Here is a 144,179-nt window from a genome sequence, read left to right as displayed (position 1 = left end):
CATTTCAATGCTAAATCATTAAATAATGCATAAACAGTTGTCATGGGAATATGTGTTTATGGGCCTTTCTGGCTCATATCCATGCACAGATTTAGGGAAGTTGTTCTGGCAAACTGTATTATGATGAATGGGTAGACAACTGTAGTCTTGCACATGTAGTTGCTTCTAAACATTTCAACAGAATATGGGAAGGAAAAGTTCCTACTTAACTGTACCATGAAGCAAGAGCAGGTCCATGGCAATACTAAGAGGACAGGTGGCATCCAGATTAAAAGATAAGAAAAGTCAGACTGAAGCCTATCTATCTTTCTGTTCCTCACACGCAGGAGTAGCTGGTAATCAACATCTCCATTCTTCTCTTATTTCCCATTAACTGGTCCTGAGAAATGTATTGCCTCTGATAGAAGTTAACAGTAATTAGTCATTATGTAAAGAGATCTTGTAGCACCTTTGAGATTAACTGAAAGAGAGAAATTGGCAGCATGAACTTTTATAGACTTCAGTCTACTTCCTCAGATGCATCTGGTGATTAGTCATGTGTACTAGCCACTGATAGCCTTATTTTTCACTAATTTGAAATATAAAATCTTGAGGATCTTTACAAACTGGTTGAAACAAGTGACAAGCAGGTAAGTAAAGCATCAACTAATCTAGAATCTTGAATTCAGAATCATGCATAATGGGTGGTTGGATGATAAAATCTAGATTCAGAATAGACTATCCCTCGACCACACACATACTATCTGAATAAGATACAAGGCAGGGATCGAGGTTGCAGGGGCTTAATGAGAAACTGGTTATCTGAAAGTTCTTCTTGTGTACCTACAAGTCATTTCTGACTTAGAGTACAAACCTAAGGCGATTCTATCATCAAGTTTTCTTGGCAAGTTTTTTTCATTGGGGAACTTGCCATTGCCATCCTCTGAGGCTTGAGAGAGTCTGACTTGATAATTCTCAAGGAGACATTTCTACAAAAAGAAACACTAACAGATGGGACAACTGGAATGATATTATTGGTGGAAGCATGCACCAGTTGAGAACAGTGGGCACAACACCCACATGCCATACAGACAGGCAGCCCATGTGCTCATGATGATCAAGGCACTGCACACATCCAACCACCACTCACACAATTAACACTTACCTCAGCTGCAAGCTAGCAATGCCAGACTCCAAGCATCCCTCTGGGCATGCTTTACTCCTCACAATCATAACAGGTGAAAGGAAGAAGCCACACCACATGACTCTTGGATAGAACTGCAGAAACTCCAGTTCTCCTTGACATGAAGGCTGAAGAATTGATCTGAAAGGGGAAATTTTTTGTTTTGATAAGCAACAAGCAACCAGTAGCTTATGTTACAAGCAGGGTGTTGGGAAGCAGGAGACAGGACTTGGAGCACATTAGGGAAGGATTGGGGGCCCATATGGCCACCCTCAACTTTGACATGCCTGGCCAAAAGGTATGTGGTTTAAATGGCAGAACAACCTCCCAGAATCCAAATCCACACTGCCCTGCAACCCAGTCACAGACAACAGGAACACAGGGGATGTAGGTGGAACTGAAGCATGCTGGAGATCCACTAGTTTGAATCTAGTGGCAAATCCATAGTGAATGAGAGTGGATCACTGTGACCAGGCACAAAAAGCCAAGTAGCAGGAATGTTCCACAGCCAACTAGTCACTTTGTCTCTTTCCCCAGCATCTCTTGTGTTTATCATGGCCCAAGTCTGACAGGATGGCCTTGCAAGAGGGTTCATTACCCCACTTCCACTCCCCACTGATTCCCTCACAGAAGATGGTGATAGCACCCCTTTTGCTTTTGTATCATGACAGATATGCCCTTTACAGCTCAGAGAAGTGGGGCCATGTCCTTTGAGACCGTAGGAATTAGTAGTTCTTCGTCGTGGTCTCTGTGAATCACACAAATGGGTTTTCCTGCGCCTACACAGAAAAAACCCATTTGTGTGAATTCACAGATGACCACTTGAAGAACTATAGTTACAGATAAGCAACCTGTCCATACAAAGACTGCTCTGATAACAAAGGAAGTGGCTCTTTACTCATGATGCTTACAATGGTAGCCAGTTCTTACTACAGCTATGTAGGAAGGAAGCACTCTTTATCACCCATTCCCTAGCAGTCAAATAAATAAATAAATCATGTGACAGCATCGAAGTCTTTCCGGAACTGCATCTGGCATGGAGGAGATCCTGAAATGGTTGCACCTCTGCCAACCATGTCCCACACCCAACTGTGCTTTGTTTTTCCTGTTGCACTTGGAAATCTGTGCGAGAAGAACAGCTGGGCTGGCAATACGGTCTATTAGTGTAGCTTTTATGGCAGCAGCAGACCAACTAATCCACTGGTGTAGCGGTGCTTCCACTGGTTCTTATGGCCCATGAGCTGCCAGATCTCCAGACTAGGGCTGCATCTTGGAATCTACTTAGGCAAAGAGGGGAGAGGCTATTTTCAATTAGGGATGTTCCCCTCATAATATGGGTAGCAAACAAAGGTTGGCATGGTTGAACTGCCCTCCCATGGGATAATGGAGGGATACAAAATTCTCCTACTGTGCATCTCAATTTTAAAATTTTTTAAAGAGTTTATACTAAATAGCTCCCCCTACATTCTCTAGGGCAGGGGTCGGCAACCTCCGGCCCGCGGGCCAGATCCGGCCCCCGGAGGCCTTCCTTGTTGTTGTCGCCGCCGCTGCCAGGCAAAAAAATGACGGTGCCCAGACTGGCAAAAAGCCGCGCTGGGCGCCACCATTTTTTTGCCCAAAATGGCGGCAAAGTCTCGCACGACCTCAAAGAAGGTCACGTGAGACTTCGATGCCATTTTGGGCAAAAAAATGGCGGCGTCCAGCGCGGCTTTTTGCCGGTCTGGGCGCCGTCATTTTTTCGCCCAAAATGGCGGCGCCCAGAGGCGAAGTCTCGCGCGACCTCAAAGAAGGTCGTGCGAGACTTCAGCCTCCAGGAGGCCCGATCCAGCCGCTGGAGCCCTATTCAAGGGCTCCAGCGACGGCATTGGGCCTCCTGGAGGCCCGATGCCATCACTGGTGCCCTTGAATAGGGCTCCAGCGGCCGGATCGGGCCTCTGGAAGGCCCGCTGAAGCTGTCGGAGCCCTATTCGAGGGCCCCGGCGGCCGCATCGGGCCTCCTGGAGGCCCGATGCTGTCGCTGGCACCCTCCAACAGGGCTCCGGTGGCGGCAGCGGGCCTCTGGAAGGCCCAATGCCGCCGTCACAGCCCTATTTGAGGGCTCCGGTGGCTGCAGCGGGCCTCCAGGAGGCCCGGTGCCGTCACTGGGGTCCTCCAAGAGGCTTTTTTGCCGGCCTCTGACAGGGCCTGGGGCCTGCAAAGATGAGGAGGCCTGGCCCCCGGAGGGTGAAAGCTCCACCCTGACACGTGGCCCCGCCCCAGAGGGTGGAAGCTCCACCCCCAGCACACAGCCCCGCCCCCGGGAGGGTGGAAGCTCCACCCCCGGCATGCGGCCCCGCCCCCGGAGGGTGGAAGCTCCACCCCCGGCTTCGGCCCCCCAGTTGCCTGAGGGATAGCAACCCGGCCCCCGGCCCAAAAAGGTTGCCTACCCCTGCTCTAGGGCTATGAGGATCAATTTTCTCATGTTTTGATGGTTCCCTAAGCTATGTTAAGCATAAGAAAGAACTTTTATTTTTCAACCAGGAACTAAACCATAACTTTCCTTTTTACAACCCACCTTTCCTGGATTTAAAATAGTCTCAAGGTGATAAACTTGTCTTCTAGGACACATGGGGGAGGGTCAGTTTTAGTGAGCTTTTTGGGGGGAGGATGTTTTGGTCCTGGCAGCCTCTGGAGGGCTCAAAAATTGCCTTGCAGACCCACACTTTGCCTACACCTGCTTTAGATCTTCTAGATATTTGAAATAAGATGTTGCTGTTTTTTAAAGGTGTATTTCAAACAAAATGTAGTCAGGTCTGTCTGTGGCAATTCAGGCTGAGGCAGAGAGAATCTGACTTGCCTAAAGTCAACCAGTGGGTTTCCTTGGCCGAGCAGGGATTTGAACCATGGTCTCCAGGGCCCTAGTCCAACACTTACACCACTAAGCCACATTTAGTCTTTTGTTGCCATAAGTCAGAAATGACTTGAAGGTACACAACAGAAATAAGCATGCATAAGGTTGCCAGAAATTAAAGTTAACAGACTTCTGCAATTTACAGAATATCTGCTTTGAAAAATCCTAAACTAAGACATATTTGACAGTTTGTGAATGGTGGAAATGATCAGTAACAGAAGTGGGGTTAGATTCTCAGTTGATCAGTGAAACAAGTTAATGTATCCATGATTTTGGCCTTTATATACCTTTAGCATAGTTAGGGTCTGTTCATGTACCATTGTTCAGATCAGGCTGGCCAATTTAGATCATAGCACTAGAGGTAATGAAGAAACTAAGCACTGTGCCCTGTACAAAAAAGAGATTACCAAACTCTCTGAGAAAATGTGTCATAAAAAGGTGAGTGATCTTTCTACCAGCAACGACATAGAAAACCAATGAGTAACAGTTTCCTCTGTCTAGCAAAGATACATCATGTGCTGCTTGTCTTGGTAATTTCTACACTCCCAGGATCCACCCTCACCTTTTGTTTCACTTTTCTGCTTCTTTACCTCATCCCTGTTTTTAATCTTCTGGATCTCTCTTTCTGCCTCTTACTCCTCCTCTCTTTCCTGTTAAGAATGCCCTTAGGCCTTGTATGAAAACAGCTTGCTGATCTCAGAAAAAAATTCTGAGCACCTGGCTACTTTTGTTAGCTCTCCTTTGCATGACCACAGATGGCCCTCCACATTCACTGGGGTTAAGTGCACAGGACCCCCATGAAAGTGGAAAAACCACAAATAAAAAACACATTTTTTAAATATGAGAGAACACCTCTCTAGGAATTTCTAGGTCCTCCAGCACAACTCAGTGGTCAACACCTGCCAGAAGCTGACCATGCAGTCACGCTGGAGGATCTAAAAATGCCTACAGAAGTGTTTTCTCAAGAAACCCCTAGTAATTCCAGGGTGACTCTATGGTCAATGTCCAGCAGAGTCATGATGGAGGACCTGGAGATTCCTTTGTTGTTGTTGTTGTTGTTGTTGTTGTTGTTAACAGCCCTCAAGTCGATTTTGACCTATGGTGACCCTGTGGATGAGACATTTCCAAGATCCCCTGGCCTCCTTAGTTCCTGTAAACTCATACCCATGAGCTCCTTAATAGAGTCCATCCATTTAGCATGTGGACTTCCTCTCTTTCTTCTTCCTTCCACTTTTCCTAGCATTATCTTTTTTTCCAAAGAGTGTGCTGTCTCATGATGTGTCCAAAATAAAACAGTCTCAGTTTTGTTATCTTGGTTTCCAGGGAGATTTCTGGCTTGATCTGCTCTAGAACCCATTTGTATGTTTTCTGGCTGTCTATGGGAATCTCAGTGCTCTTCTCCAGCACCACATCACAAATGAATTGATTATCTTCCTATCTTCTTTCTTAACTGTCCAGCTCTCACATCATACTCCAAGACTCCTAGAGAGATCAGATTACTCAAATCCGTGAATAATCAAATCCACAAAAGTCAAAGCTGCAAATGTGGACTTTATACTATACGAGTATATATTTCTGCACACTTTTTAAAAAATCAAACAACTGCAGATATGGAGCATATAAACAAATGTCACTGAATAAAGATTCGCTGTTAAACCCATCCCTGTATTCAAAATCAATATAATTAAATAATGGTTAAAAAAAGTTTTTCTACAAAGTATTAAAAATCACATTTTTTCCTCCACAATCAGACTACAAAACACAAGCTCAAAGCAGTTGCCAATTCCTTTCTTCATAATTCTCTCATAATTTGGAATAAATGGAGGCATGTCCTTGCTCCTGATTCTTGCCCTTTGAAACTGTTTTTCTTACACCCATCTTTCCAAGAGCTGGTCAGTTCCTCCCTGATAAAACATGGAAGCAGGGGGGCATTTATTATATTGTTGATTTATTTGCAGATGGAAAACTTAAACCTCGTGATATGTTAAAGATGTCCTTCCAATCTTGGGACCCAACCTGGTTCCAAATGCACCAACTCACCTCCTTCATGTCAAGCTTAGGCTCAACAGGGGAATTTTTATGACCACTCACCCAATATGAGACTTTTTGGGAAAAAAACTACAGCCCAGACTAAGGGAATTGTGGCATGTATATACAGTACAGGCACTTGCTGGAATTCACATATGGAAAGGGCCAGTCTGTCCATTTGTTCTGGTAATCGGAATTGAGGTTATTGATTCTAGAATTAACATGGACACATATTTGGTCCTTGCCCCCATTTAAATCCAGATCGGCATCCACAAAGGAAAACTTTCTAAAAACTGTACATAGATAGCACCTAACTCCCATTCTTTTGTCAAAAATGATACGGAGCCTCCCAAAAGGCAGCTGGAGAAGGTGCAAGGAACTAGGCTCCTATATTCACAGTGGGTTGAATGCCAGAAGGTACAGGAGTTCTGGCGCCTTGTTCTGCATCAGATCTCCTGTATCACACGCCGGGCTGTATATTTTTGTCCTGCATTGATTCTACTTTCAGTATTTGTCAACAGAAATGCCACACTTAAACATAGAAAGCTGATTACTTTTTTTAAATCACGCTGCAAGATTAGAAATGGCCAAATGTTGGAAGCATGAGAATTTGTCTATTGAAGGTTGGTGGGAAAGGGTATGGAATGTGTGGTTATTGGGAAAACTTTCCAACACAATGAGACTTTGTAATGGTCATTCAAAGCATGACATGTTTTAGGAGGACTGGATGCTTTTCATTGACTATGTAGATGATCCTTCACACCACCTCCAACCTCCAGACTCTCACAACAACTTCTGGAAGGACACTTTACAACTTGATGCATTCGATGGGTCACGTTCATGAAACCCTGCAGACGAATGATCATTGAGCAACATCACATCCTGTGGTTATTGTTCTTGTAACTTCCCTTTTCCTATTATTACTTCCTTAATTGCATTGTAATATTTGACTGTTTTATAAAGATTTGAAAATCAATAAAATATATATATTTAAAAAAGCTTATTGGTTTTGTTATTTTTCTCTCAGCAACACAATTAACCTTCTGCTGCACCACCAGAATTCTTTCTAACCTTTCACATTCTTACACAGCAATACTTACATGTACAAACAAGAAATAATACGAGAAGAAAAAGTAACGAAACCAAACTGATAAAAGGGGAAAGAGGAAATGAATGTTGATAAGTAGCATCTGCTGGTGTATCTTTGGCTTCTATTTCTTATTTCTCAAAAAAAATAAGTTAAATGTGGGTAATTTGGTAGGATACACCTTAATAAAATCGATTTTTCTCATTCACTTTTTCACTGTTATGAGAGTTATGGCTAGAATAGCAATTCCAGTCTGTTAGTGCTTGTGAATGCTGACTCCGTGGGAGGTAGCTATTTTGGATTAATTAATCTGAATAAAAGGGTGTGTTCTTGTATACGTTTACAGAATTGTGTCATCATGCTTGTGGGAACATCCTTCCCTACCAGGAGTTTTATGTGCTTGAAATATCATTTTCATTCCATGGTGTGCTGTGAAATAGTTGAGTGGCATAAAGGGAGGGACTATCCACATTGATGAAATCATACATTATTAGTGCTACTCTTATTTTATCACATTTTTCAGTGGAATAGGTGCCTCACTAATTTTTATGTATCTAGACGAGAATAAGTATTTGTCATCATCAGGTTGTAGAGATAAGAAGGAAATCACAGTGTTTTCTTTTGTGGAACTGTAGGAAAGAGTGAAAGGAATTCCTTCCTGTTCTTTGTCTCTGGCCTAGGAAACAAGAGCTAAGGAGAAATTGTGTGTGTGTGTGTGCGTTGTGTGTCTTCAAGTCAATCTTGGCAAGATTTGTTCAGAGGATGTTTGCTATTGCCTTCATTTGGGATTGAGAGATGTGATTTGCCCAAAATAACCCTGTGGGTTTCATGGCAAAGCTGGGAATTGAACCCTGGATTGCAGGGTTGAGGAGGAGGTTGGCTTTTGCCTTCCCCTGAGGCTGAGAGTGTGTGACTTGCCCAAAGTCTAGTATACTGTATTATTATTATTATTAACTTTTATTTATAAAGCGCTGTAAATTTATTATTATTTATTATTATTATTATCCTGCCCTTCTTCCAAGGCTGGGGCTCAGGGCGACATATAACATTAAAAAACGCCATACAGTTAAAAACATACCAAAATACCGTATATATTCAACTATAAGTCAACCTCATGTATAAGCCGAGGACAAGTTTTGGGGCTGAAATTATGGATTTTGATATGACCCATGGATAAATTGAGGGTAAAACTTAGGAGCATATAGCAAAGGATCTAAATTACGAAGCAAAACAAAACAATGTCAAAGAACTTACAAAATTCCAGCAGACATACAGTTGCTCTTTGTGCTCATTCTTAAGGCTGGATGAATGAGAAAGTAGAAGCGATTGGTGCTTCCAGGACAGATTATACTCTTGCCTTTCACCAGGGGATAGTTCTTTCTTTTAAATAAGAGTTAAGATATAGTACAGTGGGCCCTTCCCTTACGTGGGGGGATCTATTCTGGGCCGCCTGCATAAGGGAAATACTGTGTATGGTGGAGCCCCATTAAAAACAATGGAGCTCATGCTCACAGCACAGTGCATTGCACACACCATTACTTCTTCTGCCATGCACCATTGTTTCTTCCGGCGCGGCTTTCAGCATATGCTGAAAGTCATGAATGATGCAGGCGTACTATACTTACATTGACTCAAGGATAAGTTGACTCAGGTATATTTCTAGACTTAGAATCATAGAATCATAGAATCATAGAATCGTAGAGTTGGAAGAGACCACTAGGGCCATCCAGTCCAACCCCCTGCCATGCAGGAAATCCAATTCAAAGCATCCCTGACAGATGGCCATCCAGCCTCTGTTTAAAGACCTCCAAGGAAGGAGACTCTATCACCTTCCGAGGAAGTGCATTCCACTGCCGAACAGCCCTTACTGTCAGGAAGTTCCTCCTAATGTTCAGGTGGAATCTCTTTTCCTGTAGCTTGCATCCATTGTTCCGGGTCCTGTTCTCTGGAGCAGCAGAAAACAAGCTTGCTCCCACTTCAATATGACATCCTTTCAAATATTTAAACAGGGCTATCATATCACCTCTTAACCTTCTTTTCTCCAGGCTAAACATCCCCAGCTCCCTAAGTCGTTCCTCATAGGGCATGGTTTCCAGACCCTTCACCATTTTTGTCGCCCTCCTTTCGACACGCTCCAGTTTCTCAATGTCCTTTCTGAATTGTGGTGCCCAGAACTGGACACAATATTCTAGGTGGGGCCTGACCAGAGCGGAATACAGTGGCACTATTACTTCTCTTGATCTAAACACTATACTTCTATTGATGCAGCCTAAAATAGCATTGGCCTTTTTAGCTGCCGCATCACACTGTTGACTCATGTTCAACTTGTGGTCTACTTGGACTCCTAGATCCCTTTCACACGTAGTTTCATTCAGCCAGGTGTCACCCATCCTATATCTGTGCATTTTATTTTTCCGCCCTAAGTGCAATACCTTACATTTCTCTGTGTTGAATTTCATTTTGTTAGCTTTGGCCCAGCTTTCTAGTCTATTCAGGTCATTTTGAATCTTGATCCTGTCCTCTGGGGTATTAGCTATTCCCCCTAATTTGGTGTCATCTGCAAATTTGATAAGTATGCTCCCAATTCTGTCATCCAGGTCATTGATAAAGATGTTGAATAGCACTGGGCCCAGGACAGAGCCCTGTGGGACCCCACTGGTCACTTCTCTCCAGGATGAAAAGGAGCCATTGTTGAGCACCCTTTGGGTTCGGCCGGTCAACCAATTACAGATCCATTTAACAGTTTCTTTGTCTAGCCCACATTTTACAAGCTTGTTTGCAAGAATGTCATGGGAAACCTTGTCAAAGGCCTTACTGAAATCAAGATATACTATATCCACAGCATTCCCTTCATCTACCAAGCTGGTAATTTTATCAAAGAAAGAGATTAGGTTTGTCTGGCATGATTTGTTTCTCTGAAGCCCATGTTGACTTTTTGTGATTATGGAATTGCTTTCTAGATGTTCACAGACTCTCTGTTTAATGATCTGCTCCAGAATCTTTCCTGGTATTGATGTCAGACTAACTGGACGATAATTGTTGGGATCCTCTTTTTTCCCCTTTTTGAAGATGGGGACAACGTTTGCCCTTCGCCAGTCTGCTGGGATCTCTCCTGTTCTCCAGGAGTTTTCAAAGATTATTGCCAATGGCTCCGATATTACATTTGCCAGTTCTTTTAATACCCTTGGATGGAGTTCATCTGGTCCCGGAGACTTAAATTCATTTAGATTAATAAGGTGATCCTCTACTATCTCTTTACTTATTCTGTGCTGAAATTCCCCTATTCTGTCCCCTGCTCCATTATCCTCAGGTTGAGCACCCTTTGCCTTTTCTGAGAAGACTGAGGCAAAGAAGGTGTTGAGTAATTCTGCCTTTTCTCTGTCTTCTGTTAGCATTTTGCCATCTTCTCCACGCAGTGACCCTACCGTTTCCTTCTTCTTCCTTTTGCTGCGGACATATCCAAAAAAGCCCTTTTTATTGTTCTTAACCCCTCTAGCAAGCCTGAGTTCATTCTGCGCTTTAGCTTTTCTGACTTTACCCCTACACATGCCTGCTATTTCTTTGAATTCCTTTTTTGTGATTTCCCCCTTTTTCCATTTCTTATACATGTTCCGTTTCAAATTTAGCTCAGTTGAAAGTTCCTTAGTCATCCATCCTGGTTTCTTGAGACACCTCCCGTTTTTCTTTCTCACTGGAACTGTTTGAAATTGTGCCTTCAGTATCTCTCTTTTGAGAAACTCCCATCCATCCTGAACTCCTTTATCTTTTAGTATTTCTGACCATGGAATCGCCCTCAATACTTCTCTAAGTTTACTGAAATTCGCTCTCCTAAAGTCTAGGATGCGTGTCTGACTCTGCCTGGCTTCTCCTTTCCACTGTATTACAAACTCCAGGAGAACATGGTCACTTCCACCTAATGATCCCACCACTTGCACCCCATTAACCAAGTCATCCTTGTTGGTTAGGATCAGATCTAAAATAGCTGACCCCCTTGTTGCCTCTTCCACCTTTTGGACCATGAAATTGTCTTCCAGGCGAGTGAGGAATTTGCTAGACCTTGAGGATTTTGCTGAGTTTGACTTCCAGCAAATATCAGGATAGTTGAAGTCGCCCATCACTACTACATCTCTCTTTTCTGACTGTGTGGTCATCTGTTCTAGAAAGATATCATCCAATTCCTCAGTCTCACTTGGGGGTCTGTAGTAGACTCCCACCGTAACATCCTTGTTGTTTCCCTCCCCTTTGATTCTTATCCAGATGCTCTCCACCTGGCTTCTATGATTGATGTCCAGGATCTCTTCACTGGTGTAAATATCTCTGACATATAGTGCTATTCCTCCTCCTTTCCTGTTTGGCCTATTTCTCTTAATAAGGTTATACCCCTCTATTTCCACATTCCAATCATGAGACTCATCCCACCAGGTTTCAGTGATGCCTATTATATCATATTTGCTTTGTTGTACTAGGAGTTCGAGTTCATCTTGCTTATTTCCCATGCTCTGTGCATTAGTGTAGAGACATCGCAGACCATGGTTCCCTTTTACTTGCTGCCTGTGCAAGTTTTTTTGCCTCCCACTGTTGAGTCCTTGCACTGTTTGCCTTGTTTCCTCTGTGTCAGTTTGACTATTTTTGCCATCCCTTTCGCCTTCCTTAATATTGTCTCCCTTCCCCTCGGAACTCAGTTTAAAGCTCTCCTGATCAAGTTCTTGAGACTGTTGGCAAAAACATTTCTTCCAACTGGCGTGAGATGCAACCCGTCTGTTGCAAGAAGTCCCTCCTCATGGAACTGCAGCTCATGATCGAAGAATCCAAATCCTTCTCGGCGGCACCATCTGCGAAGCCAGTTGTTCACATCTGCTATTTTCCTCTCCCTTCCTGGACCATGCCCTTCAACTGGCAGAAGAGACGAGATGACAACCTGTACATCCATTCCTTTCAGCTTCCTACCAAGCGCCTCGTAATCCCTTTTGATGTTCTGAATGCTGTGTCTCGCAGTATCATTAGTTCCCACGTGGACCAAAAGGAAGGGGTATTGGTCAGTAGGCTTGACCAGTCTTGTCAGCCTCTCTGTCACATCACGGATCTTTGCACCTGGAAGACAACACACCTCTCGAGACATCTTGTCAGGCCTACAAATCACTGCTTCTGTACCCCTCAGCAAGGAGTCCCCCACTACGACCACACGCCTCCTCTGAGGCTTAGCAGCGACTGTTCCCTCGGGTGGGACTCTCAGGCTCCCCTGCTCTGTCCCAGAAGTCTGTCCATGCTGCTCTTCTTCATCCTCCTTGATAAGGGAAAGAGCTTCGAATCGATTCTCTAGCTGCAAGCTCCCCGAACAATTCCTTCTTGGCTTACTTCTCTTTGTGACATTCCTCCAGCTGTCTGCCTCCTCTGTTTGGCAAGTGACCTCTTTCACCCTAGCATCTTCCTCTGCGTGGTACTCATCCAAGATGGTTAGTTCTATTGTGTCCAGGAAATCCTCTTGTTCCCTAATCTGCTGAAGTGTAGCTACTCTGGACTCCAGCTGCTGCACTTTCTCCTCCAAGAGTGCTACCAACTTGCACTTGGTGCATGTGAAGTTCTCCACTTCTGTAGGCAAGAAGAGAAACATCCCACAAGAGTTGCAGGTGACTGCAGCAGATCCCTCGTTGTCCATACTGCAAAGTCTTTAGTAATGAGTATAACAGTCAATCTACTGGGAATACTTCTTTAAAGGAATGTACTGGCTGCTATCTTACACTTAAAGGGAAGGTTCTGTTTCAATATCTGATTCTAACCTGATGCCACTTGAGCAGAGTTGTTGAGTTAAAGAAAACTAAAATTCGCGCGCCGTTAGCGTTAGGCACGCGGCTCTGGAAGTTGGTATATAAAGCTAGTCTGCTAGCTCCGCCCCCTTGTGACTCACAGATGTGACTCACAGAAGCTCCGCCCCTTCAGCAATGAGCACACGGTCTCAAGCACACGGTCTCAAAATGGCTGCCAAGCAGCTCCTCTCCTTCTCCTCTCTCTGGCCGGACCGATATAGTGTACTTATATAGTAGTACACTCGCTCCTCCATATTCACTAGGGTTAGGGGCACAAGACCCTCGTGAATATGCAAAAACTGCAAATAACAAAAACGCCATATTTTTAGCTGAGAAGACACCTCTCTAGGAAGCTCTAGCTCCTCCAGTGCAACTCTGTGGTCAACGTCCGACAGACACTGGCCATAGAACTGCGCTGGAGGAGCTACAAAGGCCTAGTAGAGTGTTCTCTCTAGGAATCTCTAGGTCCTCCAGTGTGACTTTTAGTTCAAGTTGACCACAGAGTTGCACTGGAGGAGGACCTAGATATTGCTAGAGAGAACATATTAATCAAAGCCGTGAACAGTCAAAGCTGCAAGTGTCAAAGCTGCCAATATGGAAGGATGAGTGTAATCACGAAATAATAAGTTTGGAATTTGTGATGGTTTTGTTTGTTGGGTATAATTGTGGAAAAAAATGTTGAAATATTGAATTTTTTTTAAAAAATGAAAATTAAAGGAAATTACAAAAAAAAAACCCTCCACAAATATAATGCTAAAATCAAGTTTAAAAAGATTAAAATGCTATATAGTAAAATCTAAGTTAAGGAAAGAAAGAAACAAAAACAGACACCTTGGCAACCCTCCGGAGTCAGGAGGCTGGTGGCCCCAAGAGGCAAGGGCGGCTTTTCTCCCCCGGAAGGGCCCTATATGGCCACCTGGGCGGGCAGGTGAGGCGGCAGGTGAGGCGCCCAAGGCTCAGCTCCGCCTCTTGGGCCGCTCCCAGTTTCACTCTGAGGCCGGCTATAAGCGCTGGGAGGCCGGGAGGAGGAAAGAGAAAGCGGGGAAAGGGCAGCCTCCTCCTCGCCTTGGTGTAACCTGAGAAGGAAGGAAGGAAGGAAGGAGGGCGCGGCCAGGTGAGCCAGGAGGAGGCTTACCTGCGGAACCTGTTGAGCAGCTCCAGAGTCCAGAGAGAGAAGGAGGAAGAGGAGGAGGCAGAAAGGGCGCAGCAGAGGCACCAAGGGACACACCTGGACGCTTGCTCCTCTTGGGCTTCTTCTCCTCCATCTCCTTCCACCTGCTGCCTCCTCTTTACCTGGCTCTCCCTTTCCCTGCCATGGAGTCGCCCCGGGGGGCTGCCTTGCTCCTGGCCACGCTCTTCTCGGTTCTCCTTGCCACAGCACTGGGACAAGGTAAGGGCGCCTTTGCCTGCTTTTTCTGGACACCCCCCCCCCCAATTCCCCACCTTCTTTTTTTGGGGGGGTTCTTCCTCCCCAGGGTGACCAGATGTCCTCCAGGGAAATGGAGGACCTGGCCAAAAGGGAAAGCTAAACACGCTCTTATGGAAATGGTAAATGCGTGCTTCTTTTGGTCGTGCTCAAAATGGGGGATGTTTGGGAATGACTCCCGTTTGGGGACTTTGGGAATGGCTTCCATTTTGAGAATGTCTCCGATTTTGGGTTTTTGGGAATGTCCCCCATTTTCAGAATGTCCCCCATTTTGGGACCCTGGGAATGCCCTCCATTTTGGGTCTTTGGGAATGTCCCCCATTTTGGAATTCTTCCTAGCCAGAAGGTTGAAATAGAGGACATGTGCTCTTTGCCACAATACCTGGCCGAGGTAAGTGCACCTTTTCTGGACCCCCTCCCCAATTCTCCACCTTTTTTTTGGGGGGGTGACTCCTTCTCAGGGTGACCAAATGTCATCCTCGCCTCAAAGGAGGACAGGACACCATGAAATGGAGGGCCCTCCAGGAAAAAAAAGAAGAATCTGACCCAAATGGAAAGCTTAAAACTCTCCTAGAAGAAGTGTAAATTCAAGCTGTTTAGGCATGCTCAAAATGGGGCACCTTTTGGAATTGGGTTGAAATGGAAGACAAGTCCTGGGAAAGGGAGACGCCTAGTTACCTTGTTCCTTCCCTCACACTCTCTCAGCCTCAGAGGATGGCAAGGGCAAACCCTTCCTTGAGAAAGGGCTGCCTTTTGTTGTTGTTGGGTGCTTTCAAGTTGTTTTCCAATTTATGGGGTTTTCTTCAGAGGGGGTTTGACCTTGCCATTCTCTGAGGCTGAGAGAGTGTGGGGATGGGAGCAGGGTGTGAAGGCACACAACAACAACAACTTTCTGGGTGTGCATTTTGAGTTCCTTCATGGCAGGGAGTTTGGACTGGATGGCCCTTGTGGTCTTTTCCAACTCTGTGATTCTATGAAAAGGGGGTCCCCACCCAACTCAAATGGTGCTTCGTCCTAAAAAATCCCCTTTTAAAGAAAGAGTAAGTGTAGTGGTTTGGGTGTTGGACTACCATGACTCTGGAGACCAGGGTTCGAATCCTGACTCGACTGTGGAAATCCACTTGGGTGAGTCACAGTCTCTCAGCCTCAGGGAAAGGCAATGGCGCAAACTCCCCTCTAAACAAATCTTGCCAAGAAAGCCCCAGGATAGGGTTGCCGTAAGTCAGAAACGACTTGAATTTTAGGCACACTACCACAAAACAACGATGTCTACGTTTTCCTTTGAGCCATAGAAATGGGAAAGAGAGAGGCCCAAAACACACTACAGAAATAATCCAGTTTGAGACTGTCTTAACCGCTCTGGCTCAATGCTAAGGAATCCTGAGAATTGTAGTTTATTGTGGCACCGGAGCTCTCTCTGACAGAGAAGGCTAAATGTTTGCCAAAACTATAATTCCCAGAACCCCCTAGCATTGAACCAGGGCAGTTAAAGTGGTCTCAAACTGGATTATTTCTGCAGTGTGTTTTGGACCTAAACCCAGAAATCATTTGTGGCAAAATGTGCCCCCCAAATGAGGCAATTTCAGTTGCTCTTGTTTTGAAAACTTGTAAATCAGATAGGAATATGTGAGTGTTTGTTCATGTTATTTAACAATCCTCTTATAATATCCATTCCAAAATAAGGCCCATTGAGCTAATGAGTGAGAATTACAACTCCCAGGATTCCATAGCAATTGAGCCATGGCAGTTAAAGCGGTCTCAAACTGGATTATTTCTGCAGTGTGTTTTGGACCAAAGTCAGGGATGCTCACAAAATGGCGCCTGGTCAGGGAAAGGGCTACAGGAGAGTGCTTTGTTTATGACAATGCCCTGGAGAGCCAAGGAGGCTGCTTCTGAGGGAAAGGCAAACAACTCGCCCCAAAGGCCTTCCCTCACTATTCCTTTTCTCCACAGGGTTGCCTTCCATGCTCCAAACACAACTGGGGCAGCATCCACACTGCAAGAATCCAGCTTGACACCATTTTAACTGTTCTGGCTCAGGGCTAGGGAATCCTGGGAGTTGTAGTTTGTTGCGACACTGACAGAGAAGGCTAAATGTCTCACAAAACTACAGTTGCCAAAATTCCCTACAATTTTGCCAGGGCAGTTAGAGCAGTCTTGAACTGGATTATTTCTGCTGTGTGTTTAGGACCTAACCCAGAAATGTAGCCCCAAAGTGAGGCAATTTCAGCTGCTCTTGTTTTAAAAATGTGTAAATCAGATAGGAATATGTGAGTGTTTGTTCGCTTTTGTGTTCATATTATTTAGCAATCCTCTTAAATATTTATTCCAAAATAAGACCCATTGAGCTAATAGGTGAGAATTACAGTTCCCAGAATTCCCTAGCATTGAACCAGGGCAGTTAAAGTGTTGTCAAACCCAATTATTTCCGCAGTGTGTTTTGGCCCTTAGTTTTAATTTCAAAGGTGCTACAAGATTTCTTTGGATACTAAGCCTTTTGGTGTGTGCGTGTGTATTATGGGCCTTCAAGTTGTTTCAGATTTATGGCAACTTATTCTTATTCTTATTCTTATTAACCTTTATTTATAAAGCGCTGTAAATTTACACAGCGCTGTACATATGTTGTTCTTGGGTGCATTCAGGTTGTTTTGGACTCATGGCAACCCTAGGAAAACCCTGTCATGGGGGTTTCTTGGCAAGAGTTGTTCAGAGAAGATTTGCCACTGCCTTCCACTGAGGCTGAGAAAGTGTGACTTGCCAAGGCCACCCAGTAGGGCGACCCTGTAACAGGGTTTTCTTGGCAAGGTTTCTTCAGAGGGGGTTTGCCATTGCCCTCCCCTGAGGCTGAGAGAGTGTGACTTGCCCAAGGTCATAGTCCAATGCTCAAAGCACTACACCAAGCTCTCAAAGTTAATGGGCTGCTGTGTAATAAAAGGATACCAATACTTGGGGGTAGGAGCCAGAGTGTTGTAATGGTTTGAGCGTTGGACTATGACTCTGGGGAACAGGGTTCAAATCCCTGCTTGGCCATGAATCCCACTTGGTGACCCTAGCCAAGTCACACTCTCTCAGCCTCAGAGGATGGCAATGGTAAACCCCCTCTGAAGAAACTTGCCAACAAAATCAGGTTTGCCTTAGGTTTGCCATAAGTCGAAACGAGTTAAAGACACACAACAACAATAACAAAGTATTCTCTCCAGGGGGGTGATATACATCTGCATACACATTGGTTGGGTCATCATATGGGTTGCTGGGTCTTCTCGGACACGTGCAGATATTGATAGTCCATCTGCATTTTCTTTAGCATGAAGGAACTTTTGAAATAATTTGCAGGTCTTAGGGAATTGCTGCATAAAGATTATTATCCCTACAGCTCTAAACATTTTTATGTTTTCACTCACAATCTGCATGTGGAATCCCTAGCAACCTCTTGCTGGATATTTATCTTTCAGGGGACCCTGGATGAGAAACCCTGGTCTATAGGATAACCAGCTAAAGATCTGTCTTGTGTGTTTATGTGTGTATTGTGCTTTCAAGTCACGAGTTATGACTACCTATGTTCACAGGGTTTTCATAGGCAATAAATATTCAGAGGTCGCTTCTCTAGGTGATTCAGAAAGAATGGTGCAGAAGTAAAGCTGTTTTTATTCAGTCTTGCACCATTATTTTTGAATCACCCTGTATAGCCTGCAGCATCACCTGACATTCATTGGCAGTTCCTCATCCATGTAGTAACCAGGGCTGACCCTGACAGGACCATTTTACACAGAAATCAACTTAGATCCATTGTATAGCTTCCAGGGGATCATGGTTGAGAATCCCTGGTCTATAGGATCACTATAGGATCTGTTTTGTGAGGGTATGTGTGCATTGTGCCTTCAAGTTGCCTGTTGACTTATGGCGACCCCATGAATTTCATAGGGTTTTCTTATATAGCCTACAACGCAGGGTCTTCGTTGGCAGACTTCCATCCAAGTAGTAACCAGGGCTGTCCCTGTTTAGCTGCCAAGATCAGACAGGACCTCTACCTTTTTTTACTCAGGAAGCAACTTCAAACCATTTTGTGCTTTGTAGGTATAGGAACAGCCAATGTGAAGGTAGTTGCCCAGAATGCTTCTCTTTCACCCTAACCTATGAAATTCTTTGTGCTGACATTTTCTGACTTTCACATTCAGATCCAGGTAGAGGCATTCTGTGCATGTTTTTTGTCCTGTTTTGGTTGACTGAATAAAGAGCCTTTAGATTTTTTCTTTCCCAAGATCCTCTTTCTTGAAAGGGACTTTTTCTCCCGATTGCAAAGGTTGAGGTTAGGAGGCTCCTCCTGTAGTGCCCCAAGAGGAAGTGGCTTTAAAATATAGCTGATGAGGCGACACTTCCTTGAAGCAATGATTCTGGAATGTTGTGTAATAAAGGACAGAAGTTGTGGCTGCACCATTAAAAATTGCTTCACTTAACTTTCTTCCTTCCCCTGCATTACAGACAACAGAATTGGTCTGTGTAAATACAAAAGTTGTCAGCCTTGACTACTTTTGCAGTTTCTGGGAGGAAACGCCTCCCATAAGACAAAAGAGAAGTCAGATTGTCTTGCTTTCATCACCTTATTTATTTGATTTCATTTCATTTGTATGCCGCCTTTCTCCCAGAACTGACGCATTGATGTCACATGAGCTGAATGGGGAGGGCTTTTTTCCTCTCTCAATCCAGTAACAGTAACTGTTTGTAAGTGGTGGCATTAAAAGAGATAGCAATGTTATAGCATAAATTGACACAAATAAGCCTCCATGCTTGAGACTAACAGGGAGAAAGAAAATTTTAGCATACACTTTTGTGGCCTTGGTCAGAAAACTGTATCAGTTTGGAACAGTGTGTGGGAAAACATTAATCAGAACGAAGACTGCAGTCAAGAAATCGGAAGACGAATAGGAATGGGAAGGGCAACTTTGAAAGAACTAGACAATATTCTAAAGTGTAAAGATACATAACTGAGTGCTAAAATTAGAATAGTTCAAGCCATTGTATTCCCCGTCACCATGACAGATGTGGGAACTGAACAGTAAAGAAAGCAGATAGAAAGAAAATAAACTCATTTGAGACGTGCTGTAGAAGAGTGCTGAGAGCACCATAAAGACAAACAAATGGGTCCTAGAACAGATCAAGCCTGAAATCTCCCTGGGAGCCAAAATGACTAAATTGAAACTGTTGTACTTTGGCCACATGAGAAAGCATGATTAATTGGAATAGACAGTAATGCTAAGGAAGGCAGTAGAAAGAGAGGAAAACCGAATGCCAGATGATTAGACTCAGGGACGTCACGGGCCTTCAGGATCCCATGAGAGGTTCCGGAAACCCCCCTCCCCGCGTAAGACAAATTCTGCCTATACTTGAGCCCCATTGAAACTGATGGGGTTTGGGCACAGCAGTGCATGCGTGCCATGGGTTTGCACGCCATTTGCTCCTTGTCATGCGACTTTTAGCGTAAGCTGAAAGCTGCGTATAGGGCACCCGCATATGATGTCAGCGCACTGTATAACTGCCAATTCTGCTAGTATCCTTTCCTATCAAGAAAAGGGAAGACCTCTTTTTTCAAATGCTGAGAGGCTTTGACATGAACACGATGAGTGTAAAGATATACTTCCTGTTAGAAAATGGGAACTTACAGGAATTCTATGAGAATTCTTCAAGAGACCAAGGGGTGACCGGCACATGTCCCTTTTAGGCCAGATTGGTGCCACGGCAACCTCATGCTGTAGCCCTGATTTCGCCTTTCTGCAGCCACGGCTTTTTGGCGCTCCTTTGGCGCTGCGTCATCTAGATGCAGTGCCAGAGGAGCACCATGATGCCACCCACTGTGCAGTGCGGTGTGCACAGTCAGGCCGGCCTGGGGGCAGAGTCGGGGTATGTGTCATGTGGATGCCACACCCCGACTCCACCTCGGCTGGCCTTAATGGCTGATCTATACCAAGTCACCAGCTACTCTGCTTAATACTTACGCACTCAAGGCTGTGGTTCCTGGATTGAATCAGTTCACCTGTAGTGTGGTCTCCTTCATTTCCTACTGTCTTTTACATTACCAAGCCTTGTTGTCTTTTTTCCAGTGAGTCATGTTGTCTTACACATCCAAATTACAACAGCGTCAGTTTAGTCATCCTGGCTTCTAATAACTGTTCAGGCTTCATTTGAAGTAAGACTAATTCAGTTGTCTTTTTAGCAGTCTAGAGCAGTGATGGTGAACCTTTTAGAGGCCGAGTGCCCAAACTGCAACCCCAAACCTACTTATTTATTGCAAAGTGCCATGTCTCTCTGGCTTTCTAGTAACAAACTCTGTGCTGGGGCGACGGCACAAGTGCCCACAGAGAGGGCTCTGAGTGCCACCCCTGGCACACGTGCCATAGGTTCGCCATCACTGGTCTAGGGTATCTGTAGAATTCTTCTGCATCACCACATTTAAAATATATTAATTCTCTTCCTGTCAGCTTTATTCACATTCTGGTTTTCACAACCATACATAGAAATTGGGAATATTATAGCTCTGTCAAGCAGGATGAGAGTTCCTGTCCTCCCTCATCATCCAAACCCCAACTGTCAACTGCAGCTCCCAGCTGGCTATTCTTTTGTCAGTGGAGGATGGGGTGGGGTGGGGTGTGTGCATTCAACAAGAACAGAGCTGGGCATTCCTGTGTGTGTGTTTTCCTTCCCCTCCAATGAAGCAATAGCTGTATTGGGAGGTGCAGTTGATTGTTGGAGCTTGGAAGGTGGGAGAGGACAGGTACCTTCACCCAGGTTGATGGGACTTTACAGTTCCTCATCCTGCTTCAGGATCTCCTAAAGATTAAGGTTACAGGAGTCTTGGCCCAGATCCAACTTGACAATCTTAGACAGAAGTGCAAAGTACTGTTCCTAAATATATGTGTAAAAGAAAAAGAGAGAAGATTATTACATAGTCTTCACTTATATGTCCTGAGGACCTGTTTTGGTTTCTATAACATGGCTTTATTACAGAAAACAAGTGGTTTTTCAGTGTTTGTGGCAAAGAATCTGAGTTCTGGTTAGAGCTGACAGTTATCTGTATTTTCAGCTGAGGAATGTAGAACAAGTGTCATTATAGAGCTTGTTTACATTTGTCAGAGTACTTCAGTTTGCCCCCAGAGTATTCTGGCCCCTGCATCCCCCACCCCCCAAATTCACTTCCTCCTTACCAGCCAATATTTCAAGTCACTCTCCAGGAGCAAGTCACTCTAGGCTTGTCAGAGGTCAGAATGAGGCTGAGCACCTCATTCTGACCTTAGAGCAGGAGTTCCCAACCTGGGGGACGCTTGACCCTTTCTTGGGGGTTGCCAGATTGGGAAATCCCCCCTGCCTCCCCCTTCTCCCTGCAAGTGCTGGTGCTGGTGCATGCACCACGCAGGGAAAAGGGGACGGGGACGTGTCTGCCTCCTCCTCTTCCCGCGGCTGCCAGGCAACCACGGGGAGAACAGGACGGGGATGGGACTGCAAGCCACAGCAGCCTTTGCGGCCAGAAGTCCCGCCCCTTCCTGGACTCCCAACCAATCAGGGAGGCCACGTGCAGGACTTTCGTCTGCAGTGGGGGTCACAGCCCAATAAAGGTTGGGAACCGCTGCCTTAGAGCAACTCTCACCCACAGCTGGAAGAATTGGAGTATTGGGCTAATGTAGACAAGCCCTTGGTGGGCACAGTCCCATAGCAATCTACATATGTGTCAAATTAACTGAGTGTAATTATTCTGTAGATACATAACTGAAAGTAAAGCAAAAATATAAAATGTTGTGTTGGAATTTGTCATACGTAATTGCTAAAGAACAGTCATATTAGTCAGGTCCTTGTTTCTGCTGCATTCAAGTCAACATGGTGACTTCTGATAACATTTACAACACTGTTAGAATGCAAATAGATTTGTATTGTAACTATTTTGGACCTGGCCCTTAAAGAGTCAGAGAAGATTATCACACTCAGACTGCCTAGGGATGGGATCGATCTCCCGTCTTATCCCATCCATGGGGGGGGGGGGGGGGTTTGCACTGGTTCTGTCATTATCCTGTCATTGAAGCTGCATTGCATTAATGCAAATTCCCATTATTGCAAAAATGCCAGGGCACTGCCATTTCAATGATGGGACAATGACAGGATCAGTGCGATGTCATTTGAAAAGATTTTGTGCGATCACTGCCACTAATGTTTTCTGGATGGGATAATGTGTGGAAAAGTATGACGTCATATAAAAGTCCTTCCTACAATGGTGCAAGACAATTATGTCCTGTCCCTCGTGTGATAATCTCCAGAAACTCAAAGCTACCTTATAGTGGGAGCACAATTAGAATATAATGTCTTTTCTGCTAGGTTATCTTATGAATTACAGTGGTACCCCGGGATACGAATGCGCCAGGATACGAAATTTCCGGGTTACGAAATAAATTTACTTAAAAAAACTGTTCCGCGTTACGAAAGTTTTTTCGGGTTACGAAAAAACTTTTGGTGCTTTTCGGCGCGATTTCGCACCAAAAAGCGGCTTTCACTATTAGCGCCTATGGGCATTTCGGCTAGCGAAAGTTTCCGGGTTACGAAAAGGGCAGCGGAACGAATTAATTTCGTAACCCGGGGGACCACTGTACTTGTTTCCAGTGCCTGTAAGGGGTAAGAGATAACAGTGAAATGAATTTCTTTCTCACTCCAACCTAATGACAGTTGTTTATGTTTTTGAAAACTGTAACTAAACACTTTTCCTAACTGATGGATTTCAATATTACAGAAGGATGTCGGTGTCAGAACAACAGACGGACAGTAGAATGTGTTCAAGTTGGTAGCACCTGCAGATGTAAATCTTATGGATCTAATGTCACAGTGGATTGTGCAACACGTAAGTACAAGAGCACAAGAAAACATAGAGAGCTTGCTTTACAGTTCTGAATATGAAGTGGAAATGTGTTGATCCAACCTACATTTATTTGACATTTGTAATGAAAAGTCTGATAACTTTAAGATTGATATGTACTCTCCTATTTTTAGTGACATCAAAATGTTTGCTGATGAAAGCTGAAGTCCAAGGCACAAAGACTGGTAGAAGATTAAAACCACAAACTGCATATGTAGATAATGATGGCATTTATAACCCAGATTGTGATAGCAAAGGTAACTTCAAAGCTAAACAATGTAATGGGACAACAACTTGCTGGTGTGTGAACTCTGCTGGCGTACGAAGAACTGAAAAGAGTGATTCAGACATCACATGCAACGAGGTAGTAAGGACAAGGTAAGTCTTCTAATGTAAAACGGCAACTACCTTTGAATCTGTATTTGTCACCAAATAATTTCAGTGGGTACATATAAATAGATAACTGTAAAATTTTTTGATTTATGCACAGTTAGTATGTATGTATGTATGTATGTATAAATAAATAAATAAATAAATAAATAACTTTGGATCTGTTTGAAACCTTGTTGTAGGAAGTAGGCCCAGGTCTACAAAAGTCTTTCAGGGCCAAAACAGACTGCAGAAATAATCCAGTTTGAGACCACTTTAACTGCCCTGGCTCAGTGCTAGGGAATTTTGGGAACTGTAGTTTGTTGTGGCACCAGAGCTCTTTAACAAAGAAGGCTCAATGCATCAATGTCTCAAAATGGATTATTTCTGCAGTGTGTGTTGGCCCTCAGTCTCAATGGTGCGACAAGAGGCCAATGCAATTTTAGGCTGCATCAGTAAGAGTATCGTATCTAGATCAAGGGAAGTAATTGCGCCACTCTATTCTGCTTTGGTCAGGCCCCACCTGGAATATTGTGTCCAGTTCTGGGTGCCACAATTCAAAAAGAATGTTGAAAAACTGGAACGTGTCCAAAGGAGGGCAAGTAAAATGGTGAAAGGTCCTATGAGGAACGACTTAAGGAGCTGGGGATGTTTAGCCTGGAGAAGAGAAGGTTAAGAGGTGATATGATAGCCCTGTTTAAATACTTAAAGGGATGCCATACTGAGGAGGGAGCTGACTTGTTTTCACTTGCTCCAGAGACTAGGACCCGGAGCAATGGATGCAAGCTACAAGAAAAGAGATTCCACCTCAACATTAGGAGGAACTTCCTGACAGTAAGGGCTGTTCAACAGTGGAACACGCTTCCTCGGAGTGTAGTGGAGTCTCCTTCCTTGGAGGTCTTTAAACAGAGGCTAGATGGCCATCTGTCGGAGATGATTTGATTTGGATTCCTGCATGGCAGGGGGTTGGACTGGATGGCCCTTGCGGTCTCTTCCAACTCTATTATTCTATGATTCTAAGATCCCTTTAAAATGTAACTCATGCATTCTATTTGACATTTGTTATGTTTAAGTTGTCGTGAAAAAAACTTTATATATTTAAAGTGCTTATATCTTGCTATTAAGCTCCCAGAGTAGCTCACAAGATATGTAGCATTATGTTTCCTTTTCTTAGGCTTACAATCTAACCCTGTCTAACCCTGTTCTGTGAGGTGGCCTAAACATCTCTGAAGTATTCTTCAAGCTTTTTATTAGTGTACAGACTAACTGGACATTGTACTTTATTTTTCAGTTGGATTATTATGGAAATGAAACATGATGACAGGAATAGTCCACTGGACCAAGCAACCCTTGAAAGGTATATCTTAATAGTCTTCACAGTCCACTTATATTTTTGTGTAGTCTCAAAGATTTGCAATGTAGAAAGTGTACTGGTGGAATCCTTTTCAGAATGTAGCTTATAGAAAAATGATTTGTATACATGTATGATCTAAGTTATAATCATCTAAACCAGTGATTCCCAAACTCTGGCCTTCTAGATGTGTTAGACTTTGGGTCCCAGAATCCCAAACCATTGGCCGAGATGGCTAACACTTCTGGGAACTGAAGTAAAAAACACCTGGAGAACCCGAGTTTGGGTATCACTGATTTTAACTCTTTTTCTAGCTGCTCTTAAAATGCTTATAATACATGCTATCATGTATTTTGTGCATTTTGGTTGCTCCAATAAAAGCATTGCAGTTTTGTGTATTTTATATGTTACTATATTTTGCTGTATGGTCAACGGAGCTACTCCTGGATATGTTTGCATACTAAGCTGATATTAATAGCACAAAATAGGTGAACTAAAGGGCTGTCTTGAATCAGTTCAGAATCTGTCCCTACTGCCAGGTATAAGAAAAAGGTACACATACAGTTGCAGACTTGAGAGTTTATGTCAAGAACCCAATAAAAATTAACAAAGACTGTACATGTCCTTTGGATCACATAAAGGTGTAATTGCAGATGACATGGGTTTCAAAATTAACATATTAAAGTGATATTTTAGTGTAAACGTTCTTATTCTTTTAATTTGCAGAAACATTGGAGATTCGCTTTATCAGCGTTACAAATTGGATCCAAAGCACATCAGTGTTACGGTATGAATGGGAATTCTTGGGGTCCAATGGCAATTTTTCTTGTATTCTTATAGTTTGGTTCAGAACAGTGGCCTCTCAAACATTTCCGGTGGTAGAACCCACCTTGAACCCCAAAATGGAACTTGCTGGAAATATTTAACTTTATTGTATCAAGATCTGTTGCAAAAATAATTCATAACCATCTTCATAAATACCAAAGTATAGAGTAAAGGATCCTGCTGAAAGCACTATAATGTAACAAATCAGCTAAAGAAGGTAGATACATTTTAATTTGCCTTTGAAAACAGGATTCAGGATGCAGCTATCCAGTTCTCTCATGGAAGAGTGTTCCAGTATTCCAGTGGGCCTTTGACTGGAAAAACAAACAAACAGAACCTCAAAACATTCCTGCTTTTATAGTGGGGATGGGCCAACTATAAAAGGGGGCAGACGCAATTTATTTGCCTGGAACCAGTGTGGCTTCTGGTGCTACCAGAACCTGGAAGTGACATAACACTGCTTCTAGTTTTAATGTTTGAGCAAATAGGCCAGTGGAAGGGAGGGGGCAGAGATCAAGCTAGTGGATGGAAAGAGAACTCAAACTGCAGTATTTTTGTGGCAGTTTGTTTGATTTGGGGGACATAATTTGCCTGAATTTAAAAAAAATAAATTGAGGGGATTGGGAATACCTGGGAGGGCTTTAGAGATTGTACAATAAAAGCCACTTGTGGCCTTATTTGCCACACCCCATTATGGAATCTTAATCAGATGTCCTTATGTAATGGGATGCAAGTTTCATAGCTGAACAAATCTGAATTCCTGTTTGTTGCACTGTTGCATTGTATTTTGGTATTTTTCTTGTTTATTTGCACACTGTAAAAGCTGAACTTGAGTATAAACCAAGAGTATAAAAGGAACACACTGAAAAGCTTTGATTCTTGACCTCTTGTAACACAAGTTTTTGAAACATTAATTGCTTGTACTAGTCAAAGGATTATTTATACTCTTGAGACTTCTAAAAAGATTAGAAGTAGAACACAATGTAATTTGATTGTGTAGTGGTAACTATCTGCCTTATTTTTCCAGTATGAAAACCCTTACATTACCATTGAATTGAGACAAAATGCTTCAGCTAAATCTATTGCAGATGTGGACATAGCAGATGTAGCGTACTACTTTGAAAAAGATGTAAGTATGCCAGTCTGTAACAACACAGTGGAATGGGGAATGGCTTGTGTATATTCAAGCAGCATCCACAGTGCAGAAATAATCCAGGTTGGTATCACTTTAACTGGCATAGCTCAATGCTGTGGAATTCTGGGAATTGCAGTTTTGTGATACATTTAGCTTTCTCTGTCAGAGAACTCTGGTGCCACAACAAACTACAGTTCCCAGAATTCCATAGCATTGAGCCATGGCAGTTAAAGTGATGTCAGTCTGGAGTATTTCTACAGTGCGGATGTAGTTGTGCATTTTAAATGTTTGTATTGTTTGGAAGAGCAGTTAAATAGTGCTTTTACTCTTTTAGGTAAAAGAGGACCCCGTGATTCAAGACAGCACTCTTAATGTTATGGTTGCAGGAGAACCTCTGAAATTCAGAGATGCTGTAATCTACTATGTTGATGAAAAGCCACCAGAGTTCTCAATGAAACGTTTGACTCCTGGAGTTATTGCTGTAATTGTGGTTGTAGTCCTGGCAATAATTGCTGCTATTCTTGTATTGGTATGTTTTTGCCTTTTCCTTTGAAAATTAGCCCTATTCTTCAAACAACCCTCGAAGAGTGTCTGACACTTAAAATTAAAAAACACACACAATAGAAGTAGAAAAAAAGTAGGCTGTTACAACATGAGTAGAACTACTAGTACATAAAATTATCTGTTTAAAAATATCATGCTCAGTACCAGATGATCCTTCTTAGGAAAGCATTTCAGAGTCACAACTGAAGGCCCCCATGTGGATCAATAACTTCCTGGAGTCACTTCCCAAGCTATCAGTGAGGTGGGAGCTTGAAAGGGCTTCGGAAAGGATCTTGATGATGATGATGATAATTTAGATTCATGTTATGTCTGAGACAGTGTTTGGCAATCTTATTAGGTTGTAATGGTTGCTACTTTGGTCCTAAAAATGGTTAAAGTTAGAGTAGACCTTTAGGCTAACTATAGGCTGAATTAAGCTAATTGCAAATTTGTTCAAGTATCTGCCTTTGCTTAGAATGGGGCATGTTAGTGACTTTATATATTAGATGTTTACGTCGATATACGAACCATACAAACTACCTAGAGCCCTAAGATCTCTCAGTCCTACCACCATCCCAGGCTGACCTGGTGATAGGAGCCTTCTCAATGGCTGCTCCCACCCTCTGGAACTCCCTTCCATTGGAGACTAGGTTCGCCAGCAGGTGAAGACATTTTTATTTTATTTAAACAGGTCTTTTGCTATCTTGCAGGTTTGGTTTTACTGGGAGATGAGGGGGTTGGTTTTAGATTATTTTTAACTTTGTATGTTTTAAATTTTATATTTGTATTTTAAAATATTTTTTTACGATTTCAACTGTACGGTTTTAATTATTGTTTTAATGTGTTTTATATATGTTGTTAGCTGCCTTGGGTCCCACTTTGGGAGAAAGGCGGGATAAATATTGAGTGCTATGGAAGGTGTAGGTTCAATTAAGTCCTGTTTTCATACTCTGGCCCAAAACATAGCAGGAATATGTTTTATGCCACAGAGATTATTACACGCAGCTTTTAAAATGCTATTCCCCATCTTTTTTTAGTCATGGGGAAACCTGTGAATGAACTGCCATCACACAATGCCCCAGGTGTGAAAAGCCATTCTCAGAGTGTTCACCCTATTGGCCGTCACATAGTGCCACTGTCACCTCCCTTCCCATCTCCACCCTCCTCCTCACATTTTAAAAATTATTTTTTCCACTTTTTTGCACAATTTTGGAGCTCTGAAGCATCAACATTTTGAAAAATCATTTTAAAAAGCTTAAATTGGGGCTACAAAGCTCTGCGATTGTGCAAAAACAATTGAAAAAAAACCCTAAAGAGAGGAAGGGAGGGGTTAAAGGAGAGAATGGGAAGAAAGCGCCCTGGAAAGGCAAGATCAGGGCTGTGGCGTGCAGTTGCCATGGCCCCAATCTGGCACAGCTGGAGGCGGCTGCAAGCCACCCCAGCCTCTACGTGACTTCAATGGCATCAAGATAGTACAGATGTTCTATAAGTCTTAGTTCCTTCAACTGCCTTAAGTTTTGTGAAAGACCTGGCCTAATACATTTTTCTTACTACAGGTCTTTACTAGAAGAAAGAGAGGAAAATATGAAAAAGCTGAGGTAAGTGCTTGATTAAAAACAAAGAGAAGGAGCAGTTCAGTATTTAAGCAAATGATATAAGGAGCTTTTCTATCAGATTATAACAGAAAATCTCTAATAGAATGAGTAACGCTTCTCAGTGCCTATATCCAGTGCTTAGTCGCCATTTAAAAACTATTAGAAAGTTCATGGACCATGTTTTTAACAAATATGCCAGTACTGTGTATGCATATGCCAATTGGTTGGCATTTCCAGTGTTTCCAGTCCGTATCTTCCATAAAGAAAGTAGTATCTATTTTCTCTGGAGTCAAGGATTTAATACCCTGGATGAGAATGTTTTTTCTTGTAATAATAGACAAAATTGTACAGTTACAGCTATGTGCACATTAATTCTTTCATGGATTAGTTAAGGTAGCAGTTGAAAAGCTGAACAAAATGTATTTGTAACTTAGTATTGGAACTGTATGCGTCTCAAAGCCATCCATACCATTACAAAGTAAACCATTGTGCAGAAGGAGTTTTCTAACAAACAGGATTCAGTAGGCTTGCCACAAGCAGTTTGAGACTGAATTCTCCCAGAGCATGTCCACTCCTGCTTTACATTGGAGCAAACAATTTTATCCATGTTTCTGAGGTGTTAACTTGTATACATTCTATTAGGATTAAGTGATTAAAAATTACTCTAAAGGCTTACGGTTAACAAGGAATAAAAAACTTCTGTTTTCTCTGCAGATAAAGGAACTGAATGAAATACCGAGAGAACGAAACTCATAAATGCTGTAATGTGAAACAGAAGAATGTGGTAGAAGTGTAAAAATTTAATGAAGGCTAGGCATATAGATGCTTCAGTTTTATACTATCCTGTAGTTTAGTAAGAGGATTACTTTATTGAGCATGTTTTCCCTTTTGGGGCTGTAAATTTTTTTTTTAAAATTGAGAACTAGTTTGGCTAGATGAGCATCATTCCTCTGTCATAGTTACAATTGTAAGACTAGCAATATCTTATCATTGGATGTATGCTTAGAGACCATTTTATGTAAACGTTTTTGTATGTCTAGCAAACTACTTCATGTGATGGTTGCCAGACATCTCTTGCATACATTGGAATGTTGTGTGTTTTCTAATGTTTGTACATATTTTCCTTCAAATTGTCTGGAATTTTTTTTACAAGTAATGAATAAAATCTGAAACAAACTCTTATGCAATTCTGTGGTATCACTAACTTTCATTTCCATGGAACACTTTCTTTTACTGTGTCTTAGGCCTGTTACAGACTGCCAAAATAAAGCTGCTTTGGGTCTCTTTGGAGGTATGCTATTTAAATGATGCATGGGTCCTAAGAGTCCAGAGGTCGCGCCAAAGCCACACTCCATTCCTAAGCACTGGAGTGCAGCTTTGGTGCAGCTTCCGGATTCTTCGGATGCATGCCTCACTTAAACAGCATACCTCCAAAGAGACCTGAAGCAGCTTTATTTTGGCAGTCTGTAACAGGCCTTTGTTCAGGAGGAAAGGCTGTATTATTAGGACGTTTATTAAGATTCATTAAGATGGTGGGCATCTTTGGTGTATATCTGGGGAGACAGTCCTGCTGAATGACCATTTGTCCCTGCACCTCTTTATTAGGGAGACAGCAAAAGCATGTAATTCCCATCTTTTTGGGCTCCCTTAAAAATGCACAGACTGGCCTTGCCATTCATCAACAGAACAATACACAGATTAACATGCAAATCATCTCTCAACCAACAGTATATATACCCCACTCTCTTCCATTCCAGCATTCTCTGAAGATGCCAGCCACAGCTGCTGGCGAAATGTCAGGATTAAACTCTTCTAGAAGACAGCCTCATAGCCTGAAAACCCCACAAAAAATATGGATGCTGGCTGTGAAAGCATTTGACTTTACACTGGCTGTATCACTTTGTGTGGTGATGCCCCCTGCTATTCACCTGCCCATGTGAGCTCCTTTAGCTGTGTGTTTCACTAGTAGTGGTGGTGGTGGTTGGGAAACTCTCATGAGGCTTGGGAGCAGGACATACCTTCTGTGGCTCAGACTGGCTGGAACAAGGAGTCAGAGCACATGGCGGCAGGGGAGAAATGGCAGCAAAAAGGACCCTGCTTTCAAATTTGGGACCATGCTTAAGCTTTGTGAGCTTTGCTAGGATTTGGCTGGCAGGCTAGAGCTGTGCTGCTGTTCCTGCTTTTTTTTTTCATTGGACAGGCTGAGAGAAGAGGTAGAAGAAATAATGGGGGGGGGAGACAAGAAGCTGTGTGGGGAAGGCATGTCTGGGGAAAGAGGAGGAGGAGTATCTCGGGTTAATTCTTGGAAAGAGTCCTCCTCGTTGGAGTGGCTTGTGTAGTTAAAATGTCTCCCTTTCCCCATCCACACCAGTCTCTAGTCCAGAGCATGTTGCTTCTGTAAATCTGCTACACACATACGGGCAGCCCCAACAAAGGATTTAGAGGCCATCCTTGCAGGGGAGAAACTTCTCCCTTTGCACTTGGTCACTTTGGGAGCAGCAACCAAGTAGCTGGCTGAGCAGCCACTGTGAGGCCTCATGACCACTCTGGCCTTTCCCAAAAGGCTGGCATGGGTGAGTGGCTTCTCAGTTGCTGCTCCCAAAGTTGACTGGGTGCAAAGGGAGCAGTGACCAGAATAAGTTGTTTTAAATTTGCACTAGAATAGCAGACTAATATCAAGAAATATGCATGGGGTGGGGGGCACTCGGATATATCTATGACAGGTTTTTTGGATTTGACTGAAATTTAGATGTAGTGAAAACCAAGTTTATTAACATATTAGTGTCATTTGTATAAACAATACTTTCGAAGCTTGCAAAAGTGAAATACATTTGCAGTTTGCTTTAATCAAAAGGACACCAGCATGTTCCTTATATACAAGAAAGAGATGGGTTCTGTGTTCATGGCCTTGAGTTTAAAATCCCTCTGTAGTTAGAAATGAGCACAACTTCTTGCTTTCCCTTTTTTATTATAACAAGCCGGCGTGATGTATTGGTCTAAGTATTGAACTATCGCTCCGGAGACCAGAGTCAAAATCGCTACTCAGCCACAGAAACCACTGGGTCATCTTGGGCAAGTCACACACCCTCAGCCTCAAAGGAAGACATAATCAATCTCTCCCTGAACAAATCTTACAAAGAAACCCAGATAGGTTCACCTTAGTGTTTGCCATAATTCGGGGACAACTTGAAGGCACATAACAACAGCAACAAATATGGTATTTACTAGTTCTACTTATGTCAGTAGATCAAAACCTGCCATGGCTAACACTAGCTGTCTAACACGAACACTTTCTTGCAGGAGGCATGCCTTAGGTTACAGAAAATAACAGGGCAAGGGTGGTGGAAATAGATGCTCAAGGCTTGGGTAGAAGGAATGTAGGCAAGTCACTTTTGAGGGAAAGAAAAAAAATAGCTTGGTTCAGTTCCTATATAGGAGACAGAAGCCTGGGCTACAAATGTCTGGAAATTTCCAGAAACGTTGAACCTATGGAAAAAAACATTCTCCCAATTTTTGGGGTTGGAATCAGGAATGTTTAGAAACATACAAAAAGTGGTATTAACATCTTTTACAAGATGGAAGCCACTTTGTTTCTTTAGGAAGATATATATTGTATACATAAAGCAAATTAGTAATTTTTGATATAAATAGTATATTAAAAGTACAGTTTATTCAGTCAATAATTACAAGTGTCCTCCTACAAATTTTTACTTTTTGTTACAAATAATGCTAAAAGATCTCAAACTCTAAGGATCCTCTTTGGTTTTGTCTGTTTTATTCAGAGCAGGCCAACAACAACAAAAGAAAGAGGGCCGACAGCCTTCCGTTATTACAACCTGTGCTGTGTTTATGCTAAGGGCTTGAGAAGGGAGTGGAAAAAACACATTCTTTTTGAGCCCTGTGAAAAACTATTGTAGCTGAATCTAGAGAGACATATTCCAGAAAGTTGTAAGGCAATTACTTAAAATGTAAATGCAATTAACTGCTTTGAAAATATGAAATGCTTTACGATTTAGTGTATAAAATTGTACTCGTTAGTATGTTTATGAAATTTAAAATCAACAAAATCAACAAAAGTCTTAGTTTTCTACAAGCAAAACACGAAAGGAGCTGTGGCGGCACACCTTTGATCTTAGCCAAAAGACCGAGAAGTGATTTATATATATTTGAGATGGTGGCAAAATTTTATATTTTTTACCATTTTTTGTTTTATCGTTTCTATTTTGTATTTGGTGCCAAATTTTAAAGATATTCTGCCATTTGGCTTTTATTTAAATATATGGAATTACAATAGCTCATAGCATTTAGCAATAAATAAAAATTCAGCTAATTCAACTAGTGTACCACATGGAGTACAGCTTTTGTCATCTAAATAGCAATGGGAAAAAACACAACCCACACATTTTGCAACAACAACAACAAAAACAAAAGTATTATTTGGAAATTTTACCCATAATGCTGGGGTCTGGGGAGGACACCCACAACCAATGTATTTTAGGGGAATTTCCGTACTTAGGTCAAAGGAGAGATATAGTATGACCAGGGTAACTTCGGCCTAGGGATCAACCCCACAATACCAAGTCAGGATCACACAAGAGTTCCAAAGGCAGGGCTCCAATGAGAATTTAGTTTATTAAAGGGGAATATGCAACACACACACACAATCCATGCACGCACACAAGAGCTAATGGAATCAAATATGAGAGGGTGAATAGAAGTGAGGCTTGGCTAAGGGTAATACTCGCCTGACGTAGATCTTGAGTCCAATCATTGGGAAACCAGTAGAGAGATGGCCCAAATGCCGCACAGAATGGGGGTTAGCTGGCGTATTGGGGGGCTTTGCTGAGTGATCTGACAGAGTGTCTGCCTGCTACCAAGCTTGGGGGGCAGAAACCCAAAGTACAATGGCTAAATTGCCTTTGAATAGTTTCTTGGGATTGAAAAGAAAAGTGCAAAACTGGATTGAACGAGACAGGCGATTAGAGCGAATACCTCAGACCAAAGGGATAATTCCAGTGGGGTTGAATGGGGTTAAACTTGTGAGGTGTGTGTGTATATTAAGTACCAAAGTACCAAATCAAATTAATCAGGACAAAACAAGTGAAGCATTAATTTCCAATTTATTAATTACAATCTTGCAAGAAGAGGTGTCTCAGGCAAGTAAGCACACTGCCCCAAGTTTTACACAATATTTATAAACCATTTTCAGTTACCATTTTCTTTATCTCTGTTTTTACTGGCTGATATACAAACTTTTAGAAACTCCCAATACATATGTATTTTCCGCACCTACTTCATACAATGCATGTCCATTTAAATTAGTCATTATAGATTCATGGGTGTGTTAATATAACCCTTATTAGGCATGCTAGTCAGATTTTTGGTTTAGTCACCCTAGTAAAAAACATGGTGTTTCTGGCAATTACCGGTAATGAGGATGAAGCTTGTTATTTGCAGTTTCAAGTATTGGGTTTACCTCCCTCTTTCAAACTTGTCCCTGAATCCAGATGCAGACAAAGAATTTATCTTTGATGCTTCTTGACTTAGTATAAGTTACATTATTTAAAAGATGTTTTGCAAGGGTTGTGAATAATATAAAAGGTAACTATTTTTCTATCTGGGACCTAAATGTGTGTGTGTGGTGTGTTATTTAAAAAACCATCCCTATCTTTTATATTATGGGCCTATCTAAAATCTAAACTCTTAATTTTATTTCTACTCGCTTTATATATACCCACACGCATATATCTATTTATGAACATATATTTATTTGTTTGTTAAATCCAAATATTCATTTCTCTCAGGACTGGATGTCCCTTGTGGTCTCTTCCAACACTATGATTATTTGCTATAGACATCCTCTAGTAAAAAAGTACTTAAACACACATTTGAATAATGGGAAGGAAATGAAAGAGGAATGTTTTATTGGCCTTAATACATGGACCACAAGGAATATGGGCCCATGAAAATCAGATTAAGATCCCCAAGTAAAAAGTTTAATTCAACACTCACAGTACATAACTATTCAATAGTCTATTATCATAATCACAAGAAATTTAAGCCCCCACCCACAGTCCTCTTGTGGAGATAGGTGCAAAATTGCCTCTTGGGTTTGAGTACTGTATATGTCTACAGCATTCAAAGAGAAGCAGTGTTGTGTAAAGGTTTTAATGTTGGACTACGACTCTGGAGACCAGGATTCGAATCCCCGCTTGGTCATGGAAACCCACTGGATGACCTTGGCAAAGAGGAAGGCAAAGGAAAATCCCCTCTAAACAAATCTTGGAAAGAAAACCCTATGGTTAATTTGGCTTAGGGTCAGAAACAACTTGAAGGCACACAGTGACAATAGTATACACAGGAATTATTTTCCTCTAAGACTGTAGACTAGTACTGTAGCATGTATAATATACAGACCACCACTCTCTGCAGTTCTTGGTATCTTACATGAGTAAAATCTTAAGCGTTTTGTTCATTCAGAAATAAAAAAAAAATATCCAAGGTACTTTTCTTGTTTTCCACTAGAAAAACTGAAGATTTTTCTGGGCAAAGGGAAATGCGTGAGTGGAGTTGGAAAATGTCCTTCCAAAATTGTCCAGGCTCCTCTTGGCTTGCACATCTCTTGGCTTAGTCACAAATTCTTGGGACTTCTGACCTGAGAGGACATTAGTATTGTAATACTGTAATAAAATAAAGATGACTTTTTAGATATGATTCCAATATAGTTTGGCAGATGAAACATGGGAACTATATAGATTTTTGTCTCTGTCATAATTAAGAAATAAGAATTTGGCTGTTAAAGCTCAGCCCAGTGTTGCAAGACTGAAAGATGCAACTATTGTGTTATGTCAAATTAAATTCTGTTCAATTATATTCTGTTATGGCTGCAATATGGAAACCCTATATTAGAGTGGGGTACAGCAAAAACAGTTAAGAATACATAGGCTACTATTATCATTAGGACCTTCAAAACATGCTAATCAGGTTTTTTTTAAAATCTTGTGACCTTTTGTGCATCTATCCATAACTAAGATTACAAACACAAATCATTGTGATTTAACTGCATCATGGTTAACTGTAAGTTAACTATGCTTCCTCCTAACCTAGATCAGTGCGGTAAAATGTCTGGAAAGAAATGTCTGCCAGATAAGCTGTTAAGAACAAACACTTTGCTTGAAAAGAGGTGACTTTTGTCATAAAACAATAAAGCAGGGGTAGGCAATCTTTTTGAGCCGGGGGCTGGGTTGCTGTCCCTCAGACAACTGGGGGGCCGAACCCAAAAAATAAATAATTAAATAATTTTTTTAAAAAATTAAATATATAAATAAACCAGGACAAATGTAGGACAAAATTTTCAAATGGAAGACACTTTTTTTAAAAAAATGGAGGACACATGAAAAAATTTGCTGATTTTTTTTAAAAATGTTAATATAAATGCATGTTTCTGAGGCTTCTATAGACAATTGCCCCCCCAAAGGCCCCGGCGGCAATCGGCGGCAGGACCAGGCTGGGGGCAGTCCCAAGGCCTCGCCGGGCCGCATCCGGCCCGCGGGCCGCAGGTTGCCTACCCCTGCAATAAAGGGTCAGAATTTCAGAAGTCTATCAATCAAATGTATTGCCAGGATGAAGCTGTATTAACAAATACGTTTTAGATACTGCAATATAGTATCGGATGTTAAGCCAAGACATTATACTTGCATAAGAACAAACATTTTAAAAAACATATTACTATGTGAATGTGAATTATGCAGCAATATTATACACACACACACACACACACACACACACACACACTATTGTTGCATTTATTTGGACAGAAAATCTATGAACTTTTTACAAGTCTAAATGTTAAGCAATGAGCTGCAAGTCCAGCATGCCTAGCATGTAAGTCCTATTAAAACATTACCTTTGAGCAAATACATAGAAAATTGCAAGGGTTCAATTCTACTCAGGATTTTGTTGTTGTTGTGTGCCTTCAAGTAGTTTCCAACTTGAGTTGTAGTCAAATGCTCAAACAACTACACCACATGGTTATCTAGGGTCTAAAACACATCTCTCCATTGACGCCCCCTTGTCGTGGGGGAGAGGCTTGTGCACCCCAATGATGCTGTGAGCTATGCTGGCGGTGGTATAATAGCCACTGACAGGGCCTCCCATGCCAGACAGGTCACAACCGAAGGGTCTGACCAAGAGTGCCAAAGGGCAGGATGGGCTCTCTAGCCTTATGGCAACCATCCTAGGAGAAGGAAAACTAATCCCAAACCCGGGCAGATGGTGCTCATCTAACCCTGTAAGGTCAATCATCTAAGAGAAGGAAACTCTAATCAAACCTACAACCCAAGGACCTCGCTGCCACCGTCCATGCTTGTCAAGGCCTCAGCAGACGAACCTCTGGTTTAAAGGGTGAGGCCTGTTCTGTGCACGCTGCGCTCCACCAGAAAAATCCATTGCACAGGCTCGAAGGATACATCCAGTCTCCGAAAAAGCCCTGTAGCAAAGCTGAGGGATGAAACGGCAGGTGTAAAGATGCGCTGGAAGCCGCAGACCCAACCCTGCATGCAGGCGGTTCAGGACTTTAGTCGCTTGAGACTGACTGGGGATGACAGTCTTGTTTGGCAGCATCCTGAATGACCAAGCAGCCTTTTTTAAGGAGAGCACTGTTTGCTCCATATGGAGAGGGGCCTAGAAAAGGTGGCCTAAAGAAAGCTCACCCCCAACAACCTGGTTGGCTAGCTGCGGCCAATGGGCATCTTCTGATGCGGTCAAACAAAGACAAAGAGACAAAGGCACACACCAGCCTCCAAAGGTGCAAATAGACTAACGCATGCATGCTGGAACATCAGAACCATGCAAGATTCTGCAGACAGTGGACATCCTGAGCGTCGTTCTGCCCTAATAGCCCATGAACTGTCACAACTTAACATCGACATTGCTGCTCTTAGTGAAGTTCATCTCCATGAGGAAGGCAGCCTTAAAGAACATGGTGCCGGCTACAGACTCTATTGGTCTGGCAAACCCAAAACTGAAAAACATCTTTCAGGTGTAGGCTTCATGATCAAAAACTCCATTGCCTCCAAACTCGAAACCTTGCCAACAGGACACTCTGATCGCATTATCTCCTTACGCCTCCCACATGTTGTTCTCTTCAGTATATATGCTCCAACTATGCAAGCTGACCCTGCGGAGAAAGACAAATTCTACTCAGACCTACGCCACCTTATACAGAAAGTCCCTGCAGAAGACAAAATCATTATCCTTGGTGTTTTCAATGCCAGAGTAGGAAAGAACTTCGAAGCCTGGAAAGGTGTTTTATGCAAGCATGGTGTTGGAAACTGTAATGATAACAGACGCCTCCTGCTAGAATTTTGTGCAGAACAGCAACTGACTATTACAAACACCATCTTTCAGCAGAAAGATAGCCTGAAGACAACCTGGATGCATCCCCGATCCAAACACTGGCACCTCAGTGACTATATCCTAGTGCGCCAGAGAAATATTTGCGATGTCCATCATACCCGAGTGATGCCCAGTGCAGAATGTCAGATCATCGCCTCGTAAGATGCAAACTAAATCTTCATTTTCAGTTCAAACCTAAGAGGGGTGGCATCCTAAAGAGGAGACTCCAAGTCAACAATCTTCAACAAGCTGCCATAAGAGACAACTTCCAGGCAAATTTGCAAACCAAACTTGAAGACCATCCCGTAGACTCTTCTCCTACAGTGCTTTGGCAACATATCAAAAACAGCATCCTGCAATCTGCGGAAGAATCCTTAGGGTTCTCCCTCAAGAAAAACCAAGACTGGTTTGATGAAAACAACCAAGAGATCCAGGAGCTATTGGCAAAGAAGAAAACTGCTCACCAGGCACACCTCGCCCAGCCATCCTGCCATGTAAGAAAAGCAGCCTTTCGCCTCGCATGTAGTCAACTTCAACAAAAACTCCGAGACATTCAGAACAAGTGGTGGATCAATTTAGCAGAAAAGACACAACGTTGTGCAGATCTGGGTGATTCCAGAGGATTTTACGAAGCACTTAAAGCAGTGTTTGGACCTACATATCAGACCCAAAGCTCCCTATACAGTTCAGATGGTCAAACACTAATCACAGATAAAGCTTCCATTCTGAACTGATGGGCTGAACATTTCCAAAGTCTCTTTAGTGCCAACCGAGTAGTCCAAGACTCAGCTATTCAACATATGACACAACAACAGATGAAGAAGGAATTGGACATAACTTCCACTTTGGAAGAAACCGTTAAGGCCATAAAGCAGATGAAAAACGGCAAGGCTGCCGGGATTGATGGAATTCTACCTGAAGCTTGGAAACATGAAGGTCATGCACTCCATGCTAAACTCCACAAACTCCTTGTGAGTTGCTGGGGAAAAGGCAAATTGCCATCAGATCTCCGAGATGCAGTCATCATCACCCTGTACAAGAAAAAAGGAGCAAAATCAGATTGCTCAAACTATCGAGGTACAGCACTGCTCTCCATTGCTGGAAAAATCCTTGCAAGGATACTGCTGAACAGATTAGTTCCTGCTATTGCAGAAGAACTTCTCCCTGAAAGCCAATGTGGCTTTAGAGCTAATAGGAGCATTACAGACATGGTATTTGCCCTTAGACAACTGCAAGAGAAATGTAGAGAGCAGAACAAAGGACTCTATGTAACATTTGTTGATCTCACCAAAGCCTTCGACACTGTGAGTAGAAAAGGTCTGTGGCAGATCCTGGAACGACTAGGATGCCCCCCCCCAAATTCCTCAAAATGATCATCCTGCTACATGAGGCCAGCAAGGTCAAGTCAGATATGGCGACGCTCTCTCAAAGCCCTTTCTAATAACTAATGGTATGAAACAAGGTTGTGTTCTCTCTCCAACTCTATTTACAATCTTCTTCAGCATGATGCTCCAAAGGGCTACAGCAGATCTCAAAGAAGAAGACGGCATTTATGTACGCTACCGTACTGATGGTAGCCTGTTTATCTTAAGCCGCCTGAGGGCCCACACTAAGACTCTAAACTATCTAGTTCGTGAGCTGCTTTTTGCTGACGATGCTGCCCTTGTTGCCCATACAGAAACACCTCTGCAGCGCCTAACATCTTGTTTTGCAGCAGCTGCAGAACTCTTTGGACTGGAAGTCAGTCTGAAGAAAATGGAAGTTCTCTACCAGCCGGCACCATAGGAAGAACACTACCATCCTCACATCACTGTAGGCACATCTGTGCTTAAGTCTGTCCAGCAGTTCACCTACCTGGGAAGCATCATCTCCTCAGATGCCAAGATTGATAAAGAGATCGATCACAGACTAGCAAAGGCATAGAGTGCATTCAGAAGGCTTCACAAAAGAGTCTGGAGTAACAAACACTTGAGGCGAAGCACAAAAATCAGTGTGTATAGAGTCATTGTACTGTCTATTCTCCTCTATGGGTCTGAAACATGGGTCACCTATCGCCAACACCTACAACTCCTTGAACGCTGTCATCAGCGCTGTTTACGCACAATTCTAAATATACATTGGACTGACTATGTGTCAAATGTTGCTGTGCTTGAGCAAGCAGGGATCACCAGCATTGAGGCCATGCTATTGAGGACGCAGCTGCGCTGGGCAGGACACGTTTCTAGGATGAAAGACCATCACCTCCCAAAAATAGTATTCTACGGTGAACTCGCCACGGGTCAGCATAAGAGGGGCACCTCAAAGAAGAGATACAAGGACTCCCTAAAACAACATCTCAGGCTTGGCCAGATAGATCACCAACAATGGTCTGCCCTGGCCTCGCATCGGGAGGCATGGAGACGCACTAGCCACAATGCTGCAGCCTTTTTCAAAAGCTCACACCGAATGAGTCTCAAAGAGAAACGACAACGCAGAAAGAACCGCAACCCGGAGACATCACCCAAGGAGACTTTCCGCTGTGCTTTCTGCAACCGGACCAGTTTGTCCCAGATTGGCCTTTTTAGTCATCAACGTGCTTGTACAACGCGCAAAGCCAGAGAGAGAGAGAGAGAGAGAGAGAGAGAGAAAACACACTGGAGAAATAATCCTGTTTGAGATTGTTTTAACTGCCCTGGCTCTTTGCTAGGGAATCATGGGAACTGTAGTTTCGTGAGACAGTTAGCCTTCTCTGTCAGAGTGCTCTGGTGCCACAACAAACCATAGTTCCCAGGATTCCCTAGCACTGAGGCAGGGTAGTTAATAATAATAATAATAAAAACACAATAAAATATTTATTTATATCCCACCTCTTCTGTTTTGGGGATCGAGGCAGGGAACAACAAGGTTTACATGGTACAAAGATAATAAAAGTTAAAGTGGTCTGAAACTGGATTATTTATGCAGTGTGTCTTGGACCCTTAAGGGTGACTTTCTAACAAATACATCAGTGTTGAAATTCTGTGTGTACTGTACCTACTTAGAAGCCAGTCCCACAAGTCCCACTGAATTAAATTGGGTTTCATGCCTAATATGAGACCAAGTGTGGTGTACTGTTTTGAGTGCTGCATTACAACTCTGGAGACAAGGATTTGAATCCCCACTCAGCCATGGAAACTCACTGGGTGACCTTATGGGAGTCGCACACTCTCAGCCTCAGAGGAAGGCAAAGGCAATCCTTGGAACAAATCTTGACAAAGAAAACCCATGATAGATACGCCTTAAGGGCACCATGAACCAAAAATGAATTAAAGTCACACAACAACTACTTAATATATATGCGTAGGATTACATTCTGTTGCAAGGCTGCATTCCAATGTATGGAAGTAAGTTCTGTTGCACAATGTGGAACACCTCTGAGTAAAGATGCGAGAAAATCTGTAAAGTGTGTTTTGGATCTATAGTGCAATTTGCACTTTGGGCTGGCTGCATCCACACTGGAGAAATAACCTGGTTTGGCAGCGCTTTAACTCTTTTGTGGCTCAAAGGCTATGGAATTCTGGGAGTTGGAGTTTGTTGTGGGCCCAGAGCGGAGCAGAGCTCCGACCGCTCTGGGCCCCACAACAAACTCCAACTCCCAGAATTCCATAGCAAAGAGGCAGACAAAGAGTTAAAGCGCTGCCAAACCAGGTTGTTATTATTATTATTACATTTTATTTATAAAGCGCTGTAAATTTGGTTATTTCTCTTCGTTTGTCCTTTAAGAGGATTTTTTGGACTACATCTCCCAGAAGCCCTCAGCCATGTTGACTAATAGGCGGGGATTCTGGGAGCTGAAGTCCAAAGGGGGAAAAAAGAAATCCCTTATTAAAGGACACAGTCGGAAGGCCTCAATTTTCAGACTAGGCCCCGTTGCCATGGTTTCAAGACGGCGTCCGAGAAGGTCCTTTCCGCTCAGAACGCGTTTGGGGGCGGGGTAGAGGGGGAAGTGGGCAAGTACGGTGGCCGAAAGGGCGGGATAGGGGAAGGAAGTGGGCAGTACGGTGGCCGGAAGGGCTCTCGGCGGCGCTGTTGTTGGCGGGAGATTTCAACATGGCGGCCTCCATGAACTCTTCCTCTTCGTCCTCGTTTTCTTCCTCCTCCTTCCCCTCCCTGTCCTCCTCGTCCTCCAATTCCCCGCGCGAGGGCTGCTGGCCCGAGGGCTCCACCGCCGAGAGCGGCTTCGTCCGCGCCGTCCTGGCCCTGCCTGAGAAGCCCAGCACCACCATCCGCTTCTTCGAGCGGGGCGACTACTACACCGTCCACGGCAGCGACGCCGTCCTGGCCGCCAGAGAGGTCTTCAAGACCAAGGCCGTCATCCGCATCCTGGGCTCAGGTAACAACCAGGCCCTTTCGGGGACTGTGGACTCAACCCTCTGGGGACCAGGGTTCGAATCCCGCCTTGGCTTTGGAAAAAACCCAATAGGAGGCCTTTGGCCAAGTCACGCTCTCTCAGCCTCAGAGGATGGCAATGGCAAAGCCCCTCTGGAGGAACTCTCCAATAATAACTTTATTTATATCCGGCCTTTCCACAAGGATCAAGGCAGGTTACAATAGAATACATAAACAAACACGTAACGTATACACAACTAAAAGTCACATATTCCCTCACCTCTTGCCTTACAACTAAAATGCCAACAGCTAAAGTTACAAATTAAAATCTATTTAAAATAGGCAACATTGGGGAGAGGCACTTGGACAAACAAGGGGTAATTAGGTTGGCGGAATGGGAGGGTTGCTCCAGGAAAAAAAAGACATCCATCTTGATAGCCTTTTTAAAGGTGTTAAGAGTAGTAATATGGCAGATCTCCTCTGGCAGGCCATTCCGTAATTTCAGAGCGGCAGACGAGACAAGGAGACCACAAGTTGAACATGAGTCAACAGTGTGATGCAGCAGCTAAAATGGCCAATGCAATTTTAGGCTGCATCAATAGAAGTATAGTGTCTAGATCAAGAGAAGTAATAGTGCCACTGTATTCTGCTCTGGTCAGGCCCCACCTGGAATATTGTGTCCAGTTCTGGGCATCACAATTCAAAAAGGACATTGAGAAACGAACATGTCCAAAGGAGGGTGACTAAAATGGTGAAGGGTCTGGAAACCATGCCCTATGAGGAAAAACTCAGGGAGCCTGGAGAAGAGAAGGTTAAGGGGTGATATGATAGCCCTGTTTAAATATCTGTAGGGATGTCATACTGAGGAAGGAGCTGATTTGGTTTCTGCTGCTCCAGAGAACAGGACCCGGAGCAATGGATGCAAGCTCCAGGAAAAGAGATTCCAGCTCAACATTAGGAGGAACTTCCTGACAGTAAGGGCTAGTCAACAGTGGAACAAACTCTCTTGGAGTGTAGTGGGGTCTCCTTATTATTATTATTAACCTTTATTTATAAAGCGCTGTAAATTTACACAGCGCTGTACATACAATCTTTTTAATTGGACAGTTCCCTGCCCTCAGGCTTACAATCTAAAAAGACACGACACAAAGGGAGTGGTGGTGGGGAAGGGACCTCTAGTAGGATAATACATATAAAATACATAGCAATACAGGAAATGATTGAATAAAACAGACAACAAAAGAACATCAAATAGCAGCGACAATTATGCGATGCCTGGGAACGCTTCTCTGAACAGGATGGTCTTCAACTCCGTTTTGAAGCTGGTTAAAGAAGTGATGGCCCTTGCTCGCGGGGGAAGAAGGTTCCAGGAGTGAGGGGCAGCGAGTGAAAAGGGGTGAATCTGAGATGGGGCAGAGGAAATCCTGGGCTGGGACAGCCGACTTTGACTACCAGAACGGAGGGCCCTAGTGGGAAGGTGAGGAGAAAGATGGTCTGATAAGTAAGGAGGGGCCAGCCCATCTTTGGACCTTCTTTGGAGGTCTTTAAACAGAGGCTGGATGGCCATCTGTTGGGGATGCTTTGATTGTGAGTTCCTGCATGGCAGAATGGGGTTGGACTGGATGGCCCTTGCAGTCTCTCCCAACTCCATAATTCTATTATAGGTTCACCAGGCCTGCCATGATAAACCGGAAATGACTTGAAGGCATGCAGCAAACACACACACATATCTACACTGTAGAAACGAATGTAGAAATGTAAGCTGGGAATCCTGAATTATACAGTTGTTGTTGTTATTATTATTATTATTATTATTGTCTTATATCCCACTTTTCTCCCAATATAGGGTGAGACTCAAGGTGGCGAACAAGAAATGAAAAACAAGCCCATTTAAAAACAGTACACCTTAAAATTTGCTTGTCCTCATCCAATCCATTACAGCGACCAGACACTGGTTTAGGGCAGGAACAGCTTCCTTGGAATTAGGTGGAAAGGAGTGATAGAGCTGGGTATCATCAGTGTACAGGTGAAACCTTACAGAGTTGGAAGAGACCACAAGAGCCATCCAGTCCAAACCCCTTCTGCCATTAGGGAATACATAACTAAAGCACCCCTGACAGATGGCCATCTAACCTCTGTTTTTCTTAATCCTATCAATTAACTTATTTAGTCACTTGAACTTACGGTAGGTGCATACTTACCAAATTACCAAGTTCATTGGGTCTACTGTAGATTTTAAACAAACAAACAAACAAACAGGACAAAAAGTCATAGAATCATAGAGGTGGACCCTGCAGCCCAACACCATTCTGTCCTGCAGGAATACACAATCAAAGCACTCCTGACAGATGGCCATCCAGCCTCTGTTTAAAGACCTCTAAAGAAGGAGACTCCACCACTCTCTGAGGGAGTGTGTTCCACTGTCCAACAAGCTCTTACTGTCAGGAAATGCCTCCTAATGTTGTGGTAGAATCTCTTTTCCTGTAGCTTGCATCCATTGTTCTGGGCCCTATTCTCCGGAGCAGCAGAAAACAAGCTTGCTCCCTCCTCAATATGACATCTCTTCAAATATTTAAACAAGGCTATCATATCATCTCTTAATCATCTCTTCTCCAGGCTCCCTAAGTTGCTCCTGATAGTGCATCGTTTCCCGATGTCATGGAAACTCCAGGTCAGTCCCTGGGCTGCATCCTCACTAATTTAACTGCCCTGTGTAATGCTATAGAATACTAGGACTTGTAGTTTGTTGTGGCACCAAAGCTCTCTGACAGGGAAGACTAATTATCCCCAAACTACAAATCCCAGAATTCCATCGCATTGGCCATTAAAGTGGTGTCAAACTGGATTATTTCTGTAGTGCGGATGCAGCCCTGGGTCTGACTTCAACAACCACCATTACTAGTCATCTCTATACCTACAAAATTTTGAATTGTACTCATCCCGCAAAAAGTAAGAAAATGGTTTAAGCCTTATAATGGAATTTCAAAACACTTTAATTTGTTCATATGAAACACAAAATAATCTGTTCAAAAGTACTTTAAAAATGGCACTGGAACATCAGCATCTGCACTTAAAGTCGATTAACTACTGAATTGATAAAACTATTGAATTAGTGAAATAACTGTGCATGGTATGACATTTTTATTATGTTCTTTGCAGAGCTGGGGAGTAGTGGTGATTTTGAGGTTACTCGTCTGGAAGAAGATATTTTTTCTTTATGTTATTCCTACTCCTGTAAAAATCTCTTACTCTTTACTCCTACTCCCCAGCCCTGGGGAAAAGTCCCGGTTGCTTTGCAAGGCTGGTGTGTGTGTGTGTTTGTGTATGTGTAAAAGTAAGTAAGTGTCTCTCTTTGCCTCCCAGTCCCTTCCCCAGTGCAATATAATAAAATTGTTTTTTTGGTGTTTGCATGTACAATATAATATGAATAAGGAGTAACAAATATATTTTGTTACTCCTTATTCCCACTCCTACTCCTGTAAAAACCTCGTACTCTTACTCCTATTCCCCAGCCCTGGGTCTTTGAATTTAACACAAAACAATACTTTAAAAATTGGTTCAGTATTGAAATAAGTTTTCAGTATTGGATTAACCCCATCACAGATAGCAAGTCTTTGAGAAGTACCAGTTGGTGCAGAAAGATGGTGCTGTTGCATTCATGCTCTATTAGTGGACTTTTTACAGGCATCTGGTTGGTAAATAAATTCAAATAAAGAATAACATAATATGTTTTTGGATTGCAAATTGTCTAAGAAGCTATAATAATCAGGGCACCAGAACAGAGAACATATGTGCCTGTATCTATAGATCACATCAACATGCACAACAGTGTACACATTAGTTTGTTTCACGATCACATAAAACAGAATGCTAGTAAAACAGTCATTGGACTAGAACAGTGATGGCAAACCTTTTAGGGACTGAGTGCCCTAACTCAAAGGCATTCCATCACCAGGTGTTATCCGGTGCTGGGGGCAGGATGTCTGCCTTCCGGGGCAGGACTTCCCTGGGCGGGACTTTCCCCAGTGAATGCTAAAAACCCAGTAAAAGTGGTGGGGGGGGGGGGAGTGGAACAGGTACATGCCTGTTCCTCTTCTTCCCCCACTCTCCCATTTCTTCGTGTGCCCTCCAAAATAGCTTTATGTGCCAGAGAGGACATGTGTGCCATAGGTTCACCATCATGAGGCTGGAACTAAAAAGCAAAGGTAGAGTTCTGTTAATTTTCTGTAACTCTCGTTCAAAACTGAGAGACATAGCAGTGTTAGTCTGTAATATCAGTATGCAAAAGGGTTACATAGTACCGTTGAGATGAACTGTGTGAAAGTTGTAGCATAAGCTTCCGTAGGCTTGACCCCTACATCTGAGGAAGTAAAACAAGTCTATAATAGCTTATACAGTGGACCCTTGTTATACACTGGGGTTTGGTTCCAAGATCCCCCATGGATAACAAAATTTGTGGATGCTCAAGTCCCATTAAATATAATGACATAGCAAAATGGTGTCCCTTATAAAAAATGGAAAATCAAGGTTTGATATTTGAAATTTATACTTTTTAAAAACATTTTCAAACCATGGATGCTTGAATTCGTGTATAAAAAATCAGTCTATAAGAAGGGCTGACTGTATTTCAACTTCACACAGTTAGCCTCAAAGGTGCTACGAGATTCCTTTGCATGCCAATATCTCTCAAGACATCCCTTTAATTTGCAGAATTTAGCAGCTGATTTGATCAAGATCTGTGCCAGAAAAAGCTGCTGATAAACCTGTCAGACATTGCTGAGGATGCTTCCAGAGGAGGCTTTTACTGAATAGTTTCCTATCTCTCACATGTGTTGATGGAAGAGTCTGTGGGCAGGGTGGAGATGGATTCCTAATTATTTCAGTTTTGGTTTCCATGGAAAAATAATTCATGAAGAAAAATAGTATAGCTGCATGTTTTTTTTTAACGATAGTACTAAGACCTGCTGGGAAGCATTCAAAAGGATGGTGTTTGTGTTTGTATTTTCTGATTAACTGATAATGTTATAGTTAGATATTTTTAGTGATTTATCAAGACTTCAAACATTGCCAGTAACTACAGAAGGCACTAAATGATTTCTTAAATATAGATTAAAAATTAAAGTGCCAAAGTATTATGCAGAAGAAATAACCCCATGACATATTTTTTTAGAACTGCAGAAACTTGGATTCAGATCCCCATTCAGCCATGACTTTCATTGAGGCGGCTGCCACACTGCAGAATCAATACAGTTTGACACCATGTTCTGACCATTCTATTGAATCCAGGGATATATAGTTTGTTAGGGCCAAGAACTCTCTGACAGAGAAGGCTAAATATCTCACAAAACAACACATCACATAATCCCATAACATTAAGTCATGGGAGTTAAAGTGTTAAGATGCATTAATTGTGCAGTGTAGATGCAGAATGATTGACTGAAGGTCACTTGTTATTTCAGTTTAACTTTCCTCCCATGGCTGTTGTAAGGATGAAAACAAGGTTTGCAGAATCTACTTGTTTTTAATCAGTCACTAAAAAAAGAGGCAGAAACCAGAGGCTTGAGCAGAAATTATGGATTTAGAACTAATGAATTCTTGGAAGTGAATCTTGAAAAATATTTTAAGACCAGAACTGAACAGAGCTTTATAGTCATTACATATATAAATCCTGTCTTGCTAACTCCACATTTCCTTCATTTCAGCAGTATAATTAAGTGTGCAGATGTGTTATCATTTTGTTAACTGTTGTGATTAAATGAGTGGAACACATAACTCTTTACTAGTCTATTGTAGATTATCAAGGGATATTCCATTTGGTCAAAATCTACCTTCTGCCTTCACTTAGTTTATATACAGTAGAGAAATTGAATCAATGAGGATTCTTGTATATGAACTGTTTTGGCGTGTTTGTTTTCTGAAACCAAAGGTTATTTTTAATACCTTGTCACAAAAATGTAAGAACTATCATTTTGCCCAATTTAGCAGAGTTGAGTTCAAGAAGAACAACACATGTGCCTAATTAATTTTCCATTTAAAAATGGTGTGACTTAACAGTGCTTAATGTGATTGGATTATACTTCCTCTATGTGATATGTCAACCAGATCCCTTAAACTTGTTTCTCATTCCTTAGGAAGCCGGAAACTGGAGAGTGTTGCCCTTAGCAAGATGAATTTTGAATCCTTTTTGAGGGATCTGCTTCTGGTGCGTCAATATAGGGCTCAGGTGTACAAGAACAAAGCCGGAAATAAATCCACCAAAGAGAGTGAATGGTATCTGGCGTACAAGGTATGTCTTTGTCATAACCAGTTTGAGTAAATAGCAATATGACTGTAACAGAAGGGTAATTTAGCTATAGGCATGATAGTGACCAGGGTTTAAGTCATTACAGTGGACCCTTGTTATACGCTGGGGTTTGGTTCCAAGATCCCCCGTGTATAACAAAATCCGTGTATGCTCAAGTCCCATTAAATATAATGACACAGCAAAATGGTGTCCCTAATAAAAAATGGAAAATCAAGGTAAATTTAAACTTTTTTGGAACATTTTCAAACCGTGTATGCTTGAATCCGTGTATAAAAAATCTGTGTATAAGAAGGGCCGACTGTACACAAGTGTGGCATAGCAGCAAAGGTAATCTCTGCTTTCTCTGCTGTTTCCCTGCTTCTACTAAGCACCACTCTACAAATTGTCTTATGTTTGAATATAATATCCAGTGTAAATCACCAATAAAATTACATCCTATATCCTGCTATGACTGAAATATCTTTTCAGCTAGCAGTTAGCCATCACAGAGTTGTGCAAATTAATCTGTATCAGGTACTTCTCTGCTATCCCCTAGGACAGTGGTTCTCAACCTTCCTAATGTTCCAACCTTTTAATGCAGTTCCTCATGTTGTGGTGACCCCCAACCATAGAGAAGCGGTGTCTCGGTTCCTAAGACTATCGGAAATATGTGTTTTCTGATAGTCCTAGATGGCCCCTGTGAAAGGGTTGTTCGACCTCCAAAGGCAGGGGTAAGCAACCTTTTTGAGCTGGGGGCCGGGTTGCTGTCCCTCAGACAACTGGGGGGACGAAGCCGGGGGGGTGGAGCTTCCACCCTCCTCGGGCGGGGCTGCGTGCCGGGGGTGGAGCTTCCACCCCCAGGGCAGAGCTTCCACCCCCTGGGGGCCAGGCCTCCTCCTCTTTGCCAGCCCCTGACGGGGCCCCAGGCCCTGTCAGAGGCCAGGAAAGAGCCGTCGGGGGCCGCCAGTGCTGGAGGCCTCCCCCTCTTTGCCAGCCCCTGACGCCAGAGGCCCGCTGCCGCCGCAGGAGCCCTCTTGGAGGGCCCAAGCAAAGGCAACGGGCCTCTGGGAGACCTGCTGCCACCGCAGGAGCCCTCCTGGAGGGCCCCAGTGAAGGCAACGGGCCTCCCAGAGGGCCGCTGCCACCGCCGGAGCCTTCTTGGAGGGCCCCGGCGACAGCAACAGGCCTTCCAGAGGCCTGCTGTCGCCGCTGGAGCCCTCCAGGAGGACCCCAGTGAACGCAATGGGCCTCTCGGAGGCCCGCTGCCGCCGCCGGAGCCCTCCTAGAGGACCCCAGGGAAGGCAACGGGCCTCCCAGAGGCCCGTTGCCGCCGCAGGAGCCCTCCTGGAGGGCTCCAGGGAAGGCAACAGGCCTCTGGGAGGTCCGCTGCCGCCGCAGGAGCCCTCCTGGAGGGCCCCAGCGATGGCATCGGGCCTCCCAGAGGCCCGCTGCCGCCATCGGAGCCCTGTTTGAGGGCTCTGGTGGCTGCAGCGGGCCTCAGCGAAGTCTCGCGAGACCTTTCTTGTGGTCGCGCGAGACTTCACCTCTAGGCGCCGCCATTTTTTTCAAAATGGCGGCAAAGTATCGTGCAACCTTGGGGAAGGTTGCGCGAGACTTCGTCGCCATTTTGGAATAAAATGGCGGCGCCCGGGACCGGGGAAAAGCCGCAATCAGCGGCGGGGGCAGGCAGGGGCCGGCCAAAAGGCCTCCGCGGGCCAGAAGTTGCCGACCCCTCTCCAAAGGGGTTGCGACCCACAGGTTGAGAACCGCTGCCCTAGGAAGACAATTGGAGGCAGCTTATAGAACTAGATAAATTCTTAATATTTTCAGGAGCTGGAATCTATTTTTAGACACTAACTCCTCTGCGGGTTGAGTATCTTTAAGTTTATAGGAGACAGGAAATTAGATCTTGTTGATGTGGTAAACCTGTGTCAGTCTGAGCTTGGAAAAACTTTTTTTTTAAATTGCAGCTCCCAGAATTGCCCAGCCAATGTGATCACAGTCATGCTGCTTGAGGAACTGTGGAAGCTGTAATGCAAATCAGATAATTGTTCTAAGTTCTGTTCTGCACACTGTCAGTTCAGATGATCATCACATGGTTAACTGCTGTTCTGTACAATTTTTTTTTTTAAAGATAGAGCCCTTCTCTGCAATAACTGCTTTTCTGGATGAAGGAAATTATTTATCTGAAGAACAGACAGCACCCACCTTTAGCCTGGCATGGCTCAGCTTAAATGCAGATTTATTGTTTCAGTGAGAATTAGGCCCAAAGGCTAGGGACTGTACACACTCTTAGCCCTATGGAACATCTAAGTTCTGTTGGAGGTGCTTGATTATAAAATACAATACTAAATATCCAAGGGATTTGGACACTGTTTTTCTGTTCAGTTGCTTACCTTTCCTTCTAAACTTAAAAAGCAGTCCACAGAAGATGAAGTCTGTGTGAAATTCAGCACATGTGACACAATTCATTGATGATGCCAAATCTATCTCTGCCAGGATATATGGATATTAAGCCTGCTGAATGCTATCTGCCTTTTTAGTTCTCTAGGTTTGTCCACCTCTTTTTATTAGATTTATATTATTTAATACCTTTCTCCTAAAACTTGGATTCAAGGTTTTGGGCAACTTTACTTTAATTTCACTTTTTAGCAAGAAATAAAAAAAGAAGCATGGAGTCAAAAGCTTCTTAACTATTTAATAAATGTTACTTGAATAACAGTACCCTATGGCTTTAGAATACTGGGTTAGATCCAGACATCCTCTTCTGCAGATGAAAGATCAGGAAGATGCTCTTGCAGGATGGGGGAGGTGATTTTTGCTGATTTCTCCCTAGAGCTCCAATGCTGTTCCACAAAATCCCTGAGTTGCTTTTTATGGGAATAAAGTAAGCTGCAAGGGGAAGCAGCACTATTTTAAAATAGTACAGTGGGCCCTCGTCTTACGTGGGGATCCGTTCCGGATCCCTCCGCGTAAGGTGAATTCCACCTATGCTCAAGCCCCATTGGAAACAATGGGGCTCGTGCGCAGCAGCGCACAGGGCGCAACGGGCGCGCGCGCCCATTCAATTGAATGGGACGCTTCGCCCCCGTGCGCACCCCGCAGCTTGAGCGCGTATGCTCAAGCCGCGTAAAGCACGCTCGCGTATGACGTGAGCGCGCTGTAATATTTTAGTTGACATTGCTATGGGCAGGGAGTTTCCCTTATGGTGGTGTACATGATTAACATTTTATTTCTTCAAGTGTCATCTGACTATTCAGATAGTAATATCCAAAAGTCTAATGTGAAGAAAATCCTGTTTGATATTTTGGCAGCTTGCTTAAAGTGTATTTTCATTTTTCTGTAATTCAAAACTGGGTCTTTATTTGTGTTTTCCTTCCCCTCTCCTTTCTTTTCAAATAGGGTTCTCCAGGGAACCTTGCCCAATTTGAGGATATTCTATTTGGCAACCATGAGATGTCATCATCTGTTGGTGTTATGGGCATTAAGCTAATGTCAGCTGACGGACAAAAAGTTGTTGGAGTTGGGTTTGTGGATACTTTAGTGAGAAAGCTAGAAGTGTGCGAGTTTCCAGATAATGATCAGTTTTCAAACCTAGAAGCTCTGCTAGTCCAGATGGGACCAAAGGAGTGTGTGCTACCTCTTGGAGAGACCGGTGGAGATATGGAGAAACTGAGACAGGTAAGCTTCAAAAAATTGGTAGCCTGGAGACTTTGTTTGTGTAAACTTCCAACCCTACCATTCTTATTGGATTACACTCCTATCTTCTCTCACCATTTGCTCTGCTGGCCAGGATGGATGGACCCTGCAGTCAAACAACATCTGGAAGGCTTGATGTTGGGGTACAGAAGAGAGCAGCAGGTTGACAATAACTTTTCAGAATTCCAGTGCTTGCAAGATTTTTATTGGGCTTAACTACAGATTCTTTCTATTTAGTTAAAAATTTTAGTTGGAAACACTATGTACGGAAGGCTTCTGGACTTGGGCATCTTTCTCCAACATGTGCAAAAACTAGGAAGAGAAAAAGAGTCTCAATTCTTGACTCTCTTGGAGTCTAGCACGGCACACTGTTGAAACAAAATGGTTACTCATGGGGCCTCTAGGAAGAAAGAATGACTTGGTTTTTTTTTAAAAAAAGTTGACATTGAGTGGCCACCAAAACAACCTAGTGGAGACCGGGCCCAACCCCTCTTTAGTATTTAAAATTGGTGACTGCTTACTGTTGCATTTGGCATAATGATTTAAAGTCGGCCCTCCTTATTGGTGGGCTTACCTTCCATGGCTTTGAGCTCACGCGGAAGGCAAGCCCAGGCAGAAATAATGAGGTGCGTACTTGCACCGCATGCCCCATGTGCCGCTGCGAGCATGTGCCCCATTATTTCCTATGGGGCTTGAGCATACGCTCTTTTCCCCATACACTGGGGGGGGGGGGCAGAATGGATCCCCGCGTATGGGTAGAGCAGACTGTACTTGTGTGCCTTAGCTGTGCTGCAGTCAATGTACATTCACTCAGGAACAAATTCAGTGAGGTTTATGCCTTCATGAGATAAATTTTGTGGTCTTTTGCTGTTACTTTTGGTTTCCCTTTTGGGTAAACAGGTTTGGGATGTCAGCTTCCCAGTGGTTCCTTCCTCTTACCTCTTGGAAGGGAGAATGTGTTTGCTTTTCCTGAGGTTCTCTGAAGTGAGAATTGCAGTTACAGTTATGGTAATGAACAACATAAATTGCACCAAGCTTGTTTCTGCTCACAAGAATGATTTTTGTATACATGGGGAAAGCCAATGTTGTAAAGCAGGGGTAGGCAACTGTGAGAGGCTAGGAGGCCACATTAGTCCCCTAGGAAACCTGGGGAGGTGGGGTGACATCCTTCCATCCAACCCCCTCAAAAAATAAGCCAAAAGGTTTTTATGCCCTCATATACTCCTGAACAGCCTTTAGGAACTGTGGGCAGCATTGCTGCCCCATTTTAGCCTTCAGCCCAGCCATTTCAGGCTCAGGCAGGGCCTTATTTTCAAAATAGGAAGTGATTGGAAGTAACTCCAGGTTTATGTCTGGTTTTAAAGAGGGTCTTGGATAGGTCTAAAATGGTCCTTAGGGGCCCCCATAACATTGCAGAAATCCCCCCCGAGGGCATTTAGAGACAATTTTTGACTCCTAAGGGATCCTGAGACCACAAAAATTCCTCTGCATGCAGCTCATGGGACTCACTTTGCCCACCCTTGTTGTAAAGGCTCAGTGCCACTTATAATAAGGATCAAATATGGTCAAGAACTGTTATCTGTCACCAACAAGTTGTTCTCTTCCCACCCATAACAGAGGTGGAAGTGCATGATCAAATGATCTTGGACTGCAAGGCCCATCAGCCCTGGCCAGCATAGTCTTTGGTGAAGAATATTGTGAATTGTAGGATCTAGAGGGGCACTTTATTCCTGTCCCTTCCGTTGTCCCTTGTTCATGGACAAGCTCAACAATCCATCGTTCTTTGTCTCTAGTTATGATTTTTGAAAGGAATTGTGCTTATGCTGAGATTCACTGTTTCTCCATTCCATACATTTTAAACCCTAAGTTTCCCCCAGCATGCAGCTAGGAAAGGAAATGGTATAAAACAGTGTAGGCAATCTGGAGCCCTCCAGATATTTTGGACTACAACTCGAGTAATTTGTATCAATTGGTCATACTGCCTTGACTTTACTGAAATGGTGATCCAGAACATCTGGTCTAATCACCTATCTCATGTTACAGTATTGAACTGCTTGATAAGAGAGGCTGCAGTTTGAAAAATTGACACTTATGATTATGATTATGCAGGTGGTTCAGAGAGGAGGAATTCTGATCACAGACAGGAAAAAAAGTGAATTTTCAACAAAAGACATTGTTCAAGATCTTAACCGTTTGCTGAGATCAAAAAAGAAAGAGCGTGTGTCTAGTGCTACGTTGCCTGAGATGGACAAACAGGTGGGTAACCAAACTGGGTGATTTGATTCATGTTATTATTATTATTATTAGCTTTATTTATAAAGCGCCATAAATCTACACAGCGCTGTACAAAACCAAGTAAAATCAAGAATATAAAAGCCTGCCTATGGCGTACAATCTAAAAGTTAAAGCAACAAATTAAAAACATCATATAAAACAAGTTAAAACAGCAATATCCACAATTGAGTCAAGCATCTGAACAACCAGGACACAATCACAGACTCCCTGGGAACGCTTCCCTAAACAATATGGTCTTTAACTCGGCTTTGAAGCTGGTTAGAGACGTGTTGAGTCGTGCTTGTAAGGGAAGGAGGTTCCAGGAGTGAGGGGCGGCAAGCGAGAAGGGACGAATCCGGGACGGGGCAGTGGAAATCCTGGGCTGGGACAGGAGACCTTGGCTACCAGAATGGAGGGAACGTGTGGGGATGTAGGAAGAAAGTAGTTCGGAGAGATAGGGGGGGGCCAGCCCATGGAGGGCTTTAAAGTTGAGCAGGAGAAGCTTGTACCGAATGCGGAAGAGAAAGGGGAGCCAGTGAAGGGATGACAACAGAGGGGAGACATGGTCATACTGGTGAGCGAGTGAGATAATACGAGCAGCTGAGTTCTGAACAGAAATCAATGGGTGGAGGTGAGAGAGAGGAAGCCCTGCCAAGAGAAGACTCATGTGCATTAGTATATGGATCAATACATTGTGTTAGCCTGATAGTCTTTGGTTTCAGTAGCAATTTCCCCACAATGCTCTTCTGTCTACAGTTCAAATATAAGATTTTTCTGAATGGTGGTAAGAACTGAGAAAAAAATAGCTATTCCTGTTTTTGTACTTGTTTCTGTGGTCATGGAACGTCAATCCACTAATCTTTTTGGCTTTAGCGTAATACATGAAACACAAACCAGAATGCTTTCAGTGCTGCACAATTCTTCACATTGCTTTGGTCTGCTGTTACCCACAATTCCTTAGGAAAAATGTTAAAAGTTATGTTTTGAGTTTTATTATATCAGTGAGTGTGTGTCATACAGAATATTAGACACATGAAGAGATGTATATTGTCTTACACAGTTAAGAGATAAATATACAATTGTAAGTTTGTTTATTTATTTATTTATTTACAGTATTTTTACCCTGCTCATCAGCCTCAAAGGCTCTCAGAGCACCTTACAGATTGTTAGTTTGCAGTCTCTCCATCCAAGGTCAGGACAGTAGCAGTTGTAATGGAGGGAAGGTCCTCCATCTGCCTCTGGGTCTAGACATGGTGGAGCTGTGCCTGCCTCTTCTTCTCTCTTTGTGATGGTTTAGATGGCGGTTTAAGACTGGAGTTTATTGTCTTTAACATGTTAATTTGGAAACAAAAGAACACAAGTAGTTTTAATGATATTAATACATAGGTAGCTGGCCTTGCAGGTAAATTGATGGAAGTGATAAAATTGGTAAATTTTCTAAGCTTATGCATACATTTGAAAACTACTTTGGTGTGTTGTGATGAATGGATGAAATATATTCTTTAAACATTAACTCACCTCCTTGGCAGCTGAGAAGTCTTAGGGCTGTACAGGTTACTGAATGGGGTGATGGAGGATTTATGAAGCTGTCTGGAACAGGCTATTGATTTGTATAGCCCAGTATTATATGTTCTCAGCTGCAGTAGTCTCTATTGTTATAAGTCAGGTCTTTTGTGTCACCTACTGACAGGTCTTTCAAAAAAAAAGAAAAATCTGAGGATTGGAACTGTAATTTTCTGCAGGCCACGCAAGAGTTCTTTTAGTGCTGAGCATAAAAAAACAAAACCTTTTCTACCATGTCACCTTGGGTGGCCTTTTAGACATATGGCAGAATATGTTTTTGGAAAAAGTCATTTTTCTGTCCTGTTCACAGGGCTCATGTTGTGAGCTCCACTCTTCATATATGGACATTATGTCATAGATGAGGTAGATGCTTTGCTCAACACAAAGGGCTGTCATGTAGAAAGTTGCTGTTTCAATCCAATCATCTCAGCATGGGTGGGGGTGTTTCAGTCTTGGAATGGATTCTTTAGTAGAATCTCAAGAACCACCAACTGGAGCAATGTTTAGAAAGATAGTTCGGATGCTGCTGGTGGTAGACATAAAATGGGGAAAGATATTACCTGCACACTACTAACTACACAGTGGTTGTAGTGTGCAAGTAATATCTTTCCCCATTTTATGTCTACCACCAGTGGTTGGATATGCAAACCTACAGTTTAGTTATAGCAAATCAGGGATTCCTAACACATCACTTAGACCTGCCCAACATAACTTCAGAATGACCTGCTCAAAAAGCCAATCAATCCTGTTTTACAACAGAGGAGATCCATGTGATAAATTAGCACATACCACAAAGCAGCCTTGGACCTTTGGGGGTGGGGGGTTAGTTTTACTTAGAAACCTTGTAGATTTGCTGCAGAAGATCCAAAGACCTAGTGGATCCTGTTCTGTTTTTTTTTGTTTTGTTTTGTTTTGTTTTTGCCACCAACCTCTGAATATGCAGTCTTTCCCAAGACTGTACTCTGTTAGCCCTGTGGGTTTTGTATGTATTGCCCACCTTACATGTGCTGTTATGTAATTGGTGGAAGAAAAGGCCTTGGGCTGTTCTTCTTGGAGTGTTGTTCCATAGTACAAAGATACACTGTATTGTTTCAAGAGATGCCACTTGATGAAAGAAATTTTGATTAACTGGATTATCAGTTACTGATTAACTTTTCATATGAGTAGAAGTAATAGCCCTGAAGCAAGAAACACTTTTTGTTTTTAGATGTTATCCATATGCGTTTTATCAGCAGGCATCATTTTAGAAGATGCATTCCATAGAGAGCCAGCATGATGTAATGGTTAGAGTGTTAGACTAAGACTCTGGGAAACCAGGGTTTGAATCCAGGGGGTGGCATTGGGCAAGTCATACGCTTCCAGTCTCAGAGAAGAGCATTGACAAACCTCCTCTGAATAAATCTTGCCAAGAAAACCCTATGATAGGCTTGTCATAAATTGGAGTTGATTTGACATAACATTACAATGCTATATACTCATCCCTCCCCAATTGTGGACTTGGGATCTGTGGTTTGGTCCTTAGCAGACAGCAAGCAGGGAGGGACAAAATGGGGCGCGCACCTGGGAGTGTGTCCCCATTATAACCAATGAGGCTTGAATATCTGCGATATTTCCAATTTGGGGGGGAGGGTCCAGAACGGATCCTCTGCGAATTGGGAGGGACAAATGTACAGTACTTAATGGAAGAGAAGGGGAGAAGTGACTAACATAATGTTTAGCAGTTTCAGTTTGTATATTACAATATAAAGCATAGGTCTTTTTTATGTGTGTGTTTAAAACTGATCAATTATATACAGTATCATGGTATATATAATATTTCAGTGTCTTCATTGTGTATACTGTATACTGCTTTACAGTAGATAACAAAGACACTGGAGTAGTTCAAGATTTTCCATACTTTGGCTCAATCATTAATCTGTAGGCAAGAAATCAGAAGACTAGGACTTAGAAGGGCACCTGTGAAAGAGCTAGACAAGATACTGAATTGTCAAGATACATAATTGAATACTAAAATTAAGATTGTCCATGCCATTGTATTTCCAAATTCTATGTATGATTGTGAAAGCTGGTCAGTGAAGAAAGCTGATAGGAAGAAAATCAACTCATTTGAGATGTGGTACTGGAGAAGAGTTCTACAGATACTGTGGACTGCTAAATAAACAAAGAAATGGGTCCTAGAGCAAATTAAGCCAGAAGTCTTTCTAGAAACCAAGACGACTAAACTGAGACTGTTGTTTTTTGCATTCCAGATGGATAGATACAACCAAAGAAGTCACAGCCCTGAGTCTGAAGAGGGTTGTTGATGATAGAGTGCCTTGGAGGCCTCTCATTCCTGGGGTTGCCATAAGTCCAAGGGACAAAAAAGATCAGCAGTAAGAGCTGGGATGGAGGTGGCATCTAAGTGCAGTATTTAGACACTGCACGCTCTGACACTGCCCCCCCCCACTGGGAAGCCACATGTGTGGTGGCTACAATGGCATTTTGGCGGCATGGTATTTACTTGCACCGCTGAAAGGCCGCAGCAACATGTGTGCCCTTTTTCTGCCCCAAAAAGGAGCTGCATTTTGCTGCTTCTTTTTGGGGTGGAAAAACGCCAGATCAGGGCCATGGCATGGAGTTGCTGCAGCCCTGATCCTGCATACAGAGGGGTGGTGTAGAGCCTCCCCTTTACGGCCGTCTGTTTCAGCATCAAGACAACGTGACTGTAGTTGCAACAGCACTGTTGCCCAGTTGCATCTGAAGTTTTGGTTGCCACTTTTGGGCTGCTGTAATACATTATATCCACCTGGTGGCACCCTTATCATACAGGCACATGAAGTTGCTGGCAGGGCTGGATAATTTTTTGGGAAGAGTTATTTTTAGTGTTGGGCTGTGTGTGGAAACCAAAATGGTATGGTTAAAAAAAAAACCTTCACATGTTGCTGGATTGGAGCTCCCATCATTCCTCACCATTTACTGTTCTGGATAGGGAAGATGGGAATTGTAATTCAACAACATCTGGAGACTCACACTTCCCTCACCTCTGGATCCAGAGGCATGAGGAGAACATCCACTTTGAATGCTTTGTCCAGGGTAGCAATAGGGTTTTAATGCTGTTTCCACAGTTAGTGGTTCCCATAACTCTTTATTCCACAAATCTGTGAAAAAACAGCACTGAACTAGTCAAAACATCTAGCAATGATTTAGAACTATTGCTAGTCAAGTGCAAAACCCATGCTGGAAGAAAAGGGTTTGGGCCAGGGGTACATCCAGACTTAGTCCCAACAGTACATCAGTGGCATGCTACCCTTGTGAATGCATCCAGAATAACACTTCTATTGAATTGTGTCTCTGTCTAGGTTGCCATCTCTTCCTTGGCTGCAGTGATGAAGTATTTAGAGCTCTTAACAGATGACTCTAATTTTGGGCAGTTTGAACTTTCCACTTTTGACCTCAATCAGTACATGACACTGGATCATGCTGCTTTCAGAGCCCTTAACCTTTTCCAGGTAAGTCATTCCAATTTAGTCCTGCCTGTGTGTATTATCCATTACTCCCAGAATCATCAAATAAGTTAGGAATACTGTTACTTTGTGGGCTTTCTGTCCCTTCGGTATATGCTGCTAAGGTGCTACCCTGATTCTTCTATGAACTTACATTTCATTTCTCACTCTTTTAATGAGTATTTACTTTCCAGTTGTGTCCCAACTTAGGTTTAGCAGTTTTTCCATGAAATGGACTGGACCAGTTTAAATATCACTTTTGTGTTGCAGCATCATGTGCTTATAACAGTAAATTTCATGCATGTTACACGATTTAGGCATCCCACACTGTTAGAAAAGTGGATTGGAATGGGTGAAAGCTACAGCCAGGACCAGGAGATGCAGCAATAATTGTCATTTTTACCATATTCTACCCATACATTTCCTGCTTAATTAGATTTAGCTACTAGAGTAGCTTTTGTGAAAAAAAATTCTTTACAGTTGTGTACCAAAGGTGAGGGAGTGGGATAGGAGAAGAATATGTCATTTGGGATAAGCTTTTTGTAAGCCTCCTGACACACCATGGCTGACATCTGCCCAGCTCAGGAGTGTAGGTCTGAATAGCAGAAGCAAGTTTTTGCTGTTTCTAGAAAATGGAGAGGTCAGTCTCTGGCTGCCATCATTAGGACAATTTCATCTACTGCAGAGAAAACAGGATATGAGGTTTCATTTTCAGCCAGCAGTCACTACGTTCAGATCCAGCCAGCAATTAACAGATTTCCAGGTCTGTTAAACATCTACATATTGGTGGCTTTTTTGTTGAACTGTACTGTCTAAATTAAGCATGCAAAAATAAAAGCCAATTAATCTTTAATGTGCTGTGACATTTCCTTCCCCTCTTTTTCTCCCTCTTCCTCCTTTTTTTATTCCAACAGAATGAAATGGTACTAATGACAATGTTGACTGGCACTGCACAAAGACACATGATAGAAATTGGTACATAGCTGTCTGAAGCTTCTCCCCAAGACAAGCAGAAAAGCAAGGAGGAGCATGTTATGAGGAGAAAAGCATTTATAGAATCTCCTCTCTCAGTTTGTTGTGCTCAAAGATTTTAGCCCATGGATTTAGGCAACCTGGCACCTGTCAAATGTTCAGCAACATTTGAGGAGTGCCAGGTTGCTTAGTTCCATGGACTAACAAACTTTAAATAGATCTATATCTCCCAACAGCCCCAGATACTATGAATTATGTATATTGTTGTGTGCAACCACTGAAGAGCATCAAGTTGCTTCCCATTGCTATAGCCCTAGACTTGGCAAAAGTATATCATCCCAATATTTCCACACTTTCTGTTTCTGTTCTCTCCCTTCTCTGCATAGCATATTTGGTTTGTAAAGCCTGCACCAATAAAATGTGTAGAGAACTTTTATGGCTGAGTGCAGGAGTGGCCATTCCCCATTATCCCCAGTGGCCATGCATCATTACAACATTGTTTGATGAGTTTCTTAGTTTCTGTTCATTTTTGTTGCTTGTTCAAAAAGTTGAAATATCTCCCATAAAACTTCATTATTGGCAGTAAGTGCTACTTTTACATGTAATGTAAAAGAGTTTTTGCTCCCATTTTTTTATCTCCAGGCCTACTCACCACTGGAATGCAGGCCTTGGGAATATCTGAAATGTGGCCCTTAATGTGAAAAAACCCCACCTCATTCTTGCTTTAGAAGAGCAGTGAAGAACTATGTGGGAGCCAATGGCCAAAGATGGTATCTTGTCCCCAGCATGCCCAAATACTTCCATTATCTTCTGTAGCTCCTCTCAAAATGGTGACAGGAAGTGATGTGTCACTTCTGGGCACCATTTCTGAGAGGGACTGCACTGAAAGCTGATATTTGGAAACATGGGGCGTATTTTTCACTCCTTGTGGGACATTCTCTGCAGGTTTGGAGCAAAAATGACCCCAAAATTGTGCTGATTTTTTTTAAAAGATGGGGGGAACTTTGAAGGATTGATGGGAGAATTCAGGTGGGTCTTAGGGGCTGCATGCAGCTACATTTCCCCCCCATGCCTTGATGGGGAAAGGTTCCCCCTTTTTAATGATTTTTTTCCTTAATTTGATAGGAAAAAAAATGTTCTTAATTAGATTCCATGGGGGCATTTTCACCATCTTTTGGTTCTCCAGCCTGTTTTAGGCTGAGGGGAGCTTTTCCTCCAAATGTGGAGGGTCAGAACATGACAGAATTGCCCCCATGGCCATTTACTGTTTCCCGCATCCTCAGAGACAGAAGAAAGTCCAGGTCAAGCGTGCGGCATGTATAGCCCCCCGCCCCCCAATTTGGGTAGCTGCTTCTCCCTGTTCTGTAAGTATATGAAACAAAATGAGCAGTCTTGGTGGTTCAGATAGCATTTGAAAAGACAATATGCTGAAGCAAATGTGTGATCTGCACAATGTGTCAGTATCTACTTTAAGATGAGGAAAAGCTGATTATATAAGTCACATTATAAAGCTAGCAGGGATGCTTTCAAGTACAGTATTATTGATCTTAGGATATACCCCTGTGGAGACCAGTGTTTTATTTCTAAGCTCTAAATGGGTTTTATTTGTTTTTAAAAGAGGCTGTTCTCTGATTTTGCATCACAGTTTAGCTTCTAGTCCCTCATTTCCCACCAAATGTAGTACATTTTGCGCAAATACTGATGGGGTGTGGGTGGGTGTCTTCTGTCTCCTTATTTGTTCTTCCCCTCCCAACTCCCTCTGCTCATATCTACACTGAACATGTCTGTCTTCCTCCAAAGTTCCTCTTCTTTTCTTGATGAAGGAGTAGGCTATATTTTTAAATTGCTTATCCAAATGTTCAATTGTACACTAAAATAAAACGAAAGCATACAGAATGCTAAGATACCGAATGCATATCTGTTCTCTTCTGTTGCAGTTCTTCTCTTCTAAATGGATTTTTGGAAAAGAGTCAGCTCTAAAATACTGGGTTCTTATTTATTTATTTATTTATTTATTTATTTATTTATCTCTCTCTCTCTCTCTCTCTCTCTCTCTCTCTCTCTCTCTCTCTCTTAGGGTTCAACAGAAAACACCCAAGGTACGCAATCTCTGGCTGGATTGTTAAATAAGTGCAAAACACCTCAAGGACAGAGGCTGGTGAATCAGTGGATCAAACAGCCCCTCATGGACAAGAACAAAATAGAGGAAAGGTAACTAAAGAAAAGCAGGAAGGAAGCTGGATTCTTTTTCGGTGCTTGACTGGTGATGTTTGGAATTGTCTAGATGATGCACTGCTCTGTTGCTGCCAGTTTGGAATTAGCTTATGGTCAAGAGCTTGAAATAATGTCTTGAACATACTTAATTGCATAGATGCCGCAGGCATGCAGTAGGTAGACACCAGACAATACTTGGTTGAGAACTTGCCTTTAAAATATTCTGCAGTGTTTTTTAAATTGTGCTTTATTTTGTTCAAAGCAAGCAATTTGAGGCAGACACAGAACACTGAGCCGGGGACGGGGCGGGGGGGGGGGGAGTGGAGTCTGAAATTCTGTGAATTTAGCTTCTGGTCGAGTCGTTTTTGCCTTCACAACTTTGCACTATTCCCTGTGACCATGAGAGGCAGACACATTTTGAAATGAAATGTGGAGGGTTTTTCTCAGAATTTTTAGCAATTTTGCATCTGAAACAGATTATCAGTTTGTTACTGTCCCATCCTGTCAAACTGGCTTTACCTTATTGTGACCTTTTAAGTTTTAAATGAGAAGCTTGCCAGAAATCCTATTATTAACAGCCCTGTTCAAATCTTGAAGACTCAAGGCTGTGGTTTCCTTGTGAGTCAACCTACCTGTAATGTGGTCTTCCTCTTTTCCTATTCCTTTCCATTTTATCAGACATTATTGGGAGAACATTATTGTCGTTTCGAGGGAATCATCTTGTCTCATGATATGTGTAAAATATAATAACCTGTTTTATCAGTTAGTCTTTGAGTGAAAGTTCATGCTTGATATGCTCTAAGAAACATTTATTTGTCATTTTGGCAGTACTGTACAAGGCATCCATAGAGCTCTCCTCCAGTGCCACATTTATTTATTTTTTTCATTTTCCAGCATTCATAACTGTTTGTAGAACCTGGAAATATTGCAGGTGGCCTTCTGTGTCCAGAGATTTTGCATCCAGGGATTCAATCATCCACAGCTTGAAAATATTTTAAAAATTCAAAAAGCAAATCTTGCTTTTACCATTCTCATCAAGATGCATTATTTTACTATGCCATTGTATATAATGGGACTTAAGCATACACAGATTTTGGTATCTGCAAGGGGGTCCTAGGACCAAATCCCAGCAGATATCAAGGACACACTATACAGTATTATCACTTTCTCTAGTTTTTCCAAATTCTGGGTAGATCTAAAGATAGAGCCAGTGTGGTGTAGCGGTCATAGGTCAGAACCCTGTTCTTAATCCCCACTAGGGTAAATCCACTTAATCAATGGTATTTATGCATGTGTTGTCTCATTATAATAAGATTAATTCAGTAAGTCTAATCTCTTTGGGGCTACAAATTGTATTTAGTCCTTTATGTGTTTCCCAACTTCCTCCCTTAAGAAAACTACTCATACTGATTAACATTATTCTCATCCTGTTTGTATATATGCTCACAAAACTCAGTGGTGTAGAAGAGGCTGAGAGAACATAGGTTTTCACAGTGTGTTTGATGTATGCACAATCTGCATATGTGTGTTGTTGTTCACATGTAACATTCAGTGGCTGGCATCCTGTTGGTTAGTCCCAACTTTGTTTTTATGTGCCTTCAAGTCATTTTTTACTTATAGCAGCCCTAAGGCAAAACTATCATTGGGTTTTCCTGGCAAGATTTGTACAGAGGAGGTTTGCCATGATTTTCAGCTGAGGCTGAGAACATGTGATTTACCTTACGTCACCCAGTGAGTTTCCATGGCCAAGCTGGCATTTGAACCCAGGTTTTCACAGACTCGTTGTCTAATACTCAAACCACTACATCACACTCGCTCCCTAGAGTAGGCCTATTCAATCAAATGTTGAATAAGTAAATTCCATTGATTAAATGTGTCTAATTATGACTAACAATTGGATTTTTATGCTAGTGTGTGTCCACTGTATGTACACTATGGAAGTATTTACACATAAAGTAGGGTATAAGTGTTCCTACTAGAATTTCTGGATGATAATCCACTATGGGTTTTTTTTTCCAAATAGAAGGGCAAACCATCACTTGGAGGAAGATTTGACAATCCTTTCATTGTTGCTGTATTTACGTTTACTGGTCAACAAAAGAGTACACATTTATCTTTCTTCAGTGTACAAATAGGCATGTTGTATTTGTCACATTTTCGTGACAGATTCTTCCCAAGGAATGCAATCTGTTGTTGGTTTGAATGCCTGAGCAGTGGTGCAAAGATTGAGAAAGTTTCTTGCACATTAGCCTTATCAGCTGCTTGGCACAGCTAGCTTTGTGGTGCACACTTCAGTTTCATTTGGGAGCAACAATTCTTCCAGTGTTTGATTTTGGCCAGAGCATTAGACTGGGACTTGGGAGAGCCAGTGTCATGTCCCAGCTGAGGTGTGAAAGATCTTGAATAGCTTTGAATTAATGGTTCTCTAAGCCTAAGTTTGTTGTTGAGAGGATAACATGATATTGGTAAGAAGAGAGCTCCATACACCTCTTTGAATTCATTGGAGTAAAGGCAGAGTATAAATGTGGCTAATAAACAAGTAATAATAACAAATAATAAACAAGGCAGCCCCTGTTTTTTCCTGGAGGCCATCTTGCTACTCATTGTGGTGAGACCTTTTTAGTGCATAGAATAATCTTTCTTAGTTTCCTCCTGCTCACATCTTTTATCTTGGCCAAAATGAATGTACGTGTTCCCTATGTAAGGTGTTGGGTTGCATCCAAACTATATTAGTTGCATTTACTTACAAATGAAATCAGTAGTGTTGAAATCTAACAGTCAGGATCCAGCTCATTGAATTTCCTTCTGTTTCTATTATGGTACAATATGAGTATTATATGAGGTACTTCAATCTTTCTGTGTTGTAAAAATGTTAAAACAGTAGTCCCCAAACATTTTTGGGCTACCACCCCCTTTCCTCTTGGGAGACAAACCTAGCACCCCCAAAGCCTATTTAGGGCTACTGTTTGTTCAGCCAGCCAGCAGTATTTGCCTCAGCCAAGCCACTCCTCTGCCTTAGCTTCTCATGTGTGAATATAGCAGCAGCAGCTGGCGAGGCCTGCTCCTGCCTGTCGCCTATGCCAGCTTTACTGCAAAATGAAGGCTGGTTGGCTGGCTGCTCGGCTGCTGCTCCCGGAGTGACCAGGTGCAAAGGGAGCAGCAACTGAGCCACTGGTTGAGCAGCAACCAAAAAGCCTTGTGGTAAAGCCTGGCATGTACAAAAGGCTACTTGGTTGCTGCTCCCAAAGTGACTGGATTCAAAGGGAGGCGACTGGATACAAAGGGGGCAGCCAGCTTCCCACTTTTCTCCTTGATGAGGAAGGACTCTCAGTCCGAGGGAGGTGAGTGAAGCAAAGGACTCTTTCAAAGAATTGACCTTGGATACTCCTTCACAGACATGCCTTCCCCACACAGCTTCATGTGTAACACAAACATTGTTTCTTCTGCTACTTCTTTTCTTGGCCTTTCTGGAGAAAGAAAGCAGGAGCAGCAGTGTAGCTGCAGTCTGGCAGCCAAGTCCCAGGAAAGCTCATGCTTAAGCAGGGTCCCAAATGTGAAAGCTCTTGTCTTTCCCCCACCACAACATGCTCTAACTTCTCATCCCCACCACGGTTCTAAAGGCTGCAGGGGCTGACCACCCCCCTGGATCTTTCCACCACTCTTAGTGGGGTGGAACCACCTGTTTTGAGAATCACTGTGTTAAAATGTTTACTGCTTTCCTGGCACCAGACTGAATGTTACATTGGTCACGATAACTATGAAAGCAGAGCATTGTTACATTGAATATCTGACCTTTTAAAAAAGCTAATGTTGATTTACAGACCCTTTCTTAGAAATGACAAAATCTCCAATTGTGCTGTGAAGGCTGTGTGATTACCTTGTGGGTCAATGAAAAATGACAAGGATTCTTAATGCCAGTCAGTGCCCCCTGCTGCGTTTGCATGGCCACAGGGCTCCAGCTCATACTTCCAGCTCCAGAAATATCTCCAATAGTCTGACATGCTCTGGAAGGTTGACACAAAGTATATATTAATGGATAATAGACTTATCTGAAGTTAGCTAGTATATACTTAATGGATTTAAGTTGGCCTTCTTCAGCCTCGTGCCTTCCAGCCGTGTTGGGCTACAGTCCCTGTCATCCTCAGCTGGCCTAGATGGGCATTGTACTTGAACAAACTAATTTAGATTTAGTAGGTTTTTTTTTTTAAAAGTAATGTCAATTAATTGATTAATAGTTTGGCATTAGTCTCTTCTGACTTTGATACACAGTATATACTGAGAGATAGATAGATAGATAGATAGATAGATAGATAGATAGATAGACAGACAGACAGACAGACAGACGGGGGACAGGTCTATTTAACAATCTGTAAGCTGTTCTGAGAGCCTTTGTAGCAGAAGAGTGGGGTATAAATACACTGAATGACTTAGACCAGTGGTTCCCTTCAGATTTGTTCCTTCAGATGTTTTAGACTTCAGCTCCCGGCATTCCTGACTGTTAGCCAAGTTGGCTGGGATTTCTCGGTGTTGAAGTCCAAAACAACTGGAACACTAAAGTTTTGGAATCACTGATCTAGACCTTAGTTTAATATGAGTAGTAGAATGATTGTTTTCATCTGGAAGTGGCTGGCTTCTTCATTCTGCTGCTTTTTATTTCAAGGCTGCTATTTGGCTTTTCTACCTTCCTTACTGGATACCCTGAGTCCCTTCCTTCTTTCGTTCCTCCCTTCCTATCTTTCAAGTCCCACCTTTTTTTTCCAAGTCCCAAAGCCAATCAGTGGGAGAGTATTCCTGCTCTGCCAGAGGAATTTGAATGTATTAATGTGGAAAAAATAGTTCACATATGAACCATAAAATGAGGTTCTAATTAATGGAGCGGCGCTACTGAACAATTGTGTGTAAAAATCTGGTGAAATCTATCCCTACATAGAGTGTATTCTCAGATGTCCCTTGTTTCTCAGTTTTTGTTGCCCCTTTTTGGGCCAGTTTTCACAGTTGCCAAGGTTCCAGTGAAAAAAAAATGAAATAAAGGGACAACAGAATTTGATTTGACATTAGGTGAATGGGCTGGACTCCACAAAAGCTTACACCAAACAAAACTTGTGAGTCTAGATCTTGTTAGCCTAACAAGATCTATACTTGAAGTACAGCAGATATATTGGACCTGAAACAGGAACACCTGGATTCATGATTTCTTTAGCTTAACCTACCTCACAGGATTGCTGTGCAGCTAAATGAGAATCTTTGTACATTATAAAAATCCTCCCAAAATTGGCATAAAAATAAATTTTCCGGAGGGAGCTTGGGAAAATTCAGACGTCACAGTTTGATGTTGAATGTGGCATGTGAGCCATACTCAGCCTACCTTACTATACATAAAAAGCTAACCTATTGAGACTGTATGCAAAGGGATCTTGTAGTGCCTTTGATGTCAGGGATGATGGGAGTTGTAGCTCTTCACCTCTGGCTCGAACTCACCACCTTGTTACGCACCGGCGCTGACCAGTTTTGGCCAGTGGTTAAAGCTTTGCTCTAAAGCAGCAGAGTTACAGAGAATAGGCTGAAGACCCTGACAAACTCTCCAAGCCTTCTCACTCTTGCTTCCACAGAAGTCTTCCCACTTCTTCAGGATCCAGCTGGCTCTTGTATCTTGACTCAAGACACCAGACAACTCAGTAGTCTTATATAAAAGATCTACTTTATTCTACTATACACAGCTCCAAAACTATCCAACACAACTCCACACTACTTTAATACTACCCAACTACTACCCACAAAATACATTGGGATTCATAGCCATTATTATAGTCATTGGATAATACCACCCACTGTTGTCAGTTTCCACCCAGTGGGCGTGTACATCCACTCTCATTGGTTCTCTTGGTTCAACCCACAATTAATGATTTCATCATCTCACCTTGACCACTTAACAATTCTCAGGTGTGTTCAATTATCCACTTTACATTTCTGTCCCTGGCATTTAGGACTTGTTAATTCCATTACCTTTTACACCTGTGTGGCTCTTAATTGCTTCTGCTGAGTCACCCTGACTCTCACATACATGTTTTATTTCATTCACTGTATATCCCATGTTGCATTTTCCTTAACATTTGAGACTAACTGGAAGAAAGAAGCTGGTAGCATATGCTTTCAGAAACTTGTGCCTACTTCCTCAAATGTATGAGGTGGAATGGAGAGTCCAGAGACAGAGCTATATATGCCAATTGTAGGTGAAAATGTCAGTTGAAATTCAAAACTTTCAGTTTAAACAATGGTTGGGGGGGGGGGGGGGAAGCAAAGGCAGGAGGAAGAATATAGCCTAAAGTCAAGGAGAGTAGATAACTATATGAATGTAGTGTGGGAAGCAGAGAAAAGATGTGATGAACAGTAGGAGGTAGTGTCTCTTACTGCCTTCGGTCTCCCCATTACATGCCACTTTGTATCTTCCAGAAGTGATTAAAGCCATTGAAATATGTAATGCTGCATATTAGACTATTGATACTGCTAGATATATGGAGTAAAATATCTATGGTAATCTCTATCTCTATGGTAAGCAGGAAGTTGGCTGACTTTTTAAATTTGTATATGTAACTATTGAAATAAAGCTGTTGCTGAGATTCCTGTCCCCAAAAGCATGGTACAAAACATGAGAATAGTTGCCCCAGCTTAGTGACTTTAGATATGTCGGATCACAGTTCCCAACAACCCTCAAATCAGTATGGAAGCTGTAGTCTTAACACTTTTGAAGAAAGCCACTTTAGAAGTTGGAAAGTAGAATCATCCTGCTGAAAATAAGAGTTTTATCCAGAAGAGATTTTTCTTTAAAACTTGTGTGTGGGGGCCAAAGCTTTGAGTAGACAGCATGTTGGCTTATAAGAAGGCTTTGTGTGGGAAGATCTATGAATGTCTCCTAAAGCCTAAAGGAAAAATGCATCAAGTTCTGTTAAAAACATCCGGATGGTTGTTTTGGTAAAAGGAGAATTCCCTCATACCAGAATCTTGGATGAGAACAATTTTACAGTAGGCAGAATTCTTTTTGTATACAAGCATAAATCTAGTATCCTGGTCAATTGTGACTAGGCAGATCTTTAGGATGTCATTTTGTCTTTGAATTGCCTCTCTCCTAGGGATGCTATGAAGGTAAAAGGCAACTATAAAGGCTTTACAGCAGTGTAGAATTTGTTGTTGTTATTATTATTATTATTATGCTTTATTTATATAGTGCTGTAGATTTGCACAGCACTGTACATACAAACAATAGAATAGATACAAGTAAACCTGCCCATGGCGTACAATCTAAGAAAAATGGTCTTCTCATCATTTTCCCCCACTGACTTTGCCAACTACTTCATCACTAAAGTCACTACTATTCGATCTGAAATAGTTCCTCCCGACTTACCCCCTACCACTAACCTCCTGGTACCTTCTACTAATAAACTCTCTGGGTTTCCCCCTGTTTCTCTGGATGAATTCTCTAAGCTGCTAAATTCTTCCAAACCTACTACCTGTTCTCTTGATCCTATTCCCTCCCGTCTCCTAATCTCTATAGCCCCTTCTCTTCTGCCCTCACTCCTCTATATCTTTAATCTCTCTCTCTCTATGGGTTCCTTCCCTTCTGACTTCAAACATGCTCTCGTTTCCCCAATTCTGAAGAAACCCTCTCTCGACCCCTCTTCTTTGTCTAGCTGTCGTCCAATTTTTCTTCTTCCTTTTCTTTCTAAGGTCCTAGAACGGGTCGTTTATTCTCGCTGTATTAAGTTTCTTGAAGCCAACTCCATCCTGGACCCTTTCCAGTCTGGCTTCCACCCACGGCACTCTACAGAGACAGCCCTCACCAAGATCTCAAACGATCTCTTGCGCGCCAAGGCAAACGGCCTCTACTCTATTCTCATTTTTCTTGATTTGTCTGCAGCCTTTGACACTGTTGATCACTGTCTTCTGGTTGATTTACTTTCTGACCTTGGGTTCTCCGACTCTGCTCTCGACTGGTTTAAATCTTACTTGTCAGATAGATCTTTTGCAGTGGTCACGGGTGGTCAGACTTCATCCTCTGTTCCCCTATCTGTTGGAGTTCTCCAGGGCTCTGTCTTGGGTCCCCTTCTGTTCTCTCTATACACACTGTCCCTAGGTAAACTCATCAGTTCTTTTGGTTTCTCCTATCATCTGTACGCCGATGACACTCAGCTGTATCTCTCCACCCCTGACCTTTCGACGGGGCTTGAACAGCAAGTTTCTTCTTGTCTGACTGCCATCTCTCAGTGGATGCAGCTTCAGCGCTTGAAGCTCAACATGTCTAAGACTGAGCTTCTCGTCTTTCCACCTGAACCCACCCTTCATTATTCCTTTTCTGTTTCTGTCGACGACACTTCTATTCAACCGGTTCATCAAGCCTGCAGTCTTGGCTTCATTTTTGACTCTTCTCTGTCATTTATTTCTCAGACCCAGGCCACCTCCAAGGCCTGTAGATTCTTTCTCCACAACATTGCCAAGATCCGTCCATTCCTCTCAATCTCTACTGCCAAGACTCTGGTCCATGCCCTAGTGGTTTCGCGACTAGATTATTGTAACCTCCTTCTAACAGGGCTTCCTCTTTCACACCTCCATCCTTTAATCTCTGTCCAGTATTCAGCTGCCCATATTGTCACATCTGCTCGCCACTTTGACCATGTTTCCCCTCTTTTCTCCTCCCTTCATTGGCTCCCCTTCCCCTTCCACATCTGGTACAAGCTTTTGTTACTGATTTTCAAAACCCTCCATGGATTGGCCCCTCCTTACTTATCTGACCTTCTTTCTCCTTACATTCCTACTCGCACCCTCCGCTCTGGTAGTCAAGGTTTCCTGTCACAGTGTAGGACTACCACTGCCCCCTCCCGAATTTGTCCCTTCTCGCTTGCTGCCCCTTACTCCTGGAACCTTCTTCCCCCACATGCACACGTCATCACTTCTCTACCCAGTTTCAAAATTGAGTTAAAGACTATATTGTTTAGAGAAGCGTTTCCAGAGGCGAGCCCCTCTCTGACCCAAGAAGCCTCCTTTTAACCATTCATTAAGAAGCCAAGCCCTTCTTCCAGTCCATCTGCCTTGGTCCAGGCCTCGGAGGTGGAGAAGATCTGCTGGACCTGATCCCATTCCCCACCACCACTCCCTTCTCCTTTTGTGTCGTGTCTTTTTAGATTGTAAGCCTAAGGGCAGGGAACCGTCCGACTAAAAGATTGTATGTACAGCGCTGTGTAAATTTACAGTGCTTTATAAATAAAGGTTAATAATAATAATAATAATAATAAATAGTAGCATAATACATATAGATAATACATAACAATACAGGAAAGGGTTCAATAAAACAGGCAACAAATTAAAAACGTCAAATAGCAAATAATAGTCACGCAATGCCCGGGAACGCTTCTCTGAACAGGATGGTCTTCAACTCAGTTTTGAATTATAGAGTTGGAATAGACCCCAAGGGACATCCAGTCCAACCCCTGGCCTTACAGGAACATAAAATCAAAGTATCCCCAACAGATGGCCATCCAATCTCTGTTTGAAAACCTCAAAAAATGGAGACTCCACCACACTCTGAAGGAGTGTGTTCCACTGTCAAACAGCTCTTACTGTCATGAAGTTCCACCTAGTGTTGAGGTGTAATCTCTTTTCCTCTAGCTTGCATCCATGTTCCGTGTCTTATTCGCTGGAGCAGCAGAAAACAAGCTTGCTCCATCCTCATTGTGACACCCTTTCAAATACTTAAACAGGGTTATCGTATCACCTCTTTTGAAGGCTAAACATACCCAGCTCCCTAAGTTTCTCCTCATAAGGCATGGTTTTCAGCCCCTTCACCATGTTTCTCACCCTCCTTTGGACATGCTCCAGCTTGTCAACATCCTTTTTGAATTGTGGTGCCTGGACACAGTATTCCAGGTGAGGCCTGACCAAAGCAGAACAGACTGCCACTATTACTTCCCTTAATTTAGACACTGTACTTCTATTAATGCACCGAGAATTGCATTGACCTTTTTAGCTGCTGCATCATGCTGTTGACTCATGTTCAACTCGTGGTCTATTAGGACCCCTAGATCCCTTTCGCATGTAGTCTTGCTAAACCAGGCGTCCCCATGGTATATCTATGCCTTTCATTCTTTCTGCCTAAGTGGAGTACCTTACATTTCTCTTGCATTATGTGTTTTCTCTGCAATTATTCTCTTTGTAATACTGGTGGTGCTTGTTTCCTTACCTATACAAACTTAATAATAAAACCACACAAGATTCAAGCAACTTTTTATTACAATTCCTAGAATCTCCCAGGGAACATAATCAGTGGCAGTCCTGGTGCATGTGGGAGTTTTTTTAGGAACTGCAGCCGCCCCTTTACTAGCTGGATTGGGGCTGCGGCAACCTCACGCTGCGGCCCTGAACCGGCCTCTGGAGAGTGCAGAAAGGAGCCACAAAAAGCAGCTTCTTTTTGCACTCTAAGGGGCACCATAGCTGCGGTGGCGCGGCTTTATGACGCCCCTTCAGCGCTGCATCGTGTAGATATAGCGCTGGAGTCGTGCCATGATGGTGCGCACCGTGTAGACCCGTGATGGCGAACCTATGGCATGCATGCCGGAAGTGGCACTCTGGGCCGTTTCGCCAGGCACGGGCACTGGGGGAAGGAGAAAGAGGCAAGCGCGTGCCTGTTCCTCCTTCTCCCCACCATTTTCGGACCTCCCGCTGTTTCTCGGAAACAGCGGGAAGTCAGAAAATGGCGCTGGAGAGAAGGAGCCAGAGGCATGCGCGTCTGGCTCCTCCTCCCAGCCCTTTCCCGGCCTTCAGCTGCCTATTGGAGACAACTGGAGGCTGGGAAAAGGTTGGAGGGGAGGCGGAGCGACCGGCGCGTGCCAGTTACTCCTTCCCAGAGACCTTTCCCAGCCTCCAACTGTCTCCACAAAGACAGCTGGGGGCAGGGAAAGGCCCCTGAGGAGGAGCAGTGGTGGCGTGCCGGGTCCTGGGCTCCATCACGGCCCTTCCTGCCCCAGACCTCCCTCCCTCCCGAGAGATCTGGGGGAGGAAAGGCCGTGGAGGAGCCCAGGACGGCGGCGTGCCGGGTCCTGGGCTCTGTCATGGCCCTTCCTGCCCCAGACTTCCCTCCCGAGAGAGAGATCTGGTGGAGGAAAGGCCATAGAGGAGCCCAGGATGGCGATGTGCCAGGTCCTGGGCTCTATCACGGCCCTTCTTCCCCCAGATCTCCCTCCCGAGAGAGAGAGAGATCTGGGGGAGGAAAGGTCGTGGAGGAGCCCACGACAGCGTGTGCCAGGTCCTGGGCTCCGTCACGGCCATTCTTCCCCCAGACCTCTCTCCTGAGAGATCTGGGGGAGGAAAGGCCGTGGAGGAGCCCAGGACGGCTCTGTGCTGGCAAACTGTGGACGACAGCGTGCCGTCCTCCACGGCCCATTTGCCGGCCTGTGGCAGCCCCAAAAGGGACCCTCAGGGGCCAACGAACTGTGGAGGACAGCGCGCTGTCCTCTGCGGCCCGTTTGCTGGCCTCTGGCAGCCCCAAAAGGGACCCTCAGGGGCCAGCAAATGCTGGGGGGAGGAGCCAGAGGCTCCCTCCCTCTGAAAAGGGGGCGAATTTTCTGCCCCCTTGGTTGGAAGCCCCGCCCCCGGCACCCAGCTCCCATCCTGGAGGTAGAAGCCCCACTCCTGACACGTAACCTGTAAAAGGTTCGCCATCACAGGTGTAGACCAACGCGTACCAAAATGGTGCCCTAAGGGCAGGGTTAGAGCATCCAGCGTGCGGACGCTACGCCCTAACTCCACCCACAGGCTGGCACAAAGTGCCATTCTGTATAGGGCCCTAGTCCATAAAAGTAATTTTTCTGAGCTCTAATCCTAATCCTTTGCTCAGGTAAATTAGAATCTCACCTTAATGTTTTTCATAGAGTGATGGTAAAAAGGGACAATCCCTCATGTGTTACCGTCTTGAAAATATAAAGTCAATAAACAACCTCCTTACTTTGGCATTTTGAAAAATAAAGTAGGCTTTTCACTTATGAGCACAGGCAGTTTGTGATCAAAGCAAAACCGGGGGTGGGGGGGGGGGACTGGTGTACTGTGTAAAATAGATCTAAAGGCATCTTTCTTTCAGCTGCCTTACTGGATTTATTTTTATTTTTATTTTTCTTTCCTTTCAAATGTATTGTGGGTTTTATGCTAATGTGTGCTTACAGTATGCTGCTTCGCATTCGTCAATAATCAATGGAACCAAGCTACTTATTGATTCAGTTATTTACATTCTGGTTTCTATCTCAAATACAATTAGATCTTGCCTGCGTTTGGTTTGCTCCGGTTGCTTCTTATCAGCCTCTCCTCTATTATTCTTCCTAGAAGGTTGTCCTATCCCTTCCTGCTAACCCTCTCTATAAAATTAACTATGTAAGCACCCGCTACAGTACCTTATTCAAATTTAATTTGTTATAAATGGTGTATTTGATTATTTTGAATTTCGCCATAGTTCTTTGCTTTTCCCCCACCAGGTACTCCTATACTGCCATAGCACACTGCAACTTTGAATTCAAGATCCTTCTATTTAGCCTTGTCAATCACATGAATTTGTATTAATAGTGAGAAGAGACAGTTATACTTGGCTTCCAGTATATGGAAGTTTTTGCTTGGATTATAAATATATGCCATCCTGCTACTTTGGAAACAGTTTAGATTGCAAATTCTGATCATGCTTAGAATGTATGGGGACTGAGGAGAAGGTGTATCTCCTGGTGACTTTCAGTAGATAGGCTAGAATTTCTGCCTCCCAATTATCTAACAGGAATAACAAATGGACTGATCTCTTTGAAACTTGTATTATAATACAGATAGGATATTTTTGTTGAAGGATGTCACTTCATTTCTTGCACTTAAAGAAATTCATGGGTTCAGACATCTTTCATTTAAAGCGTGTGTGTTTTCTACCAGGCTCCAGGAAGTGGATCTTTTGGATTCTAGTAAAAAACAAAAACAAAATAAAACTCACAAAATAGAAATGAGAGTTGATCAATCTTCTTCCCAAGTTGTAGAAGTTAATGCTGGTGGAGTGTATGTTGCTTTTGGGAACGGAGCTCATAACCCTGTTCAGGTATTTAAAAGTCCATAAAATGAACGTGCAAGAATCATGCTTGCTTCACTCTTTGCCCCATGTTGCCCTCCAAACCAATAATGATGGTCTGAAGAAGAGAGTTCCTGTATTAATGTTCTTATACGTGATTTTAAGGAAGCTTGTTTAATTACATATGTACTAGTGGTTTTACTTATTTTGTATTTGATATAATGTGCAATTGTATTTGATGTTATGTGTATTTGATGGTTGTGTGAACCGCTTTGATCACCACAGAAAAGCGGTATACAAATAAAGTTGTTGTTGTTGTTATTATTATTATTATCTTTAGGGACTTTCCATGTGATTTGGAACCTTTGTTTTCCAGGTGTCAAACCAGGTAGGGAGGCTTCATGAATGCTGGAGGCTCTCTGTGTTAGAAAGTTGTAGGGAGGATGTCAGAAACCATGATGGGGAAGTATAGTGCTAGCATACTCCACTCTACTGTTCAATGTTCTTTTAAGTGCCTGGATAGGATATGAAAGCAAGTGTGGTGTAGTGATTTGCTTGTTGGGCTACAATTCTGGAGACCAGGGTTCAAATCCCAGCTTGGCCATTGAAGCCCATTGGGTGACCATGGCCAAGTTACACTCTCTCAGCTTCAGAGGAAGGCCATAGCAAACCTCCTCTGAACAAATCTTGCCAAGAAAATGTCATGATAGTGTCACTTGAGGGTCTCCCTAAGTCAGAAATAACTCGGAAGACCCAAAACAACAGATAGGGGATGTGGTAGAAGTTATATTTGAACCAGTTACTTAGCTCAGTCTCCTATGTTGACAAATAACTATGCAGGTCTTCATGATGATATGGGACTGGGTTTTTTCTGTTTTGGTGTTCAGGTTATGAAATTACCTCTTTAAGAAAATTCACTTAGTTCTTTTTTTCAACTTTCAGATGCTAAGATAAGGCTGCCTTTTCCAAAAGACTTTTAGTATCCTCAGATTAGGAATAGAAAAGAAATCTGCATTTACTGGGATCTTGGACAAAATCATCCAATTTGTGATCTGTTAGGTTACTAATGAAAATGCATACTGTATATACTTACGTATAAGTCTAGAAATTTTAGTCAAAAAATTGATTCAAGAAGTCTGAGTCCACTTATCCCCTGGTCAGTGTAAGTACTATACTTACACACACATACACATGGGGAACCATCCTCTGGTGGAAGAGTGTAATCTGTCCTGGAAGCATTGACTCCCTTCTACTCTCTCATCCATCCAGCACTTACTGTGAGCACAGTTTATTCCTGCTGGAATTTTTAAGTTCTTTGGCATTGTTTTCCTTTGCTACATAGATCCTTTGTTTCATGCCCCTAAATTTTACACTCTACTTATCCCATGGGTCATATTAAAATCCATAATTTTGGCCCCAAAATTTTGCCCTCGACTTATACATGAGGTCAACTTATAGTCGAGTATATACAGTACATATTTTCTGATTTCCCTGTTTGAGAAGAAAACTCTGAGCTTCCATTTGTTTTTCCTTCATAAGCTTTATTTAGGCAAGGAATGCTCAGAGGTGGTTTTGCCAATTCTTTCATCTTGAAATATAGCCTACAACACCTGATATTCATTGGCAGTCTCCCATACAAGTACTAAGCAGGGCTGACCCCTGCTTAGCTTTCAAGAACAGACTGGATCATCTGGTGTCTTTAGGGTGTTTAGGCATGCTCCTCCAGAAAACACATTTGGCTGTTGCAGTTAACACTTCTGTTTTCATTCCTTCTACAAGTGTATTTTTACCATAACAAAACTGCTTCTAGCTTTCATCCTTACAATCACAGTTATGTGCTAATAAACAATTCATTATTCAATTGAACACTGGTGCTGAGATCCAAAATCTGTATAATATGAAACCCCTGAAGCTAGATTAGGGTCGCCAAGTGATGTCTTATTACTCCTGACAGCAGTTGTTTTTTTAGTTAACAATTCAACTTTTACCACCCACTCCCAACCACTAAACGTACCCTCTTAAAATGAATGTCAAATAGCAATACTGTTGCCTGATGTGTCTTGCAAGTAAATCAGCTGCAGCCCTGTTGTGTAATTACTTCTTTTCTTTCCCTCCCCCTGGGTTTATTTTGCCAAAATAGCAGTGCATTTGAAGATTACATAGGGATGATTACAAAGATTGTGCTCTAAATCTGTTTCTTATTTCACTGTATGAACTTGCCAGAGTCTTAAGAACCTCAGTTCATGAATTTCGTTTGGTCCTGCAGGTCTATTTGGGAGGACATAGGAAAGAGCCTTTTCAGTGACCCTATGAATTTCCTTCCAGAGGAGGCTAGGCTAGCCTTGCTTTTAATGAGTAATTGCTTCTAGGGAGCCTTCTTATGAGGTTGGGTTACTCTGTTTTTTAAAGCTTGGTGTGTTTTTAAATGATTTCATATTGTTTAATTTATGATTTTAAAAATGGCACTCTTTTAATTATATTTTAGAATCATAGAATCGTAGAGACCACAAGGGCCATCCAGTCCAACCCCTTGCCATGCAGGAACTCTCAATCAAAGCATACCCGACAGATGGCCATCCAGCCTCTGTTTAAAGATCTCTAGGGAGGGAGATGCCGCCACTCTCCAAGGGAGTGTGTTCCACTGTCGAACAGCCCTTACTGTCAGGAAGTTCCTCCTAATGTTGAGGCAGAATCTCTTTTCCTGCAATTTGCATCCATTGTTCCTTGTCTTGTTCTCTGGAGCAGCAGAAAACAAGCTTGCTCCCTCCTCAATATGACATCCATTCAAGTATTTAAACAGGGCTATCATATTACCTCTTAACCTTCTTCTCCAGACTAAACATCCCCAGCTCCCTAAGGTGTTCCTCATAGGGCATGGTTTTAAGACCCTTCATCATTTTAGTCTCCTTCCTTTGGACACGCTCCAGTTTCTCAATGTCCTTTTTGTATTGTGGTGCCCAGAACTGGACACAATATTCCAGGTGGGGCCTGAACATAGCAGAATATTACTTCCCTTGATCTAGACACTATACATCAATTGATGCAGCCTAAAATCGCATTGTCCTTTTTAGCAGCCACATCTCACTGTTTACTCATGTTCAACTTGTGGTCTTAGACTCCTAGGTCCGTTTCATACGTAGTCTCATTCAGTCGGTTGTCCTCAATCCTGTATCTATGTGTTTCGTTTTTCCGCCCTAAGTGCAGTACCTTATATTTCTCTGTGTTGAATTTCATTTTGTTAGCTTTGGCCCAGCTTTCTAGTCTATTCAGGTCATTTTGAATTTTGATCCTGTCCTCTGGAGTATTAGCTACTCCTCCTAATTTGGTGTCATCTGCAAATTTGTTAAGTATGCCCCCAATTCTGTCATCCAAGTCATTGATAAAGATGTTGAATAGCACTGGGCCCAGGACAGAACCCTGTGGGACCCCACTGGTCACTTCTCTCCAGGATGAAAAGGAGCTATTGAGCACCCTTTGGGTTCAGCCAGTCAACCAATTACAAATCCATGTAATTGTTACTTTTTCTAGCTCACATTATACCAGCTTGTTTGGAAGAATGTCATGGGGAACCTTGTCAGATGCCTTACTGAAATCAAGATATACTATATCCACAGCATTCCCTTAATCTACCAAGCTGGTAATTTTATATAACACAGAGATCAGATTAATCTGGCATGATTTGTTTCTCTGAAACCCATGCTGACTTTTTGTGATTATGGAATTGCTTTCTAGATGCTCACAGACTCTCTTTTTAATGATCTGCTCTAGAATATTTCCTGGTATAAATGTCAGACTAACTGGACGATAATTGTTGGGATCTTTTTGTATATATATATATATATTACCTTTCTCCTAGCAGAAATTAAGCCAAGTCAACCCTGGTTATTACTTGGATAGAAGGCTACCAACAAATCCTGGGTGCTATAGGCTATATTTCAGAGGATGGAACTGGAAAAACTACCTCTTGAATATTCCGTATTTAAGAAAACTCTTTGGAATTCATGGGTGGCCATAGGTCAACAGGCAATTTGAAGGCACATAAACACATGTTACAGGTGGTTGGGAAGAGAGAAATGCTCTCCCTGCTTTGAGATCTTCTTCCCCTCCTCCCCAGAATCTTGTACTTTACATTCCATGGTTTTCTCCCTCACTTCTTGTTAATGTTTCGGGCCCAAATCCAAGTGAGCAGAATGGAGTTTTGTAGGACTAGCATATCAGCATTCCCATAGATTTATTCTGGTCCCCTGACATTATAATGACACAACTTTTTTATATTAGAAACTTAGAATGATAGAATCATAGAGTTGGAAGAGACCACGAGGGGTATCCAGTCAAACCCCTGGCATGCAGCAATAACAATCGAAGCATTCCTGACAGATGACCATCCAGCCTTTGCTTTAAAAAAAAGGAGACTCCATCACTCTCTGAGACAGTATGTTATACTGCTGATCAGCTCTTACCATCAAGAAGTTCTTCCTAAAGTTTAGGGTGGAGTCTTTCTCCCTGTAGCTTGAATCCATTGCTCCATGTCCCTGTCTCTGGAACAGCAGAAAATAAGTTTGCCTTAACTAAGGAGAAATTCTTTTGCTCTTTTACATTACATAGTGGATCATATGGCCTACTACTTTCCATCTCATTATAACTGGGGTTTGTTTTCTGACCCCAACTTGGTTTCTTCTAGAGTAGTATGTGTTGTTTCCCCCCACCATCACAGTTCTAACTGTGCCTGTCAGTCTGCATTGGTTCTGATGGAATGTGAAAGCACAGCCAGAATCTAAGCAGTGCTCGTTCTAAGTAAATTGTATTGGCTGATGCTGAACTGTTGCTGTGGGAGTTGCAGTTGTGGAGAAGCTGCTGTCTTTTGCGATGGTGAACTTAAAATAGTATTTTGCCTTTTCACATGCAATTAGAACTGATCGTATGTAGGGAGTTCATTGGTTTTCAATAACTGCAAGAATAACCACTTGTAATAGGCAAGTTGGCAAGATTCTGCTCTGACTTTTATCTTGCCCCTGAGGTTTAGATATATAAAGTCAGGATTTTAAATGATGTTATATTACCTCAGTTAATTAATATTAGATTGCAGCATGTTGACTTCTTCAGTCACAAGGTTTATTTTGGATATCATGAGCTGCTGACAGAATGAATTGGGAGTTTCAGGATGAAAGATTTCATAAATTTTTAGCGTAGGGTGCAGCAGCACCGGCTGAACTTTTGCATGTAAAATAGTGTGTCCAGTTTTCATTTAATTCAATTATTTTTTTAATGAATACAAATGATCTTTTAAAATTTAAACTGAATTTTTTAAAATGTAAATCAAATTGCAAAATCTTTGAAAAAATAAAAAAGAGGTCAAAGATTTCATCATGAATCCTGATTATATAACTTTTATATTATTTGAATATGTTAGAAGCAGTTTATCGAGATGCAAAGTAAGTCATTTTGTATAGGCAATGTACATGAAATGTGCTTTCCCCCAACTCCTCTTAAGTGCATAGATACTCTCCTTTTGAGGTCTTTAATTGCAAGTTCCTGAATGGCACAGGGATGCTTTGATTGAGAGTTCCTGCATGGCACAGGGTTAGGGTTGCCATAAGTCAGGACCTCCAAACCGGGACAAATGTAGGACAAATGTAGGACAACCTTTTCAAATGTAGGGCACATTTTATAAAAATGGAGGACATGCGGAAAAAATTGATGCTTTTTAAAAATGTTAATATAAATGCATGTTTCTTAGGCATGATCAAAATGGAGGACATTTGGGCATTATTCCTAGTCAGATGGCAGAAATGGACTTCCTTTTCTGCCCAAACCACCCCCCTCCATTCCAAAACACACACAACAGCACATTTGGGCACTTCCCGTGGCTTTACTTAACATGGCCTCTTGCATAGTTCAGAGGCTTATTCCATAATCAAACCCCTTGAGTTTAACACTTAGCATGGTTTAACATGGCTATGCATATTGAACATGTCAAGGTGGTTTCACAAGAAGTGGATTTGCCGTTTCAGGTTTCTTGCACCAACTCTACTTCTCAGAAGTGTGTACTTAGTCAAGGGACTTTGATTTTTTTTCACTGCACATGAGTTTGTAAAAATCAGAGCAGCTAACATTGGCCATGCCTGAGAGGCTTGCTGATATCAATATCACCATCACCATCATCATCATCATTGTCACAACAAGGGAGACTTGTTAGCATTAAAAGCACAAAAAATACACCAAAACCACACTTTGGAAGGTGACACTCTCTCAACTTCAGAAGCTGACTCAAATCACATCATCACCACACTATCCTTGTCGAAGCAAGGGACAATTGTTAGCATTAAAAGCATCAAAAATACACAGAAAAGGCACTTTAAAATGCACTTTAAAAATACAGTTTAAAAAATACAGCTTAAAAATGCACTTTAAAAATACAGTTTAAAAAATACAGCTTAAAATGCACTTTAAAAATACAGCTTTAAAATGCACTTTAAAATACAGTTTAAAAAATACACCTTAAAAATGCACTTTAAAAATACAGCTTTAAAATGCACTTTAAAATACAGTTTAAAAAATACAGCTTAAAATGCACTTTAAAAATACAGTTTAAAAATACAGCTTAAAATGCACTTTAAAAATATAGTTTAAAAATACAGCTTAAAATGCACTTTAAAAATACAGTTTAAAAAATACAGCTTAAAAATGCACTTTAAAAATACAGTTTAAAAAATACAGCTTAAAATGCACTTTAAAAATACAGCTTTAAAATGCACTTTAAAATACAGTTTAAAAAATACACCTTAAAAATGCACTTTAAAAATACAGCTTAAAAATGCACTTTAAAAATATAGTTTAAAAATACAGCTTAAAATGCACTTTAAAAATACAGTTTAAAAATACAGCTTAAAATGCACTTTAAAAATACAGTTTAAAAAATACAGCTTAAAATGCACTTTAAAAATACAGCTTTAAAATGCACTTTAAAATACAGTTTAAAAAATACACCTTAAAAATGCACTTTAAAAATACAGCTTTAAAATGCACTTTAAAATACAGTTTAAAAAATACAGCTTAAAATGCACTTTAAAAATACAGTTTAAAAATACAGCTTAAAATGCACTTTAAAAATATAGTTTAAAAATACAGCTTAAAATGCACTTTAAAAATACAGTTTAAAAAATACAGCTTAAAAATGCACTTTAAAAATACAGTTTAAAAAATACAGCTTAAAATGCACTTTAAAAATACAGCTTTAAAATGCACTTTAAAATACAGTTTAAAAAATACACCTTAAAAATGCACTTTAAAAATACAGCTTAAAAATGCACTTTAAAAATATAGTTTAAAAATACAGCTTAAAATGCACTTTAAAAATACAGTTTAAAAATACAGCTTAAAATGCACTTTAAAAATACAGTTTAAAAATACAGCTTAAAATGCACTTTAAAAATACAGTTTAAAAATACAGCTTAAAATGCACTTTAAAAATATAGTTTAAAAATACAGCTTAAAATGTACTTTAAAAATACAGCTTAAAAATACAGCTTAAAATGCACTTTAAAAATACAGTTTAAAAATACAGCTTAAAAATGCACTTTAAAAATACAGCTTTAAAATGCACTTTAAAATATAGTTTAAAAATACAGCTTAAAATGCACTTTAAAAATACAGTTTAAAAATACACCTTAAAAATGCACTTTAAAAATACAGCTTTAAAATGCACTTTAAAATATAGTTTAAAAATACAGCTTAAAATGCACTTTAAAAATACAGTTTAAAAATACAGCTTAAAAATGCACTTTAAAAATATAGTTTAAAAATACAGCTTAAAATGTACTTTAAAAATACAGCTTAAAAATACAGCTTAAAATGCACTTTAAAAATACAGTTTAAAAATACAGCTTAAAAATGCACTTTAAAAATATAGTTTAAAAATACAGCTTAAAATGTACTTTAAAAATACAGCTTAAAAATACAGCTTAAAATGCACTTTAAAAATACAGTTTAAAAATACAGCTTAAAAATGCACTTTAAAAATACAGTTTAAAAAATACAGCTTAAAATGCACTTTAAAAATACAGTTTAAAAATACAGCTTAAAAATGCACTTTAAAAATACAGCTTAAAATGCACTTTAAAAATACAGTTTAAAAATACAGCTTAAAATGCACTTTAAAAATACAGTTTAAAAATACAGCTTAAAAATGCACTTTAAAAATATAGTTTAAAAATACAGCTTAAAATGCACTTTAAAAATACAGTTTAAAAATACAGCTTAAAATGCACTTTAAAAATACAGTTTAAAAATACAGCTTAAAATGCACTTTAAAAATACAGTTTAAAAATACAGCTTAAAAATGCACTTTAAAAATACAGCTTTAAAATGCACTTTAAAATATAGTTTAAAAATACAGCTTAAAATGCACTTTAAAAATACAGTTTAAAAATACACCTTAAAAATGCACTTTAAAAATACAGCTTTAAAATGCACTTTAAAATATAGTTTAAAAATACAGCTTAAAATGCACTTTAAAAATACAGTTTAAAAATACAGCTTAAAAATGCACTTTAAAAATATAGTTTAAAAATACAGCTTAAAATGTACTTTAAAAATACAGCTTAAAAATACAGCTTAAAATGCACTTTAAAAATACAGTTTAAAAATACAGCTTAAAAATCCACTTTAAAAATACAGTTTAAAAATACAGCTTAAAATGCACTTTAAAAATACAGTTTAAAAAACACATACAGTACTTCCTCCTTCTCCTTCTCTTCCTCTTCATCCTCCTCCTCCTCCTCCTCCCTGGCACCAAAAAAGGGCAAAGGAAATGGCCCTTTCCTTTCCCCTCTGGCTGCAGCCCAGCCCAACAGAGGAGGAACTCCTCCTCCTGAGTCTGGCTGGCCAATGGGGGCAGACTGGGGCTGGAACAGCCCCGCCCCCTGCCAGCCCTCACAGGCTCAGGCCTGGAGGACCCAGCCTGAGGAGGAGGAAGTCCTCCTCATTAGCCCTGCGCGCAGCTCTGCAAGGGCCAGCAAAGGCAACCTCATCCACCCGGGACAAGGAGGAAACCGTGCAGGGACGCCCCCTAGTGGTCAAAACCCGGGATTGTCCCGCCCCCAGCCGGCTTATGGCAACCCTACACAGGGTAGGACTGGATGGCCTTGTGGTTTCTTCCAACTCTTATGATGCTGTGACAGAGAAAGCCAGTGTATAGAGAATTGAGGGGTCTGGAATAGATCTAAATAAGGAAGAATACTCTGGATATAATTTTTAATGTTTTCAATGGGACTCGAGCATACACAGTATTTGCCTTAGGTGGGGGGGGTGGGGGAGGATCCAGAACCGACCCCCATGGAAGGAAAGAGTGCACTGCAATACACTTCTACTAAAAATGATTAAATAGATTCTTCCTTCCTAGTGGTTTAAACAGTGATTTAAACTTTTAAAACAGATTCCTTCAGAGAGGTAGTTTAAATAGAGATCTAAGGCCCCATACAGACAGGCGAAAATAAAGCTGCTTCAGGTCACTTTGGAAGTATGCTGTTTAAATGATACATGCGTCTTAAGAGTCCGGAAGCTGCACCAAAGCCATGCTCCATTCCTAAGGACTGGAGCATGGCTTTGGCATGGCTTCTGGACTCTTAGGATGCATGCATCATTTAAACAGCATACCTCCAAAGTGACCCGAAGCAGCTTTATTTTGGCCTGTCTGTACAGGCCCTACATCAATGTGGTTTAAATCAAATCAAACCAGACTAATCAAGCATATGATATGATGTTTTAGTCGAAAGAGGAGTGGCTACAGTTCAGTGGTGGAAATCATGATCTCCTTGCCATGTTTCACATAGGAAAGGGAATGGTTCCTGTCTGAAACAGTTGAAAGCTGCCAGAGGTGGAAATTAGCCTTGGAGATGGTCGAGTGGTCTGACTGTGTATAATGGTTTAGAAAGGCCAGTGGTCTGACTGAGCATAAGGCGGGTTACTATGTTTCTACTCAGAGCTTGGAAACATTCCTTTTTGACCATAGCATCCAGAATCCTCCAGACAGCATGGCCATTGGAACAGTTCCATGTTCTGTAAGTCATTGGACATCATGTGATTGCACAGAGGCCAAAGATAACATGGAACTCATATTGGAGATCATAGTAATAAATGTATTAATAAGCATTTATCCACTCCAATTCAGAGCGTTCCACATAGTTCTTTTCAGTACAACCTGAATTTGACAAAGTTATTATTTTGGTCTACAAATCCCACAGTCAGCTTTGCCATTAGTGGATTCAGGGAGTTGTAGTCCAAAAGAGCAACCTTTCCAAGCTCTGTAAATCTTAGGACATTGTGTAATTGGATCCAAATCAAAGACAGCATGGAATTCAGCTTGCAGACAATAGTGTATAGAATGAATGTGGAAAGAGAACCTTGATCAAGTCTGTCAGAATATTTCCCCTTAGGTGTGATGAGCACCTAAAGTTCACATGAACATGATGAATAACAGCTGGGTCATTGTTGTTAACTTCATCAAGTCAACTTTGACTTATGGTGACTGCAGATGAGAGACCTCCAAGTCACCCTATCAGCAGCCTTGCTCAGGTCTAACAAACTCAGGCCATGGTTTCCTTGATTGAGTCTATCCACTTATAGTGGGGGTCTTCCTCCTTTCCTATTGTGTTCTACCTTAACCAAATAGTATTGTTTTTTCTAATGAGTCATGCGTTCTCATGATATAGCCAAGCATGGCAGACTCAGTTTAATTACCTTCTTCTAATGAGAGCTTAAGCTTGATTTACATTTGGACATATTCATTTGTCTTTTGGCAGTCCATGGTATCCATAGAACTGTAGACTCCAGCACCATATTTCATTTGTGATTTTCATTCTATGAGCTCCTGACCTTGGTTTCAGTGATATATTTTTATACCTGAGGATCTTGTCTAGTTTCTTCATGGTTGCCCTCCAAAGTCTTAGGTCTTCTTCTGATCTCTTTTCTGCACTCACCGTTTTGATTTATGACTAAATCAAAGATTGGAAAATATTTTACTAGTCCAATATTTTCATTGTCTATTTTATGTAAATCATCTGTGGACCTTATTTTTGTTTTCTTGATGTTCAAGTGTAGACTTTTCTTCCATGACTTTCTTCCATAGTCATTCCAAACCTTTGTTGCTTTTTGCTGGCTGGCCCATTATTAAATTGTATTCCTTCTTTTTTCTCCCCCTCATTTTTCTCTGCACACGACCTCAGACACTTTCTCTGTTTTCAGGTAGAACTTAAGGCAACACAGATCTTGGGTAGAAGCTTAAGATGTGGATCTTCTCAGAATATTGCGTTTATGGTGCACTGAACAAACCTTGATGCAAGCTCAGTTTTGAAATTCTTATGTTTTGAATTTTTCCCCAGCAAAAGAAGTTATAAGGACTAAGGACTGTGTTATGAAAGAAAATGAAAAGTACAAGACAGAAAGGAAAAAACCTCTTGTAGCTTTTAAATAACCTTAAAAGCATAGCATAGTCTCACTTTTTAAATTGGCTATAAAGAGAGAATTACAGCACTGTCTCTACTTTTCACATCCCTGTAACTCAGGAGCGTTTATCAGAAAGAAAGGATGACAGCTGAGAAATGGGAGCTGTGTTCCTCAGAAAATTTGGATAGGACTGCATGGCTGAATTTGTTCAGTCTCATTAAGTTGAATCAAATGTATATATTCTGCATTATTGACCTGAATATAAGAACTGTCAGATAAGTGACAACACTACACTGCCATTGTTACAAAAGTAGTATAAATAAATATTTGGGTGATCAGGAGCAGTAGATAAGATGCATATGGTGTCAACTCATTTCCTTTGATATAACAGGAAATATGAATCTGAAATAATAGCCATCTGTAATTCTTCGAGTGATACACTATTTGGACCTAACAATTGAGTGTTTTTGTTTCTGCTGCAGCAGACCAATTCTACTTCCCTTCTTGAAAGTCTCAAAACTGCAGTAGTAGATTCTGCTGAGTCCTAGTGAAAGATGTGTAGGCTGTGCCATACCTTCATGCCTCAGCATGTGGCTTCAGTTCCTCTTCAGGCAGCTGTTATAGTGTGCTTTTATTTAACCAGACTGAAGAAGTACCGTAAGTGAGAGGATTTTAATATATCCATAATGGTATGTGTGAGACAGAGAGCTGTGTGAACTGCATGACTCAATCCTTGCCTTGGAGTATATATGTCCTCTTGGCCCTTGCACATACTGACTTATTCAAGATAGCTAAGAGGATCTTGCTGGATGAGTCAAGGTGAATGTATTGCTCAGTGAGGAATTGAGCCTGCTGCTGTTGAGGAAACAGTGGTACAGCCACTCCTGAAATAAATAATCCATGGACCATAAGGTTTATAATAACCACTGCTTAGTGGTGAGTAACTGCTTTTTGACCAAGGTGCTCAAGCTGACAGGGTGACTCATCTTCAGGTCCTCTTGGAGGATACTAATTGTTTAGGCCAAGATTACTCAAAGTGGTGATCCCTGGACTATGACTATTCCCGGGGCTTTTGGCTGCCAGTTCCTGTTGAATCTCCAGGCAAGAAAAAAAAGTTGTGACCAATGGGCAAATATGGTATTAGTCCCTAGCACACTAGAAAAAAAACGACGATTATGATGCCTCACATCACATAACTTGAAAAGCACTGATCTAGAGCTACTTCAGTTTGGTTCTCTGTCCTGATTACTGTATGATATTATCCTTGGTCACCCTGCGGGATGACTTGTTAAGAGATAGGCATAGGGATTGCAACCCTGTTAGAATCATAGAGTTGGAAGTGACCCCAAGAGTAATCTTGTCCAACCCCTGCCATACAGGATCACACAAATAATGCTTGTTGATTTCTTTCAGCTGTTTTTGACCCATTAACCACTTTCCTTCTAGATCAGCTCTGAAGATGGGAAATTGAGGTCACTGTCTTACGTTGGTTGTGTTATTATAAGTAGGCAAGATCTCAGTGAAGAGTCTATAGGACTGTACATCCAGCAGTCTTTCTGTAAATACTATCAAGGTACCATCTTGTTATAGCTATTTGAGTGTTCATTGGAAGGAGTGCTGAGAGAATGCATTGGAAATCCTGGGAGCATGAAGTCATAGCTGTTAAATGTCATCTGGGTCGGATAGATTGTTACTTCATAGTGTCTTCTGCCACACCCCTCATTCAGTTTAGTGTAAAGCTGTTCTAAAGGAGTTGGAAATATTCTCCAACAGCATTTGCTGTGGGTAGAAGCAGGAGTAATGAGCTATGGAATCCTAGGTCCAGATTTTACTTCAACTATCTTGGGCAAACCTTTGGCAGTATATTGAGAGTCAGCCCTCCACTTGCTGTATGATAACAGTAACATGCTTATATAGGGATTACCAAAAAAAGTGTCTCTGAAGCATCTCCAGTACTTAAAATGTGCTTTATAAATGTCATGCGTCAGTACCAAACAGCAAAAAAGCTCTCCATTCTTTCTACCTGAAGGTGTGTTTCTTTATTTTTCCCTTTCATTCCAGGCTTCTTGTTTGCTTTTGTACCTTCTTACATCAGTTAGAATTCTCTCTAAGAGCATGAAACCTGAAAATGCTCCAGCAAAGGCATGGCTGTAAGCTAAACGACATCTGGATATGCCATGGAATAAGAGACACTTGCTCATGTGTTTCAAACCCCACTTCTCTTTTTTGCAGTGTCATCCTCATGTTGGAGCTGCAGTTAGCAGTGATTTATGAATACCTTCTGGATCTTCTCTTTAGTTCCCAGAAATGCTTCTCTTTAGCCCAAATCTCTCTCTCTTTCTGAATTGAAACATACTATTTTCACCTTCTTGGTTCTGTGTGATTCTGTCAGGTAATCTAAGTATGAAAATAAACATCCAGAAGGCTGATACAGCCCACTGATAAAGAAAAAAGATGAGTCTTTCTGATCTTTCAGGTAGCCTAGAAAGGAATAAAGCTGATGGTGAACAAGCTAGAAACTATCAAGAATATTCTCTAGGACCATATATTCTTTGGATTCCTATCTTAGGCTTCCTAAAAACACAAGAAGAACCACATGGGATCAGCTCGAAGGCCTATCCAGTCCAGCATTTGGTTCATCTACTATCCAACCAGTTTCCCTCAAGCAGGGCAAGCCCTCAAGCAGGACATGAGAACAGTTACACCCTACCTCTTGTGCTCTCGTGACAGACAATTGTGTTAAGGTATTGAAGGTGAAAATGTTCAGATGTGGCAATGGTTGCAGAAGCCTAGATTGGCTACAGCTGGAGTCCAGAGCAGCAGCCAGATGCTCAATGTCAACTGAGCTGGAGACTAAATGTAAATATGCTATGTCTTCAGTCTGAAGAGGGATTGGTGTCTTTGGTGCATAACAACTTGTATAGGAAGAGGCTGGGTTAAGTGGTCTCCTCATGGTAATTCTGTATATAAGCAAAAACGCTGTTCTTTGCTGTGTGGGATTGTGAGATAGTGTGGTGTGTTGGTTGGTAAGAGATTTTATACAGTGGTACCCCGGGATACGAATGCGCCGCCTTACGAAATTTCCGGGTTACGAAAAAAATCCATTTAAAAACATTGTTCCGGGTTACGAAGGTTATTTCGGGTTACGAAGAAAAATTTGGTGCTTTTCGGCGCGATTTCACACGGAATCGCGGCTTTCGCTATTAGCGCCTATGGGCTTTTCGGCTAGCGAAAGTTTCCGGGTTACGAAAGCGGCGGCGGAACGAATTAATTTCGTAACCCGGGGTACCACTGTATAGTGGTTTAGCTTGTGTTATTTGAAACTAAGTATAAATAAAGCCCTCTCAGGAGTGAACTGCTGGAGAGTGTTTCTTTGATCTAGCAGCTGTTTCTCCAGGCATTCTTCCAAGCGAGCCGAAAGCTTGTGTTTGGAGCTTCGCTCTGATCCTGTGGTGGAGAGATAACTGACATCTTCATCCATTTGCCATTGGACCAGAATCACAGGCAAGATTCATCACCCAAATATCAACAAACTGATAGACGAAAACATAGCTTCTGTGATACTGCAGGTCGTGTGTAGCCATTTTGACCAGTACCCAATTGTAGTGCTAATAATCATGATCTCATGCCACATTGTTGGTGACCATATGTAGTCTGAAAGTCAGCCAGTCCCAAGAATGGAATTTCATTATCCTTCTAACTATGCCAACCCAAACAGGATTTTTTTTTTTACTCTTCAAGGTTCATGAATGGAGTCTGTTAGAAGATGGAACACAGCAGTTTATTTAAACACATTACAGTGTAGACTCTTGACATGCATGTTCAAAATTGTCTTGGTACCAGGCAATCAATCCAGGCTTGCAGAAACTTGAATTCTTACACAGTGCTTGCAGAACCAAGTAGTGGCAGCAACTGAACAACAACAACCTATGACCGTTAAACTCACTAGTAAGAATCAAGCATTACTTCCAAGTACAGCGCGCCCGTGTCATACACGGATGCACCATACGGATGCAGCATACGCTGAAAGTCACTAGGGAGCCTGTGGAAGCCCGCAGGGTGCAAGGGGTGGCACGTCCCATTAACAATAATCGGGTGCGTGCTGCTGCACCATGCACGAGCCCCATTATTTTCAATGGGGCTCGAGCATACACATTTTTTTCTGCGGAGGGGTCCGGAATGGATCCCCCACGTAAAAAAACACACACTGTAATGTATGTCACACTAGTTTTCTGTATCTTACACTAACGTTATACCTGGTAAAATTGAAAGACATATTGTATATACTTGACTATAAGTTGAGAAATTTATGCCCCAAAACTGACCCTAAAATTTTGGGTAGACTTATATAAGGGTCAGTACATCAGTAGTGCTTAGAAAGGTTCTAAAGCAAGCAAGCCTGATGCCCTGGTCTCCATTGAACACCAATTCCTTCCCCCTCCAGTCCGCTTTGCAATCCTTTGCTTCCTATTGGAAAAACTCTCCATTTAAACCCACTTGCTTCTTTCTCTGTTTTGCAAGCCCTGGCTTCCTAAGGAAAAACCTCTCCATTTAAATCCGCTTGCTTCTTTCTTTGCTCCATTTTGCAAGCACTGGCTTCCTAAGGAAAAACCTCTCCTTTTAAAAATCTACTTGCTTCTTTCTCCGTTTTGCAAGCTCTGGCTTCCTATGAAAAAACCTCTCCATTTAAATCCACTTGCTTCATTTCTCAATCTGATGTTAAAACCTCTCCTCCAGCACCTAGGAATTGGTTGGGAGAGGTCCAGAGAAGCAGAAGGAGGGAAATAAGTGGTATTTCTCCCTTTCTTTCCTTCCTTATAGCCCCCTAAGTTTTACCCTCGATGTCCACGGGTCATATTGAAATCCAGGATATTGACTCTGAAACCTTCCCTCGACTTATACACGAGGCCAACTTGTACACAAGTATATATGGTAGTTAGTCTAGGTCAGTATGCAAATCAGTTTCAAAGGTGCTACAAGATCCCTTTACATCAGGTTCTAGATGCTTTCTTATCAGTAGAACATGTCAACCTGTTTTAAGAACATGCCTCAGGGTGGTTTATATGTGTTTAACATGAAATTACTAAGAGCTTATAATATTTCCTATATCTAAGACTTTTTTTTCTCCAGCATGGTACCATCATTCTTTTCCCTTATAGTCACTTTCTGATCTTTTGTCTTTATACTTAATTCCTTTTAAAGTTGTTCTTTATTGCTACATCTTGTGGCAATGAATTCCATAGTTCAACTATGCATTTAGTAAAAAAGTATGCCTTTATGTGTCCTGAATGTTGTACCATTCACCCTCTGGAAAACTGTACATTTTGGAGTTACTAGAGCGTTGCTCCCTATATATGTTTTCTGCATTCTGCATAATTTTGTGCACTTCTATTGTGCCTCCTTGTATTCACCTTTTGTTTTTTCTAGATGAAGCCATCCCAAATGTTGTAACCTTCCTTCAGTGGGCAGCTGCTTATGTCCCTTGATTATCTTGATTGCCCTTTTCTGCACCTTGATTCTAGAGTTTCCCCTCAGCCACAGTTGTGTCTGTGAATGTAAATGCTATGCTAGTAACACTCGTAGCAAAATCACATTAAAGTCTGTACATACTCCAGGAGCATTTATCAGAACGCCAGGCTTAGAATGTCTGCTTAGAAGTGATCATGATTTTACAAGACAGCTGTGCACTGAACTGCTTGCAGATCTTAGCCCTTTGTACCTTTGTGACCATCAAAGCCTTACCTTAATTTGTTCTTTCTGATGTGTGTGTATATGCACCTTCCAGTTGCCTGGCAACTTATGGTGACCCCATGAATTCCATAGGGTTTTCTTAGGCAAGGAATACTCAGAGGTGGTTTTGCCATTTCTGAAAAATAACCTATAGCACCAGGTATTCCTTTGTGGTCTCCCAACCTAGTAGCAACCAGGGCTGATCCTACTGAGCTTCCAAGATCTGGTGCCTTTAGGATATTTGGGCCCTCCAGAAAGAGGGGGAAAATGGATAGCCAGAGTCTTCCTTTGTATGGGATGGGGCAGTAGGCAGGAGGGGCAGAAATAACAAAAGAGGCGAGCACTTAGATTTGCTGCAGAAGCAAGAAGTGGAATGTTAATTTTAAGGAATTGTTCCAGCTACAGAAGAAAATCATTCCCTGGAGGGAGTTGCAGAACCTGCATTATGTTCTGCGCAAAATGTAACCCATTGGTTTTGTAAACCTCATTTGTCATAAAGTTTTTTTGCTTTATTATCTTCTTTTAAGAATACTTTAAAAAAATGTAAACTGATACATAATGCCAAATATGAGAGGGGGAAAAAAAAGAGAGAGAGAGAGAGAGTTCTGAAAGCAAAAGTGATCTTGGAATTCCTCCTCTTTCATTTCATTTCATTTATTTTATTATTGATATCCTGCCTTTCTCCCAGGATGGGATGCAAGGCAGCTCACATCATGTTAAGAACAAAGTACTGTAAAAACCTATTTGATACAAAAATTTAAAAATACTAAATAAGAAGTTCCATAAAAATCCACTAAATTGCAATAATTAAAAACACATTAAAACATAGTCAAAATGGGGTTGGTGGGTGTCCCATTAAAAAGATCTTTCTTATAATTTCTTAAACACCAAAGCCAGTTGGGCAAGCTCATAGAAGGAAATAGTCTTGGATTTCAGCTCCTGAGTTAATCTGGAAGGAAAGGATGCATGCTTTATTGTTGAATGGTGATGTGTGGAAGTATTAATAAAATGCAGAATTTCTCCATGACCTTGGACACATACACACTGCTAAACTTATTGCTTCTCAGCTTACTGAATATGATGTCCAGTTGTTGTTCTGCATATGTACCACTGGTTCTAGAACTAGTATGTGGTGCACCCATTAGCTGCACAAGCAGATTACATTGATTATTTCTCCTCAAGTGATACAGGTAGAACTGTATTATTGCCAGTACTACCACATGTAATTGTGCTGAAGTGAAGGCAACTGAATTTAGTACAGTGGACCCTTGTTACATGCTGGGGTTTGGTTCCAAGATCCCCCATGTATAACAAAATCCGTGTATACTCAAGTCCCATTAAATATAATGACATAGCAAAATGGTGTCCCTTATAAAAAATGGAAAATCAAGGTTTGATATTTGAAATTTATACTTTTTTGGAACATTTTCAAACCGTGTATGCTTGAATCCGTGTATAAGAAATCCGTGTATAAGAAGGGCCGACTGTATTCTGCTTTAAAATATGACCTCAGTGAAGGTGTACTTGAATATTTGAAGAGTCATTTTTCTCATTGATTTTCTTTGAGTTATGATTGTTTTTAAAGTATTCATTGAGCTTTGCCATTAATGTTCCCAGTGGTAGCAAAGCATACTGGCTACAAGCTGTCAAGATCTGTAATGCTGGCTCTTCTCACTGTGTCCACCACCTGCCACAACAGAAGAGTTGGCGGTGCAAGAGAAAACGTCCATACCATATTTTTTTTTAATGTTGAAAATAGCGGCTCCCAAGATGATGAAACCCTGTGTATTTTAACTGATTTACCCCTTTTTTCACTCCCTAGGCTAAATTTGGTTGAAGCCTTTATAGAAGATGCAGAGCTAAGACAGTCTCTTCAAGAAGACCTCCTCCGTCGCTTCCCAGACTTCAGTCGGATAGCAAAAAAATTTCAGAAGAAGGCAACTTTGCAGGATTGTTACAAAATATACCAGGCTATTAATCAGATACCTAATATGATACAGGCACTAGGCAAAACTGATGGTAATGTACTTTTTCTTCATGATCTAAGTCTGGGGTGGCCAGTTACTTAAGCTTAGAGGACAGTTTTCACTTGGGGCAGAGCTCAGAAAGGCATCTTGTTTGTACTACAGTTTCCAGGATTCCAGAGGCTATATTGGTGAAGGAGTTTTGGTCCAAAAGGATAACATTTCTGAACCTGGTAATGACAGCCTAGTTCCTCTACAATGGAGGATTTTTGCAGTAGTGAGAACAAATGTTTTTTCTCTCTGTTTTCAGAACCTGTGTCTGCAGGTGAATGAGGGTGGGCTAGCTCCTTCTCCTCTATAATATATGGGTTTCTTGTTTGTCTTTTCCAATCAGGAGGAAAACTGAGATAGCATTGGCAATATGGAAGGCAAGAGCAAAGGACTCTGGTAGTTGAGTCAGTGTGAGATCAATACAGTGCTGCCCAAGGCTACAGCTTAAGTTCTGAGAAAAAATGGAACTATAAAATGATTAAACACAATGCCCTCAAAACGGCTGAGGCAATAAAAACAACAACAACTAGGAAACCCATAAAACCAATGAACAGGCAAAACAAAAACAGGCAAATAAAACCAGCTAATTGGCATGCTAGGAAGGTTGGGGGAAATAAAGCTGCTTGCACCTAGCACCGAACAGACGGGAAATTTGGCAAAAGGCTCTCTGGGAAACATTTTAGTTGAGAAGACTCTGTGCACAGATGTGCCCATCTCACTTCTGAATGCAGGAGTGCTTGGACATAATAAATCATGAGACAATAAATTTGGCACACGCCAAAACATTTGAATGAGTGACTGTTGGTTTTGCCACATGTCCTCTTTTTGCATGTGTATCTGCTGAACCTGGAGATTTAGGGACCTCTTCTAGAGTGTCCTACTTACAGAGCAAGTCAAGTCTTGTACCTCAACAAATGGGAACTGTAGCATCTTCAAGTGGAGCAGGTTGCAAGGAATGGACTTGTCCTCACCTAAACTGTTCTTGAAGCTTTGCAAGAGCAAGAATGTCCACTCTGACTGCCGTGATCAAAGTTGAAGCACCTACTCAGAGATGTTACAGATGTCAGAAAAAAAGAATACAAAAGGATCAGTGACTCTAATTTGAACTTAGAATGGGATAGAACAAAAGGATCAATAGCTAGATTCCTTGGGGAATGAAAGACCACTGACCCCAGGGAGGTTCTGGGCTACTTAACTGAATTAAAGCAAAGTGACTGAGCATTACAGAGGCCAGTGCTGAGATCTGGTGGTCTCCAGCTTAGGCATGGCTGTTGGACCTCATTCCTATGCTGTGGCTGCATTCTGCTGTCTCATTTTCTGTGTTTTGAAACAGAATTAGTTGCTTTTTCCGGTACTAATTTCAAAACCATGCTGTTCTCCTTTATTATTTTTTAAAACTTTAGAGTGGCATTTTCTGTAGCAGCATGAATAGAATGACCAAACTGTTTCATTCTCCCCACCCCGCTGTATAATAAGCATTATGTTCCAAGCCTGGGCAATTTAAGGTTGACATTTTTAACCAAATTGCCAAAGTAAAAAAATATGCTTTGCTCATTAACTTAACAAAAGATGAACTTTGCTGACCCTTGCAAATATACTGTTCTGGTAACAGGAGCTGAGAAAATCAGATGGGAATGTCTCATAAAAACTCTTGTTAATTTGACAAACTGAGAAGCATATTGTGGTTTATACAGTGTTTCTCCCTCTTTTCTTCTTTCTTTTTTCTTATCAGTGAAAATCTGGCAAGGAAAAAGCTGGAATGGTTGCCCAGAATCTTTTAATCTTGAGCTGTAGGAGTGCTCTTTTTGGAAGTGTTGAGATTTAACATTTGGCACTATAGCGGTATAAACTCGTTAGGTCTCTACAAGCAGGTAGAGTGTGGAAATGTGTTTTTTTTCAGCCAGCCATACCCCTTTTCAAGATGCACCATTCCACCACGCTCCTACCTTGCACCAAACATCAGTTAACATTCCATGACCATTGTCATTTCATTTTGAGGGTATATCCCGCTTAAGTATTTTTTTCCTAAATTATTTGGGGCAGAGGCTTGGGATTCCCATGTGCATGCCAGTCCCCCTTCCTTGTGCATGGGTGGTACTATTTGGCTAAATTAGGGTCAGCACAAGGATCTTATGTATTGGCCTATTATAGGATTTATTTTGCAGACCCAAATAATCTAATTGGCTTGAATAAACATTTGGATGGCCTTATGACAAACATATAAAGCAGAGATTCCCAACTTTTTTGGATTGGTGGACATATTTGGGATTTTGACAGGGTGCCATGGGCATTCTCTGAGATGGTGTTTGCCCGGGTCATAAAATGGCTGCCATGTGGGTGTGGTCAATCAAATCACATCCATGGCAGGATGCCCATTGGTGATTGTAATGGCGAAGTAACTTGCCCAGGAACCTAAGGCAGAGGTGAGATGTGATCTGTCAAAGTAGAAAACCAGTCCTTTGAATCTGCAGTCTTTTTCTGTAACATCAGTTCCATAGAAGAGAAACTCAGAGACAAGTGATTTGGTTGGGAAACTGAGTATAAACCAGAGGTGGCCTGAGACATAAATGCCAAATCATATTTTTGGCCAAGCAATAGCACACCAAAATACCAATTTTTCAGAAGGCAAACTGATGAGCCTCAGAGAAATGGCTGATGTCCAGACTGTCTGAAAGATATTATCTCCCCATGCAAACCTACAGCAGTGCTAAAATATTCAGGGAGAGGCTTTCTTTGGTCCCGCCACCATCACAGGCTCACTTGGTGGGAACATGAGAGGATGTCTTCTCGGTGGCTGCTCCCACCTTTTGGAGCTCCCTTCTGCAGGAGGCTAGGCTGGCTCCCTTTTTGCCTTCCTTTTGCTGGCAGGCAGACATTTTTGTTTAAGCAGGCTTTATGCAGGGAAGATTTTTATTTATTTGTGTGTTTTATTTGTTTTGAACTTTTGTATGGGTTTTAAATGATTGCATAGTGTTTAATGTAAGAATTTTAACTGATTTAATTTTTTTATTGTAAACATTTTTGATTTGCTGTTTTTGGAAGCCATCTTGGGGGGGAGCCCAGGTGGGAGAAGCCAGGAAGGGTGCTCGTGCCAACCTTGCCCCTTTCCCAGTTGGATAGCTGCCTTTCCCCAGGCAGCTATCCATCTGGTTCCTTTAACTGGCTTGGGCTGGGGGAGTTATTCATGTTTTTTCAATATTTGCGGGGATCTTGCGCCCCCCTAACCCCCACAAATGTGAGGGCCTACTGTATATACACAAATGGCATTGAAGGCTGATAGGTTCATGGAGTATATATTTGTTAATAGACAATTCTTAAGTATGTGTGTGTGCTCTTTGTTTTGGCAGGGAACCATGATGTGCTGTTGGAAGCAGTTTTCATGAAGCCTCTTAAGGAGCTACACTCAGATTTCTCTAATTTCCAAATGATGATTGATGAAACTTTGGACATGAATACGGTAATGTATATAATCGGGATGATGCCGCTTTGGTCTGTATAGATTATAACACTGCTGCTATATGCACAGTTAATTCATCTTTAAATTATTTAACCTATGCTCACAGTGATAAATACTAAAAATACCTTGCAGGCTAGCTAGTGCTCTCTTTCTCTCTGTCTCTGTCTCTTTCTCTCTGATAAGTGCAATTTAAAATCATTAATTATCATAATCATTCATTTATCTGGCCAATACCACATGCTAAATGAAATAATTGCCTTGGAAATCTAGGAGGGAAATGGATGTAGATTGAAGGTGTTTGGGGAGGGAATTTCAGACATTCCCACAACTTAAAAGCCCTGCAGTAAGTGTCCATAAAACCATTTTCCCACATAAACAAAATATGCACAGGGGACACTACAGAAGAATGGGTGAATGTAGTGTGCTGTTGTATTGACCAGCTAGATTGTTATTCCTGTTTATCTCATATTGCTGAAGCTTATAAGCATGTGTGAGTTGCCTTGGGTTCAAGTTGGGAGAAAGGCAGCATACAAATTAATTAAATAAATAAATTATAAAATGGGGCTGAAGAGAAAATATTGGAAGCCACCAAGCCTAAACTTTTCTCTCCAAGGCAGTAATGTTAACATCCATGCATCAAATCATATGGTGCAGCACACCACAGCAAAAGGCTGGTATATCCAACAAGCTATATATGATTCAAACTAAGAGAGATAAGTGCCAGAGGGGGTGGAGCTGTAAACCCTGTGGATAGACCCTCCACAGTAAGCTCTGTGAAGAGTTACTTACTTGAAATTGGATGGGAAGGAGGAAACATGAAGTTAAAAGGAGAGCTTGGAACAGGTAATTTTTTGGATTGCAATTCCCGGAGGGTTTGGGCTTCCTGGTCAGTTAGCAATTCTGGTAGTTAATGTTTCCAAACTCTGATTTTAATTTCTTGTATATATGCCGTTTCTGTTCCTATCAAAAGTTGATATTAAGAAAAACTTAATTTTGCACTCTCCATGATTTTGATTTCTTTTTTAAAATGGCTTGTTTTGCATATTTTCTTCTTTGTCTGTGCCTTGAAGCTTATTCTAGTGGTCCACAGGTACTCTGCTGAAGATATATCTGTACTTAGGGATGTTTCTTAAGTATTGCCTACAGTACTATGAAAGTATTGCCTTTCATAAACATAAGGGTTAGAAATCTTTAAAAAAAAAATGAGGTTCATGAGATACTGCATTGAATTCTTATATAGAGTCCTGGGATAACTACTATACTGGGCTAAACAGATGTCTCATCAGTGTATAAAACAGACTGAATTTCCCGTCTTCCTTTTTTCCCCTTTAAAAGGTCCAGTAATACTTTTTTTTGGTAGCACAAAAATGGAGAGCTCAGAAGTACTATATATATTCATGTATAAGTTGACATCATGTATAAGTCAAGGGCTGGTTTTAGGATCAAAATTATGGATTTTTGCTATGACCTGTGGATAAGTTGAAGGTAAAGCTTGGGGCATGCAACAAACAAATCTTTTCCTCTCCCTTAAAAATGCATAGAGTCACTCAATGCATCTGAGGAAATAGACCAAGTCTATGAAAGCTTATGCTATGTCTTTCACAGTTAGTTGCAAAGATCTCTTTGCATACTTATATTCTAGACTAACACAGCTATTTCTCTGAAGAAGAGTGTGTGAGAGAGACTTACTCTTTCTAGCTGGAGTTCCCAGTGTGCCAGTTCTTGTTTTGGTACTGTGCAGGTCTGCCCATTCATCTCAGTGGAGGGGAGGAGAGTTTTCTATGTGTCTTGTTTTGTTCTACAAAATCTTGGTGCTTGATGAAGCATGAAGGCATTTTGGGAGTGGGGAATTCTTACTGTAAAGCTACATTGTATGCCAGAAATATTATTGAGGGACACATTTAAGGCAACAGCAAATCTCCTCTTTCCAAGAAAACCTCACAATAGGTTTGCCTTAGGGTTGCCATAAATCAGAAACAACTTGAAGGATACAGCACACACACACATTGAAGTAGATGTTTCCTTGAATTAAAGTCCTTGAATATTTTGGAGCTGCCAAGGTATTACATGTCTCTATGTTTGGTCTATTACTCCCTTCCCTTCTCCTTTACCAAAAGAGGAACTATAGGAAACAGATTCCACCTCAACATTAGAAAGAACTTCCTGATGGTAAGAAATGTTTGACAGTGGAACACACTCCCTTGAAGTGTGATGGAGTCTCTTTCTGTTGAGGTTTTTAAATAGAGGCTGGATAGCCATCTGTCGGGAATTCTTTGATTGTGTGTTCCTGCATGGCAGGAGGTTGGACTGTATCGCCCTTGGGGTCTCTTCCAACTCTATGATTCTATGAATGCATGAGAAAGTTAGAATTTATTGTCTGATGTTGGCAAAGAGATGAATATTCTAGTTGGAACACAGCAGCTGATAAAATTAGGACTCTTCACTCTTTACCAGGTAGCCTTCTCTGTTGTCTCGCCAAAGCTGCCACTCGCTTTCGCTTCTTCATATAAATGGGTTGCTTACACCTGTTGAATTTTGAAGGAAAACAACAACGAAGCTGGCATTTTTTAATGATGCCTCATAAAACATGATGTACCAGGTTCTGATAGCATTTCTGAATCCATAGCAGTTAATTAAAGTTGATTTTGAAGAGACAGCTTGAAATCACAGTGGTTACTGAAATGGTGAACTTCCCAAAGTGTGAGAATCAAAATCTCGTGGCTTGAGAATTTATCGGTTGTCTTTAGTGTTAAAACCTGTAAAAAATCTATCATTCACCCCTTTAATAGAGTATGGTAAAGCTGTTGCAAGTTGCCATGGCAACAAAATTATATTGTTAGCCTGTTCTAAGTAAACCTCTTGCTTACGGACTTAGGTTTATAGAGTTGCAGATACGGTGCATTATGTAACATGCATTTATTGCTCAAATTTATATAGTGCCATAGGTATACAACACATTTTACAGAGTCAGCAATAAACAAGAGTCTGATCCAGGGAACCTACAATTTAAATTTTGAGAGTAGTAGGAGAGAAAAAGAAAGAGGGAAGATGACTCTTGTTTTCTTCTAAGAAGTAGCATAGCTATTAAATTGAAAGGGGAGAAAAATGGCAGTAGAATTGAGAAAATGGCTACAATTCAGAGTAGACGTCTACACTGGATCATTCCAGTCTCGCTGTATCTCATGTAGTGAATTGCAGTGTTGCAGAGTGTTGCAAGGCTTTGCAATGTTGCAGAGTGCTTGAGTTCCACAGTGTAAAAGAGAAACCAATATGATTTCTTTTATTAACTATTTTATTGGGAATTGTTTTTAATGGTATTTTAGAGTGGGAGGGAGATTGGGGAACTAGGATCTAATATGTCCTGTTATGCTTTTATCTATTGATAGTCATGCTTGATTTTATTGTTTTTGTTTGTTGTTACCCACCTCGATCCAATACAGGGAGAGGCAGGATACAAATTATTATTATTATTATTATTATTATTATTATTAATCTGCAGTGAAGGGGAATATATCCTGAGATGTGTGGCCCTGGCATTTTAGAACTGTTGAATGATGTTGGGGCAGCTTATATTACAGCAGAGCTTTCAAAGGCGTGTGCATTTTGTGGGGCATAAACAGCTTTCAGGAATGAACTGTGCCAATTGTTTGGTTATTTCTTGATCTATAACATTCATGCATTTCTCATAATAATATAAATTGATCCTGAGATTGGCTGGTATTTTGACTAGCCGCATTTCCCCTTACTATCAGGATGTGTCTTGCTGTCAGAGTAGGAGAAAGAAGAGGTTAGGCAGCATAGAAACACACATCTAATTATGATTTTCTTTCCTCAGCAAAAGCTCTGAAAGGACCAGAGGTGGGAAAATAGCTTTTTGTATTATAGCTTCCAGAATAACCCACACATTATTGCCACAAGTCCTGATGTCTGAGTGGTTCTGGGAGTTATAGTCCTGAAAAAGCCATTGTTCTGAGCTCTGAGAAGGCCGCTAGCTGTGGCCGCTAGCTGTGTCGGCTGGTTCACAGTCACAGATAGACACCAGAATTGGGCTGGCAGTCTTCTGTTGTTGCATAACAAACTGATGAAGCTGCATTATATTATTTATCATTTTAATTATTTAGGTTACTAATGTGCTGTGTAGTTTACAGGATTGGAAGAAAGGTCAGAGTATGGGAAAGAAACAAAGATAATTAAAATATAGCAGTATCCAAACAATCAGTTAAGACAGAGAGACCATCAGATTGTTGAGTCCTTGTAGTTTTCTCTGACTGGTAACAGTAGTCCAAGGTTGGGGTCTCATGTCCTGAGATACTCTTAACTGGTGACAGGAAGCCTTGAGCCAAGTAGCATCTGCATGCAGAGCATGTTCCCTGCTGTGAAGCTGTAGTCCCAAAGAAGGAGGGAGGCATTCACAGAAGGACGAGAAAGGGAATTTATATGCTCTGCATTCAGCTTAGATATGCCCAAGAGAAAGGTGATGGAAAGATCTTTACCTCCGTTAGCAACTGATTTCTTTTTTAAGGAAACTTTGGATTGTGCGATGCCGTTTCTGGTCCTCTTAGCATTCAGGATTTCCTCTATAGGAGCTGACAATGCAGTCTGATCACAAAGCTTCATCCCCCCCTCCCTTCTTCCTGCAGGTTCTCAATGGCTTTTCTTTGCTGCAGTGCAGGTTAGACTATGGTATGGTTCAACACAGAGAGTACATAAATCTTTGACACGATTTCATACTACTATCTATCTATCTATCTATCTATCCACTGTCAAGCCTTTGAGGATTTTTAAAATAATATATCTAGATTTAGAGATAAATGTAGATGTAGATATATATATTTAAAAATCTTCCTAGACTTGAGAGTGAAGGAAAGGAGCAGACAAGATACAAAAAATACTTCTCTGTTATTAATGTTTCCATTTCTCCAAAGCTTTTGGTCAAAGTGAAGTTCTTTCTCTCCCCCACCTGACTTTTTTAGCTGGATCCATATAAAATCCATTTTCCTGATGCGATGGCTACTTTGAAAGTACATTTTGAATGCAGAGTTTGCCAAAAATGGAAGGGGTGTTTATTGGATTTGTATCCTGACTTTCTCTTGAAAATGGACTGAAGGAAGTTTATGATAATATTGAATAAAAAGTAAAATAGACTCAAGATCAAAGATCAAAGCAATATCTAAGATTAAAATAGAAATAAAAAGTTTTTAAAAAGTAAAAACATAATGTAAAACCACATCATTAGGGAAAATGAAGCCTCCAAATGGTACTAAGTCCCTTCCCCCAAAACTGTGAAATTGCCTAGCTAACATGAAGTTAAGGATTATTTTTCCTAAAAGAAAATGCTGGAGATGGATTTAGTGGAAGAATCTTTCTTTATTTTTCTTGCACAAACACATTATGTGGATTTTTCAAAAGTTCAGAATTGCTTTCTATGGCTGCAGCCGCACAATAGAAATAATCCAGGTCGACACCACTTTAACTGCTGTGGCCCAATGCTATGTAATTCCGGGAATTTTAGTTTAAAATGGCACCCGAGCTCTCTGTCAGCTAAGGCTAAAACTCTCACAAAACTACAGTTCCCAGAATTCCATAGCATTGAGCCATGGCAGTTAAAATGGTTTCTATCTGGATTATTTCTGCTGTGAAAATGCAGCCTATAACTTAGAATCCCTTTAGATAGCACTTTAACCCATCACATATGGGCAGGATACTTTATGTGAACAGTAGGTAAAGCCTATGTATCTTATGAGTCCTTTCCAGGACATTCACTGTAGCCCATTCCCCCCCCCCCCACTTCAAAAATTATCATTACTGCTATTTATCAAGAGTAATGGGGCATTTTATCCCTTTTGTCTTTTGCCTTGTTTTAGGTCCCTGCAAGCTCATAATAGTACTAGTAGTAAGAGTAGTAGTAATAATAATATCAGAAATGGTCACCTTTGGTTTTTAAAAAGATCAGGGTTTCCAGATTGGGTTAAAATGCCCTGTTGGGGTCCCAAAGATCATGATTAGCCTTTTGGGATAATTGGAGGTTCCCACAAGTGGTGTGGAAGTGGCATTTAGGGATATAGGGTGCAGGTTTAGCTCTCTGAAGTTCCGGCAGCATGAATGCAACCTTAGACAATAAGATAAAATAAAAGTAATGACAAAGATACGTAGGAATGTTATATTTATATATTGTATTAGTTGGGTATCTTTAATGCTTGGTTCCTTGCTTGGCTAGTTGGGAGATCTTAGTATTGTTTACCATAGCTCTGTGTTTCAGCCATCTCTGGTGAATAAAATTCCTTGCATTTCTGTTTCTAGGTTTAATTAATTAATTAATTTAAAAAACCAAGTTTTTTCTGCTTTTCAAGCCTAAGGTGAGCATCATGGTATCCTGGTGGATCATTTCATTCGCTTTTCACTTTCTCAGCCTACTGGTTGTGGCACTTACAAGCTTTGGGTCACAGAACCTGGACTTTATGAACTTCAAAGTTTTGTTTTAGATATTTCCATATGCTGCTGTTTGGCCAGTCTGATAACTCTTCAGTCTTGCTCCTTTTCCTACTATGAAGGTTCAGCCTTCTGCATACATTTGTCTCAAATGCAAGGAACAATTCTTCCCTGGTAGGTAGCTTGACTTTTCCTGCTGAAACTACCTTGTGAATTTCCACTAAACACACAATGGCTGAGCAGGTTAATAAACTTTTTAAATGGTTAGTTTATTTTATGTACCTCTCTACTAGACAGTGCTTCTGGCATTTTAAGGAATTAAGTAGGCTGTTGCTTTGGTCTCAGCCTCTCTTTTGCTAATGTGTCCCTATTGGGTAAATGTGAGAACATCACTATAACAAAATGATCACAGGAACAGCTGCATCTTTTCACAAATCCTCTTCCAAGCAGAAGGGAACCCCCCAGGAGGGCGCCCGCTTTCTGTTTTGGATCTGCAGTGGCATTTTGTTAATGGAAATGCAAGCATAGTTTCCAAGTAGGAACACCACAAGAAGAGCCCTACTGCCTCCCAAGGAGAGGGAAAGGTACATTTGAACCAATATGCTGCTTCCCAAAGTGGCTAGGTTAGGCATCATGTGATTTTTCATATTTTTGTGACTTGTTGCAAAATTTTGTTGGTGCAAAAAGCATTGGGTTTGCTGCCATGAGAATGCTTGCAAAAAACTGCTTGCTTATTATCCAAAAGCAGAGTTTTTTGCACAAATGATATTTTAACAAAATGCAATAAATAAAGCAATACAACATCGCATATGTACATCTCTCCCACTGGGGAAAATTTGAAATTCTTCATTCTTGTAAGTGATAACGTAAAAAGTAGAGATTTACATACTTTCTTAAGAAAATGATAGAACCATGGTCGCCGCCACCACCTGTGGATTTGTTTCTTCCCTCTTTAGCAACAAAACATCTGCACTTTTTGCCTATGATGCTGCAGATGCTCTTCCCTCCCTTTTCCCAAATCCTGGGAAGAGGGAGAGGCTAATGTTGAGTGAAGCTTGGGTCATCTCATATATGTCAGGCAACAGGAGTCACATGAGACCAAAGCAGTGTAGAATGACCCCTTGCTTATTTATTTTTCATCATTTATACCCTGCCTCTTTGTACCTGGACACAACATCCGTATTGCGCATGATAGCCATAAAGACACAATAAAATTCAGCCTAAAAACCAAATTAGCAACAGAACTAACAGTAGCTGAAAGCAGCATCATAAACTAAACAAGGCAAGAAAGCCTAGAAAGCTTTTTCTAGAAAGCATGTCAGCAGGGTGCCAAGCATTAGCTGAGATGTCAGTGACAGGAGAAACAGATAAATTGGGAGGCCCATCAGCTATTAACTAGGGATACAAATAAAGCCCTGCTTAAAGCTTGAGCAGATGTCTGGCTAGACCAGTACAGACGATGGCCTGGACCCTGGTCAGGAATTTTTTTGTATTCCTAGCAGAGCCACCAGTAATCAGTTAAGAGGGTTTTGAGAAGGGCTGACTGCAGAATAGCAAGAGAGCACCATGCCAGTGAGGACCTGGGGCTCAGCTGATTGGCAGCTAGGTCAGACTGTGCAGCATCAACATCCCATAGTGCAAGTTGGTAATAAGGGATGTGGAGAGCTCATCCTGTTGCTTTCCCTGAAACTTCAGTCACTTCAGGCATCAAGTCCTGTTTTCTTGTTTCCCCACACCACAATGTCAGCATGATTTGAGGGAGACTGTACTGACTGTTAGGAAATAGGTTGTAGGGTTTTGTTGAGTCCCTATTACACACACACACACACACACACACACACACACACACACACACATTATGTATTTATAAATGCTACATTCCTATACAGCCAACCCTCCGTATCCATGGATTTTTTTATCCTTGGATTCAAGCATCCACAGCTTGAAAATATTCAAAAATACATACATTCCAAAAAGCAAATCTTGATTTTGCTATTTTATATAAGGAACTCCATTTTACTATGTCATTGGATTTGAGCATTCATAGATTTTGGTATCCAGGGAGTTCCTGGAGCCAAACCCCAGCAGATACCAAAGGCCCATTGTATATTATATATTTCTGTGTTTTCATACGCCTAAGTCAGCTTGTACCATGTAATCAGATAACAACAACAACAACAACAATAAGTTTTACTTATATTGTCCCGCCTCTCCCGATGGATCGAGGCAGGATTACAACAGAATTATACAAACACAATGATACTAATAACAGTTATTTAAAATCACAATATAAAACATATCTCATCTAAAAACAATTGGTACAGTAAAAAAATTTATCACAGCCTAAGGTAGACTCCTAATCAGGAGGTAGCGAACTTGTTGAATCTATAAAAGATCAGGGGGGTACGCTTGCCGGAAGAGGTATGTTTTCAGCGACTTTTTGAAGGCATCCAAGATGGGAATGAGTCTCAACTTTTCCGGAAGGTTGTTCCAAATCGTTAAGGCCCTAGCCAAAAATGCTCTCTGGTGAGTAGATGTTAATCTCACCTTGGGGTGTTCAAGTAGGTTCTTCCCAGATGTTCTGAGAGTGCGGGGCGGATTATGTCGGGAGAAGCGTTCCCTTAAGTAACTTGGGCCCAAGCCATATAGGGCTTTAAAGGTGATCACCAACACTTTGTATTGGGCCCGGAAGCTAATTGGCAGCCAGTGTAAGGATTTTAGTACAGATGTTATGTGGTCTGACCTTGAGGTACCAGTGACCAATCTGGCTGCGGCATTTTGGACTAGCTGAAGCGTCCGAACTTGGTACAAAGGTAGCCCCATTTAGAGCGCATTACAGTAATCTAAACGAGATGTTACCAGTGCGTGTACTATAGTTTCAAGGTCCTTTCTGTCCAGATGGGCGCAGTTGGCGTATCAGCTGAAGCTGGTACCAAGCACTCCTGGCCATCGCATCTACTTGAGATGATAACTGTAGGGATGAGTCCAGGAGGACTCCCAAACTGCGAACTTTGTCCTTTAGGGGAAGTGTGACCCCGTCCAGGACTGGGTGGCAAATTTCCCTGTCTGGACTTGGGGTGCCTATCACGAGTACCTCCGTTTTCTCTGGATTCAGCTTGAGTTTGTTCCCCCTCATCCAGCCCATTACAGACTCAAGGCAGGCATTCAGAGGAGAGATGCCATCCCTAGTCACTGCAGCAGATAAAATCACATAAATACTTGAGGATTTTATTAGTGGTTTGTTGTTGCGTGCCTTCAAGTTGTTTCCGACTAATGGCGACTCTATCACAGGATTTTCTTGGCAAGATTTATTTAGAGGGGGTTCGTCATTGCCATCCTCCGAGGCTGAGAGAGTCTGACTTGCCCAAGATTTTCCAGCAGGGTTTACATGGCTGAGATAGGATTCAAACCCTCATCTCCAGAGTCATAGTCCAACACTCAAGCCACCGCACCACACTGACTTTCAATATTAGTGGTAATCATGGGTAAATCAGTAGAAGGCAGCAGAAAAAAAAATGCCACACATGATTGCTGCAAGATAGGGACTACAGTAGTTGATGTTAAAAAAAAAAAAATCCTCATCAACGTTTTTAGTATTTCCCAAACTGGTGACGTTGAGACTACTGTAATTTGAAATTCCAGTACCAAACCCTTCCTTGTAACATTTTGGTGAACTCTACTTTCCATTTTGTGAAATGTTTCATACCTGCATGATATGGAGCAGGAGGTGCAATGCAGGACATGCAGGATAGCAGGACATACAATGAAGGGAGTTCAAAATCTACTGCAGTGTTTTTTGCGGTCAAGTGAAAGAAGCAGTATGCATAGTATAAACTGAGTTGTTCAAAATTTTGCTTAATTTCCTTTATACTTGGGGGTCTTCATTAGTTCTCTGTGGTTTGTAGCAGTCCTGGCCTCAAATGAAGCTACTAGGTGAAGCTTACTGAAACCGAAATTTGAAGCTTAATCAAGACAAGACTCTTTGTCATTTGAAAGACAGACGAGGGAATGCAGCCTGTGTTGGAGGGGGTTACACCCCCCTGAAATTTCAGGCTTATAATTTGAGTACACATCCGCTCTCAACCCTCACCCTGGATACCCAGTTTCAGCAGTGGGTAGGACTGCATTTGTACAGTTAAATCTAGTGCACCAGCTGCACCTGTTCTTGGAGAAGTCAGATCTTGCCATTGTAAAACATGTCTCTATTACAGCTTGTTATGATTACTGTAACACGTTATGTATGGTTGTCTTGGAAACTCTTTGGAAATTTCTTTGGGTCCAAAATACTGTGGACAAGAGTACTGACTGGGGCTAATTGCAGGGAATGTCTAACTCTCTTGTTGCAGCTATTTCACTGGTTACTGCTCTGTTTCTGTGCACAATTCAGAGTGCTAGTTATGACTTATCTGGACCACAGACCTATATGAACCTGCCCAAGTCTTACAGTCTTTGGAGGAGGTCTTTAAAACCTTTATTTTATATATTGTCTCAGCTCTATTTTGTTTTAATTTCTATTGTAAGCTGCATTGGGTCCCACATTGGGAGAAAAGTGGAATATAAATTAAATAAATATACAAATACATAGCTACATGGCATTCCTGGATAGTTTCTGGATCTCCCAACAATCTGGCAAAACCCGTCACTAAAGCTGTTCCTAATTCCCTTTTAAATATTTCTCCTCAGTACTCTGATTAACATTAGAAAGCTAGGTCTTAAATTCTCCATGGTGTAGTGGAAAGCGTAGTGGTTTGAATGTAGGACTACAACTCTAGAGACCAACATTTTAATCCTGGCTCAGCAGTGTAAACCCACTGGGTGATCTTGGGCAAGTCATGCACTCTCAACCTCAGAAGATGGCAATGACAAACCCCCTCTGATGAAACTTGCCAAGAAAGTCCCATGATAGGCTCACCTTAGGGTTGCCATAAGTTGGAAATAAACTTGAAGGCACACAACAACATCCTAGAGAGACACTATATCAGGGTTGTTTTGTTGTGTGCCTTTAAGTCATTTCCGACTTATGGCGACCCTAAGATGAGCCTATCATGGGGTTTTCTTGGCAAGCTTTGTTCAAAGAGGGTTTGCCATTGCCTTTTCCTGAGTCTGAGAGAGTGTGACATGTCCAAGCTCATCCAGTGTGTTTCCATGGTTAAGTAGGGATTTGAACCCTGGTCTCCAGAGTCATAGTGCAATGCTTAAATCACTACACCATGTTGGCTCTCATATCAGGCTGTGGAACGGATATGATGTGCCTTAAAGACCTGGTTACTTTTTGATCAGAGCCCTTCTACTTTCTGTTGTCATTTAGCAGTTCAGGGAACCCAACTGATCTGGAGTATGCTTTAAGAGGTCCTTTTGCCAAGGATCCCTTGAATTTTTATCACCCAAAGCTATACCAGGAATGCATTAGGCCACAAAGTACTGCATTTGTTGTAACAGATGTTCTGCCAGTCTATGGAAAAGAGAAGTGTAGTCCATAAAATGCTTTATCTCATTCTGATTAAAAACTACCTTTTTGGGATGAGGTGGTTGTTGTAGTGCAGTGGTAAAGAGAGTGAATTTGAAAGACCTTAATTTGAATCTCAGCCCCTTCCCCTCATAGTTTAAATTTAGATTTAGGTTGACTGGGATATAAGAGACATGGTGGGAATAATTTGTGAGTCTGAGCTAAATGTTTAACAAAGTCACACTGTAGACTTTTTCCTGGATTTTGCAACTTCAGCTTGCATATAGGATTTTTTTTTTTAAAAAAATCCTTCACATAAAGAAGATCCCTACATTTAGGGTGTTTCCAGGTGAGGCTATTATTGGGGGGGAAATCTTTCTTCATACACAGGATTTTGCAGGAGATCCAGATTTTTGTCACAGTCCATAATCTGTTTATTACTATATATACTCAACTATAAATCAAGAAATGTATGTCTCAAAAGTGACCCTAAAATCCTGGGTCAGTACACTAATACTGCTTAGAAAAGACCTAAAACAAGCACCATCTGATACCCTACACTTTGTTCCTTGAGGTAGGAGTGTGTGTGTGAAAGACGTTCTCAGTCCAATCTAAAAGCCTTCTCTTCCCATCAAAGAAACACCCCATTTAACTCCAGTTCTTTTCCTCCCTGACCCAATGTTAAAACCTCTCCTCTAGCAGTTGGAAAGTGGTGTTAGGTAGTCAGGAGAGGTCCGGAGAAGGAGGGACGGAAGTGGTGTTCTCCCCTTTCCATCCTTTTTATAGCGCCCTACGTTTTACACTCAATTTACCACAAATCATATCAAAATCCATGATTTTGACCCTGAAACCTTCCCTCGACTTACACATGAGGGCGACTCGTACACAGTTATATACAATAATTGGTTCTTATCACAAGAAAATCCATTAAGGAGGATAAACTGAAATAACTGCACAATGCTATTTGATTGGTAGTACTAGGAGATGTTCATCCAAGAGTAGCTCTGGGGAATTTGAGCTTGTATCCCAAAATGTCCTGTTTCCAAGATGGAGTGTGATATGTCACAGGGTAGCCCACTCCGGCTTTCATGAGCATACTTATTTGGAAGGTTTTTACTTAGCCCATTGATGTATTAATATGATTGAGGTTTATGTGAGGGAACATTCAGGAGCATGCTTTGTGGTTCCATATCGCAAAGCTTAACCATATGTTTCTTACCAAAACTGGCAATTAGGCCTGTAAAAGGCAAAATTCTATTAACATGACAAATATTTCACAAATTATTTGTTTGGTTAAATGAGTTGAAGTCTTAATCTGTCACATGTGTTAATTGTGCTAAATGAGCTGGTTTTAAGTTTTTCTGTTGAATTAGAATTGCTTTACTATTGCAAAATAAATGTAACTGTAGATTTGTGGAGACTGTTTTAAAATCTCTTTGGAATGTTTTTCTCTTTGTATCCCAGGTGGAGAGCCATGAATATCTTGTGAAATCTTCAATTGATCCAAATCTCGCTGAGCTAAGGGAGAATATGGACAAGTTAGAGGGGAAAATGCAGGGTGTGCTGAAGACTGCAGCCAAAGAGCTGAGTATGTTGAGAAAAGATTTTCTTTTTTCACTAAGAGTGCTTTTCAAGTTGTTGCTTTTGATTTGCAAAGTCACTTGTAATCAGCCTTTTGATGTTCAAGAATGCTTCATAGTCTCACAGCTTAAAATACAGCACTACACTTGTGCCATTTTTAAAAATTTGTTCTTGGAAGTTTATTGAATAGTTTTTGACAACAAAAGGAAAGGCAGCTGAGTTGGCTTGCAAGATCTTTTGCCACCACTTATAATTTTCCTCAATATTGTGTAGTCGCAAAAGAGAACCAGATATTTGCCATTGGATGGGGATAACAGTCCAGCAGGTCTGTAGAGCCTTGAAACGAGGAAACCTGCCTTATAATCAGAATTTGGAAAGTTACTTTTAAAAAAAAGAGATAGGAGGTCTTCCCTCTCCCCTACATTTGTTCACAGATTTGATAAATATGTTCTTTGTAGGAACCTCTAGATCCTCCAGTGTGATTCTGTAATCAACCTCTGCTGGACGTTGACCATAGAGTTGTACTGGAGGACCTAGAGTTTCTTAGGGAAGTATTCTCTGAAGCTATATATATTTTTGCAATTTTTATTTATTTATATATGTGGTTCCCCACTTTTGTGGGGAGCTGTGCCCCAACCTCTGCGAACGTGGGGGCCTGATTATAGTTTTGTACTGAAGCTGTCAATAATTGAGTAATACAGGTTGGTACTTTGGTACTTAGAAAACTATGTCTCACATATAGCTCAGCACTGCCCTGGAGTCCAAAAACTCTTTTATGGGGGGTGTATGTGTGGTGTGTACAATTGCCCCTCCATTTTCGCAGGGAATCCATTCCAGACCCCCCTGTGAAAACAGAAAATCACAAATATTCAAACCCCCTTGGCTTGAATGGTGGTGCACCCCCCATTTTCTCCCCCTCCGTTTGCCGCCCACGAACGAGTGAGGGATGCAGACTCCAAGTTCACGAAAATGGAGGGGCGACTGTATTTTAAAAACTGTTTCTGCCTTTGTATTCTAGAGGCCCAACTAAAGTCTAATTTTTTGTTTCTTATTTCTATTTATTTATTTGTGTGTTGAATCCAAATATTAACCATTTCTCTCATTATACATACAAGGGCTACAAAACTGTGACGCATTTAGTGCTTGGTGGAGCAGTTCTTTTTAGTTTGTAAAAGGACTCGGCCAGAAAGTTATACTTACAGCCTGTGGACTGTTTTCTGGGACAGCCAACAGCCAGGTGCTTATTTTTGCCCTTTGGTCAAAATCGTTGCGTTTAATGGGAGATGCAGTTTGAAACATCAGGAGGAACTCAAATTTAGGAAAGGCTGGAGTATATAGTAGCCACAGAGCCAGAGAAATTGGTAATCCTTTTCTTAGAAAAAATGTAATTATTAAAGGGGGAGTTTAAGGCTGCAGAAGCTAGCTTTCATGGTTTGTGTGCGGTCTGTTGAAAGACAGACATCTGTATAAACTTATTGGCTCTATTAATTTAATGCATGTCTATAATGTTTCTATTGGAAGTTCTCCCCTCCCCTTTGCCAATTGAAATCAACTTAGGTGGTATATTATTACATTTCAGAATTCCTTCCAGTATAGGGAAAACCTACCCTGACTTTCTCATCTCACTAGCTAGGTTTTAGGACTTGTTCCAAGCCTGTGACTGTGAGTTAACTTCTCAGCAGGTGGCCTGGTACAATATCAAGCAGCAGAAACCAGCCAAGAGAAAAATTTGACTCACTGAGTAGAGATAATGAAAATGTAAGTTGGGTGTTTATAATGCCACAAGCAATCATGCATTTTATTCCCCCATGACTTTCTGTGAAACAGGTCTGGAACCTGGGAAGAGCATCAAATTAGAATGCAATGCACAATATGGGCATTTCTTTCGAATTACCTACAGAGAGGAGAAGGTTCTGCGAAACAATCTCAAATATAAGATCTTGGAAACACAGAAGAATGGGGTGAAGTTCTCCAATAGGTATGTAAAATGTACAGGTCAGTTCTAACCCTGCCTTCACATCTAAATGCCAGTGAAAGAAAATCAATGGAAGCTTATTATGCAAGGTTGTGGAAGTTTGCAAACCTTATTTTGTTTTGTTCACATGCAGTGCACTGAAAGAGATAAATGAGGAATACATAAAGAATAGAAAGGAGTATGAAGAAATGCAGGATGTTGTCGTTAAAGAAATCATCAGTGTTGCATCAGGTAAAGCAGACAAATGACTTGAGATTGTTAGATCTGTTCCAAGACACAGTAGCCCTTTCCATATAAATCGTGACATGCCTAATTGGGGATGAGTGGTATATGCCAGTTGTCATAATCTCAGCCCAGATTATCTCGTTATGAGATCAAAATATTAGAACATGGAAAATTACCTTTTAAAGTAATTCATTGTGTAACTCATTGCTGTTAATGTGAGGTTATTTTGGTAATCCATTATATTAATTGGTTTTGTTTCTCTTTACTTGAGAAAACAGGTCCATCTAATATTTAATTAAATAATTAAAACAATCACGTAAAATGGGAGGGGGGATATTTCCAAATGCTCACTAAGCAAACAGAAAAAAAATAACAAGTTATCATTTTCTGTGAAAGGAATGTCATTTTGCCTTTGTTACTCTAGTCCAGCAAAGTAACTTGTCACAAATAACACAATTATGTCTAACGTGTTGCTTCTATGAGCCATTTCACAGGCTCATTAATTATGGAAAGCATTTTGTAGATAACAACAATATGTGTACAGGTTAAGTTGCATCAGAAACAGTAAGACCTCCAAATCTTATTTTCCTGTAATAACAGGTGGAAAAAATATTTACATAAATGTATGTTCTAGTGTAAGGGCAAGATACTTGTGAAATTTCCACTTTTAACAAAGAGTAATAGTTGGAAAGGACTGTCTAATCCAACCTCCTGCCATGCAAGAACACATAAGTAAAGCATTCAAAAGTAAACACCCAGGAGATTTTCATCCAACTTCTTTCTTTGAAGGTCTTTAAAGAAACATGTTCATTGCCTATTCGTCTCTGGACTTGCGGTGCATCTACACTGTAGAAATAATGCAGTTTGACATCACTTTAAATGCTGTAACTATGGAATCTATAGAATCATGGGATTTATAGTTTTACAAAGTCTTTAGCCTTCTTTGCCAAAGAGTGCTGGTGCCTCACGAATCCCAGGATTCTGTAGGGTGCATTATTTCTACAGTTTAGATGCACCCTAAGACTCTGGTAGGCCAGTGTTTGACTCCCCATTTGACCATGGGAAACAGTTGGGCTACTTTAAGTGAGTCACACTCTCTCAGCATCAAAGGAAGGCAATGACTAATGTGCTTGTGAACCTATTTTACCAAGAAAATCCCATGATAGGTTCCCTTTAAGGTTTCCTTTAAGAAACAACCTGCAGACACACAGCAACAAATGAGTAGCATGTGCCAGTATGGTGAAATATACTTCCATTCAGAAGTGTTTAATTTTTTTTTTGTGCAGATTTTTATAGTGGTTAGTGGAATCTTTAGCTTTATAAAGAATACCAGCCACAGATGTTCACTGAAGCAGAAAAAGGCATATCAGAACCTTCCTCCTTCTTTGTCTGTTGTTTCATCTCTATCACACTGAACTTTCTGATCCTATGCAACTTTTCAGTGAACATTCCTTGACATCACATCCTGTTATAGACGCTTAACCAATGATAGGTGGTCCCACTTCTAGAAATTGAAATGAGGGATCGGGCTGGCCCTAAATTTCAGATTTCTTTGAGGTCACAGTAGCATCACTATTGGCTAGAGATGGTGTTACGAAAACAGGAATTACTGGCCTGTGTATTTATACCCTTTTTGCTACTTTTGTCCATGACATAGTCTTACACTGTTTTTATTACTGACAAAAGAATTATTTTTGATAGATACGTGCTTTTAATTTGATAATTTATTCAGAGACATAGCTGTGTTTGTTGACTGATAGCCTCAAAAGCTCATGCTAGAATAAACCAGTCTCAGAAGTGCTAATGAATTCTTTTAGTTGGATAAACTGCATCTATGTATCCGTATGTATACTAAAACAGTGCCCACACAGCTATCTTGTGCTCATAATTGGGATATGGATTCAAGCATCTTTGGTCCAAACAGCTCTTCTGCTAACTATAAAGGCATAGGAGAGTGAGCTTTTCTGTGGATGACAGGGAAATAACAAATTGGCAACATAAGCTTGAATTAGGCAGTGATGCAGACAAATAGAGTGGCTTACAGTGTTCTTTTGCATAAGCTGTTCCAGATTGTATGAGTGCTCAGGTCTAGTGACCGCCTAAACATTTGGTCATGGTTGCTAAAGGAACATGTTGTTCCAAACAAAATAAGCATGGTTGAATATATGTCAGATTGGGCTTTGCAGTAATCAAGAAAATGCAACACAATCTGCACAGCTAACAGCTGCTTTGAATGAAACCAAAGTGTAGCTTTTTTGCTGCTTGGTTAAATACATTGATAGGAAATGGTAGTGCACATTTGAAGCAGGTTGTTGATTTTTAAACCTTTTAAAGGTCTGTTTTAAGGTTCATTCACACAAGCAATTGATCACACCTTGCTTGGAGTACTGTAGCCAGTTCCAGGCACAACAGTTGAGAAGAATGTCAACAAACTTGTACATTGTCAGAATGTGGTATATTCTTTCACATTCTTGTTTTTGTGGTTGTTATAATATGTAGCACGTTTAAGGTTTGTCAAATATAAAAGAGTCATATAGATGTTATAGGTTTATTGGGAAATGATGAGAGTGATGGGAGGCACAGTACTTGGGGGGTGGCTCAAAACATGATGTAGGAATGTGCAGATATATGGAGGAGGAAACTTCTAGGAGCCTGTTTGTGAGAAACAGAAAGTAGAGATGTGAACCAGCTGGGACTGGGGGCTGAGCAAATAAGGGGGACATGGAAAAAAGGTTGGAACATTTTAATTAGTAAGCAAATTAAGATGAAGCCAGACAAAGGTGGGGTGGGACGTTGTTAAATTTTATACCAAAGTTGGGTAACAATGCCACTTCTGCAGATGTCTTACCATAATATCCAAGTTTTTTCTGGAATAAAGTTTTTTACTGTTTACAACACAGAAGACTTGTTCATTGAACTTCTGGGGAAAATAGCAGTTCTTGCCATACGTGCCCAGAGGAGGATGAATAGAATAGTAGAAATTCAGGAAAGGGCCTTAGAGGAATGTTTGAGGGACTTGGGCATGTTTAGCATGATGAAGAGAATATTGGGATGCAATACAATAGCTGTCTTCCAGCTTCATTTTCTGCTACTCCTGAGGGTAGGACCTGAAACCAATAGATTCAAATGACAAGAGTTTCCAATTAGACGTTAGGAAGAAAACTCTCACAGGAAGAGATGTTGTATAGTGGAGTAGGCAGCCTCAGAAGGAGGTGGACTGTCCTTTGTTGGAAGTTTTAAAACATAGGCTGGAGGGCCATTTGTCAAGATTTCTTTGGCTGTGGACTTTCTTCATTGACAAAGAAACATATTCAGGGATAACTGTGTTGACCATGCAACAGAATACAACACAATTCAAAATCCATAGAAGAGTGATACCTTTTGTCTTCTGTGGATTTTGCATTTTGTTGTATTTTGCCTCATCATGGCCAACAAGGCTACTCCTGAATATGTTTTCTGGATTTGATGATACTGAACTTTGCCACACCCAGGGGAACCTTTAAGGAGAGGGAGCTAATGGATTAGACCTCTTTGAAGTTTTTATCTCCAACAAAGGTGAAGCTGTTTCATTTGTACTACAATTGACAAGATTTACCAATATAGAGTTGAATTTTTTTATTACATGGCTTTTATTGTCCTTTGGCCTCTTCCTGCATTGATATCTCTCTGGATATTATTAGCTAACAGCAGAAGTAATATCTGAAACAAAATGTAGGTCTGTCACTCTAACATAATCACTTTTCTTCTCCTATATGATTTTTAAAATCTTTATCTAACGAAGAAGCAAGTCAAGCTTCAAAAGCTTATATGATATATTTTGTGCATTTTGGTTGGCCAATAAGGTATCACTCTTTTGTGCATTTTGGATTTTGTTGTATTCCATTAGACAACAGTTGGAGCCCTTTACAGCTTTACAGTTCTGTGATTTGCATGTCATGGTGCTCAGCAATGTAGACATTTTATTTGAGCTGTTAAGAGTGTGCCATTTGCTCATTTGGTGTATGGATCACAGCAACATGCTCATTTGCTACAGTACAGATTACAGTAGAGTAAAATGATCAATTGCTGTAGGCACTTAGAACAATTGCTGGAAGTATTGGCAGCATCACTATGTCACAACTAATAAATAATAATATTAAATGCATTTTTAAAAATTCCCAACTCTCCTCTTAGAGAAACCATGCCTTATGAGGAAAGAATTAGGGAGCTGGGTATGTTTAGCCTGGAGAAGAGATGGTTAATAATAATAATAATAATAATAATAATAATAGGATTTATTTATATGCCGCCGGGCGGCTTACAACAGAGAGGATAATAGATGGTTCCCTGCCCTCAGGCTTACAATCTAAAAAGACACGACACAAAAGGAGAAGGGAATGGTGGGGGGGAGGGGATCAGGTCCAGCATTCTTCTCTCCCTCTGAGGCCTGGAACAAAGCAGATGGACTGGATTTTTCTTAATCGAGGCCGGCCTGATGGCTTTGGGCCTGTCCTTTCATTCCCTCCCAGGCCAGAAGATGACAGCTGGAAGGAGGGAGGGGAGGGCTCTTCCTCTTCAGGCCGGATGCCGTTGGGCTTGTCCTTTCACTCTCTCCCAGTTAAGGGGTGATATGATTGCCCTGTTCAAGTATTTGAAGGAGTGTCACGTTGAGGATGAAGCAAGCTTGTTTTCTGCTGCTTCAGAGAATAGGACATGGAGCAATGGATGCAAGCTAAAAGAAAATAGATTCCACCTTAACATTAGGAGGAACTTCCTGACAGTAAGAGCTGTTTGACAGTGGAACACATTCCCTCGGAGAGTGGTGGAGTCTTTAAACAGATGTCTTTAAAGGTCTTTGGAGGTCTTTAAACACAGGTTGTGATTTCCTGCATGGCAGGGGGTTGGACTGGATGACCCTTGTGGTCTCTTCCAACTCTGATGATTCTATGAGCAGAGGGGGATGTGGGTGTGTTCCACTTTTTTCTCCACTGCCAATCGAGGTGATTTGGTAAAGTGATTTATATAAAGTCACCCATTGGACTTGTAGAGTTAAAAATTGGACCCAGATGTTCTCTGTTTGTGGGCCAAACTATACAAAATGTGGAAGATCAGTGAGTGAATCCTTCCACTATGTAAATATATATGCTGTGCATCTACAGCTATGAACAATATCACACTAAACTACTGTAGCCCTATTTTTCTACTTTAAATTGGTATGGGCTGCCCCTTTTGGAATCCTGGGATTTGCAGTTTAGGAAGGGGCATTTAGATTTCACTAAACTACAATTTCCAGAATTCCTCCTCCACAAGAGGCATCGTGGAATAATAGCCCTATAACAGTGTAGTGTGATACTGAAATATATCTGTATCTATTACAGAAGGATGCTTTCCCAGTGTACGTTGCTTCCAGCAGGTACTGTTTAAAGAAGTTACTTTGGAGGAGTTCCCAATGGCAGATAACACAGAGTTATTGCCTGTCAGGAAGTACAGAGTTTTTTGTGTGCCTTCATGTCGTTTCCATCTTATGGCAACCCTAAGGCAACCCTATCGTGGGATTTTCTTGGCAAGATTTGGTCAGAGGAGGTTTGCCATTGCTTTCCCCTGAGGCTGAGAGTATGTGACTTGCCCAAGGCCAACTAGTAGGTTTCATGGCCAAGCTGAGAATTGAATCCTGGTCTTCAGAGTTGTAATCTAGCACTCAAACCACTACACCACCTTGGCTCACAGGTATAGAGTTAGATGCTCCATCTAATTCAGTATCTAGCCACTTTTATGTTTGTATTTGATCTGTGAGGAAACTTTCAACTACTCCACATCACTATGGATGTTTAAAAGAAAAAGAGAAATGGTAAATCCAGTTCATGCACCAACTTCTCATCTAGTTTGGCCTTCAGTCCAAGTTTAGCTCTTCTGCACCACAGTAGTTCAGGAGTTGTTAGAAGTAAGCTACTAGAGATAAGCTCTTAAATTGGAGAAGAGTGATATGGGAACAATATCAAACGTCTCAATGGATATGTTAATAGTAGTTTTCATATTTTATTACCCAGCACCTCTCATGTCTTAAACATCTCCTCCTGGGGTAATAGCTGTGTGATTGTTTCCTCAATAGCCTTTTGTGTGTAGAAATTAGTCTCTGAACATCTGGCCAAACATACTAACACAATAGTTGTTAGCTCTGCCTTTGTGCAATAAAGCACACGGTTGGGAAGCTGAAGTAAATCGAATTGTTTCTGGTGGGGAGATGATGCTGAGAAGACCAAAACAAGTGTGTTAAAAGTTTGATTTTTAAACAGGTCTCACTTGCCAGCCAATATGTATACTGTATATCAGAATCAGTGATTAGGAAGACAGGGTGCTCTTTCTTAGTCAGGAAGGATAAACAGCAATATAACTGCATGTTACTCTTTTTCCTTTTCTATTTAACTGTGTAATGAGATGGGATTTCTTGAGAAAATTTCCAGATATAGTACTGCAAATCCTCCATTGCCAGTTATGATATATAATAACAATAAAGTGTTATTCCAAAAACTAGGACATAGAAAATTACTTAATCACTAATCGATGTGTTCCTATTTCTTCCTCACAACAACCTTGTGATGTAGATCAGGCTGGGACAGTGTCCCAGGTTACCTTGGTGAGTTTCGTGGCTCTGTGGGGAATTTCTCAAGTCTTGCTTCAGCAGTGTAAATGCTGCATTGAGCTAGTTCTCTTTTGCATCTGGGTTTTAAAAACATGCCCAGAATGCTTTGTGTAGGTTTCTGAATACCAAGTCAGAGCATTTTTGCATTTGTACTGTGTTGCACATTTTAATGATCATATTTTTAAATGATTCTGCCCTTTTAAATGTCTCTTTTAATACTGTTAGTTGTCTAGAGGGCTATGCTTCATAATATCTGAATCTTACATTCCTAGTCTTTGATGGGTAAAGATACAAAGCTCTTGGAGTATTTTACAGATCTCCCCAAAGCAGGCCCTTCTAACTTGAAAGCTAGCCATGCTAGGTGGGGATGATGGGAACTGTGTCTTAATTCCTGGTGTATCTCAAGTGTAATGATATTGCTCAAAGAAGAAAGGAAAGGTGAAGGATACTTGTTTACCCTCCTACCTTTACATTTATCTCAGTCCAGTGATTAACTTTTGTCCAGGGCCAGGCAGAAACTTTCTGTTTTCCAGTAAATATTTCTGTTTGGCAAAAGGAACCCTCATAGGGAAAAAAAGCTTCATTATTGCATCATGGTTTTTTAAGACTGATATTTTTATTTCTGAACAAAGCTTAAAATTATGAAGCTGTATATTTATTTATTTATTTATTTTGCTGAAAAATGGTACCCAAACCATATAGGCAGCAAGTCTGAAAGCATTTTTTGACATTCATAAAAAGCAAAATTCATGCCAGTCAATAAAATTCACACAGCAGAATAGCAGATAAAAAAGCCAGTAATAAAACAGTCATGAGTTTTGACAGATCTCCATTGAACTGGCCGGGAATGCCAGGTCTTAACCTCTTGCCCAGAAACACCTGCCAAATAAATCTGACTTTCACAGGGTTGGTCTCAGCAGAGAGAATATGTGTTTGGCATTGTATTTTCATCTCTTGAGAATAAGAGGCACTCTTTAAGATATACAGTACAAGTTAGAATCTATAGGCCACTGAAAGTCAGCATCAGCACTTTTAGGTTGGTCTGGAATCAATCAGACAGTCAGGGTGGTTGATTTGGGATCAGAGCATTATGCTTTCAGTAACTTCCTCTATGAGAAGTTGAGTGGCAGTGTTTCGTACTAGGTTCTACTCAGAACTTGTTAAAGGTTTGTCTGTTTGTTTTTAAAAACCCTGCATCTCCAATAATCTCCTGATCTTCATGGCTGCTGTCCACACTGGCTGGTGAATTTGGGGAAGTGTAGTGCAACCTCCCAATCCTTTTTCAAATACTGCTTCTGCTTCTTAATATGTTTCAAAAGCAGACCCATGTAGAATTGGTTGTTGTGTGCCTTCACATTGTTTCTGACTTAGGATGACCCAAATCATCCTTGGCAAGATTTGTTCAGAAGAGGTTTGACATTGCCTTCTCCTGAGGGTGACAGCATATGTCTTGATCAAGATCACCCAGTGGGTTTTATGGCCAAGCGGGAAATCGAATTCTGGTCCCCAGAGTCTTCGTCTAACACTCAAACCATTACACTGCACTGGCTCTCCCCATTGGAGTAATCTACATGGATTGTTGTTAAAACTAGGGTGGGTAGCTATCACCCTCCAGATACTTTTTGCTTAAAACTCACATCAGCCCTAGACTGTATAGCCAGTGGTGTGGGATCATGGGAACTGAAATCTAACAAAACATTGCAAGAGTCACAGCTGTGCACTGTTGTTCTATCTAAACTATAGATGACTGGGAGCAAATTCTTATCTGAAAGGAGCAGTTGCAACAAGATACCTTGTATTAGACTGCTAAAAAGGGCCCTTAGGCACTACAGCCATTTGAAAACTTGTGGAGATTCAGAACAGCCTGGAATTTAAGCACAACATTTGAAGCTTTATTCACTAAACTGGGTAAGAGTTTAGGAATACACCACCCCTGCTGGACATCCTGTCCTTTGGGGCAATTTAATCACACTAGGAGAGGCAAAATTAGTTCTCACACTTTTATATTGACTCAGCACTGTCAAGATTATTTCTTGCTGAGATTAAGCTCCTATTTGCTCAGCTATCTGATACCTGCATTTATACCAGATCTTAGAAAAGTTTTTTTAAATTGGATTGCAGCTCCCAGAATCACACAGCCACTGAGATTCTGATAATTATAGTCCAAAAATGTAACTTTCCCAAGCTGCTTCTGGACTTGATAAGAGAAGTAAATGGAGCTTTATGTTTTTCTTACATTTTTTATTATATTTTCTTACTTTGGGGACTAGAGAACATGTTCATCAAATTTGCAGATGACACCAAATTAGGAGGGGTAGATAATAGAGGACAGGATTTGAATTCAAAATGTCCTTAACAGAAGCCATGCCCTATAAGGAGTGACTTAGAGAGCTGGATTTGATTAGACTGAGGAAGAGAAGGTCAAGACGTGACATGATAGCCATGTTTAAATATTTGAAGAGATGTCATATTGAGGGGCTGGATGGCCATCTCTTGGGGATGCTTTGATTGTGTGTTCTTGCATGGTAGTGGGTTGAACTGGATGCCCCTTGCAGCTTCTTCCAACTGTCATCCTTCAGCCTGTGAGGGAGAGAGTAGGCTGGCCCAGCTCCATCAGGGCTAGCCTGAAGAAAGAGGCTCCTCCCTCCTTAACTGTCATCCTTTGTCCTGTGAGGGAGAGAATAGGCTGGCCCAGCTCCATCAGGGCTAGCCTGAAGAAAGAGGCTCCTCCCTCCTTAACTGTCATCTTTCGGCCTGTGAGGGAGAGAATAGGCTGGCCCAGCTCCATCACTGCTAGCCTGAAGAAAGAGGCTCCTCCATAACTGTCATCTTTCGGCCTGTGAGGGAGAGAGTAGGCTGGCCCAGCTCCATCAGGGCTAGCCTGAAGAAAGAGGCTCCTCCCTCCTTAACTGTCATCCTTCGGCCTGTGAGAGAGAGAATAGGCTGGCCTGCTCCATCAGGACTAGCCTGAAGATAGAGCACCCTCCCTCCATAACTGTCATCCTTCAGCCTAGGAGGGAGAGAATAGGCTGGCCCACCTCCATCAGGGATAGCCTGAAGATAGAGCGCCCTCCCTCCATAACTGTCATCCTTCAGCCCAGGAGGGAGAGAATAGGCTGGCCCAGCTCCATCAGGGCTAGCCTGAAGAAGAAGAGCCCTCCCTCAGGTCCATCTGCCTTGGTCCAGGTCTCAGAGGGAGAGAAGAACTGCTGGACCTGATCCCCTCCCCCCCCAACCATTCCCTTTTCCTTTTGTGTCGTGTCTTTTAGATTGTAAGCCTGAGGGCAGGGAACTGTCCATTATCCCGTCTGTTGTAAACCGCTCAGATTCCCAGTGATTGGGCGGTATATAAATAAATATTATTATTATTATTATTATTATTATTATTATTATTATTATTATTATTATAGAAAACAACAAATTGAGAGATTGGAGCCAACAGAGTCAGGAGACTCCAATGGAACAACCCACAGAGATCTTGGAACTGAATTCTTATACTGAACCTGAATCCAGTAGCCAGGGCCTTCCCATGCAGAAATTTCCAATCTTGAAGCCACCAAGGACTTTTCTACTTTCACACAAATGCCCTCTAAATGTCCTTTGTTTCCATTCTAAATGAAGTCACGAACTTGCTAACTGTACATTTCCAATGCTAAAGTATTCAAGAGTTTATAGAATGGGATGGTATGAATTAAAGATCAGGATTCCTTTTGGATGTGTGTGCACTCAATGTGATGCTGTACTGAGCAGTGCTTCTCTTCTAACAGGTTACAAAGAGCCTATACAGCACCTGAATGATGTCATAGCCCAGCTGGATGCTGTGGTCAGCTTTGCTCATGCCTCCAATACAGCACCAACGCCATATGTGCGTCCAACAATTTTGGAAAAGGGGGAAGGGCAGATTGTGCTGAAAGCTGCGAGACACCCCTGCATCGAAGTCCAAGATGATGTTGCCTTCATCCCCAACGATGTGACCTTTGAAAAGGGCAAGCAGATGTTCCATATCATTACTGGTAAGGAATTCATTTATATGCTGTGTTTATTGTTTTTATGGTGATGTTCTTAAAGTAGTCTGTATGCTAGCCTTAAAATGGACAGAAAAAAATTAGAGATGTTTTATCTCAATCAGTGTTTGGTGTAGAGGTAGGTATTTGGCTTGATGTGGGATGGCAGGTGGCGGGGAGAGGATGTTTTAAGGAAACTTGCATTTTTAAAGAATGCACAATTGCTCCCCCCCCCCAAATAATTATTGGGGGTGATTTTCATGATACCAAAGAGAAACAATAAACATGGAGCACTTCTGGCTGCATTGGTGGTAGTGGTGCTTACTGTGCAGGATGGCTGGAGTGACCCACCTCTTCACTTTGTTTTGTCACATTGCTTGTTTGCTTCTGTTCATTCCTTTTCCTCATTTCCTCTTCCAGGAAGCCCCAAATAAGAATAACCTTTTGCTTCCCTTCACTGCACCCTTGTCCGTCCCTGGTGATTTTCCTGAATATCCTTCAACTTCTTCCTCTTTTCTGTAGTGATAATTTATTGACTCTCACCTCTTGTAAATGATCAGAGCAATTATAGAGGAAAGGTGCTTGAGATACCTAAAATGTTTCTGAGCTAATCACAGGTGGATAGCCAGACAGCAAGTCTGGATCTGGTGTCATCTCTTTGCTCCCCAGTGTCACTCCTTGCCCCGAAAGCCCTCCTCCTGCTATTTTGCTGTTGTTGTGTGCCTCCAAGACATTTTGGACTTATGGCAACCCTAAGGGTACCTATCAGAGAGTTTTCTTCACATGTTTGTTACGAAGGGGTTTACCATTGCGATCATATGAGGCTGAGAGAATGTGACTTGCCCAAGGTCACCAAATGGGTTTTTGTGCTCAAGCCAGGAACTGAACCCTGATCTTCAGCTTTAATTTTCCCAGGAGAGCCAGCTTGTTATAGTGGTTGGACTATGGCTCTGGAGAGCAGGGTTTGAATCCCTGCTTAGCCATGGAAACCCGTAAGGTGTCCTTGGCAAGTCACACTCAGTTTCAGAGGAAGGCAAATCTTGCCAACCCAGGGTTAGGTTCACCTTAGGGTAACCATAAGTAGGAAAGGATTTGATGGTATACAACAGCAGCAGTTTCCCCAGCCTTTCCCTGCTTTATCTTAAAACATGAGTTGACATGCCCAGACATTTGTAGATACCAAATCTCACATCAATCATCCTCTGAGTTTTGACATCCCTCCCTCTCTCCCTCCCTCTATAACTCAGCTTTTAAAAGGTACATTCAGGGATCACCTAAATGATGTACAATCAAGGTCATTTAACTTTCTTAACTTCCTTGCAACTTCAGTATTTCCTAACCTCCAGGGTAATATCTTGGATTGTGAAATCTTGCCTTGCATTTGTGATTGTTTGCTACACGAAGCTTATCTGCCCACCTCACCAATCATTGTTGGTTGTGTGGTTGCATTCAAATCAGCTGTCAGTTTATGTGACTCTATGAATTTCATAGGGTTTTCTTAGGCAAGGAATACTTAGAGGTGGTTTTGACATTCTTTTTTCTCAAACGTAGTCTGCAGCACCTAATATCTGTTGGTGGTTTTCCAATCCAAGTACTAACCACGGCTGATCCTGTTTAGCTTCCAAGATCAAATGGGATGTGAATAAAACATGCTCCTTTTTTGGAATACCAGTCCCAAAATTCCCAAGTCATCATGACCACTTTTTGGAGTTGTAGCTCAAAGTAATACTGTAAGTTGTTTTAGGATCTGGGTCCTCGTAAATAACGTTGTGTAACTGAGTTCTGGTTTTTTTAAAGCTACTTTCCTCTGGCTGTTTCTTAAATAAATATAGTGATCTGACACCAGGAATTGATTGGGCTCTTTTGCATAGCCTGAGACTGGTTTTACTCAAGTGCTAGACCACATCCTTAGCCTTGTTTTATGGATTTTAAATGAAGCTTTGTTTTTAAAAAGCTGTCTGTCTCCCATCAGTGAATTACCCATGTTATCAGTTATTAACCATATGGGTAGTGCCAGCTCTATCTCAGACATGTCTTGAAACTTTGCAGGGGTGGAGGAACAAATTCCAATTTGTCACATCTGCTCAGTGGCTTTCTCCCAAGGCAGAACATGAGCAAAGCACTTTTTCACCTACTCATCAACAGAGACTTTGGCAGATATGAGTGACTATCGAGTTATTGCTTCTGGAAAGTGCCTCTCTTTCTGATTTGCAGGTGTTAAAAATAAATGTGGTGGCATGTCAAAGCCAACAAGAGTTACAAAATATTACCCCTAGAAAGGTTTCTATTTTTGCCCTTCCCTGATAGTAAGGAATATGCCAAAATTCTAAATGAAAAACAGGCTGCATTCTCATCTTCTGCAAAAAATAAAACAAAAAATAAAAAATAACGAGCATATGTTGAACTGTTGTGTGCATTGGGTTGGTGAAAAGACCTTTGTTTCCATGTTTAAGAAAGCAGTGTGTCTCTTTAAATTCTTGGTCATGATTGCTCTGCAGGCCCAAACATGGGAGGGAAGTCAACCTACATCCGTCAAACTGGTGTCATTGTTCTTATGGCCCAGATTGGATGTTTTGTGCCTTGCGACTCTGCAGAGGTGACAATTGTCGATTGCATCCTTGCTCGAGTAGGGGCTGGAGATAGTCAGCTTAAAGGTGTGTCTACCTTCATGGCAGAAATGTTGGAGACATCTTCCATCATCAGGTAAGAGTTCAGTTGCTTTTTGTTTCAGAAGGATGTGTTTGTATTCCTGTAAGATTAATGCCAATCCTTGGAGGCTTCTAATTTCTTTAGAAATTAGATAATCTTCAGACCTAACATCTGATTTGTTTCTCTTCCCATCCTCCATTGTGTTCCTTGTTCCCCCACCCCACCCCCCGCCTAGGCATTTTGGCCAAGCAAAGTGCCTTTTTGGGAGAGCTTCTTGAATTACTGTATATACTCATGTATAAGTCTAGAAATTTTAGTCACAAAATTGACCCTAAAGACTTAGGTAGACTTATCCACAAGTCAGTGTAAATATTGTTCTTTAACTCTCATTAAAAAGGGAGCCATCACCTGGTAAAAGGCAAGAGTGCAATCTTTCTAGAAGCACTGACCTCCTTGTACACTCTCTTCCATCCAGCCTTTAATGTGAGCCAAAACAGTTCTGCCTGCCATAATTTTGTAGGCTCTTTGGCATTGTTTTTGTTTGCTTCATCATTTAGATCCTTTGTTGCTTTTGCCTAAGTTTTACCCTCAACTTATCCAAGTGTCATATCAAAATCCATAATTTTGCCCCTAAAACCTGTCCTCGACATATACATGAGGTTGACTTATAGAAGAGTATATGTGGTATCTATTAACTCTTCCACAGAGCCTCATAGCACCAGTGTATTCATCTTGCCTCTCCTCCATATCTCTACTTTTAGTCAGGATCCAGTTGATACAGGTTGAATATCCCTTATACAGAATTCCGAAATTTGAAGTACCCCAAAATCCAAAACCTTTTGAGCTGCAACACAAGTAGAGTAGCCCGTACCTGTACTGCATTTGCGAGGCTAGAGAAGGATGCAAGAAGTACTATACTGTGGTCACAGGGTGTTTGTGAGGAACAGTGGGGGTAAATTCTTCTTCCTCCAGAAAGCTATAAAAGTTTAATGGAATTAAGAAAACCATTCCCCGACCATCCTATTTGCCTGTACCATCATCCCTTCTACTGACCATGTCAAAGTTCTGTGGGTCATAGGACCTGACAGGTTCTTATTAGGTTGGATTTTTTTTTAATATAAAATCAATCTCTAAACCAATATAGTTGAGTATATCCAGTGAGTCTCCCACTCTAGACTTGCAGAAACCCGTAACTTATTTTTGGGTGGCCCAATTTTATTTCCAGATTGATACAAATGGGATCATTCCATCCAGTCTTAGTGAGAGCATGTAGGGCCTACACTAAAATAATAACAGCATGGAATTGTTGTATCCAGGATACTCCATTAGTTCCTCATCTTAAAGTTTTCATGTTCTCTTCATTTGTCTGACAATAGTCAGCAGCATTCTTTGATCATAGAGCACTCTCTCTCCTTGTTGGACTGTTAACTTAGGGTTGACCCAACTTAGTTTCCACCCCAAAATATTTTTCCTGCTTCTGTACATTTGGAATCCATGCCTTGTCCACTGATGTTGCTGTTTTGGCTGCTTAAGTCCATGCATTTAATGTCAGAACAGTAATCACCTGCAGTACATTTGGAGGGAGCTATTGAATGAAAGTTTTGTTAGTTTGAGACAGTAAAGGTTTATTTCTTAAAACTTGTATCACCTTGAAATTTCAAAAAAATTTAAAAGTGGGCTTCGGTATGCTGCATATGTCTGCAGCTCTTCTAAATTGGCTTGAGACAAGAGTCTGATAACATACCTTTTTCTTTTAGAACTGCAACAGAAAACTCACTTATAATCATTGATGAACTGGGAAGAGGAACATCTACATATGATGGGTTTGGATTGGCATGGGCAATCTCAGAATATATTGCCACCAAAATTGGAGCCTTTTGCATGTTTGCCACTCACTTCCATGAACTGACAGCACTAGCTGACCAGGTTCCAATCGTGAATAACTTGCATGTCACAGCATTAACCACAGAGGAGACTCTCACAATGTTGTACCGTGTGAAAAAAGGTAAGATGCACCAAAGAAGAGAGATAGGGAAAATCTGTCCAATTCACTACTGTTGAACAAGAATACTGTTAATAGCTGGTTGCCTCAAAGACAGTTTTTTATATATTTCAGACCAGACAGTTTTATCCATCTTTCTTTAGCTATGCTGTCATTGTCTTTTCCCTCTATGACTCAGTGCAGGTATAATGCATAGGGTCAGAAGAAAGGCAAATAATTCTGTGAAGGTGATCATATTCACCAATAAAGTCTAGTGCATGGATTTGTCTCTGTAGTAAGTTCCTTGCTCTGTTTGTTAACCTTGACATTTGAGCATTATAGTGCAGGCTGGATAGTAGACTACATACTACTAGCTTCTGGAGCCAATATTACAATTATTTGCTGTGCCATTTTCCATGCAATTGCTGGATAACACCTTATAGGTCAAAATATATTAGATGCATAGATTTTATTCTTACATTCTTCCCTCATCATGTGATAGTAGTGTGTGTGTGTGTGTGTGTGTGTGTGTGTGTACTGTATTTTCTGGCGTATAAGACTACTTTTTAACCCAGGAAATTCTTTTCAAAAGTCGGGGGTCATCTTATACGCTGGGTGTCATCTTATAGGGCAGGTGCTGAAACTTCTGAGCTGGACTGGATAATCTGTGGTCACCGCATATGGTGGGGTGAGCTCAAAAATGGCCGCAGCTGCATCCCTGCTGTATGCGGCGACCATATGAAAGCAACAAGGGCGGCGCTGTACAAGTACGGTAGAAGAAAATCCACTCACCAGGATTCATGGAAAGAAGCGACTTAACACAGTCCCGATGATGAGGTGAGGGGGCACCTCACCGGGAAGGTGTAAGTGAAGGACAGAGCAAGCTGCAGGCATCTGAGATGCCCCGGGGTATGGAAAAAAGAGCCATGTTTGCACTACTGCTCTGATAATCTTGGAAAGAGGGAAGGCTGAGCAGGCAGGGAGAGCTGACCAGTACAAGCAGGTTTTGTATACAACAAGTTTTCCTGCTAAGTACCTGCATGTCATAAGCATTTGAATTAAAATTACCATATTGAAATCAAATCTGATTTTTAAAAAAATTTATTTGGTGTGCGTTGGAAAAGGGGTAGTCTTATACGGCGAGTATATCCCAAACTCTATATTTTAACTGGAAAAGTTGGGGGTTGTCTTATACACCCAATCGTCTTATACGCTGGAAAATATGGTATAAAAATATTGCTGTAATTTTATATTAAATGTTTTTTCTGGTTACATATAGATTTTTCATGCCCTGTATTGTATTGCCTTTCTTTCTACACCTGTTTTTGGAATCCCTTCTAATTTGTTTTTATCACCATCCTTTGGTTCCTTTTGCTGGGTTGTATATGATACTTCTGTTTATGTAACCCTGAAAGGCATTTTCATATTTTGCACTGTTCTCACATTTTAATAATGCATTACTATTTAGTGATGCTTACTGTGACAAAGCTTTGAAAGCCCCTGAATTGGGCAGAGTTTCAAATGTATCTAACTATGCTTATGAAATTATGCTTGGCTCCTAGAATCTTTTTAACTTTGATATCGAACTAGGCAAGTGCCTCTTCCAACATACATGTTAGAACTGGATGTACAAGTTATTATGTTTCCCCTATTGAAACCCCTGGTGCTTCTTCCAGGGGCTTGTGATCAGAGTTTTGGTATCCATGTAGCAGAGCTGGCTGCATTTCCCAAACGTGTGCTAGATAATGCCAAAGCAAAGGCTCTGGAGTTAGAGGAATTCCAGAATATTGGAAAGCCTGAAGAGAAGGAGGATGAGGACGATGAAGAACCAGCAGCCAAGAAACGCTACAGAGAAAAGGAGGTTTGTGGCTTTTTGTTTATTAATTTGTTCATTTATCAAAAACAAAAAATCCTTTATTATTCATAAAATCACGTTTAAAACTTGTTGTTGTTGTTAACTGCCAACTTTGACTCATGGTGACCCTGTGGATGAGATATCTCTCAGGTCTTCCTATCTTTGTGTCTAACCATCTGGCATGAGGTCTTCTTCTCTTTCTACTGCCTTCTACTTTTCCTAGCTTTATTGTTTTTTTTCTAAGAATCATTCATTCTCATGATGTGGCTGAAGTACAACAGCCTCAGTTTAGTCATCTTTGCCTCCTGGGAGAGTTCAGGCTTAATCTATTCAAGGATCCATTTGTTTGTCTTTTTGGCTATCCTTATCACTTTTCTCCAGCACCACATCTCAAATGAATTGATATTCTTTATATTCACTTTCTTTACTGTCCAGTTCTCACATCCATATACGGTGTTTAGAAATACCATAGTTTGGACTATCCTAACTTGAGTGTTCAGTGTTATATCTTTGCACTCTAGTTATTTCATATCTTCCTTTCCCATTCCTACTGTTCTGATTTCTTAACTGCAGTCTCCATTGTGATGAATGTTTGTTCCAAGGTAGGAGAAATCTTTTACTACTTCTGTCTCCTCCTCATCTAGGATGAATTCATGTAGATCTTCTCTGATCTTTATTTTTTTAAAGTTCAATGTTAAGCCTACCTTAGCACTTTCTTCTTTGACTTCCAAGTCTTTTTTTTTCTGCTAGTAGTATAATGTCATCTGCATATCTTAGCATGTCTTTAAAACTTTGCACAAGAAAGCTAAAAATATTTTTTACAGCTATGGACATGGAAACTCTAAAATTACAACACTCTAAGAACCAAAGTGCAACCCCTGTCTGCATCCAGCAGATGCATCTAGTAGGTCAAAGAGGGAAGGATCTCTTGGAAAACATCACTGTGCAATGCTTGGGCAGGCAGTGATCTTGTCCCTATTCTTTATCGGTAGAACTCACTTGCTTGGCTTTCATATCCTCCTTCACTGTCTCACCTGCCTTTTGCATGTAGAGAGAGAGCACCTTTGAGACTAACTGAAATAAAGAAGTTGGTAGCATGAGCTTTCGTACAGGCTACTTCCTCAGATGCATATAGAGCGTATAGATGAATATAAATGCACCTGACTTCTCTGTGTGTGTGTGTGTGTGTGTGAGAGAGAGAGAGAGAGAGAGAGAGTGTGTGTGAGTGTGTGTGCGCGTGCGCAAATGTGTTTATTTATTACATGCATCCCTTTTGCACACAAGAAATTATGCTAGGCTGCTTCAGGGCCGTGACAAAGGTACATACTTGGACTTCCCTCTATTTGGTTCAGTCTGGTATCCTGGAAATAGATTCTTTCTCAGTGCTCTCTAGGACTAAAAGACTAAATCTGGAGATTTGCCCATTAATTGCATACTTCAGGAAAATTACCATTCCCCTCTGCCCTCTCATCTTGATGCTCCAGCTACGATGCTGGGAACATTTATTTTCTGGATGGCATGGAGGAACAATCAACTTTACAGCTGAATAAAATTTCACTTTTCTTCCACATGTAGGGATTGTCAGATAGTGATCTGTCAGTACACTGATCAGGTCCAGATATACTTAGTTTCAACAAGGTTGCTGTGTCATGTGCCTTCAAGCCATTGTTTTAGACCACTGAGAGTGAAGCCCTTTTCAAGTGTTATGCCTGAGCAGTGTCCATAAACATAGAGACATGGGTCATTTGTGCCATTCCTGTATTGAGCAAAGAGGCTTCGTACAATCATGATTTCATATAGAAATCCCAAGCAGTACAAGGCGCTGGATGTAGGGCTTGCTCCTTTCATGTTCATGCATCCTATGACTGAACAGGGCTTAAATAAAAGAGGGAACCCATATATCTCCTCTTTCCTCTGTCTTTTACTTGACTCTCTGTCTCTCATCAACTCAGCTTCAACAAGGAAGAGGATTCTTTCTGGACTCTCTAACTTCATGTTTGGAGTGCTGTTGTGTAAAATTGCTGGGATGTTTATGAAAACTGGAAATGAGGATGCAAATTCTTAAAATGTGGTAGATAAGGCAGCTTAGTTGAGGCTGAGTCTAGATGACAGGACGAAGGCCTAGAGATTGTGTGGAGGTAAGACCTGTTTTTGGAGGGTAGACATGAAAAAAATTCAAAAAAGTTTGAAGCTGCTGGGAAAAAACCGGTTTTTTCTCCCTAGTTTCTTTGGAGGGAAATGAAAATTATCAGAAAAATTGGGGAAAAACTCAATAGTACCCTTTACTGATTCAAAGTCATTTTGTTACTTTACAACCATAAAATGCCCTATGTACAACTTGTTTTGGCATAAAGGTGTCATGTCTGATATATTAAAGGTACTTCTTTGTGTGATACTGCTACTGTTATTATATAATATGATGTTTTATTTGTATTTTAGCAGAAGGAGGGAGGGCTAAGGGATTGGGATCATGTTACTACTGTTATTAAATGTTATATTGGACTGTTGTTACCCGCCTAGAAGATCCTCGAAAGGGAAAGGTGGTATATAAATAAATTATTATTATTATTATTATTATTATTATTATTAACCTGTTATTGTTGCAAATGGAGGCTATAAGGTCCTATTGTAAGGAACACCTGAACTATAAAGAACCTCTTTGCTTTTGCCAGTTTATGAGAAGCAGTTAAACCGAAATCCATTAAATCAAAAGAAACCATCAAGATTAAGACAGCAAAGTCTCCTTTAATCCTCCATAGTGCTGGACAGACATAAAGCACTTGTTCTCATAAAAAGAACAGAGAAAAGGAAAGCAAGACCTGAAATTACACTGATGTAGTATATAGCAGTGTTACATAAATGTCTACCTGCTATATAGTTTTTAGAAATAAAGTGAGGGAAATATATATTAACACCTTATCTCGAGCATTTTATTCATAATTCTAAAAGAAAAAATTCCATATTTTCATCTCCCCTGCACCTTTTCAGGGGTAAGAGGAGAGGAAGCTTTTTTTAAAAAAGGGAAAAAAAATCCCCTCTGCATTTTTCCATTCTTTTTTCCTGGCCTCGAGTTAGGGGAGAGGGTACTTCAGTTATTGAAGGGTGAAATAAAACTGGGGGGAGGAAGTACTACATTTACTAATGGATGAAAAAAAAATGTTCATCAAAGATGCCTACCTCTGCTGCACCAGAAACAAAGGAATAGGAGAAATGTATATATACACTTTTTCATGGTGGCATCCTCCATCTCTCCCCCTCGCCCCTGTCCTTTAATACCTACAACTGTGGTTCTCAAACTTTGGTTGTCCAGTTTTAGATTTTAACTCCCAGAAACCCCAAACAGCTTGGACACTAGTCAGGAAATCTGTGAGCTGAAGCCTGAAACCTCTGGACCAAAGGTTGAAAACTATTTATCTGTGGGTAAAGGTACTGAATGTCAGTTCTGTCTGAATCTAAAATTAAATTGAGTTCATAAAACATGCTTTTTATTTATTTTTTAACAAACATTATGTGGAGCAGCCATTCCCAACCATGGATTCTCAGATGTTGTTCAGCAAAACTCCCCTCATCTCTAACCATCAGGCCTGCTCGCTGGATGAAATGGCCGTTGTAAAGTTTGAGCACCCAAATTTAGCAAATACTGCTTTAGTGAAGGCAACTGTTAATGAAGGGGATAGCATCATCCTAAAGGAACAATGTAAAATAATAAATTTGGAGATATCTAAAATATACAATCAATTGGTTTTATCCAGTGCTGTTTCTTTTACAGGAAAAACACCATCTTGGCATTTGCTAATGTTATAGCTTTCTTTCAACAATAAGTATCCATTGTAAAGGAGTGAGGCTGCAGGATGAAGTCCTTAGTGATCTAATAATCTAAGATTTCCTGTTCTTGGTAGATTTGCTGCAAAGAGCTCAAAGCAGTATCAGTCTACTCTTTTCACTGTGTATGTATTGGAAAGAGGTGATTGATGTAGTCTGTAAAGCAGCCTCACCACTCGGATGTTGTCCAGATGTGTTGAGCCTTAACTTCCATAAGTCCCAGGTAGTATTGATGTGTTCAGATAAATTGGGAGGGCATCAGCTTGTGGGGAGGAGTCTAGGAAATCACACTTCAAAGACTAACAACCCATTTCTTTTTGTTTTTTTCAGGAAGGTGAAAAAATAATCCAGGATTTCCTTTCCAAAGTAAAAGCAATGCCACTGGCAGACATGTCTGAAACAGACATCCAGACCAAACTGAAAGAGCTAAAAGATGAGGTTGTAGCAAGAAACAACAGTTTTGTAAACGAAATACTTTCCCGAACAAAAGTTGTGTCATAATGTGAAAGAATTACACAAGAAGCTACTTGAACTTGGGCTTTGGGGGTCAGAAATACATGTCACACGCAAAAAGAAGCTGTTGCCAAAAGCAGTGGTATGTGTCATCTGTCTTTTCCCCTCTGTAGCATAAGGCAAGGCACATGTTGTGACAATGCCACATTGCAGATTTTTCTACCCACACAAGTGGCAGCTAACAAGACAGAGTTGAGGTCGGCAGAAATTTACAACACCACATCATATGTTTTGACTTTCTAGAGTGAGTTGTTGTAGGACTAGTAGTTTTGGTGCTGGCCATGTGCTGTCTGTAGTACTGGTCTCCACAGAAGCAACTGTTCTCCTGTTTTGCTTTGTAATCTTTTGCACCAGTCACTGAAATGACACTTGTTTCAGTTTGACTTTTCACTTGTAGATGTTTGTTACATCAATTGAAATGTTTTCTGCTTTATATCTGACTTTAGAATAAACCATGTCCACCCACTCCCTTTGTTTTAAAAGGCATGTTAATCTCTTAGAAACAAAAGCAGTTGTGGAGTTTCTCCACTTTGAGCTGGAAACTTTTAGTCCATGATTATATTCTGTACAGTGATGGTTGTCCTTAACTTGCATATATATGGTTGATGACTGATATCATTTTATAGCTTCCATGGACATGCTGAACATATTCAACAACAGGGCTGGGGAATATGTGGTTCTCTAAGAGTTCGCTAGATTGCAGCTCCTGTCATGCCTCATTATTTACTATGCTAACTAGGACTGATAGAAGTTACAGTCCAAAAATCAGAGAAGGGGCCACATATTCCCCAGTCCTATACTCTATTGTTCTTTGTTCAAAATTGTTAACTATTATGTAAATGCAAAATTGCAGACTGGTTCTTTCTCACCTTGCTTTTTGTCTTTATTATGTACAAAAACTTTTAAACAAACAACTTGATGTAGAAAATAAAATTAGATTGTAATCACTATTTTTGGAGAAATTGAAATTGTATCTCAGCATCTTACACATTGGTGTAGAATTCATAGATGTATCCCTGTTAGTCTGTGATATTAGCATGCAAAGTGATCTTGTAGCAGCTTTTGAGACTAACTGAGCAAAAGATATGTAGCATCAACTTTCATAGCCTTGGTCTGAGAAAACAGATCAAGTCTATGAAAGCTGATGCTACAGCTTCTTTACCTAAGTTAGTCTAAAGAGATCCCTTTGTGTTCTCATAACCATGTTACTTCAAAGCACCTTCATGATATCTGACATATATCAACTTTATTGTGTTAGCCAGATCCTTTTAAAACAACAACAGATTTCTAGGGGCAGTTAAGTTTTTCTTCACTATTTCACAGCTGATACTTTTCATACTGCTTTTATGCAAAACAGAAAAGGTATAATTTTGACTTGACCCAAATTGAAGGAATGTTGGTTATACAGGTTGAGTCTCCCTTATCCAAAATGCTTGGGTTTAGAAGTGTTTTAGATTTGTATGGGTTATTACATGAATGCATGGCACTTGCCTAATTTAGGTCTATAGTGCCAAGCCACAAGCATAGAAAATGTAGCTCCAAAAGTGGGTATGTTGTGGTGTAGGATGACTCCACACTGATTTGCAGATTATATTGCCTAGTCCAAGCTTGCCCCACATTTGCCTGTTCCTTACAGGAAATGTGAACAGACATTACTGTGGCCTCAAAACCATGCAACATGTGGGGCTAAGGGCTTTGACTCGCCATGGGGAGTGCAGAGGGTATAACACACAGCATGCTCTTTCCCAGACCTTGCAGGAACTTCTATGGCTCTTACTCTTTTGATGTAAGACTCCAGCATAGGTAGACGTAAAACAGGAGGTATATGTGAAGTATGGATCAGGGAAGGCTTTGGATTTACAGGGGCCCAAGCCATCCTGGTTCCCAGACATATCCCCAGCACAGAATGGTGGTATAATACATGCCAGTCCTCATGTACATAATTTCCTTTCAGTTGGTTCCAATGGGGAGTATATAATTTTTAAAAATTCCAGGAAAAAAATAAATAAATGCCACCTCTCCCTTGTGCCCACTCCATCACTGCAAATCCAGTAAGGCTTTGGAGTTTAGAAATGTTTGATGTCTGAACTGTTGCCCCTCCCCTTCCCACCCCAGCAAGATTACTTCACCTTCTTCCATAATAACTATTTGTTCAATTATATGCACTGTTTTATAATATTAAACATTCCCTGCTTGGCCATGAAACTCACTGGGTGACTTTGGCAAGTCACATGCTCTCATTCTTGGAGGAAGGCAATGGCAAACCTCCTCTGATCAAATCTTGCCAAGAAACCCCATGATAGAGATTTGCCTTGGGGTCGCCATAAATTGGAAATGACCTGAAGGCACACAACTCACACACACACATAGTTGTATATCTATTATGTGCAAGTACTATCTTGCTGACAGAAGAAGACTGCTGGATCAGAACATAGACCTGCCTCATTTAGTATCCAGTTTTGATATAACCAGGGAGATGTTCTTGTTGCTTCTTAGTAACTGGAAGTCAAAATTATATCAATATCTGAACCAACAAGCTTAGTCTCATTATCATTACTGATAACATTTATTCAACCTGTTCTCCAGCAAATTGCCTACTACTTTTCAAAACTAACCTAAACTTTATCTTGCCTTTGTAATAGTGGATTCAGTAAGTTACTTGTGGCGAGGAGTGAAACAGTAATCTATTTTAGTTGTCCTCATCCCACTTCCAAACATTTTCATCAGGAGTTCGAGTTTCATTCAAGTTCTGATAGCGTCAAAATATTTTGTGTGTCTCTGGAGACAGGCAACTGCGGCTGGATAGATTTCGTGGACTACAGCTTCCATAATCTCACATTTACTGGCTAGGAATGTTAGGAACTGTAGGCCAAAAACACCTAGAAAGCCACAGTCTGTCTACTTTTTCTTTACTCCATGAAAGGTAAATATCAGTAGTGGTTTTTCATCCCAATCTTGTGCTTGTTTTTGTTGTTGTTGCATGCCTTCAAATTGATTCTGACCTACGGTGACCCCAAGGCTAGCCAATCACAGGCTTTTTTTGACAAGTTTGTTCAGAGGGGCTTTGCCATTGCCATCCTCGGAGGCTGAGAGAGTGTGACTTCCCAAGGTCACCCAGTGGGTTTCATGGCTCAACAGGGATTGGAACCCTGGTCTCTAGAGAGTCATCATCCAACACTCACATGACTACACCACTCTGTCTTGTTTTCAATGAGGAGTAAATCTGAGTACAGTGACACTTTTTCTGAATAGCTGTCTGTAGGAATTTAGCCACAGTTGGCTATTGGATGGATTTTCAACTAAAAGAAATTAGTTTAACAGATTTCTTCTGTTAAACCATTTCCTTTCAACAGACTGAAAGGGCAGGAACTTGCACAAACTATCATGTTTACTTGCCAAAACAATGAAGGCAGAGGTATTTGTTTTCCACTAGAATTTGAAATCTGAGGTTAGTCCTCTTTCCCCTTTCTTGAGTACATTTGCACTGATGAAGCAGCTGCAGCGGGAATGGAAGGAGGATGAAAGCTTCCCAGTTTAAATGATGCTGCTATTGAGAGACCTTTGAGTACCACTTAACTGTCAACCCTTTCTACAGATGAGATTTTCTTTTCTTTTCTCATTCTCACTGATACTCATCCCAAGAAGGGATTGAGTGCTAATGGTACATGCAATATTAGTAACATGTTCTTTGGATTTTCAATTAAGGAGGAAATAACATTGCGGCAGTAAGACTTCATTTTACAAAGCATAGCTCATACTTTCAGAGATTCTATACTATCGTTCTTTAAAAGGATACCTTCTGTTGCCATTCAGCACAGGAAATTAGGATATGATATGGTAGAGTGGAGAACAATATGCAGGCAAAAAATATTTCCATTATTTCATTTTTTAAAAAAATCTGCAGAATGGCCTCTTGTTACTAGAGGGAAGACCATTCCCACTTGCCTTTTCTCATTTCTTTTCACAGGTGGTCTGATGCCAAGCTGGAAATAATTGTTGTGTTGATGAAGCTTTCTTTCATGTCAGACATTTGGTCTCCATAGTTCAGTCATGTCTTAATAGGTCTGGTGACAGCCATTGTTGTGTGGTGGCTTGAGCGTTGCTCTACAACACTAGAGACCAGGGTTCAAATCCCCACTCGAGAATGAAAACCCACTGGGTGACCATGGGCATGTCATACTCTCAAAGCCTCAGAGGAAGGCAGGCAAACCCCCTCTGAAGAACCTTGCCAAGAAAACCCTATCATAGGTTCACTTTAGGGCTACCATAAATAAAAAATGACTTGGAGGCACACAACAGCAACCAGCTCTACAGAGCGCCACCATAGTATACTATGTACTATGACTCTGGAGACCAGGATTCAAATCCCTGCTTGGCTGATGGAAACCCACTGGGTGACCCTGGGCAAATCACAATTTCTCACCCTCAGAGGATGGCAATCGCCACCCCCCCGAACAAACTTGCTAAGAAAACCCCATGATAGGGGCTCCTTGGTATCTCTGGTTAAAAAGGATATCAGGTAGTAGATATGGGAAAAGCATTTACTGCAGATATTATAGAGCTGTTGTGGTTGTGCCTTCAGGTCATTTCCGACTCATGAAGACCCTATCATTGTATTTTGTAATGAGTCATGCCATCTTATGATATGTCCAAAGTACAATTGCCTCTGTTTGGTCATTTTGGCTTCCAGGAACAGTTCAGGCTCTATATTGTACCAAGCAATATGCAAGTATACCTCTCAGGTACACTGCAATGTTTACTTGAGTATAATAGGTCAGATGAATTAGGGGTGGATGAAGAAAGGATCCTCTGGCTGACAGTTGCTAACTTAGTCTTGGCTAAATGGAATAAATGTTTGCCAGAGGGCCTGAGCATGTGAGGTGGGTCTTTGGTGTAAGAGCAGGATATTGTCTATAAAAAATATGATTCTATCCTTCTCGCTGCTGAACTAAATATGACAGCCATAACAAGTTTTTGCCTTGCAAAAGGTACAGTAAATAGCTTCAGCTTGTGTTTTTGTCAGCCTCCTCCAGCATTTTTTAAAAACATTCTCGAAGTCTGACATCTATATATAATTCTCACATCCATGTGCTTCAATCTGGCATTTACCTTTATGGTGGGGGGTTTGGGTTGGTGGGATGTGCTAGGCATGCATTTTGACAAGTCATTACAATGATGAAAATAAATGACATTTAAAAATATGTATGGATATGGACACACAGACACTTTTTGTCCATGTTCACCACAGAGTTGCTTATTAAAGGGAACATAGAAAATAACTGTTCCAGCAAACTGGCACAGACATTTCTAACATTAGAATGTAACATTTCCTTGTCAGCTTCACAGAATCATCTTTCTCCCACGTTGTTTCCTGCTTCCTCTTCTTTCTAGCGGCAAGGAAGAGTTAGAATTCATCTAACAACAGGTATACATGTCAGTTAACAAAGTAGATGTGTTGCTGCACATTATTTCTTTAGCAGAAAATTATTTGTCAGATGGAGAAATGACATGGAAAGAGTAGGGATATGCTACTGCACAATAAAAAAGGAAGAGCAGTTCAAAGTGATCCAACAAAATTTTATCCAAAACTAATAATATGTATACATGAAATGAAACAGCTAGGTCAGGCAAGCCTTGCATAAGTATGTACCATATATACTCAACTATAAGTCGACCTCATGTATAAGCCGAGGGCAAGTTTGGGGGCCAAAATTATGGATTTTGATATGACCCATGGATAAGTCGAGGGTAAAATCTAGGGGCATGTAACAAAGGATCTAAAGCATGAAGCAAAGGAAAACAATGTCCAAGAACTTACAAAAGCCATAACAGTTTCTGCTCAAAATAAAGGATGAGAGAATAGAGGGGGGTCAGTTCTTCTAAAACAGATTACATTTTTGCCTTACACCAGGGGATGGTTCCTTTTTTAAATCAGAGTTAAAGTGCAGTACTTACATTGATCCATGGATAAGTCGACTCAGGTTTTTTTGGGTCAATTTTTTGACTAAAATTTCTAGACTTATACATGAGTATATACAGTATATATTTATTTATGGTCACAGACCAATAAAATGAGATACCATTTACAAAAGTTAAGAATCACATTAGATTAAAACAGTATAAGATTACATAAAACAATTTAAAACAAATTGATATGTTGAGTATCAAAAGGTTTGCATAAATAACAAAAAACATTTTGAATGTTCTAAAGACCACTTGAAAGCTTCTTCCAAAATGCAGGAATTACCCCCCCCCCCCTTTCATCAGCCTCCATTTTTCTTACTTTAACTTCCATGGTTCCATCCTATGGAATCCTTGGGTTTATAGTCTGGTGGTGCACTAGAGCTCTCTACCTGAGGATTGTAAATACAGCTCCATAAACTAAATCCCAGGATTCCATTGGATGGATCCATGGTAATTAAAGGGGAACCATGATACTACAGTTGCATAGTATGAAGGTTCTCTGGTTTGCTCCTGAAAGAACAGGTCAGTCCTGACTAATGTGTTTGTTCAGCCATGCTCTGGTGATTGGATGGGCACTATATGGTACTTTAATGTTCATTTTAAAAGAAGGCACAGTTCCATATCCACAATCCAACTCTACCTGGAGGTAGGTTGCCATAATTCTTTATTAAAATCCGGGACAAAATGTAGGACAAAATTTAGACCAAAATGTAGGACAACTGTAGGATAAAATTTAGCCCAAAATGGAGGACATTTAAGGTCCTCCAATTTTGAAATGCTGCTTTTCCTTTGGCTATTCTCAATGAAATAAACCAACAGAGCTAGGAAAATCAACAACAACCTCTTTAATGATCTGAAACCCTAATGGGTTAAATTCTCTCCTCTCCTGGGGTTTAAGAGCACCCTCCTCAACTTATTAGGTTATTTATATTCTATATGAACTACTACAGGTGCCCTTGAATTAACATTTCCAAGTTTACAGTCTCTTCATTCTAGTGCTCTGATCACTGTTATGCCAGGTACAAATCTTGGCTGTTATTTGTTTAATTTTAAAATGACAAAGGGAATCATTATAATAACAAATTGAGAGGAGAGGCTATCATGCATGAATGCCTCTTGGCAGAGGTTCTGCAAAGGAAAAATATGAAATAAAATAATGTTGTCCTTAATAAGGCAATGTGCCTAAAGGGAGTGAACATGTTGTCTCCTGCACATAAAACATAGCCAACCTTGGCATCAAACAGCTAGTAAGAGAGGAAAATTTAAAATGTTGCCACCAGGCCTTTTTAATTTCTCCTCCCAAGAAAAAAACTAATGCCCATTATGTAATGCCATGTCACTCTTAAGAGTGCTTAATGGCCTTTTACTTCTGGAGGCAATAAGTACCTTCCTAAATGAAGTCTTGGAGTTCCCAAATTTGTACCTTTCCAAATTGAAAGGCTCCCCCCCCCCCCAGCTGGACAAATGGGACAGTTAATGCTTCTCTGGAAGAATATTTAAAATAGCCATCCACTTAAGGATTTCCACTGGTGTTGTCTTCCTCAAGGTCATGCTAGATAATTTCTTGCTTGTTACTGTGTGCTTCCAAGTCCTTTCCAAATTATGGCAGCCCTAATGTGAATCTGTCACAGGGTGTTCTTTGCATGTTTCTTCAGAGTGGGTTTGTCATTGTCATTCTCTGAGGCTGCAAGAGTGTGACTTGCCCAGCATCACCCAGTGGGTTTACATAGTCAAGCTGCGATTTGAACCCTGGTCTTCAGAGTCATAGTCCAACGCTCAAACCACTACACCACTCTGGGCCTCAAAAACATGTATAATCCCCCCTTTTTTTTTTTGCTTAGGTGCTTCCCCTAGTGGTGAAATATGTCCCTTTGTCATAGCATGACAAACCTATGTATCCCCCATATATCTCACATTTTGTCATCCCTCTGTGATCCATGATATCATATAGATATTAAAAAGGGACGTTTTAGGCAAGTAGCCCAAAGGGGGCTTTCCAGCACAGGAAACTAGCTATACCATATTTGGAAATCTAGATGGCTCAGCTTGGGAGAAGTCAGAAGTC

General features: G+C 41.2%; 2 protein-coding genes across 2 annotated transcripts; both read left to right on the top strand.

The window, feature by feature from the left end:
• Nucleotides 1–13,984: 13,984 nt before the first annotated feature.
• EPCAM (epithelial cell adhesion molecule) lies at nt 13,985–30,275 on the top strand. Its single transcript, XM_089528978.1, has 9 exons — nt 13,985–14,361; nt 23,162–23,269; nt 23,419–23,662; nt 24,945–25,010; nt 25,731–25,791; nt 26,857–26,958; nt 27,299–27,493; nt 29,064–29,105; nt 29,817–30,275. Exons 1-9 carry the CDS (start codon nt 14,286–14,288, stop codon nt 29,856–29,858), a joined length of 936 nt encoding a protein of 311 aa, XP_089385104.1. The 5' UTR covers nt 13,985–14,285; the 3' UTR covers nt 29,859–30,275.
• Nucleotides 30,276–42,522: 12,247 nt separating this feature from the next.
• LOC149310456 (DNA mismatch repair protein Msh2-like) lies at nt 42,523–137,075 on the top strand. The gene is made up of 16 exons (XM_089528977.1): nt 42,523–42,849; nt 48,977–49,131; nt 52,531–52,809; nt 54,937–55,083; nt 60,003–60,152; nt 63,196–63,329; nt 95,402–95,598; nt 98,942–99,051; nt 112,391–112,514; nt 114,335–114,485; nt 114,616–114,713; nt 125,094–125,339; nt 127,829–128,033; nt 129,737–129,984; nt 131,637–131,821; nt 135,968–137,075. Exons 1-16 carry the CDS (start codon nt 42,567–42,569, stop codon nt 136,136–136,138), a joined length of 2,883 nt encoding a protein of 960 aa, XP_089385103.1. The 5' UTR covers nt 42,523–42,566; the 3' UTR covers nt 136,139–137,075.
• The last annotated feature ends 7,104 nt before the right edge of the window (nt 137,076–144,179 follow it).

Source organism: Sceloporus occidentalis, unplaced genomic scaffold (assembly GCF_023333645.1).
Source record: "Sceloporus occidentalis isolate IW3139 unplaced genomic scaffold, rSceOcc1.0.p SCAF_6, whole genome shotgun sequence".
In the NCBI taxonomy this organism is placed as follows: Eukaryota; Metazoa; Chordata; class Lepidosauria; order Squamata; family Phrynosomatidae; genus Sceloporus; species Sceloporus occidentalis.
This window is presented reverse-complemented; position numbering and strand designations above follow the sequence as displayed.

What these genes read in the sequence shown, in the direction of transcription:
- EPCAM (XM_089528978.1), top strand. Translation starts at nt 14,286, where the DNA reads ATGGAGTCGCCCCGGGGGGCTGCCTTGCTCCTGGCCACGCTCTTCTCG. An exon ending in GACCAAGCAACCCTTGAAAG is followed by an intron (nt 25,011 to 25,730) that starts GTATATCTTAAT and finishes TTTAATTTGCAG; the next exon opens with AAACATTGGAGATTCGCTTT. An exon ending in TTGCTGCTATTCTTGTATTG is followed by an intron (nt 27,494 to 29,063) that starts GTATGTTTTTGC and finishes TTCTTACTACAG; the next exon opens with GTCTTTACTAGAAGAAAGAG.
- LOC149310456 (XM_089528977.1), top strand. Translation starts at nt 42,567, where the DNA reads ATGGCGGCCTCCATGAACTCTTCCTCTTCGTCCTCGTTTTCTTCCTCC. An exon ending in ATATGGAGAAACTGAGACAG is followed by an intron (nt 52,810 to 54,936) that starts GTAAGCTTCAAA and finishes ATGATTATGCAG; the next exon opens with GTGGTTCAGAGAGGAGGAAT. An exon ending in GACTGCAGCCAAAGAGCTGA is followed by an intron (nt 112,515 to 114,334) that starts GTATGTTGAGAA and finishes TCTGTGAAACAG; the next exon opens with GTCTGGAACCTGGGAAGAGC.